The sequence below is a fragment of the Salvelinus namaycush genome, chromosome 12 (genome assembly GCF_016432855.1).
Source record: "Salvelinus namaycush isolate Seneca chromosome 12, SaNama_1.0, whole genome shotgun sequence".
In the NCBI taxonomy this organism is placed as follows: domain Eukaryota; kingdom Metazoa; phylum Chordata; class Actinopteri; order Salmoniformes; family Salmonidae; genus Salvelinus; species Salvelinus namaycush.
Window position 1 is genome coordinate 33,056,987 of NC_052318.1, and position 141,844 is coordinate 33,198,830.

A 141,844-nucleotide genomic window follows, 5' to 3' on the forward strand; every position below is an offset into this window, starting at 1 on the left:
ACTGTTGGCACATAGTTGGAAGCACAGAAATCCTCTAGAATCTCATTGTGTGCTGTAGCGTTAAGATTTCCCTTCACTGGAACTAATGAAAAACAGCCCCAGATCATTATTTCTCCTCCACCAAACTTTACAGTCAGCACTATGCACTCGGGCAGGTAGCGTTCTCCTGGCATCTGCCAAACCCAGATTTGTCCGGCGGACTTCCAGATGGTGAAGCGTGATTCATCACTACAGAGAACGCGTTTCCACTGCTCCAGAGTCCAATGGCGGCGAGCTTTACACCACTCCAGACGATGCTTGGTATTGCGCATGGTGATTTTAGGCTTGTGTGCGGCTGCTTGGCCATGGTAACCTATTTCATGATGCTCCCGATGAACAGTTCTCGTGCTGAAGTTGCTTCCAGAGGCAGTTTGGAACTTGGCGGTGAGTGTTGCAACAGAGAACAGACGATTTTTACGTGCTATGCGCATCAGCACTCGGCGGTCCCGTTCTGTGAGCTTGTGTAGCCTACCACTTGTTGGCTGAGCCGTTGTTGCTCTTAGAAGTTTCCTCTTCACAATAAGAGCACTTACAGTTGACTGGGGCAGCTCTAGCAGGGCAGAAATTTGACGAACTGACTTATTGGAAAAGTGGCATCCTATGACGATGCCACGTTGAAAGTCACTGAGCTCTTCAGTGAGGCCATTCTACTGCCAATGTTTGTCTATGGCGATTGCATGGCTGTGTGCTTGATTTTATACACCTGTCAGCAACAGTGTGGCTGAAATAGCCAAATCTACTAATTTAACAGGGTGTCCACATACTTTTGTATACATACTTTTGTAAATCCATTAATTCTTGAAGAATATAACTTGTAGATGCTCATGAGCTAAGTTCATCTGTTGTAACCCATCAGAGCCTGGGTCTTGCAAGGCACGCCCAGTTCGCTGAGAATTGAGAGCGCTGGTGGCTGGCACATCACATAGATTACACTCCCTATTTAACATATCCACCAACAGACTCAAGACTCAGTCGAGACTACAATGAATCTCTTTGACATAACAAAGACATCCCACTCACTCAGGTGGAAGCTATAGAAGACTGCCATGAATGCATCCCACTACCACAATATGAATAGGCTTACCAAAGGTTGAGATGCTGCCTCATGAAGTAGGCCTATAGAAACAACAAACTCAGATTACTTTGAAGTGGTTTTGCTTTACTGGTGGTTTGGTATAATGTGCATACTGTATGTGGCCTTGGCAAGATGTGATGTAATACACCTGTGCACTGAACAATTCTAAATCATATGAATTCGTTAATTAATAATCTAGTCTAAAGCAGGGACACAGCCACTTCAGAATCCTCAGTATTGGTAGTTAGGCTGTTGTGAGGAAGTTTCTACTCAGAGAGCTGAGCCTCACTCACAGCCTTAGCCAGCACACTAGCCCCAAATGCACAATACCTCTGTCAGAGAGCCTATAGAGCGTAGATAGAGAGAGAGACTATGGAGCATAGAGAGAGACGTGTCATCAGAACAAAGAGCAACTCTTTTCCCATAACCCCTGACCTGGGCACAATATCACAGGCTGTTCAGACTTTGCTCAGTCTTTTTTTCAGTCTATGCTCCGGTCTGGTTAAATCTGAGGTGAAGTTAGACACTATCATGTTATTCATGTAACAGGAATGTTTGTTCCGTCCAGAATCATGGCACAACAAAGAGTCTAGGTTTCTAAAATGCCTTGAAGACTAATTCTCAGTGATATCAATCAAGATGTATATAAAAAAAGTAGTGTTTGAAGTCTGAGGATATACAGCAAACAAGAGACAAGACATAAGATATTAAATAGGCCTCTCTTAGGACAAGCTGTTAACCAAGTCTTGCTATGTTAAATCAAAGCATCTTGGCTTGTTCTTTGTTTGGTTTATGTAAGTTTAGCGATGGTTCCTGTCCCTCTGCCACACCCCCATGGGTATGTGAACACATTTGCTCTGTGTGGGGGTATCGTTGTCAGCATCTCTGACAAATTTAATCCAAAGAATGTGTCATCTGCATTGCAAGGCGGGCATGTGAAATACCATAGCCTTACAGCTGTTCAGTCCATGTGGTCCTTGCAAGTTATGAATGGATGGGCTTTTATGTCGCTATTATTTTTCCCATTATCTGTGAATAATTTATATCCTTGGGGAAGGAAGCTCTCTCCTCTCTCCAGCTATTATTACTCTGCCCTCGTAGACTCGTACCTGTCCCTGTCCTCTGAGTGGGTGTGAGCCGAAATGGGTCGGAGTCTACATCCAAAAGTCTGTTAGGTTTCTTTGAATGATTTGTGAACTAAGTTGTAATTCATAATATTACTGGTATTTTGGGAAATACTGTATGTCCAAAAACAGTTGTATACAATTTCAGAGCAGACGAAGAGCCACTTTCAAAACACATTAGGCTAATTCAGCCAATTCTGATCTTTTTCCACTAATTGGTATTTTGACGGATCACATCAGATCTTTTTCGGAGCTGATCTGATTGGTCAAAAAATAAATTAGTGAAAAAAAGATCAGAATTGAGATACCTGTCTAAATGCAGCCTTTGAGTCATAGAGAAATTAGTGAGCACATATTTCACAGTAGGTTAAATGTTTGTTCCAGTTAATCAAACATGACAGTACATTTTCAGCTGAGAGACTTGTAGTTCTCTTATAGTCCTCCTAATGAAAACAGTTAATAGGATAGCATTGTATATCATTTTAATCAGCCCACATCCATGAATATTTACACGTATGTATCCATTTTAAATGTTTGAAGATTAAATATTGCAATTAAGGATCAAAACATAATCAGAAGTCAGTGATTCTGACAGCTATAGATATATTTATATATCTGGCACACCTGGCTCATTTGGTTGTGTATTCTACATCACTACGAACCTTTAAAGATTTTATTGGGCATACTACAGTTACATTTCATACATGTATGGTCATGCGAAACTGATCCAATAAGACCCCATTGAGTTGTTTGGAGGCCATATTGGAAAATGGCTTCTGTGGGGTTAATTTGTGAATCCTGTGATGGCCCTGTATCTACAAATCCATATTCTAGCTGTGAGTGTGCAATTTGGTGCCTCTATCTGCTAACAATCTGATGTCAATGGCACAATATGGGCGATTTTTAAACAATAGTTGTAGTTAGTGCTTTCAAAGTTGGTTATTTTAGCTATAATTTGAAAGGTAATTTCATGACAAGAGGATGCTGTTGATGTGAGCCATGACCAGCCTTTCAAAGCACTTCATGGCTACCAACGTGAGTGCTCCGGTGCGGTAATCATTTAGGCAGGTTACCTTCGCTTCCTTGGGCACTGGGACTATGGTGGTCTGCTTGAAACAGGTATTACAGACTCAGTCAGGGAGAGGTTGAAAATGTCAGTGAAGACACTTGCCAGTTGGTCCAGGCATGCTTTGAGTATACGTCCTGGTAATCCATCTGGCCCCGCGGCTTTGTGAATGTTGACCTGTTTAAAGGTCTTGCTCACATCGGCTACGGAAAGCGTTATCACACAGTCATCCAGAACAGCTGGTGCTCTCGTGCATGCTTTAGTGTTGCTTGTCTCGAAGCGAGCATTAATGGCATTTAGCTCGTCTGGAAGGCTCACGTCACTGGGCAGCTTGCATCTGGGTTTCCCTTTGTAGTCCGTAATAGTTTTCAAGCCCTTCCACATCCAACGAGCATCAGAGCCGGTGTAGTAGGATTCAATTTTAATCCTGTATTGATGCTTTGCTTGTTTGATGGTTCGTCTGAGGGCATAGCGGGATTTTTTTATACGCGTCCGGATTAGTGTCCCGCTCCTTGAAAGCGGCAGCTCTAGCCTTTATCTCAATGTGGATGTTGCCTGTAATCCATGGCTTCTGGTTGGGATATGTACGTACGAACACTGTGGGGACGACGTCGTCGATGCAGTTATTGATGAAGCCGATGACTGAGGTGGTATACTCCTCAATGCCGTTGGATGAATCCCGGAACATATTCCAGACTATGCTAGCAAAACTATCCTGTAGTGTAGCATCAGCGTCATCTGACCACTTCCGTATTGGTACTTCCTGCTTTAGTTTTTGCTTGTAAACAGGAATTAGGAGGATAGAATTATGGTCAGATTTGCCAAATGGAGGGCATGGGAGATCTTTGTATGCATCTCTGTGTATGGAGTAAAGGTGGCCTAGAGTTTTTTCCCTCTGGTTGCACATGTGACATGCTGATAGAAATTTGGTAAAACTGATTTAAGTTTGCCTGCATTAAAGTCCCTGGCCACTAGGAGCGCCGCTTCTGAGTGAGCATTTTTTTGTTTGCTTATGGCCTTATAGAGTTGGTTGAGTGCGGTCTTAGTGCCAGCATCGGTCTGTGGTGGTAAATAGACGGCTACGAATATTATAGATGAGAACTCTCTTGGTAGATAGTGTGGTCCACAGCTTATCATAAGGTACTCTACCCCAGGTGAGCAATACCTCAAGACTTCTTTAATATTAGACATTGCACACCAGCTGTTATTGACAAAAAGACACACACACCCACCCCTAGTCTTACCAGACGTAGCCGCTCTGTTCTGCCAGTGCATTGAAAATCCCTCCAGCTCTATATTATCCGTGTTGTCGTTCAGCCACGACTTGTGAAACATAAGATATTACAGTTTTTAATGTCCCGTTGGTAGGATAATCTTAATCGTAGATCCTCAATTATATTTTCCAATGATTGCATGTTAGCATGTAGGATGGCAGTGGGAGTTTACTCGCTCGCCTACAGATTCTCAAAAGGCAGCCTGATCTGCGTCCTCTTTTCCTTCGTCTTTTCTTCACGCAAATGACTGGGATCTGGGCCTGTTCCCAGGACAGCAGTATATCTTTCTCGTCGGACTCATTAAAGGAAAAAGCTTCTTCCAGTTCGTGGTGAATAATCCCAGTTCTGATGTCCAGAAGTTATTTTCGGTCATAAGAGATGGTAGCAGCAACATTGTATACAAAATAAGTAAAATAATAAGTTACAAACAACAACAAAAAACTAACTAAATAGCACAATTAGTCACGGGCATGTAAAACGTCAGCCATCCTCTTTGGCGCCATCTTGATCTTGAAGCACCTTTGACAGCGAGTACAGCTTCGAGTCTTCTTTATGTTTGACGCTATAAGCTTGGAACACCTGTATTTGGGGAGTTTCTCCCATTCTTCTCTGCAGATCCTCTCAAGCTCTGTCAGGTTGGATGGGGTGCGTTAGCACACAGCTATTTTCAGGTCTCTTCAGAGATGTTCGATCGGGTTCAAGTCTGGGCTCTGGCTGGACCACTCAAGGACATTCAGAGACTTGTCCCAAAGTTACTCCTGTGTTGTCTTGGCTGTGTGCTTAGGGTCGTTGTCCTGTTGGAAGGTGAACCTTCGCCTCAGTCTGAGATCCTGAGTGCTCTGGAGCAGGTTTTCATCAAGGATTTCTCTGTACTTTAATCCGTTCATCTTCGCCTCAATCCTGACTAGTCTCCCAGTCCCTGCCGCTGAAAAACATCCCCCCAGCATGATGCTGCCTCCACCATGCTTCACCGTAGGGATGGTGCCAGGTTTCCTCCAGATGTGACGCTTCGCATTCAGACCGAAGAGTTCAATCTTGGTTTCATCAGACCAGATAATCTTGTTTCTCACGGTCTGAGAGTTTTTAGGTGCCTTTTGGCAAACTCCAAGCGGGCTGTCATGTGCCTTTTACTGAGGAGTGGCTTCTGTCTGGCCACTCTACAATAAAGGCCTGATTGGTGGAGTGCTGCTTAGATGGTTGTCCTTCTGGAAGGTTCTCCCATCTCCACAGAGGAACTCTGTTGCTCTGTCAGAGTGATCATTGGGTTCTTGGTCACCTCCCTGACCAAGGCCCTTCTCCCCCGACTGCTCAGTTTGAAAGAGTCTATGAAGAGTCTTGGCAGTTCCAAACTTCTTCCATTTACGAATGCCACTGTGTTCTTTGGAGCCTCCATTGCTGCAGACATTTCTGGTACCCTTCCCCAGATCTGTGCCTCGACACAATCCTGTCTCAAAGCTCTACGAACAATTTCTTCGACCTCATGGCTTGGTTTTTGCTCTGACATGCACTGTCAACTGTGGAACCTTATGTAGACAGGTGTGTGCCTTTCCAAATCATATCCAATCAATTGAATTTACCACAGGTGGACTCCAAGTTGTAGAAATCTCAAGGATGATCAGTGGAAACACGATGCACCTGAACTCAATTTCGAGTCTCATAGCAAAGGGTCTGAATATTTAGGTAAATAAGGTAAATATAAGGTAAATTCTGTTTTGTATTTTTTATCAATTTGAAAACAATTCTAAAAACCTGTTTTTGCTTTTGTCATTATGCTATAGAATTTTTTACATTCATTTAATCAATTTTAGAATAAGGCTGTAACGTAACAAAATGTGGAAAAAGTCAAGGGGTCTGAATAAATTCATTAGGCCCTAATCTATGGATTTCACATGAATGGGAATACAGATATGCATCTGTTGGTCACAGATACCTTGGGAAGTGGATCAGAAAACCAGTCAGTATCTTGTATGACCACCATTTGCCTAATGCAGCGCGACACATCTCCTTCGCATAGAGTTTGATCAGGCTGTTGCAAAGTTGCTGGATATTGTCGGGAACTGGAACACGCTGTCGTACACGTCAATCCAGAGCATCCCAAACATGCTCAATTGGAGACAAATCTGGTGAGTATGCAGGCCATGGAAGAACTGGGACATTTTCACAATTCCAAGAATTGTGTACAGATCCTTTCGACATGGGGCCGTGCATTATCATACTGAAACATGAGGTGATTGCGGCGGATGAATTGCACGACAATGGGCCTCAGGATCTCATCACGGTATCTCTGTGCATTCAAATTGCCATCGATAAAATGCAATTGTGTTCATTCTCCGTAGCTTATGCCTGCCCACACCATAACCCCACCGCCACCATAGGGCACTCCGTTCACAACGTTGACATCAGCAAACCACTTGATCACACGACGCCATACACTTGGTCTGCGGTTGTGAAGCCGGTTGGACGTACTGCCAAATTCTCTAAAATGATGTTGGAGGTGGCTTATGGTCGAGAAATGAACATTAAATTATCTGGCAACAGATTTGGTGGACATGCATGCATTCAGCATGCAAATACCACGCTCCCTCAAAACTTGAGACATCTGTGGCATTGTGTTGTGTGACAAAATTGCAAATTTTAGAGTGTCCTTTTATTGTTCCCAACACAAGGTGCACCTGTGTAACGATCATGCTGTTTAATCAGCTTCTTGATGCGCCACACCTGTCAAGTGGATGGATCCTCTTGGCAAAGGAGAAATATTCACTAACAGGGATGTAAACAAATTTGTGAACAACATTTGAGAGAAATAAGCTTTTTGTGCGTATGGAACATTTCTTGGATATTTTATTTCAGCTCATGAAACATGGGACCAACACTTTACATGTTGGGTTTATATTTTTGTTCAGTGGTATGAATTTGAGATTTTGTATATCGATGGAGTTGCCTCTTCACTGATGACGTTGAGACTGGTACTATTTAATGAAGCTGCCAGTTGAGGACTTGTGAGGCGTCTGTTTCTCAGACTAGACACTAATGTACTTGTCCTCTTGCTCAGTTGTGCACCGGGGCCTCCCACTCCTTTTTCTATTCTGGTTAGTGGCAGTTTGCGCTGTTCTGTAAAGGGAGTAGTACACAGCGTTGTACGAGATCTTCAGTTTCTTGGCAATTTCTCGCATGGAATAGCCTTCATTTCTCAGAACAAGAATAGACTGACGAGTTTCAGAAGAAAGTTCTTTGTTTCTGGACATTTTGAGCCTGTAATCAAACCCATAAATGCTGATGATCCAGATACTCAACTAGTCTAAAGAAGGCCAGTTTTATTGCTTCTTTAATCAGAACAACAGTTTTCAGCTGTGCTAACTAATTGCAAAAGGGTTTTCTAATGATCAATTAAGCTTTTAAAATGAACCACTTGGATTAGCTAACACAACGTGCCATTGGAACACAGGAGTGATGGTTGCTGATAATGGGCCTATGTACGCCTATGTAGATATTCCATAAAAGAATCAGCCGTTTCCAGCTAAAATAGTCATTTACAACATTAACAATGTCTACGCTCTATTTCTGATCAATTTGATATTATTTTAAAGGACAAAAAATGTGTTTTTCTTTCAAAAACAAGGACCCCAAACTTTTGAAAGGTAGTATACCAACGAAATTAAAATCAGCCTTCAGTTTATTACCGTACTCCTGGCGGCACGATTGTGCTAAACTTTGGGAATATCTATTTTTTTAACACACACACTAGTGCAGTACAACAGTTTTTCACACAGCATTGCAACCGCCTTTGAAAAAATTTGTGGTATTTTATTGTTATTATTAGTATTATTATTATTTATACCAACATTTATTTTGAAAGTTTACACTAATACTGCCATGCTGAAAGCTATTGTGTAGGTTAGATTTCAAGAAATACACTTTTAACAAAATACAAATATATGTCGCTGGAATTACTCAATAGAGTCTGCAAAAACTTAAATTGAACTCTTGTGTTGAGTGATGGGTTTAATACAGAGTGCTCCCTACTCAACCCACTCCATTCACTGCAATGTACATGGGATACACATTTGGTTGTAGAGAGAAAAATACAGCTGTCTCAGCTAAAGTGGGGTGGAAAATATTCATTAGGGTCTCTACTAACCAAATATAGTTTGTTTTTGAGGGAGGCTGTGTCACACGACCTGCTGCTGGCTTTTTACTCCACCCCTTCCATAGCACCCAACGCAAGACACTATATATTAAATACATATTGGGTTGTAGAGAGAACTTTTCTACCTGTCTCAGCATTTTTTTTTTTACCAGGCAAGTCAGATAAGAACAAATTCTTTCCGCAACGTTCTTTCCGCAATATTAAGCTGATCCACCCCTTTAAATTTAAATAAATAAATAAATTTTAAAAAGAACAAATTCTTATTTACAATGACGGCCTACCCCGGCCAAACCCTAACCCGGACAATGCTGGGCCAATTGTGCGCTGCCCTATGGGACTTCCAATCACGGCCGGTTGGGATACAGCCTGGAATCGAACAAGGGTCTGTAGTGACGCCTCCAGCACTGAGATGCAGTGCCTTCGACCGCTGCGCCACTCGGGAGCAAAATCTCAGCTAAAGGGAGGGGGCGGAGAAGTGCAGCTGGATATGTATGACACAGTCCCCCTCCAAAACTAATCATACTGAGTATTTCCCACCTAACTTTAGCTGAGACAGGTAGAAAAGATCTCTCGACAATCCAATATGTATTGTATCGGGGGCTATGTAGGGGGTGGAGTAAAAAGCCAGCAGCAGGCCATGTGACATAGCCCCCTCGAAAACGAATCATATTTGGTTAGTAGACACTAATAATTATTTCCCACGCCTTTAGCTGAGACAGGTAGTAAAGTTTTCTCTCTACAGTTCAATGTACTTAACATACCAGTGTCAAAATTGTATTTTTTCATTATTGGTCTTTAAATAATAATAATTTAAAACCATATTTTTTATTTGTTTTCATAAATTACTTATCACTTTTTCTTGTTGGCACAATACAAGTGGCCATTGATATACCATTCAATACATTTTTTATCAGCTAATGATATTACAATGTGGGCTTTTATTTTGAAGGTTTCATCATTAAAAAGAAAGAAAGTGACGTCATCGTTATGCTACTGGCAGAATAGTACCAAAGATTTTTATGACTAAACAAAGATAGACCACAGCCTGTCATTTCAAATGGGAACAAATTAGCCATAGTGGGCAGAACAAGCAAGGACGTGGGCAGAGCCAAGCTTGAACTAGCAAGACCTTATTGGCCCGTTCTAGACAATATTTGCATATTTCCGTTGGGGAACGCCTATTCTGTGAAGTGCGCGTGTGCAATAACTCAATTCGCCTTTGCACTTCTTCTCAACAACGCAATTTTGTGGAACTTTGGCAAAGGGCACGCCTTTGCACTTCTTCTCAACAACGCAATTTTGTGGAACTTTGGCAAAGGGCAAAGTTCACAAAACTTAGTCCACTCTGTTTATAACAGATTGTAGTTCTGGGAACAGAAAAATTGAGATCAAACGTTTAATCGATGAGTATATCATTAGAATGTCGGCCAAATGTATCTGGTTCCATCTTCTCCCACTGCTGGCTATTGGGCTTCCTCTCTACCATATTTGGTAGTGAGTGGAAACGTCAACCGGATGCTTCACATTTAAACATCCGGTGAAATATCTGTCTCATTGTTATATCTGTGATAATACTTTACTGTTCCTGTTTGTCGGAGTCAAAAGTTAGTGCGGCCCTGTCTGTGGTCTATATTTAGCATTTTAACCGGGAACATTTGCCGTTTATTAGCTCTAGGGTTATGTTACGTGTATTTTGAACGCGTACACATTATGTTTTAGTAAAGTGAGTCGCCATAAATGAGGCAAACAGGTGAATTTAGTAGGCCAGAGGTTTCAAAACAAGCTCGCCTCGGAAAAGAAAGCTTCGATATTTTCAGCTTTTTTTCTTGGTAAGAGTGACCTATTCGCAAGTCGCAACAAGTCTGTAATTGTTATAGAATTACTTATGATAATGGTAAAAATGTGATCGACTGGTATGCGTGTTTTTTTTTATTTTCTTGCAGCACAGGTCTACTGTCTGGCAACATTCAAGTAGCCATTGACGTCAGACTTTGAACTGTGACCCGGAACCTGTACACCTGAGGTCCTCCAGGATGGCTGGGCGAGGCTCTGATACGATGGAGCATGATGGAGGGGAAACTATATCAGATGTCAGTTTTCCCTTGGGAGAGGGTGTGTCTGGCCGCGGAAGAAGTACAATCTCTATGTCTGATGAGGGAGAGGGGGCTTTCTATGTGCCTGAGAGGAGACCCTCCCTGGACCTGGGAGATGGCCTGAGACCCATGGACACTACTCACTGGTGAGACACTGACCATACCACAACACACAGCACATGTCATGTGCCCAGAATTAAGCTTGATCCTTTCCCCATCCTCAATCATACATAGTTTGTGTGTGTGTGTTTGGCAGGCATGATGTGGAAAGGGCTAAATCCCCGGTCCACAGCTACAATTCTGTAAACAGTGATACCCAATTCTGGCCATCTGATGAACTGGATGAAGAAACTGAGCTGTCTGCTACTAGGTACTCTGAAACATGTTGATTTATAGACAGTCATACACTTACATTAACATACAGTAAAATGAAAAGAATTCCGTCACACAAAAAATACATACACTTGCATTACATTTCTTTACAAAGTATTAACACGAACCAGGAACACAGACCGTTAAAGGACTACAGTACGTGAACATATTTGTTATATTATGTGGACAACGGCTCCTTGAAGCAGCACTAGTTCACTACTGCTGATGATTAATTCATTTTCCATGTGATGTTCTATTTAGAGTCCAGCTGGAAAGAACAGAGTCTTACTCCAGTGGCTACTCCGTGGACAGTGATGACTGTGAGACCAGAACCAGGAAGTAAGAAAAGTCATCCATGTTTGACCAGGCACAGACAGGATGCAATCTGTTGAAGTGTGTTATTAGGGTGTAATTATGCATATTTTTTCCTGAGTATAGTGTGGGTGTTGGTGCATGTATGTCAAATCTGTGGATAGGCTAGTATGTGTTTACACTAGTATGTGTTGCAATATTTCATCTTCCACCGCCTCTCCAGGTCTCAAGACACAGCACCTAAAGAAGAGGGTCCAGCAGTGGAACTTCCAAGACCAGAGCTGATCAAAAACCCAGACGAGAAGAGACACCCTGCTCTGACTGTAGACTTCACCTTCAAGGTGGGCTCACACTTCACTCTAGTCTAGGTGACGTACTGTATGTTCAGCAACAAATGTCAACATGTCCCTAAAGTTAAGTGTAGTGGATGAGAATTGCTTTTCTCTTGTTTTAATTGTATTCTGTGGACCACAGGCCATCAGGAAGACACTGGAGAAACTGGGGAAGGATGATTTGAGGACATTTAAGATCACGCTGTGGAAGCGCTACCCAGAGTCATTCAGCTCTCCTCCCCAGGGCATGGACATGGTGGACCTGGTGGATAGACTGCTGGAGTTTTATGACCTAGAGGTGGCCCTGCAGCTCACCAAGGCCCTGCTGAAGGACATGGGCCTCAAACGCCTGGATGCCTACCTCACGGACCTCTGCAAGAAAAGTATGCACGTTGGCTTTATTTCATTTGATTCATGTAATATAATGATAAAATAACAAAAACGTATACTTTGAGTTATGATAGGGTAATAGTTGAGCTATGCTTATGAGGCATTTATACGTTATACAGTACTTAAAGAACCAATGAGTTATACACAAATTGTTAATTTAAATGGCCATTGAACAGGAAATCTAGTAGACTGTGCCTTTTTTAATGTCTGTGTTTTCCCTGTTCTCTCTGTGCAGATGAGGTGCGTTATGAGCTGAGAGACACTCTGTTGAGGAAGTATAGCTGGATGTGTGAGGGCGTTGCCCAGCAGGGAGAGCATAAGGCCTTTGATAGTATCTTTAATGAGCTCTACATAACAGACCGAGGCAATGCTGGGCCCAACATCGAGCACGAGGTCAGAAAGATCGACAAGCTGTCCACCAATCGCAAGGAAGAGAAGCGGATAACCTGTAGCCAGATCTTTGACCCCGATGTGATCTATGAGAAGCATGTGAGCCATATAGTTACCAACGGCATCGCCGGGGTAGGGAAGTCTGTGGCCGTGCAGAAGTTCATCATGGACTGGGCAGAGGAGCGTGAGCACAATCATGTCTACTTCCTGTTCCCACTGCCCTTCAAAGAGCTCAACCTCATGCTGAACCAGAAGATCAGCCTCCTGGAGATCGTCCACACTCTCTACCCCGAGACCAAGGTGCTGCCCACCTTCGAGTGCGACGAAGGCAGGGTCATGTTCATCTGTGACGGGCTGGACGAGTATGCACATTCCCTGGACTTCCACCGCACCGAGACTTGGTGTGACAGCACTGAACCAGCCGCCATGCACGTGGTGGTAACCAACCTGATTAGGGGCAATCTGCTCCCCTCGTCTCTCCTCTGGATCATCTCTCGCCCCCTCACCTCCAGTCGGCTGCCCCCAGAGTCTGTGCACCAGGTGTTGGAGGTCCGTGGCTTCACCAACGAACAGAAGGAAGAGTACTTCAGGAGGAGGTTTCAGGACCCGGCGCAGGCCGATAAGGTGATTGCCCACCTGACCTCCTGCAAGACCCTCCACATCATGTGCCATCTGCCCATGTTCTGCTGTGTGGTGCGGGATGTTTTCCAGCACACGTTTAGGGAGAAGGGGCCGGATGCAGAGCTGCCCAAGGGGCTGACCCTGATGTACACTCGCCTGCTGCTGGTGCACCTGCATGTGCGTGGTGCCAGGGGCTCAGCCTCCCGCACCCCGGAAGAGGAGAGGGACTTCCTGATGAACCTGGGCAAGCTAGCCTTTACGATGCTGGAGAAAAACCAGATGGTCATTGGCAAGGCCACCTGGAAGGACTGCGGGGTGGATGTCGCTGAGGCTGTCACCAAGAGTGGCCTGTGCATTGAGTTCCTGATCGAGCAGTTTGTCATGTACCAGGAGAGGATCCAGACCTTCATCCACCCCACCATCCAAGAATACCTGGCTGCCCTCTACGTGTTCCTCACCTGGAGGTGTATGGGGCAGAACGTCCTGCAGCAGCCGCGGAATAGCAAGTTCTCACGCATGTTCAAGGACCCCGGGCTGCTGGACATGCACCGCAGTGCTATAGAGAGAAGCTTACAGAGCCCCGATGGAAACCTGGATGTCTTCTTGCGCTTCCTGTTGGGCATGGCCCAGACGGCCAATCAGGAGCTGCTACAACGCTTCCTACCCGATAAGAACAAATGCTCGTCGGCCTCTGAGGAGACAGCCGCCATTATCAGGAAGAAGATTAAAGAGAACCACTACCCTGACAGGAACGCCAACCTGCAGTGCTGCCTGGACGAGCTTGGTGTTGGTGCTGAAGCTCCCAGACGCAGCCGCTCAAACTCTGTGAAGAGCCACTGACAATACTGACTACAGTATTTATAAAGATGTATATATTAGGTTTGAAATATGGGTTGTATAGTTAGACAAACTTAAGGGAATTGGGGAAGAAAGATATGGATACTTCAGGGTTGCTTTGTAACAATACTTAACTGTGGTAGTAAGTGGAAATTTGTCATGAGAAGTAGCCACAAGGTGGCAGTAGCATTACACTACTATACTACTGAGACACAGGCAGTAAAGTCACTCAGCTACTGTGAGGGGTTATAAAAAGAGTAAAAGGGATGTGACAAATTACATATTTATAGGCAGTCAGTCACATGTATTGACTGTATACTTAATATAACATTGTGATAATGTTTTACACCAGGTATGTGCAACTGATGGGGGTGGGGGTCACAATCTTAACTCACGACAGGCCACAGTAGCGCGCAGGTCTGTGTACCCACAGCCATACCCACACATGCAGTCAGAGCCGGCCCCAAGCTTTTTGCGGGCAAAACATTTGTGTACCCCTCGACAAGGAAGAGAAACAATTTAATTTCCTGCAATTCTACACATTTTGCCATGGGGCTTAGAGCAAATGTTGCAGTTTTAAAGCAAGTTTTTGGCAATTCTACACATTTTGCCATAGGGTGGAGAGAAATGTTAGCAGTTTTTTTTAAATGATATCTGAGTGAGAGTTACTAACAAAATCAATGGGGGACCCTGGGTGGTAATTTGACCATGATTACTGCAACTTTAGATAGCTGGCTAGACTTACTTACCAACCAATCTAATTAAGTGACTGACAAGAGACATTTCAGATGCACAACCACATTTCAAAATTGCACCTTGCAGGGTTGGGTCAATTACATTTGCATTCAGAAAGTAAACCCAATTCCACATTGAAAAGCATTAGAAGATAATTGGAATTTCATTGTACTTCCTGAATTGAAATGGAATTGACCCCAACCCTGGCACCTTGTGTATTCTAACTCTTAACAGCAAGTTGAGATCCCGACTAAGTTCCTAAAAAAAAAAATACAAAAACATTTGGAAATTGATTCGCAGGCCTACAGAAGGGGGGCCTCCATGCTTTACACAATGGTGAGCTGATATAAAACAGATAACAATGCATTTACAAGGTGCACACAAATGACCTGATGCAACCTTATTTGCAATGGCTGTCTACTTCCAGAACAGTTGCGGTCTCACTGTCATAAAACACAATTGAATCAATTTCGAACAGATGTTAAAAAGGGCAGATGAAGAGAAGTTCCCTCTGAACTAAATTGTCTTTAATCTAGGTTGAGTCCGTGGCAAAAAAAGTCAACAATTGAATATTTATTTATCCCTATTATGTGAATCCTCAAGATCGCATTAGAATCCATATTTGACTATTATCACTAGATGGAGCAATAGAAATGCTCTGTGGTAGAAAAAGTACCCAATTATCATACTTGAGTAACTTTCTATTAAAAAGGTAAAAGTGAAAGTCAGCCAGTAAAATACTACTTGAGTAAAAGTCAAAGTGTTAGGTATATTTAAAACCAGAGTAAATGTAATTACTAAAATATACTTATTAAGCAAAGCAGACAGCACCATTTTCTTGTTTTTAAAACGTATGGATAGCCTGGTGCACACTCAGACATTATTTATGAAAGTTGCATGTGTTTATTGAGACCGCCAGGCCAGAGGCGTTAGGGATGACCACGTGTTCTCTTGATAAGTGCTTGAATTTGACCATTTTCCTGTCCTGCTAAGCATTCAAAATGTAACAAGTACTTTTGGTTCAGGGAAAATGTTGAGTAAAAAGTACAATATTTTCTTTAGGAATGTAGGGAAGTAAACATTGTCAAATATAAATAGTAAAGTACAGATACCCCAAAAAACTGAAGTCGTACTTTAAAGTATTTTTCTTAAACATGAACACCACACAAGGGTTTTGTTATTCACCCAATGTTTGCAGGTCTGATGGACCCACATTATTGGGTTAAAACACAGCCATAACAATTTGTAAAAATACTTAGATGTAGACAGCATACATGGTTAACATTTGCCATTTACCTCTGCTAAAGCACAATTCGTTTTTTATATTTTAAATAGTGATTTTTGTAAATAATCAAAAGACATGGGTGGAATAAATCATGTTGATCTTGAACAAATATAAATGAAACAAGGTTTATCACTATTGATGTTTATTGCTTTCAACAACCAATTGGAAGGATACATTTTACATACAGTATTTTATGGAAATTATAAATGTGCCCCATTGAACACATTAAGGCTGTCTACACACCACAGGGGACAGAGTTTTACTGTGTGTGTGTTGCAAATGTATTTCTTGCACTTGATGCATGTGTACTGTGTCTTCCTGTCCTTGGGTCAACACGCATTGCAGCGCTTTTTCTAGTTACTACCGGCTGCAATCAAGATTGATGAAAACATTTAGTTCAGGAATTTTACTAACATCTCACTCACATATACACTGCTCAAAAAAATAAAGGGAACACTTAAACACAATGTAACTCCAAGTCAATCACACTTCTGTGAAATCAAACTGTCCACTTAGGAAGCAACACTGATTGACAATAAATTTCACATGCTGTTGTGCAAATGGAATAGACAAAAGGTGGAAATTATAGGCAATTAGCAAGACACCCCCAATAAAGGAGTGGTTCTGCAGGTGGTGACCACAGATAACTTCTCAGTTCCTATGCTTCCTGGCTGATGTTTTGGTCACTTTTGAATGCTGGCGGTGCTTTCACTCTAGTGGTAGCATGAGACGGAGTCTACAACCCACACAAGTGGCTCAGGTAGTGCAGCTCATCCAGGATGGCACATCAATGCGAGCTGTGGCAAGAAGGTTTGCTGTGTCTGTCAGCGTAGTGTCCAGAGCATGGAGGCGCTACCAGGAGACAGGCCAGTACATCAGGAGACGTGGAGGAGGCCGTAGGAGGGCAACAACTCAGCAGCAGGACCGCTGCCTTTGTGCAAGGAGGAGCACTGCCAGAGCCCTGCAAAATTATCTCCAGCAGGCCACAAATGTGCATTTGACGTCATTTTATCTGTGGCCAATGACCTTGAGCCTTCATGGACGGGCACTTCTAACATAACTCTATGGCAGCACCCAAGGGGCTTGAATTTTCTAGCTCTACCCTTAGACTTGGCAGTGACGTAGTGTCCCTATGAGTGACAGAACACTGACCAATCACGGCGCAACCCTCTGTATTTTCTGCTGGCTTGCCCCACCACCACAGAAAGCACTGAGCTAGCCTGAAACTCCTGCATTTTGGAGCTGCCTTACTTAAAAATATATTTTAAAAAGAGACCTTGTTTGTATGCGGCTTTATTAACTAAATTCTATATATTTTGTACATTGTGTGCAAACTGATGTGACACGTATTAATGCCAAAATAACATGCAAAACAGGCAAGCCTGTTTTTTTTTGTTGCTTAAAATGTGTGGCTCAAAACAGGTGGGGCTCTGCCTAACCTGCCCTGAATGACGAGTCGCCACTGCACATGAGTAATCGCCATTCGCTTTGGCACTGGTTGCATCCTTATCACACTGGCAGCCATGCTGGGTGGCTCATTCCTTGGGCAAGACTATTCAACTTCACAATTTTTTTTACATCCACATTTCTCCTCCTGCAGGCTGCCGATGAGCTGGCTGCTGACGGGCTGGCTGAGGGTCAATCTCATCCTCTTCTTCCAACTCACTATCAGACTCCGAATTGACAGAGACATGATACTCATATTCTGAAAATTCTTCATCTTCCAAAGTTCCATCCATCCACGCTCCGTCCACACTAGCTTCTCTCTCTGCAAAATGTTTTAAAATGTTTAAGGCCCTTTGAGCAGAGATTATTTTTGCCATACTGTTTGATTGTGGTAAGGAGCCACACATACAAAGCTATTTATTTGTTGTGTCCCTCCCCCAATTTGCACCTGGCTGGGGTAGTGTGGGAAAATACTGCATTTTTTTACAATGTATTGAAATAACATTGTGGAGGTTCCCACAAGACATTGTGTAGTTTCACACACTACAAAGGGTAAAGAGTGGGAGACAGGCACTTTTATTACCCTCGGGTCCAGTGAATCGAACACCACATATGTAATATAAATGTGTAGGGGGGTGCAGTGTGCACTCAATGAAAGTGTTATTTTACATGTTGTTCATAGAAAATGAGCCAAGGACAATGAGTCTCAGGTTGAAAAAAATAATTAAATTGTATCATTAACCCACACAAGGGTTAAGTACTGGACTAAGACCATCCATCTAATCTAATTTCTTGCTAGCGTGGTTTTGTTTTTTTCCCCTGATCCTTTTTGCTAGGTTTCTTCTTAAATTCCTTTCTCGGTTTCCCCTGGTGTTTTGAGTTGAGAGTGAGTGAAGGACGAAGGGAGAGGACGTGAGGTAATGAGGGAAAACTAGCCTAGTGGGCATCAGTGTGACAGTCCTTCGGTCAAGTCCAGTTAGGCTACTTATTACACAGGTGAAAGTGGACTTAAAATCCTCTGCAGTCACGTTCTTTAACACCAGACTCCTCTGGATCACCCTGCCGTCCTCTGAGGCTGATCTGAAACCACCATGTTTACAACTCTTAGCCAACACTCCCGCCACAGTATATAGTACAACATCTCAACAGAACTCACACTGGACTTCGCCTAGTCTACATGTGTGGTTCAAATATAAAAACAGCAGTACAGTATTAACAGCATCGTTAAAAGAGAAGAAAGTAAGGAACATGGTTTAGTGTGGCTTTCAAAAGCTTCCAATAAAGTATGTGAAGACAAACCCCAGTACTTACTCCTCTGTTTCTGATACTCTGCCATCAGTGAAGGCTACCTCTGGGAAGGTGCTGTTGACCAGCCAGTAGACATGGGTAAAGTCATCAGGAAGGCCTGGGTCTGCTTTACATTCAATAATCAACTGCTCTCCTGTGTATGACAAACACATCCTGTTTGTTAAAAACAGTGGTTCCTAACCAACACCAGAATATAATTATCTGACCGCACACCCAGCAACACTGGAGGTGAAGACCAGGTAATCTTTGAGTTCAAACACTCGAGTATCCATGATTGATAAGCCACTTTCATGAAAAATAAAAAATAAATAACTGAGATGGCAGAATTCTTTACCTGGAACAGCTCGTATTTTGGACCTATGGGGCTGGAGGATTCTGGGAGACTGCACCTCTGTGGAATCTGGACAATATCAACTGAAGTTAGACACTTTGAAACATAAAAAAATGATGTATGCAGGAAGATAGACGGGGACACACACCTGCAGTGGCCTCGGAGCGCAGGACCCCAAAAAAACACATGAAGGCTGTAGAAGAGATGGAGCACACCCTCAGCCATTGCGTAACACAGGCACAGAAATGTAAATACATATGCAGCAGAAACATCCACATACATCAGTGAACGTGTGTGTGAGAATGTTAGAGGATCTCTTACCTGTGAGAAGAATCGTCAACTGCATACTTGCTTCTGTCCGACTACTGTGCGAGTTGGTCAACAAAGCTAGTTGTAACAACACCGTCTCTTACTTACTATATATGCACAGTTACTTCCCCTTAACCCACCCACGCTGACCAAGAACACACAAGGGAATTCCCTATCAAGTTATTTAGCGTATTTATGTTAGACACAATCAAGATTAAATTAGTCACTAGACATTTTGACCTCAAATGTTACTTTGACATATGCAGGTTACATTTCTCAAGTTTAATATACCCTCTACCATATGACTTAAGTGCGACTCATTTAACACATGGATATGAATCATATAAGAAATGTGAAATATTGTGGTGAAATACACATATTTTCACTGCTTACCTGTATTCTTCACAAGAGCAGTCTAAAAGAAGAACGTCATATTTCAATGGCCACACCCAATCCTAGTCCAGGGTGGCATGACTGGCATCAGTCTGGTATGTTTCTTCATATGACGAGAACTATATTGCATCTTAACGGAACAGGAAGCATAATATTCTGGAAATGATACACAAAATCCCCCAGGTCATGAAGGGTCTATACTACTGGATCTGGTCTGAATTAAGTAATGTCTACACCTGATCTTGACTGTGTCACGTTTAATAACAGACAATCAAGAGAACAAAAACATGACAAAAAAGTAAACAGACAACCAAAATGATCAAATTATATTCACCTTTTTGCATAGTCTTTTACGGTACCTATTCCTTGAGAGTCATCTGGGCTGAACACAGACACGAGCAGCCGTCTGAGGGGGACATATTGTAGTTCCCCTCTTAAAGAGATGAAGTCTGTAGTAGGATAGGACACACTGTCTTGAGCCCAGTGCTCCCGAGAGACTAGAAACCCTCACCCCAGCAGCCACATTAAACCAGGACCTCCACTAACAAAAGGTGCAGATTTAACACACAAAACGAAGACTGGCACTCTACAACGCTCCACTCACGTATCTGGGCCGTGTCAGCCACTCATTACCGTAGAAAGAAAAAGCATCTCCAAAAAAGTGAGGACCATTTTACTAAGCAATGAAATGTACACTGCATTTGTTTAAAAAGTTGCGATTGACTAAACAAAAATACTATAAAACAGACATCCAAACCCAGGTTACTAGTCAAATTCTAATACATCTTAAATACAGATACTATGTGCCTATAAATATATACAAATAGTACATGTATAGACACAGTTTATAATAGATGTTCTTATAGTCCATGGTGAGGCCTCCTAGTCAGGCCAGTGCATTATCTACCATCTCCATATGGCTTGTGTGTCCTTCTCCACTCTCCCAGGTCACTCCAGCCCCAGGATGTAGTTGATGCCTTGCACAAGTCCAATGATTACTGGTTGCCAAGCGACAAGGTAGCGGAGCCAGTCCAGGAGTTGTCCATACATGACATGTGGCCTCTCCCAGCTTCAGATGGGTCAAGGAGGCAGATAATTAAGTGACTACCCCACCCCTGATTCCAACCAATCTGACCCAACCAAACCTTAACTAAGCAATTAATTTAGAGTTGTAATAAAACACATCCAGCCTGTGACAATATGATTATTATAGATCCTTCAGGACACTACTAGAATCAGGCTGGATATTGGGGAATGGATAACATATTCCCAATACATACAGTGCATTCAGAAAGTATTCACACCTCGTCCCTTTTTCCACATTTTGTTAAATTACAGCCTTATTCTAAAATGGATTATATACATTTCTCTTCATCAATCTACACACAATACCCCATAATGACACAGTGAAAACAGGTTTTTAGAATTTTTTGCAAATGTATTCCAAATTAAAAAATGAAACACCTTATTTACATAAGTATTTAGACCCTTACTATGAGACTCGAAATGGAGTTCAGGTGCATCCTGTTTCCACTGATCATCCTTGAGATGTTTCTACAACTTGATTGGAGTCCATCTGTGGTAAATTCAATTGATTGTACATGATTTGGAAAGGCACACACCTGTCTATATAAGGTCCCACAGTTTACAGTACATGTCAGAGCAAAAACCAAGCCATGAGGTCGAAGGAATTGTCTGTAGAGCTTCGAGACAGGATTGTGTCAAGGCACAGATCTGGGGAAGGATACCAAAAAATGTCTACAGCGTCGAAGGTCCCCAAGAACACAGTGGCCACAATCATTCTTAAAATGGAAGAAGTTTGGAATCACCAAGACTCTTCCTAGAGCTGGGCGCCCGGCCACTCTGAGCAATCGGGGGAGAAGGGCCTTGGTCAGGGAGGTGACTAAACCTGATGGTCACTCTGACAGAGCTCTAGAGTTCCTCTGTGGAGATGGAAGAACCTTACAGAAGGACAACCATCTCTGCAGCACTCCACCAATCAGGCCTTAATGGTAGAGTGGCCAGATAGAAGCCACTCCTGAGTAAAATGAACGACGGCCCGCTTGGAGTTTGCCAAAAGGCACCTAAAGGACTCAGAACATGAAAAACAAGATTCTCTGGTCTGATGAAACCAAGATTGAACTCTTTGGCCTGAACGCCAAGTGTCACATCTGGAGGAAACCTAGCACCAACCCTATGGTGAAGCATGGTGGAGGCAGCATCATGCTGGGGGGGTGTTTTTCAGTGGCAGGGACTGGGAGACTAGTAAGGATCGAGGGAAAGATGAATGGAGCAAAGTACAGAGATCCTTGATGAAGTCCTGAGCACTCTGGAGCAGGTTCTCAGACTGGGGTGAAGGTTCACCTTCCAACAGGACAACGACCCTAAGCACACAGCCAAGACAATGCAGGAGTGGCTTCGGGACAAGTCCCTGAATGTCCTTGAATGGCCCAACCAGAGCCTGGACTTGAACCCGATCGAACAGCACTGGAGACCTGAAAATAGCTGTGCAATGACGCTCCCCATCCAACCTGACAGAGCTTGAGAGGATCTGCAGAGAAGAATGGGAGAAAGTTCTCTATTACAGGTGTGCCAAGCTTATAGCGTCATACCCAAGGAGACTCGAGGCTGTAATCGCTGCCAAAAGGTGCTTCAAGAAAGTACTGGGTAAAGGATAACGAAAAAATCAAAGGGTCTGAATACTTCCCGAATGCACTGGATATGATGAACCATTTCTTAACATCAATTAACAACTCTGCTCTAGGGCAGCCTTTCTTAAAGTATAGTCGCGGACATGTTAAATGGTGGGCCGCGACATGTCAAAGTAAAAAATTATTGATATATCAACCCAAAAAATGTTTTGGGGGGGGGAACTCAGTCAGGGTCTCAACTTACTGTTAAGAGTTAGAACAGCTGAATACACAAGGTGCAATTTCAAAATTTGGTTGTGCATTAGCAGTTTCTCTCTTGCTATGTCAGTCACTTACAATTTTTAGATTGGTAAGTTAGCTGGCTAGACTAACTAAACTTGTACTAATCATGGCCGAATACCAACCGGGCACGTGCCCAGGGGAGCACAAATCTCACTTCGGGCCCCCCAAAAGGAGCTTGTTTTCATGAGCTTGGGACGCAGGAAAACACAGAATTTCTCATTTGGGTCCCAGGCTGAAAAAGTTTTAGAACCCCTGCTCTAGGGTGTTATTTAGTAAAAATAGTGTAAAATTAAATACAGCATGTATGCTGTGTTGGTCAAGAAAGGATTGTGTATTGAGTGGTTGCAATGGAAACCCCGTCCCCTAAAGCAGAAATGAGACAGCTGCGTCTGTTGAGTTTTTACTGCAGCAAAATAGGAACTGGAACTACTTTATGAAAGGTATCCATGAAGACAAAGCCACAACTATCAGACAATGGTTAACCTTGTTTTCAGAGGACTTCACCCGAGGTCCCTTCCCATAATATCCTGTTCCAGTTTGTGTTTACATATCAATGTGGGTCAAAAGTCCCATGAACAACATCACTGTGTAAATGGTCCAATTCTGCAGCATTTACAGGAAACAACCTATTCACATCACAGCCAAGCAAAATAACCCAGCCTCAACATTTGCCATCTTATGTGCTTTGGATTGTGCGAATTCCAGTCATGCTGACAAACAGAGGGAGAGTGGGTGAAACAATGAGTGACAAAGGGTCACTTTGAGTGAGACCATCTGAATGTTAAAGACACACAACACAAAAAAGTAACACACTAAGACACACTACAAGAGATGAGAATATTAAATAGACAAGCACACAGATTTGAACTGATAACTGCATGCGTTTTCCCCCTGCCTCTTAAATGCTGCCTATTACTGAATGTTTTACTGGCCCTGCATTGTGTATTTTTGACTGTTTGTAGGATATTACTTAACCTGTGTGTTATATGTGCTGTGCTCGCTCCCTCATTGTAAATAAGAATTTGTTCTTAATTGACTTACCTATATAAATAAAAGTGAAAACTAAATAAAAAACACAAACATGTCCTATGAGAGCAGAAGAGTAAAGGATACGGGTTACTGAACATCCTTTTCAGGTCCACCTTCTCTTTGCAGTACGGGCATATCTGCTTCTTTCCCACGATGCACCATCCTCGTATGCAGAATTCATGGAATCTGAGGCAGAGAGAGTTAAGGGAAAATTCCACCCAAAAACGATGTTTCAGTAGCCCATTGTTGACATAAGCAAAACATTTTAGGACTGTCAGCAATCAAGTTAAGATATATAACTTTCAAAATACAGAAATGTGTATGTATTCAACCCTAAAAACATTAGATTAACTACAAAATGAGGCCAAATATGAAACATTAGGTGAAATTGGGTCAAACGCTGTAGACATAGTAAAAGGGCATACTGGAAAGTTTCTTCCTACTTCCCTGCGGCACACTGTAATAACTATATCAGCAACATCACCAGTAAGCTATTCAAATCTGATGTCCTCAAAATGTGAACATAGTTACCACAAATGCCATAAAACATGTGACATTACACCTCATGGAAGTCTAGTACAGGCAGTCAATACAGGAGATGACATAGGGCAACATTATTTACAGAAACAGGAAGTGAGACGGGCTCATGGTACAGTGTTATTGAGTCATGCGAACAACAGTCACATGTCAGAGATAAAGTTCATGCGCACGTTTGTTTGGTCAATTTCCCTTTGGTGTTTGTGTGCGTAAACCACCTGTTTTCCACGACTGACTGCCAGTTACAGCTTTTATGCAACAGACAAATCAGTTCTACCACATCATGCTCCTATGTGTTATTCAAATTAGGTCAAATATGTTCATATTTATCTAGAGCATTTTTCTTAGATGAAAAAGAATACACATGGTTGCAGGATAGTCTGTATGTGTTCTCGATGATTCCCTCTTCGCTGACGTCAACCAGTATGGGCTGGCCACACACAGCGCAGATACTGTCTGAGAGGTGCTTGGTGGGCATTCCAGACGCACTGTAGTACTAGAGAAGTCAGAGACACAATATAATGTGGCTGGACAGATACACAGCCTTTACTAAAAAAAAAACGAGTACTTGTATACTCACCCCCACTGTCGATGCCATGAAGTCTGCACACATTTCGGCAAAGTCCCTACCCAGGACGCCATAGTACAGACCATAGAACAGTAAGGACACGCCAAAATCCATTGCGTCCTCTGGCTTTATTCTGGAAACAAAGCCAACCAAAAGCATCATCAATATGTTACTACTTCTCAAAGAAAGCTCTGGCACCTCCTCTAAAAATCTAAACTTATTTGAAGGTTTTAGAGAGAAAGTTACTAACTACACAAGCACGATCCTTGTAAACCACTGGTATTGTCCATAAATACACAATTGTGCCCAGAAATAACCAGTACATACCTAAATATCAAGTTGATGCCAAACAGTGTAAACATGACGACAGTGTAGCCCACTATCCCTGTGGCATAGCTGATCTTGTAGAGGAGGAGGAACCATTTGTAGACCAGCCTGTCCACAGAAACACAAGGGAACATTCAGACATATTTCAGCTAACTGGCAGAGGTAATGTGAAGAAACATAGATCAGTATTTTGCCTAGAGCAGCACTGGCTGCATGGCAGGTTAGATTTGGGACTTTGGATTGGTGGCACTCTTACCATGACCATTCTATCATGCATCACCTAGGCATTCGGTATAAAATAATTAGGTGGGTGCTTACATTTCTCCTATTTCACACATGTACAAGTGCAAATATGTTTTCTTTGCATATCCCACTCCCCCTGACACACCCTCGAAGAGTGGGGTCAGAGCAAGGTATCAGCCATTATTGGACAGCAACCCTGGAGCAATTAGGGTTAAGTGCCTTGCTTAAGGGCACATGGACACATTTTTCACCTTGTCGGCTCAGGGTTTTGAATCAGCTACCTTTTGATTACTGGCCCAACACTCCTAACCGCTAGGCTCTGCCGCCTCATATATGAGGTGTTATATGGATGTGTGTAGACACTACCTGGGCTTGTGTACGGGGCCTTACCTGGGCGTGGTGCACTCCAGGGGCTTGCGTGTGGCACGGTAGGTAACGTATGCAGTGACCACAGAGAAGATGAACCACGTGACCAGAAACCTCCACCAGTGAAGCTTGGTGGTGAAGTACAGAGGAACCACCCACATCTGGAACAGAGTCACTAGCTACAAAAAATTAAAAAAGAACACACATTTTAAAGTACAGACACACTTGGGTAAATTTGAGACTGAATAACACTGAGAACCAGACTGTGTACAGTGGAAGAAACTGGTCTGTGGATAGTTTGTCTATACAGTATGTGAAGTGAGATTTGTGTGATTTGCCTGCAGGCATGCTATGTATTCCCTCTTTCTGCCCATAAGAGAGCATGTGTTTGTGTCTGCGTGAGCATGACTGTGCAGTGTGTATGTGTGTGGGTGTGAGAGAGAGAGAGAGAGATTATTTTACATTGTAGGACTTGGGGTGCCTCTGTTTCCATTGCACAAGGACCAGCTGGGCGATGACCAGGGTGACAATGAGGATAAGCACCATCTCAGCGTGCATGGCCTCATGGCCCTTGTGTTTCACATGCATCCTGGCATGCTCCAACCTACAGTATGGACACACACACACAACAATCAACCTACTGCTCAGGCCTGGGTATCTGGATAGATTCTTATAAATCGACATATTCGTAACACATTACCAGTTTTCATTGGAAGGAAACATTGTTGATATACTTTAGAGCCCTTAGTTGGTCAATTAGGCTTCATGATCATGTTTAACTTCACTTGACTTTTATGATTCAACGTGTGACACAAATCTAATTTGCAGCCAGAATGAATAATTGTGTTTAGAGACTGACCTCCACTTCTCCTCCGGTGACAGATGGGATAGGTCGACCTGAAGTGAGAACAAGCCAAACAGACAATCACGGCAGTTCCAAAGGCTTCTAACTCCATTAGTAATGTTCTACATACATTCATTTAGAACTTGTAAATAAATTGTCACAATTCATCTACTAAATACAATGATTCAATGCATAAAAAAATGGCCATGTTAACAAAACAGTCTGTAATCTGATCAGTGATTATGTGGATTGGGAGGCTGTTGATAGTGGACAGACGTGAACACTAAAAGAAATTAACACTGCTGTCCAACAAAGAGAACATGCACAGTTTCTGTCCATTAGTGCTAAATGGTGAAAGAAATTGGTCTTTGGTCCAAAGCATTGATTAGAGAGCTCGAGCTGCCAGGATATGACCTGTGACTCAGTCTGCCACATCAACGCTTGTATGGCATGCCATCTAATGAGTGCTAGCTAAAATAGGGTTGTCACGATACTAGTATGCAATACTCAGCGGTATCTTGGCCATGAAACAAACTACTACATTTCCTGAGAAAAGCAGTCCTAATGTTGGAAACAAGCAGCCTTGTGTGTCACCCAGAATCACATGTTTCTTTTCCAAACTATAGCACACAATATTTGACATACATACGTTTTTTTTTAAAGGACCAAAGAGTTGGTCTGCTTTGTGTTGTGTTTAAGTTATCGCGATACTGGTTTCGTGACAACGCTAACGTTGCTACATCATTGACTCAATTGCTGTTGTAATATGAGAAAAAATGGTTGTCAAGTAAAAGCAGTGAATTAGGGGCAGGTAAACCAGAATTATCCATTTAACTATCAGTGACTACCTAGCCAGCTAGCGTTAGCTACCACGTACAGTACAAGGCAAGGGCCTGAGGGTGGGTATAATGTGTTACGTTACAACGGGAATCGGTTCCAAAAACGTCGTAAAGTACAAGGTTGCCAACAAACAACGCATACAAAGTAGAATGATAAATAAACCTAGCTAACGAATAGGCAACTCACCACGTAGTTTATTCTTAATGTTTGTCCATAGGCTACCAGAGTGAGGACAGACATTTTTCCGAATAAACGTGGTGAGTGAAAAACTTAATGAAATAACCCACTCCCTCCCCGGTATCTTATTCTGCCGCTATACAACTTTGTATGTGTTGTTTGTTGGCAACCTTGTTATTTACTTAGTTTTTGGAACAGATTCCTGTTGGAACGTTCCACAAATTATACCCACCCAGGGCGTGATGATGGTCCTTGTACATTTGTCTTAGCTGACTGCACTATAATTGGATATATACTTGGTTTCCTAATGCACTCAATGATAGCCTACCTGTCTGGCTAAAATGGGAAGACAACTGGGATGTTAGATAAAACTAACACCGTATGACGCTTACTCGCCGGTGGAAGAGGCAGGTCTATTCCATATTGGCAGCAACGTGCGCACTTTACAATTCACGCAATTCTTTTTTTCTGATTCTACAACGGTAACACCTGTGGCACCCTAACCTGGTTTGGTTCATCGTGGTGTCCGAGTCCATGATCGTGTTCTACACCATCAACCTCCACCTCAAACACCCCCGCCATCTTCGGGAGTGCTGTTAATTCCTAGCGCATGCCATTTCCGGTTTGGGAAACCGAAGGGCCAATCTAAACACTGCACGCGAGTTCCTTTTCCGTTTGTCAACACTCACAGCAGTGGTTGTTTTCTGGTGGCGGGAAAAAAGTACGAGTAACAAACTGTTCAGCTGATGGTCTCTTGGATTTTACATAAACAAACGGCTAATTAATTTTACCTTAATATGGCCCCATTGAAAATTAAACACGTCGTTTCATTCACGTCACAGGTAAGTTCGTGTATTTAACTGTCAACTAACTTAGCTTACTGCAAGTAGACTAGGGCTAGCTAGCAATGAGTAGCTAGCTAACTATAGTTAGAAACTCAGTAACGTTAGGTAGTTAAATTATCTAGGCAGCTAGCATTAACGAAATGTATTTGGCATGATGAGAAATATTCAGCTACTGAACAGCGTTTGTAGCCATGTCACATGGGTTGCATCAGTAGCTATACATGTAGCTCCTAGCTAATTATATTGAAATGGTGCAGGACCCCAAGAACTGTGTGGAGAACCTGTGTGTTGTGGGTGGAGACAGCAGGTCGTGGCTGTGCAACCCCCAGGACCGAAGTGGAGTCCTCAGAGCAGAACTGCAGCTGGAGCGAGCGTCATACTTTGGATACATCGATGTGGGTAAGGCTCATCAATATTGACAACGAAGTTTATGTATTGTAGTAAACACACAATGGGACACTGTTATCGTTTTGATGTTCCATACAATTTAATGACCGTTTCCCAACTTGCTGTGTAATTTGTAGGGAACTTTGGATCTGCGTTCATTCAGATTGATGTTGGCCGGTCCTCTTGGCCCCTGGACCAGCCCTATATCACCCTGTTGCCAACAGCAACACTGATGAGTCCAGCAGAATCACGACAGGGCACTGGGCTGACAGGAGTGAGAATGTTCAAGAAAGGTGAGACCAGATAGACTGGATGGATCTCAGCCCTATGACAATAGTAGGACTGATATGTCATGCAATATAGATGAAGGGAATGCGAATCAGTGTCCGAAGATGCTTCTTTAGTAACCCTCCTTTAGTCAAAACAATTGACCCCCCCCACTCCAGGTGATTTCCTGTCAGAAGGTGCAGAGGACAGCTGGGACCGGGTGAGAGTAACCTGCACTCAGCCTTTTAACAAGCGCTCTCAGTTTGGCCTGTCCTTCCTGCGCATCCGCAGCCCCCTGGAGGAGAGCGAGGAGGGCTCCACACAGACTTGCAAAGAGAACCAGGGTCAGGTGTGTGTATAGACTGAGGGCTTGGCAGTGAACTCTTCAGAGAGAACAGTACAGTAAATTGCAGAGAACACCTCTGGGCCCGGTTTCCTGATAGCAGTAGACCTTGTTGCATCTTTCTTACAAAATCCAAAGATATAACATGCGTTTCCCAAAACACCATGCAGAGAGAACGATCGTTAAGTGCGTTGTTAGAGCGTGTGTCGATACTGATAGGATCAAAAGAAAGGGAGCGCTGCTCTCGGGTCAGCTTTCTCCACTCAAATCTTACCTTAACATTATAATTATTTCACAATACTTGATGACGGAACAGCTACTAGAAAGATATTACCACCTACGGCTGCAAATATCGAGGTGGCTTATTCTAATGCTTACCCTATAAAAATGCACTAAATCACCAATTTGTCACATCATTGCCCACATGTTAGACTACACATGAAATATATTGAGACTTACAGACAGTAGCCTACAAGTAGCAGAATATAAACAAAATGATTGAACATGAGTCTGTAGCTTACTGTTTATATTTTCATTTGAAGTCTCTTTTTATACATCACTTGTTTGTATCAATTGCAAAGACATTGGGAACTTTGTATTGTAGTCAACTTTTTTCTGGTCATTGGTGGTCACAGAGAGACGGATAAACCACGTGATTCTATGTTTAGCGGAGATCTTCTCTGTATAAAGTGACATAGGAGGGCAAAAAGCATCTTAACAATGCACTTGGTTGTTCTAATAGTGGTCTGAGGCAGGTGTTACATCACAAGCGTTTTCAAGTTCAACGTTAATAACGATGGTTTTGGGAAACAGCTGAGGGATTTAACATTGCTCCTACGGAGGTCCTAACGATGAACTTAGCCTTAAGATGCTTTTGGGAAACTGGGCCCAGGTCTCTTGGTCCACCCACCCCTACGGGAGGTCAGCTCCCGCTCAGCCCAGTCAAAGCTCTCCTCTGTCCTGGCACCCCAATGGTGGAACCAGCTTCCCCCTGATGCTAGGACAGCAGAGTCCCTGCCCATCTTGCGAAAAAGTTTGAACCCTACCTCTTCAAATAGTATGTTAATTAAGACATCTGTCTTACCCCCCCCAAAGTTTTGTTCTGGTTACAAGCATCTGCTAAATGACTGAATTATATTTAAAACAGATAAGAGTTGTAGATTTGTCTTATGGGGTTGTTCCATACGATTTCATTCACTTTTACCCTGTATTCAAGAGTATACTGTGTCTCAACCGATAACGGGCACAATACAAACACTTCAGATGTAAGGGTTTAAGCTACAACATTTGTGAAAATCTGATTTTAGGTGATTGAAATCATATGGAACGACCCTATGGTGATCGATTTGGACTGTTATGAGATACATACCAGTAGTATGTCAGCCAATCAGCATTCAGGGCTTGAACAACCCAGTTTATAATTTGGGAATATACAAGAGATATGTATTATTGCTAAACATCAGAGGCCAGAAGTGTGTGCTTGTATTCTCACTCTCTCTCCTTTGACCTTCTCTCTATTCAGACAACCCCAGACAAATCGGCATCAGGCGTGAGAGAATGGCTGTCCAGCCCTGCTGTGCAGAAAACCTTCTTTGGGGGAATGAAAGGGTAAGTGGAGGAATTTTGAGTTCTGTATGAGGCACTGTCAAACAGATTAGACAGCATTGAATGAATAAATACTTTTACAGAAAATCGCTTACACCTTGGTTTGTCTCCCTCTGCTGTCAGGGAGGGTGTGGTTCTGAGCCGGACAGCTCGTATGGTCCTCACAGCGTCCCAGGCTGCCAGGCGTTCCCTTCCCCTTCCTTCCACTTCCTTGTCTCCCAGTCACACATCATTCTCTGGCACTCAGAATACAGCAACCTCTTCCACTCCCACAGCCAAGCCAGATGCAACTACCCATATCCCCAACCAGGGAAAGCCAGGGGCTCATACAGCTACACCCAACAAAGGCAAGCCAGTTGGAAATATGGGAAATATACACCCTCACACAGGTAAACACCTCAGCTCTCAGAAATACCATGCATTTTGCTTGGTAATTTTTTTGGGCAACACTAAGCTTGACAAATGATTAGTTGTGATGTTTTTCAGCTTCAATGGCTTGTTTAAGCACAGTTTGCAGCTCCAAGGAAAATACTTCTCAAAGACACCTGAAGAGAAAACCAAACTCCAAAAGCAGGTATTCCTCTATACTCCACCCCATGGATCATTTTGGGACGGTAAGCTTATCCTGGATCTGCACATAGGAGCAACTTCTAGCTCACAAGTATCTCTCAGCATGAATCTCTGTTCTTTACCTCCCTCCCAGGCAGAACCAGCTGAATGGCACCACCTCTAGTAAGCACGGAAAACCTGCAGTCAGTAAGAGGCCAATAGCTACTCTACAACACACTGCCACAGCCCCTTATCCTCACCCATCTCCAGAGCCTCAGGACACTGGTGACCTTGAGACCACATGCCCAATATGCGGAGGTGTGTTTGTTGGCTTCTTATTCTGTCTCTTCGTGGACTGTATGACATACTGTTTATTGATTCACTGTTACAATCAACAGTAGTATTGACACCCGTTGTCTGTTCTTTCTCTATGCTGCAGTGTTCTTTACTGCAGAGTACCTGCCGCTCCACGCCGCCTCCTGCCAGCAGGTGGAGACCAGGAAGCTCCCTGGGGGGATTGTGACCCCTGTTCCCCGCCCCTTCCCTGTCTCTCCCGCCAGCCTAGAAGAGTCCATGGTGCCCTGCCCTCTCTGCTCCTTCAGGTTCCCTCTGTCCCACATCCAGATGCACGCCAGCACCTGTGGAGACCCCGTGGACCCCCATGTTATCTGGGTGGACTAGGAAAGAATGCATTGTATAGTAACACGTTTTTGCTTTTAATCAGTGGGCAGTGCAGCAAACGTGGATAATCTTTTGTTTTTAATATACTGTATGTATATTTGTATTTTACTGACTTGTTCTGTAGCTATATACCTGGAAAAATAACGAATCTCTCTCTGTCTACCTCTATTCCCCACTCTGCTCTGAGTGATTGGTTCTCTCCTGAGCTCATTGAAGGCTGTTTGTTCTTGCACTGTTTACACATGCTATGTGCTAATGATGACCTATAATATATTGTATACTATAAACAGCATCAATCATAGACTGTGTTCAGTACATATTTTTTTGGAAGTTATCACATAATTGAAATGATCAATTAAATTAAATGTGATTTTTTTTGTCTTGGCTGTTCCTTGTTTTTTTTCACCACAACTTGTTGCACAGGGAATGTTAATTACTCCTGCTACCTGTTAACAGTGTCTCATCTGCAGTGTTTCCACTGGGGAGCATTTCCAGTGATAATGTTAAGAGGCTTGGTATGGAAGGCAAGGGCCACTCCCTGGTTTGGGCCTTGCCATGTGTGTAACACTGAAATGGTTGCTTTTTAATTAGTCCTGTCCCAGGGGAGTAGAGATGTGTTACTTGGTTTGTGGCGAGACATTCTAACCAACCTAACCTGTGTAGTCAGCCGAGAGCACATTACCACAGTGAGCCGTTCTTGACACTGAGCCCAAACAGCAGTCAGTGGACCTCACTGCCGTTCTCTCCTACCAACCTCTTAGCCTCGATTAACCAGGGCGCTTGGATTTCCACCAATTTAATGTAACCTCACATTACGGACAATTACTGTCTGTCACTTTCACTAAAGAAACAATGGGAAACCAAGGTTTGTCACGTTCCTGACCTGTTTTCCGTTGTTTTTGTATTTTGTTTAGTATGGTCAGGGCGTGAGTTGGGGTGGGCATTCTATGTTATGTGTTTCTATGTTGGGTTGTTTAACTAGCCTGATATGGTTCTCAATCAGGGACAGGTGTTTTACGTTTCCTCTGATTGAGAACCATATTTAGGTAGGCTGTTCACACTGTTTGTTTGTGGGTGATTGTTGCTGTGTCTGTTACACCACACGGTACTGTCTCGTCCTTTCCTGTTCGTGCGTTTTATGTAGTTCTCATGTTCAGGTCTGTTTAACGTCGTTTGTTATTTTGTAATTATCAAGTGTATTTTCGTGTCAGTGTTCGTCTTGTCAATTAAATTCATCATGTATTCATCACCCGCTGCGCCTTGGTCCACTCTCTCACCAAAAGACGACCGTTACAAGGTTAGTGTATTTGAAAAAACTTGGCAAAGAAAATATGTGAAACAATAGATTGAAATATGATGTAAAATGTGTCAAGAAGTAAGGTATGAATTTTGTAGTAGAATGTAGGTCAATTTAGTTTAATACTGCAATAATAAACTTAAATTGTAAATCTTCTTTCATACATTATTTGCAGCTCAAAGTGCTTTACAATGATACTACAAATGATTTAAAAAGCAGTAAACAAAATGCATACAATGAAGAGAAATGACAGGAATGAATATGAACCGATTTACTAGAATAGAAAGCTATTATTACTGATGGTCTTGATAGTATCTTGCAATTTCATCTAGGGGTGGTCCTCATAGTAACATTACATTTTGTCTACTTATGTCTTCATGTTTATTCCTGTTAATTTCTCAGATTATAATGCTATTTTGTCCTGTGTCATACCTTGATACTGCATGGTACTCACAAATTTCCTTTATGAATATTTTAATGTTCATCTGTAGACTACCCAGTGCAAACAAATGATTTAATAGTGATTTGTGTTTTGAAGTTTTATTATACATTTTTGTATTAATTAATGGTTTGGATTCAGAAATATCAAAGCAATGAACTCTCTGTGTCTCCTTGTGGTTTTAGCTAGAGCAATGGCAGGAGATGGTGAAGATGAAGAGGCGTGGATCAGTGCCATCCAGGATAGGAACATAATAAAGGTGTGTGGCCTGCTGAAGCCTGGCGACGGCATCAGCTGGAGGCCCTCAACCTGTCCATCCACCTGGGCAACAATTTTGACTTCTCCCAGATCCATGAGGCTCTACTGGTCGCCATCGACATCCATCAACCCTGTGTGGTGAAGATGCTCCTCGACTGCCTGGACCAGGAGAAGAGCAACAAGATGGATGTGCAATCCTTCTCCCTGGCCATTTTCGACCACTCCATTGACGACTTGCAGTTTGCCCCGGCATGATCCCGCTGACCCTGGCCTGTCAGAAGGACCTGTATGAGATTGTCACCATGCTGACCTAGAAGGGCCACGTCATCCCACGTTCACACAAGATCACCTGTGCCTGTCTAGAGTGCTGGAATGGGCGGCAGCATGACCTGCTGAAGTTCTACCTGTCTCAACACCTACCGTGGCATTGACAGTATGGCCTATCTGTCCATCACCTCATACAATGCCATGCTCAGTGCCTTCAGCCTCGGAAGGGAGATCCGTAAGCTTCCAAGAAGGAACCTGAGTTCAAGGTTAGATCCTGTTTGTGCTTATGCCCATATAGTCACTATGCACAAAGTATGTGGTGCATTACCCTGGAACTAATCTCTCTTGGACAGACTACGTAAAAATAAAGTATGCAAGATTTAAATTCTGGGTAAACCGAGATTACCCTGGAACAGGAATACAACCATACTGGGCAATGAATGTTTTAATTGTAACTATAACTTGTTACCATACTATTACCATGTTATTACCATTTTATTCCCTGCTGCCCTATATACACAGACATGGAATCACTGGCCACTTTAATAATGGAACATTAGTCACTTTAATAATGTTTGCATACTGCTTTACTAATCTCATATGCCTTCGGAAAGTATTCAGACCCGTTGACCTTTTCCACATTTTGTTACGTTACAGCCTTATTCTGAAATATATATATTTTTAAATCCTCAGCAATCTACACACAATACCCCATAATGACAAAGTGAAAACAGGTTTTTAGAAATGTTTGCAAATGTATTAAAAAAATACCTTATTTACATAAATATTCAGACCCTTTGCTATGAGACTCAAAATTGAGCTCAGGTGCATCCTGTTTCCATTGATCATACTTGAGGTGTTTCTACAACTTGATTGGAGTCCAACTGCAGTAAATTCAATTGATTGGACATGATTTGGAAAGGCACACACCTGTCTATATATGGTTCCACGGTTGACAGTGCATGTTAGAGCAAAAACCAAGCAATGACGTTGAACAAATTGTTCGTAGAGCTCCGAGACAGGATTGTGTCGAGGCACAGATCTGGGGAAGGGTACCAAAAAATGTCTGCAGCATTCAACGTACCCAAGAACACAGTGGCCTCCTTCATTCTTAAATGGAAGAAGTTTGGAACCACCAAGACTCTTCCTAGAGCTGGCCGCCCGGCCAAACTGAGCAATCGGAGAAGGGCCTTGTCAGGGAGGTGACCAAGAACCCGATGGTCACTCTGACAGAGCTCTAGGGTTCCTCTGTAACCATCTCTGCAGCACTCCACCAATCAGGCCTTAATGGTAGAGTGGCCAAATGGAAGCCACTCCTCAGTAAAAGGCACATGACAACCCACTTGGAGTTTGCCAAAAGGCACCTAAAGACTCTCAGACCATGAGAAACAAGATTCTCTGGTCTGATGAAACCAAGATTGAACTCTTTGGCCTGGAAACCTACCACCATCCCTACGGTGAAGCATGGTGGTGGCAGCATCATGCTGTAGGGAAGTTTTTCAGTGGCAGGGACTGGGAGACTAGTCAGGATCGAGGCAAAGATGGATGGAGCAAAGTACAGAGATCCTTAATGAAAACCTGCTCCAGAGTGCTCAGGACCTCAGACTGGGGCGACGGTTCACCTTCCAACAGGACAACGACCCTAAGCACACAGCCAAGACAATGCAGGAGTGGCTTCGCGACAAGTCCCTGAATGTCCTTGAGGGTCCAGCCAGAGCCCGTACTTGCACCCGATCGAACATCTCTGGAGAGACCTGAAAATAGCTGCACAGCAACGCTCCCCATCCACCCTGACAGAGCTTGAGAGGATCCGCAGAGAAGAATGGGAGAAATTCCCCAAAGACAGGTGTGCCAAGCTTGTAGCGTCATACCCAAGAAGACTCAAGGCTGTAATCGCTGCCAAAGGTGCTTCAACAAAGTACTGAGTAAAGGGTCTGAATAGTTATGTAAATGTGATTTTTTTTATTTTCTTCTGTGGGTCATATGATTGAGTGTAGTCTGGCCCAGGAGTGTGAAGGTGAACGGAAAGGCTCTGGAGCAACAAACCGCCCTTGCTGTCTCTGCCTGGCCGGTTCTCCTCTCTCCACTAGTATTCTCTGCCTCTATTACAGGGGCTGAGTTACTGGCTTACTGGTGCTCAATCATGCCGTCCCTAGGAGGGGTGCATCAATTGAGTGGGTTGAGTCACTGATGTGATCTTCCTGTCTGGGTTGGCGCCCCCCCTTGGGTTGTACCGTGGCGGAGATCTTTGTGGGCTATACTCGGCCTTGTCTCAGGATGGTAAGTTGGTGGTTGAAGCTATCCCTCTAGTGGTGTGGGGGCTGTGCTTTGGCAAAGTGGGTGGGGTTATATCCTTCCTGTTTGGCCCTGTCCGGGGGTATCATCGGATGGGGCCACAGTGTCTCCTGACCCCTAATGTCTCAGCCTCCAGTATTTATGCTGCAGTAGTTTATGTGTCGGGGGGCTAGGGTCAGTTTGTTATATCTGGAGTACTTCTCCTGTCTTATCCGGTGTCCTGTGTGAATTTAAGTATGCTCTCTCTAATTCTCTCTTTCTTTCTCTCTCTCTCTCGGAGGACCTGAGCCCTAGGACCATGCCTCAGGACTACCTGGCATGATGACTCCTTGCTGTCCCCAGTCCACCTGGCCGTGCTGCTGCTCCAGTTTCAACTGTTCTGCCTGCGGCTATGGAACCCTGACCTGTTCACCGGACGTGCTACCTGTCCCAGACCTGCTGTTTTCAACTCTCTAGAGACAGCAGGAGCGGTAGAGATACTCTTAAAACCTCTTGGTGCACGGATCCCTTTAGCGGGATCATTTTCATCAACAACCGCTAAATTGCAGAGCGCCAAATAAAAAAAATAATTTCATGAAATCACAAGTGCAATATAGCAAAACACAGCTTAGCTTGTTGTTAATCCACCTGTCGTGTCAGATTTTGAAATTATGCTTTACAGCGAAAGCAATCCAAGCATTTGTGTGAGTTTATCGATCACTAGACAAAACATTACAAACACCTAGCAGCAATGTCGATTGGTTACGAAAGTCAGAAAAGCAATACAATTAATCACTTACCTTTGATGATCTTCGGATGTTTGCACTCACGAGACTCCCACTTACATAATAAATGTTCCTTTTGTTCGATAAAGATTATTTTTATATAAAAAAAACTCCATTTGTTTGGCGCGTTATGTACAGAAATCCACAGGCTCAGGTAGGTCATGAAGGGCAGACAAATTCCAAATAGTATCCGTAAAGTTCGTAGAAACATGTCAAACGTTTAATAATCAATCCTCAGGTTGTTTTTAACATAAATAATCAATAATATTTCAACTGGACGGTAAACTATTCAATACAATAGAGAAAGAAAATGTTGAGCTACCACTTTCGCACGCAAGAACTAATCAAAGGACATCTGGCTATCCACTGACGGGATTTGATAAATCTCGCTCATTTTTCAGAATAAAAGCTTGAAACTATGTCTAAAGCCTTTTCACAACCTGTGGAAGCCATTGAAAAAGGAATCTGGTTGTTATCCCTTTAAATGGAGGATAGGCAGGCAATGGAACAGGGATTTTTCAAAATAAGAGGCACTTCCGGGTTGGATTTCCTCAGGTTTTCGCCTGCAAAATCAGTTCTGTTATACTCACAGACAATATTTTGACAGTTTTGGAAACTTTAGACTGTTTTCTATCCTATATATCCTATAGTATCTGAGAAATAGGCCATTTACATTGGGAACGTTATTTTTCCAAACATAAAAATTCTGCCTCCTAGCATCAAGAAGTTTTAATGATCGGCTATGAAAAGCCAACTGACATTTACTCCTGAGGTGCTGAGGTGCTGACTTGCTGCACCCTCGACAACTACTGTGATTATTATTATTTGACCATGCTGGTCATTTATGAACATTTGAACATCTTGGCCATGTTCTGTTATAATCTCCACCCGGCACAGCCAGAAGAGGACTGGCCACCCCTCATAGTCTGGTTCCTCTCTAGGTTTCTTCCTAGGTTTTGGCCTTTCTAGGGAGTTTTTCCAAGCCACCGTGCTTCTACACCTGCATTGCTTGCTGTTTGTGGTTTTAGGTTGGGTTTCTGTACAGCACTTTTAGATATCAGCTGATGTAAGAAGGGCTATATAAATACATTTGATTTGATTTGATTACGGCTTATTTTTTTGTTGCAAATATTATTTTTTAACTGTTTTTGCTTTGTCATTATGGGTTATGGTGTGTAGATTGAGGAAAAAATACAATTTAATCAATTTTAGAGTAAGGCCGTAACCAAACAAAATGTGGAAAAAGTCCAGGGGTCGGAATACTTTCCAAAGGCACTGTATATACTGTATTTTATTCTACTGTATATTGCTCGTCGTAATATTTATATTTCTTAATTTCATTTTACTTTTAGATTTGTGTGTATTGTTAGATACTACTGTTGGAGCTAGGAACACAAGCATTTCGCTACACCTGCAATAACATCTGCATGTGACCAATACAATTTGATTTAATTTATTCTGTGCTGTTATGTGAAGTGTTATTAGGTTGTTTAGCTGAGTGGGTGTTTGTGTTATCTCTCCCACAGCCTCAGTACCTGTGTCTGGAGGAGCTGTGCCAGGAGTTTGCGGTGGAGCTGCTGGGGATTGTCCTTAACCAGAGTGAGGTCACCACCATCCTGAACAGCTGTGGAGACTGAAACCAGGACCAGCAAGTGTTCGAGGAGGGCATCCCAAACCTGTCCCGCCTGAGGCTCGCTGTAAACTACAATCAGAAACAGGTAGAGCCCAGTCATCTATAACCAGAAACAGGTAGGGCTCAGTCATCTATAACCAGAAACAGGTAGAGCCCAGTCATCTATAACCAGAAACAGGTAGAGCCCAGTCATCTATAACCAGAAACAGGTAGAGCCACAAGCAGCTACAGAGCTAGTAGATTCTGAGTGGTGTTATTTGGGGTGCTGCTGTCATTGATTTACAGTATAATGAACATGTTCAGTGAGACAGTGTATCCCTCTCTATATGTCCTGTTTGTGAATTGTGGCCACTCTTTCTCTCTAGTTTGTGGCACACCCTATCTGCCAGCAGGTGCTGTCCTCTATTTGGTGTGGGAACCTGTCTGGCTGGAAGGGAAGCAGGATGAAAGCTGCTGGTGTCTGTGGGGGATCTTCTTCCCCATGCCCCTCTGCCTCGTCTACTGGATCGCGTCCAAGCTCAGATGTCCTGAAGTTCTGTAAAGGTGGTGATGTTGTATGGGCCTTGTGTGTCTCTGCTTAGGTCTGTCTTGGGCCTGCAGATGTATGGCTCAGTTTTCTCATGTATTTGCTCTTGGCTATGTTTATACTCCAGTGGAGGTTGCTGAGGAGAGGACAGCTCATAATAATGTCTGGATTGGAGTAAATGGAATGGCATCAAACACATGGAAACAATGTATTTGATACCGTTCCACCTTTTCTGCTCCAGTCATTACCACGAGCCCGTGCTCCCCAATTAAGGAGCCACCAGCCTCCTGTGATATATTCTACTGTATGTCTCTCAGGTGGGAAAGATACTTTAGATTTCAGTGATTAAGTTTCTTCTTCACTCAACCTCCTATATGTGGTTCCTCATCACTTTGTTGGGAGAGTCCATCACCATGGAGTTGTATAGAGACCAGTTTGCTTCGCGTCAACAGAATATTCTGCACTGCTCATTCCACATGGTGTGTGTGGTCGGTGGGTTAGTTTGTTGGTTTATAGAAATGAGTCTCTTCTCTCTACCTAGGTTCATGTTCATATTCATGATAATTGGAACAGCTTTCCTCTGTGGTATCAATAACATCTATGTTCCTTATGTCGCCCAATCATATTTTGGAAGGTAAAGAAAATGTTGAAGTACACTACTGCCTAGCTTCATTCTTGTTAGATCACTCATGATAATCATAATCCTCCCAACCCTAACTCCATTCCATAGGTTTAATAAGACTTTTCGTTTCCTGTTCTGGACCATGTTTGGGGTGGCAAACCAGGACTATATGGACATGTCCGAGTTTGTGGTGGCATGATCCTTTACGGCATCTTCACCCTCGTCATCGTGCTGCACAATATGCTCATTGCCATGGTCACCAACTCCTGCCAGAAGATTGAGGTGAGATCAGATTAAACTCAAGAAACCTGGCTCTTAGTTTGTCCACCTCAAGGGCAGGATAATGCCTTTGAATGGAATAAACTGCATCCCAATGTAGCAAATAAAAGTGTTTCAAAGCTCAAATTCTAGACCTTTGTGATTACACAGTAAAGTTTAGGAGAGATTCTAGGATGGGCCCTGACTGCTGCTTACCTGTCCCCTCTCAGGATGTCGCTGACGTTGAGTGGAAATTTGCCCGATCTAAGCTCTCTGAGTTACTTGAGAGGTCTCACCATGCCTGTCCCCTTCAACATCATCCCCCAAGGCCTTTTTCTACCACATAAGGTAGGTTTGACTGTGTGTTATACAGACAACTTCCTCTACCAACAATAGAACAACCTCTATCTCAAAGGTCAGTTTCATCTCATATTACATGTTTATCCCAGGGGTATTTTTCGTTGGATCTGCTGCTGTTGTACTTCAAACTCGACATCAGACTGTCCCTCCCATAACCTCCATGGTAAGAACTACACCTCAGCTCATTTGACATTGTCTTGTCATACAGACCAATGAGAATGTCTCTGTTCCCTTTGTTGTCGTCCAATGGGAAGAAGATGGTGGCGGGTCAGGGGAGAACCAGATACCTTAACGTCAGCAGGTGATCCAGGCTCTGGTGCAGCGTTACATTGATTCTGCACGTCGCGAGTTTGAGGAGACCAAGAGAAAATATTAACCTATCAAGTTTCCTAACCCAGCCTTAGGGCCTTCAAGTATTCAGTTAAGACACGTTTCTGTGTTAAGGTCACAGTTAAACCGAGAGGAAGTACTGACTTGGCCTCACACATGCACACTCTGTTTAGTACTGTATGTATGTAAAAGCATTGTGGTGCATTCAGTGTCATTGGTTTGGTCTATTCTTAACACCTCAGACGTGGTTAATTGGATCACAGCTAACAAGGTAGTGGGCAGGCTGCATGCTGTGATGAAGGCCAACATGCAGGTTCTGATGGACTCTGGCCAGGCTGCAGGATACGACCCCAACACTGATGGCCTCCATCCTGGGGAAATACATCATGGAAGCCAAGAACAACTTCAGGGGCTTCAACAACAGGCTGGGTGACAAACACACACCTTTACTGGTGACTGTGGAGATGGAACATGACAGAAAGGTGGAGATAGAGAGGGTTGTAGCAGTGGTGATAGCAGAGGAGACAGAACAAGCCAGAAGAGTGGAGATGGGATAGTGGTCAAACAGGATTTTTTTTTTTTCCTTTTTTATTTAACCTTTATTTAACTAGGCAAGTCAGTGTTATGAGAATTTTGTTCTCAATGTTCATAAACTGAACTTCAATTAAAATACTCTGTCTATTACTAAGAATTTGTAAGGTTCTTTATTAAAATGAAACAGACAGAGGCCAGTCTACCATAGTCAGCATGTATATTTACGAGAGCTCTCATCATTTCCTGTACATTGGTCTATATACCTCACATTTCGTCATAAATGTCCCTCCTCTCAGAAACAATGACAATATAGTTCACAAGTCTTCTCCTTCTCATACATTGTCTGCCACCTGTTATACAATCTACTACAAGCCCAAGGTCTCTCCCCTCCTTGGGTGGGGACAGAATGTCCTGTAAGGAACACAGTAGTACAGCTTGTCTGTCGATAGCTCCTCTTATCATTTGTTTCACACTTGCACCCTGCTTACATACTAAAAAGGAACAAAAAGTCCTTGTTCTAATTCTGACTAAAACTACACACATCAGATTTAGATTTATGATTCTAATAACTTTCATACAGTGACAGGGTAGAATTCTGTTAGTTATAGTACTACGTTAAAGGTATACATCATTTAGTCATTATTCATAAAAATCATAACAGTCAGTTAAGAACAAATTCTTATTTACAATGACGGCCTACCCCGGCCAAATCCAGACGATGCTGGGGCAATTGTGCACCGCCCTATGGGACTCCCAATCACGGCCGGATGTGATGCAGTCTGGATTTGAACCAGGTACTGCAGTGACGCCTCTTGTACTGAGATGCAGTGTCTTAGACCACTTCGCCACTTGGGAGCCAAATCCACTGGATTGCCCTTTCCCTCCACCTTCTTCCCCACCATCTTATTGGCGCTTACCTTTTTATATCTGGGGTTAGATGGAGCAGAACAGGAGGTGGAGCCAGATGGAGCAGAGGGGATGAAGCAGGTAGGAGACATGGATGTTGTGAAGATGGAGGAGGGGAGAGTTAATGGAGGGACGGTAGAGAGAAGGGTGGATGGGGGTAGTGAAGGAGTCAGAGCAGAAAATGGAGAGGAGACAGTGAGGGGAAGGGAGAGATTCAGTGCTTCTGCAATCCAGTGGAGGCAGAAGTAAGGATGGAAGAAGGTAAAGGGAAAAAGGTAGATCGCAGTGTGGATAATACAATCTGGTGGAAAGGACTTGTAGGAGGTGAATGAGAAGGGAAGACGTGGGAATGAAGGGAAAGTAGACATGGAACTGGGAGATCTGAAAGAGGAAGGTCAGGGTGATGGAACTGAAGGAGAAAAGAGTTGTGGGGGAAATCAACATGGCCGAGAGGTGCATTAAGGGACCGGGGAGGGCGTTGGAGAATGTGACTAAGAAGAAGGCTGCCACGGCTAGCGTGGTGGTGGTAGTGGAGAATACTGCCAGGGCTGGGGTGAAGGTGGTTCCTTCCCGACCGATGGCAGCAGCAGCTCACAGGACACTGGCTTTGGCTCGCAGGAAGGGGAGGGGTCTATCATTGGAGGACCAATGAGAACTGCACATCTGAGTGCATCATCTTCAGATTAGAAGTGTCAGCCAGTTAGCATTGTTTCAGTCAACTCCATAGTCCCTTAATTGGTTGACTCCATGAGATGTTTTACATCAAAGCAGCAATATACACTTGCAGTAGGTAGCATAAAACTATTTTGCTGTGAAATGAGCTACAAATCATTCAAAGGCATGTATATACACACAGGGTTGGGTACTTTCTAAATGTAATCCGTTACAATTACTAGTTACCTGTCCAAACTGTGTAATTTTATAGTTGTTTATAGTTGGTTTGGTCTTAGAATAGACCAAACCAATGACACTGAATGCACCACAATGCTTTTACATACATACAGTACTAGTACAATGTAATTTTTGGAATATGATTACTTTCCCCTTAAAGAGGCGTTAGAAGAAGACAAAGTATCCATCAAATGCTTTAGGTGTGTCATCATAGTGGTTTCTGACTTGTGGTCAGACTCATTAAGGTGGATCAAACTTAAACTTGCACCTTTTTTCAATGCTCAATTGAATTTCATTGAGAAAACAGAAAGGTGTCAATGTATTTATTCACAAAGATCCTTTCTGAATTTAGTAATCTAGTTTTTTTTAAGTATCTGTAATCTGATTATAATATTGCTGCTGGTACTCTGATTAGTTTTTTGTAATCAGATACCCACAACCCTGTATACAATATTGTTAAGTGATGTAGCCAAATTAAACATGATCTGTGAACACCTAGTGATACCGATGTCTGCTCCCATTGGACCACCTGTTTGAGACCGGTACTAACTCTTATTCATTGTAATTATAGACATTCCAACCTAACAATTAGAAAGGATAGAGAATTACCTTGAAAGTGAATTACAATTTCACTTTGAATACATCTTTTCAAACCAATATTAAAATAACAAAAATATATACAATGTCCTTGTGTGTTCATTATATAAAGTAAATCATTTGAGTAAAACTGGCTACACTGCTCTGACAGTCTCTTCTCTGTTGGTCAACCTGGTCTCAGAGCATTTCGTATTATTCTGTATGTAAATCCGAAGTACTCCGTTTAGTATGGTGTGTTAAGTTTGGTACGGTTACATAAGACAGATGGTTACTTAAGGCAAAACAACCTGGACTCAGAGCATTTTGTATTATTATGTAAGTAAATCCAAGACACTCCATTTCGTATATGTTACTTTTCAAATGGTATGTATTAACTTGTGGATATCCATCACCCATTTCAAAAGTCAAAATATCAAGAGTGAAAGTAGCCACATCTTCCTGATACAATTCCCATCAAGTACAAAATAGCATCACCTTATGCCATGTATTGTTATTGCTAAACTACTGTATACCTTGACAAAAGTACGACAGGACATTGCATGAACACAAACTTAATTACACTGGGCCTCCCGAGTGACGCGGCGGTCTAAGGCACTGCAGTGCTTGAGGCGTCACTACAGATCCGGGTTCGATCCCGGGCTGTGTCGCAGCCGGCTGCGCCTGGGAGACCCATGAGGCAACGCACAATTGGCCCAGCGTCGTCCGGGTTAGGGGAGGGTTTGGCCGGCTGGGATGTCCTTGTCCCATTGCGCTGTAGCGACTCCTGTGGCAGGCCTGGCGCATGCACACTGACTCGGTCACCAGTTGTACGGTGTTTCCTCCAACACATTAGTGCGTCTGCAGACGCACCGTCTGGCTTCCGGTTTAAGTGTGTCAAGAAGCAGTGCAACTTGGCAGGGTCGTGTTTCGGAGGACGCATGGCTCTCAACCTTCGCCTCTAGTGAGTCCCAGTTATGGGACAAGACTAACTACCAATTGGGGAGAAAAAAAGGAATAATTATAATTACACTGAACAAAAAAATAACCAACACGCACAAAAAACTTCTCTCTCAAATGTTATCCTGTTAATGAGCATTTCTCCTTTGCCAAGATAATCCATCCACCTGACAGGTGTGACATATCAAACTGATTAAACAGCATCATTACACAGGTGCACCTTGTGCTGGGGACAATAAAAGGCCACTAAAACGTGCAGTTTTGTCACACAACACAATGCCAGATGTCTCAAGTTAAGGGAGCGTGCAATTGGCATTCCGTCCACCACAGCTGTTGCCAGAGAATTGAATGTTAATTTCTCTACCATAAGCCGCCTACAAACATTGTTTTAGAGAATTAGGCATTACGTTCAACCGCCCTCACAACCAGACCACGTGTAACCAACCACAGCAGCCCAGGACCTCCATATCTGCCTTCACATACTGCATCCCCCGAGACCAGCCACCCGGACAGCTGATGAAACTGTGGGTTTGCACAATCTAAGAATTTCTGCACAATCTATCAGAAACTGTCTCAAGGAAGCTCATCACAGTTCATCCAAGATGAGCATTGGAGAAGTGTGCTCTCCACGGATTAATCCCAGTTTATCTGTACTGGGCAGATGACAGACATGGCATAGTGTGGGCGAGCGGTTTGCTGAGGTTAACGTTGTGGAGTGTCCCATGGTGGGTTTATGGTATGGGCAGGTATAAACTACATACAAATGAACACAATTGCATTTTATTGATGGCAATTTGAATGCACAGCGATACCGTGACAAGATCCTGAGGCACTTTGTCATGCCATTGATCCCCCTCCACCCCATGTCACAAGGATCTGTACAAAATTCCTGGAAGCTGAAAATGTCCTAGCTCTTCCATGGCCTGCATACTCACCGGACATGTCATCTATTGAGCAAGTTTGGAATGCTCTGGATCAACAAGTACGACAGTGTGTTCCAGTTCTCGCCAATATCCAGCAACTTCATGCAGCCATTGAAGAGTGGGACAACATTCCACAGAACACAATAAACAGCCCGATCAACTCTATATGAAGATGTTACGCAGCATGAGGCAAATGGTGGTCACACCAGATATTGACAATTGTCTGATCCACACCTTTTTTTCTTGTACGGTACAGTATCTGTGATGAACAGATGCATATCTGTATTCCCAGTTGTGTGAAATCCATAGATTAGGGCCTAATGAATGTATTTAAATTGACTGATTTCCTTATCTGAACATTAACTCAGTAAACTTCAAATTGTTGCATGTTGCGTTTATATTTTTGTTCAGCATACAAAGCAATTTTATTTTCCCCACAGGTCAAATACAAAAAAAGACTTATAATATACACTAATGTTGTTTAAGTTCATTCAGCAAGTTATGAGATTCTTAGATTTACATATTAACAATGGAGTAGACAAACAGTTTGGAAACTCTGAATCCTATACAAAACAAATCAGACAAACAGATCCACACAGACAGTGTAACTGTGAAAGATAAATAGAAAACAGTTAATCTGGTATTAGCAGACAGAGCACACCTTGTACAGCACTATAGTTAGGCTACATTAGCATGCCCACAACAAACATAAAAGCCTGTTCTATTAAGAGTGATCTGACATCAGGGCAGATTACTGTATAATGTTACCTGACCTAATGACAGTGTGGTTCAAAGATCCTGAGGACTTCAGTGGTCCACTGCTATGGTTAATTAACTAAAGAGCGTGGGTAGGGGAAGGAGTGGGGTGCCGTCTAAGAGCCACACATCAGGCAGTCGTCGCGGTTCTCCAGGGAACACACCATAGCGGCTCTGTTGAGCTCCTTGACCGCCTCCAAGTTCTTAGCCGACTGAGACTCCTTCAGCTTCTCCTTGTTCAGGGTGAACTGGATGGGGTTGGCTGCAGGCTTGGTCCTCAGGTAGTACATGCCCGTCTTCAGACCCTGAGGAGCAGAAAAGAGGTTAGTGGTTTATCGTATTTAATATTTAACACTACTTTGATCCTCATAAGTTGCCTCCCTAGCCAATCACGCCAAGTTCCCATTGTTCTGGGTCCTCGGCATAGACCTGTCACTCTCCGCCCCTCATGACACACGCGCGACACTTTCAGTCGGACTACAATGCTTCAAGGGGCAGCATCAGCCAGCCATTTTAACACCAGAGTTAAGGATGGCCCTGAGCTAAGAAAATGCAATCTTATAGAAACTTCAATAGGCAAGCTGACTCACCTGCTTCCAGCCATAGAAGTGCATGCTGGTGAGCTTGCCGTAGTTAGGCTCAGCAATGTGGATGTTGAGGGACTGGCTCTGGTCTATGAAGGCCCCGCGGTCAGCAGCCATCTTCAGAATAGTCTTCTGGGAGATCTCCCACACAGTCTTATACAGCTCCTTCAGGTCATCTGGGATCTCAGCAATGCCCTAAAGACAAGTAACAATAGAACGATGACAACTACTAAAAAAGGATAGCGCTTTTAAAATCTAACAAAAGTTAGACATGACCTTCACAAAATACAGTCAAAAGGGCATAATTGCACTCTGATTGGTCTTCATTGATTGTGATGGTCTGGGTTCTCACCTGGATGGATCCGTTCTGACCAATCAGCTGGTTCTTCATCTCCTCATTCCACAGCCCTCTCTCTGTTAGGTCCTTCAACAGATGGGGGTTCACAATCTACAAGGAGCACAAAGAACATTAGTCCTCACATATACACAACTCTAGCTTTTTACACCCCCAAACTCAAAGCCTTCTAGTGTTTGAGTATGCTGTGTATGTGTTTCAGCAGAGGTCTAACTGTCTATGGAACCCACAGAGAGAGTGGTACTGACCTGGAACTCTCCAGAGAGGACTCTGCGGGTGTAGATGTTGCTGGTGTAGGGCTCGATAGACTCGTTGTTGCCCAGGATCTGGGCTGTAGAGGCCGTGGGCATGGGGGCCAGCAGCAGACTGTTCCTCACACCGTGCCTGGAGAGACGGGGCAGAAGGGTGAGTGAAGTGGTGATGAAAAAGAAAGGCGACAACATTTAAATCCACTTGGTTGGTCATGTATGTGTTGAGACTAACTGTAGTTGGGTTGGTAAAATGGAGGACAAGGTTGAGAACTTACTTGGCAATCTTTTCCTTGAGAACTGTCCAGTCCCACAGGTCAGTTGGGGTTTTGTCCCACATGTTGTACTGAAGGATCTGGGGAAAATAACCATTTAAGCCTGAGACCCACACCAGAACATTCTCCTTAATCCAAAATTAACTATTGACAAGTTAGTTACCCTAAACAGGATATCTAACATCTCAGTTAGGTGTAAGGGTGGTGGTACTCACTCCTTTACTGACAGGGGAGCCTGGGTAGGTCTGGTAGGCACCGAGCTCAGCAGCAAGTTCACAGCTGGACTCCAGGGCAGCGTAGTAGATGGTCTCAAAGATCTGAGTGTTGAGCTTCTGGGCCTCGGCGCTCTCAAAGGGGAAACGCATCAGGATGAAAGCATCAGCAAGACCCTGCACACCGATACCAATGGGCCTGTGGCGCTTGTTGGAGTTCTCAGCCTGGTTAGAGAGGAGGCGAGGCATGGGGCAATCAGTTACTGGCCCACATTAAGATATAACCTGTAGAATCACCAGTCTTGCTGATCATATTATTAGTATCACTAAGTTGAACACTAGACATTACCTCGACCACAGGGTAGTAGTTGATCTCAATGATCTTGTTGAGGTTCCTGACGATGACCTTGGTGACGTAGGCCAGCTTGTTGAAGTCAAATGTTCTCTCTGGGGTGACATACATGTTGAGGGCGATGGACGCCAGGTTACACACTGCCACCTGAGATTGGGAAATAGGAGCCAGATAGATTAGCGCCACACTTAGGCCATTTAAACATTCTTTGGTGTGATCCAACATTTATTTTCAACAATATACAAATCAAAGGATGCCATTCAAACAGCTTTGGGATTAAGTATGCATGTTATCAGAGCCATCATCCTTGGGTGATAGATACTGTAGTTGGGTCATCTCTGCGTTGAGCGCTAATGCATATCTATGAGGTCATCCTGTGGCCAGAGTCAATAACACAAACTGAGGCTGGTCTCCGTTTGCGTCCAAAATGTCAACCTAATCCCTGTATAGTCCACTACCTTCAACCAGTGCCCCGATACAGGGAACAGGTATGGACTTGGTCAAAAGTAGTTCAAACAGTTTAGGTAATCGATTGCCCTCACCTCATCATGGCTGGTGTACTCTACAATTTCGGTACAAAGGTTACTGGACTTAATGGTGCCCAGGTTCTGCTGATTACTCTTCCTGTTGCAGGCGTCCTTGTAAAGCATATAGGGGGTGCCCGTCTCAGTCTGGGACTCAATAATGGCATGCCACACCTGCTGGGCCTTCACCACCCGCTTGACCCGACCCTCCTGCTCATACCTGACGACAGAGACAGGTCCAGTGAGACATTGCACAGGGAGTAGACTGGTATGGAGCAGTTATACCGGGTCAGGAGCGCCGGTCTTACCTGGTATAGAGCTTCTCAAACTCCTCCCCCCAGCACTCATCCAGTCCAGGGCAGTCACTGGGGCACATCAGGGACCAGTCCTGTGGGTACGATACACCATTGAGTACTGATATCTTTCAAGAAGATATTCATCTAAACAGAACCACTCCTTATTCCCTTCTTTAATTCAACCTTGAGGAGCGATGTACAAAATATACTAGAGCTCGAATTTCACAAAATTCCATATCTGGTTTGAATAGTTCAGTTGATAAATGTTGCTGCATACCTGGTTGCTCTCCACTCTCTTCATAAAGAGGTCAGGGATCCACATGCCGTAGAACAGATCTCTGGCCCTCTGCTCTTCCTTCCCCGTGTTCTTCTTCAGGTCCAAGAAGTCAAACACATCAAAGTGCCACGGCTCCAGGTACATGGCAAACGCACCAGGTCTCTGAGGAGGGCAATGAGCGGGAGTTAAATGCCTGATGACGGTACAGTAAACACAGGCCACAGAGTCTGAAAGACCATATGCATGTTCTCAGAGCCATCAGACTTGGGTGATAGATAGTGGGTCATCTCTGCGCAGAGCACTAATGCATATCTATGAGGTCATCCTGTGGCCGGAGTCAATAACAAAACCTGTATTCAAATCTAATTTCATTCTCACCTTGTTGCCTCCCTGGTCCACATAGCGTGCTGTGTTGTTGTACACTCGGAGCATGGGGACCAGCCCATTGGAATTACCATTTGTCTTAAAAAATAAAAACAAAGAAGTCTCAGTAACTGAGTGACTCGCCAAGCGTCAATGAAACAGGAGTCATTTTTTTCTCATGTACAAACTTTCCCCAAGATCTGTCAGAGCCATCAATCACGCCAAGTACCCACTGTTCTGGGTCCTCGGCGTAGACATAGCCCCATCACTCTACACCCCTCCTGACACTTAGTCGGACAGCAACGCCTCAAGGGGCAGTCTTATTTATGAACGTGACCATGTGAACCTCACCCCAGCAATGTAGCTGCCCGTGGCTCTGATGCAGCTGACTGCCACGCCGATGCCCCCTGCTGATTTAGAGATTAGGGCACACTGCTTTAGGGTGTCGTAGATGCCCTCAATGCTGTCATCCTTCATGGCCAACAGGAAACAGCTGAAAAGTCAACAAGGACAACCAATTTAAAACTGATCAAGCGCTTTTCTGGTTTGCACTCAAAGATGTCGGTATTTTCTACAATTCAGTAATCATAGCCATTACACCGAGGAATGGGAATGGTTTCTAGTAGAATGGCAAAAGTAGATCCAAAATATGAAGTACTTACCTGGACAGTTGTGGGCGGTTGGTGCCAGCATTGAAGAGTGTGGGCGAAGCGTGGGTGAACCACTTCTCTGACAGCAGGTTGTAAGTCTCGATGACAGCGTCAATGTCAGTCTGATGAATCCCAACTGCCACCCTCATGAGCATGTGCTGGGGTCGCTCGGCAACTACACAGAAACAGAACAGGTCAGCATGAGGGATGGAGCTCATCTGAACCACATAAGAAAACAGCTCTGAAAATGTGCCTGTTTGGCCAGGTGCCACTGGTGAGGAGCCCTAATCCAGTGTAGCATAGGTTCATATCATGACAAGATGTCAATTCTTACAGGGACGTAGTTTATTTAACCCGACTCACCTTTCCCATTAATCTTCAGAAGGTATGACCGCTCAAGTGTCTGTAGAAAAACAAAAAAGTGTTTACTTTCCTACCATTGCAGAATGTACTTTTAAATGATTATGGTTCATAAACCATCTACTGTAAAAATGACCTTGAATCCAAAGAAGTTGTAGGAGAAGTCCCGGTCGAAGATGATTGCAGAGTTGAGGCGATCCTTATTTTCTAGGACAATGTCAAGTGTCTCCTTGGCAACCATGGGAGAGTGGCATCTGTTTAGTGGGTTGACATAGTTGTAGAGATCCTCCACCACATCTAAAACAGCATTGACAGAAAAAAAATAGAGATTTCCAGATACCTTAGTTTCACACCCAGGGTTTAGAAATTACTTTTAGGTACCAATTTCTTCAGTTACCAGAAGTGCGATTGTCAGCTCACTGGCAAATTCAACATCCGTGCCACTGAATGAGTGGACTGGCTGAATCTTGGCTACTTTGAGTGAGCCTGATAATGGAGCAATATGCATAACTTGCAAGAGAGACTTACCACTGAACACCTTCTTGGTCTCCTTGTGCAGGTTGGAGACGGCGATGCGGGCAGCCAGGATGGCATAGTCGGGGTGTTTCGTTGTGAGGGTGGCAGCAATCTCTGCAGCCAGTGTGTCCAGCTCCACTGTAGTGACCCCACTGTACAGACCCTGAATTACCTTCATGGTGATCTGGGTCTAAACGTGGGACAACAGGCAGGGTAAAGGGTGCGTTAGAGGAACACAGCACACAGAAACACTAGAATTAACAAACAACGGAAATACATTGAACATAAAATATCGACTCACTGGATCTACAAAGTCAGAGTTGAGTCCATAGCACAGCTTCTGAATGCGGGAAGTGATCTTGTCAAACATGACACGCTCTTCGCGCCCATCTGAAAATGATGTAATGACGGAAGTGTTAAGCAGAAAATCAACAATAAAATATATGTGCGCGCCATGGAAAAGGAATTTACAAGTTAATGTCAGTAATTGCCACAAAGCTTAAAAACAAAGTTAATTTAGTTATGTAATTGATGGGATAGTCACGGATAGTAGCCAACGCCCGGTTGTGTAACCCAGAAAGTTGTTTTGGGATTAAAAGTATAATTTAAATACTTGAAAATGTTAACTAGCTATATGATTAATTAATTGATGGGAGTCACGGATACTTCCAATCAAATGACCTAGATAGAAGCACCTAGCTGGCTAGCTAAACTACAAAACGTTGACAAATTTGGCGCCAAGTTTGACAAAGGAACATTGCTGCAAGACTGTCAATAACCTGTTTTGATCGTTCTTTTTAAACATGACAGCGGTCTTTATCTAGCTAGCTAACGCATTCAATAACATTAGCTACCTAACTATGCAGTCATTCAACGTGGTTAATGACAGTACAGTAGCCAACGATATAATACACGTTCAAAAGCTTGCTTGTAAGAAAAAAAAACAAGACAAGAGTCAGTCAAATAGCAAACTTATCTAGCATTTGCTATTATTCCTACTAGAAATGACCTACCTCGCTTTATCACATGCATGTTGACAAGGGTTGTTTTCTTTCCAGAGAAAGTGCGAAAAATAAGAATACTGATATATATAGCTTAGAATGTACAGAGAGAGTCTCACGCTAACAGCCGTCGAAGACTTCAGGTGCAGAGGATAAACCGCGAATAACTACTTCTTCTTCTATGAAGTTTAACAGCGGTTGGCATCCAATTTGTTGCATTACCGCCACCTACTAGATTGGAGTACAACTTCCTTATACTTTGCTTGAAAAATAAAAATAAATACCCTACCATCTAACACTACACTCACTAATTTCAAAATTATATAAAATAAAATTAACACCACCCTACTCCACTAATTAAATGTATGTATTCCTACCTCATGCAATCATCCTGAAAGGATGGGACATCACCACTTAACACACCCTGTAACTCTTCTGATGTCAAATCTCGCACACCCAAATACCTCTTTGCAGCTGCCACCACAACCTCAATTTTCTGTGACTTACGTTCCCTCCCTGCTGTACAATTGATAACATTGCTATAAATGCTAAAAATCCAATCTTACTGAAACTTATATCACTTTTTGGCCTATCCCTCTGTACTGGTATATCTCTACTACTCTCACCGCTCCTCCCCCTTAACCCATCTTCCTCAGCATATGACAACTTCTGCACTACTCTAAACCTGGAAACCTCAACCTGCCTCTCTCGCACGGGACATTTCTGATCCCCAGCCCAATGGGCACCCCTACAATTAACACATACCACTACTTTCCCCAATGCTACACATTCCTTTGTCTCCTGCCCTTCTGCACACTTCTCACACATATGAACCTCCCTCCTACACACTGCTGCCACATGCCCATAAGCTTGACACCTGTAACAACGTAATGTATTCTGCACAAAAGCTCGTACAGGATAACTTATATATCCCAACATGACTTTCTCAGGCAAAGACTCAACATCAAAACTCAAAAGAACAGGCAACGACTCTTCTTTTTCACCACTCACGCTACCCTGTCTGCTTCGCACCAAATGACGAGCATCACAAACACTGGGAATCTTCCCCTTCAGTTTTTACATTTTCCGCTACCCCCACAATTCACATCTCTTGCCCCCATTCTTTTAATGCAAAGAGCCTGCTCCCTCTGACCAGCAGAAACACAAACAATTATTACAAGACCACTTGTGGTTACACTCACCGATTCCACAGCACCCAACTCTGTTAACATCTACCCTGAAACCACAAATGGATCAGCCGAAAGGCAAGGGTCTACTTTTTCCAAAAACTTCACTCCTACTGTCACAGACTAATTTTTATCCTGATGTTTGTGGTAAGCCTTGGACTCTGAGAACTTCACCACAGCTACCACCTACGATACTCCAATATATAAACTCAGCAAAAAAAGAAACGTCCTCTCAATGTCAACTGCGTTTATTTTCAGCAAACTTAACATGTGTAAATATTTGTATGAACATAACAAGATTCAACAACTGAGACATATTTTTTATATTTTTTATTTTTTTTATTTCACCTTTTTTTAACCAGGTAGGCTAGTTGAGAACAAGTTCTCATTTACAACTGTGACCTGGCCAAGATAAAGCAAAGCAGTACGACACAAACAACAACACAGAGTTACACATGGAATAAACAAGCGTACAGTCAATAACACAATAGAGAAAAAGAAAGTCTGTATACAGTGTGTGCAAATGGCGTGAGGAGGTAAGGCAATAAATAAGCCATAGTAGCGGAGTAATTACAATTTATCAAATGAACACTGGAGTGATAGATGAGCAGATGATGATGTGCATGTAGAAATACTGGTGTGCAAAAGAGAAGAAAAGTAAATAAAAACAATATGGGGATGAGGTAGGTAGATTGGGTGGGCTATTTACAGATGGGCTATGTACAGCTGCAGCGATCGGTAAGCTGCTCAGATAGCTGATGTTTAAAGTTAGTGAGGGAAATATAAGTCTCCAGCTTCAGCGATTTTTGCAATTCGTTCCAGTCATTGGCAGCTGAGAACTGGAAGGAAAAGCGGCCAAAGGAGGTGTTGGCTTTGGGGATGACCAGTGAGATATACCTGCTGGAGCGCATGCTACGGGTGGGTGTTGTTATTGTGACCAGTGAGCTGAGATAAGTCGGAGCTTTACCTAGCATAGACTTATAGATGACCTGGAGCCAGTGGGTCTGGCGACGAATATGTAGCGAGGGCCAGCCGACTAGAGCATACAGGTCGCAGTGGTGGGTGGTATATGGTGATTTGGTAACAAAATGGATGGCACTGTGATAGACTGCATCCAGTTTGCTGAGTAGAGTATTGGAAGCTATTTTGTAAATGACATCGCCGAAGTCAAGGATCGGTAGGATAGTCAGTTTAACGAGGGTATGTTTGGCGGCTTTGAAGGAGTGAAGGAGGCTTTGTTGCGAAATAGGAAGCCGATTCTAGACTTCATTTTGGATTGGAAATGTTTAATATGAGTCTGGAAGGAGAGTTTACAGTCTAGCCAGACACCTAGGTATTTGTAGTTGTCCACATATTCTAAGTCAGAACCGTCCAAAGTAGTGATGCATTTGGTTTTACTAGAGTTTAAGAGCAGTTGGAGGCCACGGAAGGAGTGTTGTATGGCATTGAAGCTTGTTTGGAGGTTAGTTAACACAGTGTCCAAAGAAGGGCACTGTGTTAAACTGAACAAATTCCACAGACATGTGACTAAAAGAAATTGAATAATGTGTCCCTGAACAAAGGGGGGGTCAAAATCAAAAGTAACAGTCAGTATCTGGTGTGGCCACCAGCTGCTTTAAGTACTGCAGTGTATCTCCTCCTCATGGACTGCACCAGATTAACCAGTTCTTGCTGTGAGATGTTAACCCACTCTTCCACCAAGGCACCTGCAAGTTCCCGGACATTTCTGGGGGGAATGGCCCTAGCCCTCACCCTCCAATCCAACAGGTCCCAGATGTACTCAATGGAATTGAGATCTGGGCTCTTCGCTGGCCATGGCAGAACACTGACATTCCTGTCTTGCAGGAGATCACACACAGAACAAGCAGTATGGCTGGTGGCATTGTCATGCTGGAGGGTCATGTCAGAATGAGCCTGCAGGAAGGGTACCACATGAGGGAGGAGGATGTCTTCCCTCTCACGCACAGAGTTAAGATTGCCTGCAATGACAACAAGCTCAGTCCGATGATGCTGTGACACACCGGCCCAGAACATGACGGACCCTCCACCTCCAAATCGATCCGGCTCCAGAGTACAGGCCTCAGTGTAATGCTCATTCCTTCGACGATAAACGCGAATCCGACCATCACCCCTGGTGAGACAAAACTGAGACTCGTCGGTGAAGAGCACTTTTAGCCAGTCCTGTCTGGTCCAGCAACGGTGGGTTTGTGCCCATAGGTGACGTTGTTGCCGGTGATGTCTGGTGAGGACCTGCCTTACAACAGTCCTACAAGCCCTCAGTCCAGCCTCTCTCAGCCTACTGCGGACAGTCTGAGCGCTGATGGAGGGATTGTGAGTTCTTGGTGTAACTCGGGCAGTTGTTGTTGCCATCCTGTACCTGTCCCGCAGGTGTGATGTTCGGATGTACCGATCCTGTGCAGGTGTTGTTACAAATGGTCTGCCACTGCGAGGACAATCAGCTGTCCGTCCTGTCTCCCTGTAGCGCTGTCTTAGGCGTCTCACAGTACGGACATTGCAATTTATTGCCCCGGCCACATCTTCAGTCCTCATGTCTCTTTGCAGCATGCCTCAGGCATGTTCACGCAGATGATCAGGGACCCTGGCCATCTTTCTTTTGGTGTTTTTCAGAGTCAGTAGAAAGGCCTCTTTAGTGTCTTAAGTTTTCATAACTGTGACCTTAATTGCCTACTGTCTGTAAGCTGTTAGTGTCTTAACGACTGTTCCACAGGTGCATGTTCATTAATTGTTCATGGTTCACTGAACAAGCAAACCCTTTACAATGACGATCTGTGAAGTTATTTGGATTTTTACGAATGATCTATGAAAGACAGGGTCCTGAAAAATATAGATAGATAGACAGACAGACAGACAACAACAACAAAAAAATATATATGGGAAGCAGGCAAATGCCTTTCACTGAGTTGTGCAAAGACAGACTGACAAGGGTGAGACAATTCATTTTAATTTATCTTAATGTTCTTTTGTTGATGTTTGTAGGTGCATTATCCTTCTGACCCTATGAAGCCAGGTTCCATCTACTTTTTAATTCCTCACAAGTGTGGCTTGTTTGGTGTCTGCTGTGAAGGAATATCACAACAAGTCAACTACTTGATTGATAAAGGCATGTCATCCAGCAAAGGCAGCAGCACAGTCATCAACTACATGCACCATTTCTTCACCAACTACGGAGTTGGGGAAACACATGTGGACCTGAATTGGGATAACTGCAGTGGCCAAAACAATAACAAGTTTGTGCTCTTCCTGATCACAGGCCACACCAAGTTTGCCCCCGAAAGGTGCTTTGGGCCTCATCAAGCAGCGCTTCAGAAAGACCAGTGAACACTTTGTCCGAGATTGCTGGTGTTGTGAAGGACAGCACTGTGACAGGAGTGACCACAGATCAAGCAGTACCAACACTTCAGGTGAATATCATTTTCATTGCATTGTATGCAGTGGCAACCGGCCATTCATTTGGAGCCCCACATTTTTAGAGCAATTTTTTTTGGGGGGGGTGGGGCTTGCCTGTTTTGCATGTTATTTTGGAATTAATACATGTCACATATCAGTTTGCAAACAATGTAAAAAAAAATCTTTGAGTTAATAAAGCCACATACAAACATGGTGTCTTTTTTTATTTATTGAGTAACAGGCTGACTACACCGCTCGCATCGCGTGCGCGAGCGTTGCAAAATAAATTTAGAAATCTATATTATTCAATTATTGCACCCACACTGCTCGCGCGCACCAACAAGCATCTGCGTTGCCAAGGGCTAAAATAGAAGTCAGTTCTATTTGTGACGTAGATCACGCTGCAAGTCCTGCCTCTCACATCTCTGCATTGGTTTATAGAAGCAGGTACCCTCATTGGTTATACCCACGTGGGTGACTGAAAGACGAACGAGGTCAGTGGCGGTAATGCACCTAATTTATGAAAGTTGCCAATCGCAATATAAAGTCAAGAGAAGAAAAAGCCTAGGAGGAGAGATGACTATAAACTATTCGGTTGACCGTTTTATGTGTGGATTAATTGTAGGAGTAGAGGACCTTGTGCATTTCAGGTAAAATAACAACTCAATGTTTATATCCCAAGACAAATTAGCTAGCAACAGCAAGCTAGCTAAATAGGACAAATTAGCTATCAAGTGCAAGCTAGCTTGCTAAATTGCCATAAATGTTTCATGCTTTTCGACCTGTCCCCAAATTAATGTAATTGGTTCAGAGTTTGTTTTGATATTTTAACCTGCGTGTCGTGATCGCGTTTGGTGTGGGGTGACAAAATACATTTATGCACGATGGCGCACGCGAGCAGCCGGTTTGGGTTCCGTGTAAGGCAGCTCCAAAATGCAGGTGTTTCAGCCGAGCTCAGTGCTTTCTGTGGTGGTGGGGCAGCCAGTGGAAAATACAGAGCGTAGGTGTTGGTAATGTTCTCTAGTTGTGCCGTGATTGGCTCAGCGTTCTATCACTCGTGGGGACACTTCGTCACCGCCAAGTCTAAGGGTAGAGCTAGAAAATTCAAGCCCCTTGGTTGCTACCATAGAGTTACATTAGAAGTGCCCATCCAAGAAGGCTCTATGTCATTGGCCACAGATAAAATGACGTCAAATCGCGTTATATCTACAGTAGCTTTGATTGGACATGTCAACATCATACTTTCAGAATCTTAGCTAGCAGTCATCATCATGAATCAAGTCGATAATCTACTGGCAAATCCTTTTTAATCCTTGTCATATGAAGAGAAGTAATGAAGAGAAAGAATAGATAAAACGTATCCATTCTCATTGGCCATTGGATATAAACATTACACAGCAGGTTGGAAATCGCAAATTCAACAATAAGTAGTTTAGATGAAATCAGTGGCTAACTGCAAGCATTGCAAAGCCATCACTGGCCTGCTATTCAGTGGGGTGGCTGTATGTTCCTAAAACTTTGATTAAAGGTCTCTTTTCCAAGCATAAAATTGAAAACATTCAACATTGGCCATGCTGTCAATCCAGCATGATTTGTGCCATGCTCAAAACAACTGTTAACTCGGAAGAATGAGCTCCGACCGGGAAAATACGTTTTCAACGGTCATCCAACTCGGAAATGTAAATCCGGAACTCGGGTCTCTTTCTAGAGCTACGACATGAAGATCACTGACGTCATCATAATTCAACCTTGTTTATTTCAGAGTTCCCAGTTGTCTTGAAAGCACCATAAATCCAGAGAAAGCTAGGTTTTGATGACAAAGTTTGATGACAAAATTTGCCCACGAAGGACTGCCGCGCAACCTTCCTGTTCAAGTGAGCACAGCACAACAAGGTGAGTCCAAAAATGTCTTGTATGCTGCTGCATAAATTCTGTTATATGCCAGGGAGATATGTATACTGTAGCTAAGAAAGTAATACTAAGTGTATGTTGTGTAGTTAGTTGTTAGTAGCCCATGTGCCTCACCCTAATTTTCCCCTCTTAATTTTGCCTACTGTTCTGACTTGGTGGTGCACATGTAGCCTATAACCTGTTTTAGAGAAATGTAATCAACAAATATTATAAGAGATTTCATTGTCTGTTTATATGCCCCCTTTATTTATCTGGCGGTTCTGACTTGGTGTACAGGGAGAACACTGTAAGAACAGCCCATGTTCTGAATTCTGTCGCTGTACATTTCAAAAGTGCTGAACAAATAGTCATATTGACTACGTTCGTCGTAGCTCGCTCATTAATGTCTTAATTGAAATTACGAATTGCCTCTTATCCGCTTGTTGTCCCCTCATGCCAACATTTGTACATCTAAGTTGTCAGTAGAAAGCACATTTGTTTAAGCAAGTCAGCCACATCAGCTATCATGGTTTTTTAAAAGGCAGTAAATTAGGCTGATTGAACTGTTTTGCTGACAGACAAGGCTCTGCTGATAGCCAGGTGTAGCAGTGGTAAGGTGTTGGGACTGCTGTTGGGACTCTGCTGTTGGGACAGCTTTATGCAGGCCCTAACAGTTTGTGGGAACCATTTGTCATTGTTATAGTGCAATTGTTGTGTTGTGTAGTTGCTTTGCTGACATGCATCCCACATTTTCTTTTTTTTCCCCCACCAAGATTTACCTGCTAAAATCATCACTAATTGTATGAGGTTATTCTTCTTATTTAAACTTGGGAGGTGAATTGATGTTATGCAAGGTTGTAATGTTTTCTACATTTTTTTGTTGTTATTTCCTGTTTTACAGCTTCGATGCTCTGGAGCCTGGTGTTGTTGTCACCAAGGAGCGTTCGGACTCAGTCGGGACCAGGTTTCAGCTGCTGCGCAACGCTGACATCCTTCCTCCCATAGATGGTCTGCCTGTACAAGCACCACCTGGACTGGACACAGCTAAACAAACTTATATTTTTGAGAATATCAGGGAGTTTTGCGACGAAGAAGCTATGGACATCACATGCCCAGCAACAAAGTCAAGGCCAGGACAAAAACAGGCGCTCTGAATATAGATTCCCTTGTTCATGTGTGGTTTGCACGGACCAGTCATCAGCACTATCTGCAGTGCCTCTACTCAAATGACTCTCTCCTTACACACACGCCATATGTTGCTGCTACTATTTATTATTTTATCCTGCTGCTCAGCCACTTTACCCCTTATTGTATGCATATTACTACCTGATCTATCACCAGTATCACTGATATGGTTATTGATATTGTTCTTGTACATACTGCATATTATGTAATTCTTTCTCTACTGGCATTGACACTTGTTCTTTTTTTTATATTGACACTATCTATTTTTTATATTGCTACTATATCATCTAATATTTATAACATATTTTTATCTGTACACTTTCAGTTTACCTGGAATTTTTCCTTACTGTAGGCTACTACTTTGACCACTTATAGTCTTAATCTTTACTACACTACTCACTGTTTAGCACATGACCTCACATGTGAATCCTTGTTGGGTGGGGCTGGCTTAAGAGGGTGTGAACAATGCTGAATGGCTGTAAACAAAGAAGAGCTCTCCAGTAGGTGTACCAAAACATTCAAGGGCCATTTTCTCAAAAGTGGGGTTTCAAGTTTATCAACTTTCAAAGGATAATTACTTTCCCATTGTTCCTCAAATGCAGTGTATGTTACCATTTTGTAGCTCTGTGTCTCTGCTTTTATCCAATGTAAAAAATTAAATTTCAAATGTTGCTACGTAAGACCGAATCAAGGCGGTCAGTCACATATAATACATAAATAATAATATAACCATCATAAGCACATCCTCCACAGAGTAGGCGTGCTGATCTAGGATCTGTCCATATAATATTATTCATTATGATCTAAAAGTCCAAACTGATGCAAGATCAGCACTCATAATCTGAGACGCTTTGTGGATACGGGCCCTGGGCTATTTGGACTAGGTGAGCCCTATCTGGTCATGAACTCAGGCTCAAAAGTCATTCTTGGGCTTTTCTTCTTCGTCTCTGCTGGCTGTTCCCAACAGAGGTTACAGACTGGTAGCTGGCGGGTTTGGCCACAGGGTTCATAAAGGTTGCATCTCTGCCAATGTCGCTTACCTTGGTGTGAAGTGACTGGGATTTTTCTGTGAAGGTTTCTGTAACAAGGGTTTTCCAGGTGGCACAATCTTTTTGATGATAGTGATGATATCAGAAAGCAAAGCATTGATTTTCACTGTTATGCAGACGATACACAACTTTACATTTCTGTGTCACCAGAGGATTTTAGCTCCACGGATACATTTTTATACTGTATTAGTGATTTAAATACTTGGATGGCTCACAACTTCCTACAGCTAAATCAAGACAAGACCGAGGTACTTATTGTTGGAGCCAAAGCACAGAGAGAGAATCTAGCCACACATTTTAATTCACAGGAAACAAAGATAAAACACCAGATAAAAAACCTAGGTGCTATTTTAGATTCTGAACTCAATTTCGAATCACACATTAGGAATGTGACCAAAATGGCTTTTTACCACCTGAGGAACATTGCCAAGGCGAGGCCATTTCTCTCTCAGGCTGATACAGAGAGACTCATCCATGTTTTTATTACAAGCAGGCTTGACTACTGTAATGCTCTCCTGTCTGGTCTACCCAAGAAAGCCATTGGTCAACTGCAAAACCTACAGAATGCTGCAGCACCGGTCCCAAGACCAGACGGAGAGCACACATTACACCGATTTTAAGGTTTCTGCACTAGCTGCCTGTGAGTTTGAGAATTAATTGTAAGATTTCTCTATTGGTTTTTAAATCAATCCACGATTGGGCACCCCAATACATGTCAGACGTGCTTTTAAGTTATGTACCCAGTAGGTTCCACAGGTCTTCTGGCACTGGCCTTTTAACCATCCCAAAGCCTAGGACCAAGAGGCATGGAGAGGCAGCCTTTAGTTACTATGCCCCCAGCCTCTGGAATAGCCTGCCAGAGAACCTGAGGGGAGCCGAAACTGTGGACATAATAAAAAGTGATCTTAAAACACATGTTTTTGGCTTTGCTTTTCCTTAGGGTGCTTTTTAGTTGTTCAATTTGTCATTCTTTTGTTTTTATGTTATGTTTGCTGTGTAGTAAATATTTGAGCTTTTATTTTCATTGTTTTTTATTTATTTATTTTCCTGTAAAGCACATTGCGTTGCATTCAGTGTCTGAAATGTGTTGAATAAACAAAGCTTGATTTGATTTGAAGTTATGTCCATGGACCATCGCAAGCCAAGATGCCATACAAATGAAGGCATTACTTATTTTTTCCTCATTTAGCCACTTTGTTCATACTGTTCATACTTTGTTCATACATGCTGTTTGAATTTTTTTTTATAGATCACCATGTAGCCTATTATCATATTGCATGTTACATACACAATTCCATCTTCTTGGCCATGCAACACAACAGGGGAGCTTAATATGTGGTTTCTCATTTCATAGAAATAGCAACGGCTGCAATTTCCTGCTGTTGCAGCTGGTTTCCTCTACTGATGCTCTGAGCAACACTTTCTCAGAATAGAAAAAAGACAGTCTTTGAAGAAGCAGGGTTTGATTAGACCTGCTGTAGCTGCTCAATAACCTGATGAAAATAGATTGAGACAGACAGACAGACAGACAGACAGATACAGTAGGCAAAACATTTTGTGAAGGGGTGCAGTTGTAGAAAGGGTGTGGTTTACCAACAGTAAAGGTGTTTTAAAAAGAGGGCGTGTTTTCCCCCCCTTTGTTCAATGGGCGGATTCGATTATGCTGAACTGCGGGGCACCCGTCTATGGCCGATGACGTCCCCGGGCAAAAGCAGTGAGACAGGAGCTCTGCGCAGCTCCATCATGTTGTCAACAAGGCAGCATGGTGCATCATCCAGAAACATACATCTCTTTTCCATAAAATATATGTTTGAATTTTCAAACAAATTTTAACTGGGAAGCCGGATAAAGCGTTTTTATCAAAAGCAATCATTTTTACATCTGAAAATACAGAATCCTACTCGTTACTCCACGTGCTTAATTATGTCACTTTTGTTTTGGTCCAATTTCGCTGTGGGCTTTGAACGGGCTCACACCCGGGAGGCAGCTCGGTTCCAAAACGAATGCAATCAAGCTTCACCCGGAGTAAAACACGACCAACGGGCGCCCGGGCCAGATTAATCGAATCCCCTCAGCGACTGCACCTGCGCTGTACTGTAATTTCCCGGTCATTACCAAAAGTGCCGATTTCAATCATCACTGACGAACATTTCCGTCAAAGCACGAATATATTACCATTAACTTTAATCTGAACAATGTATCGAACATCCAAAGAAACCAAGTGAATCTCTCCCCGGGAAAATGCCGAGCGAGCAGACAAAAACGGCACCTGGGAACATTACAGAGAAGAAATCAACACATCAACAAGGGGTAAGCAAGGAAACAACCTGTTGTTAGTTAATAGGAACTTTTTAAACGTCGTTAAAAGGTCTAATTTGACCTCTTTGTGAATATTGGATTGTTTTGGAATTTATGGAAAACGAATGGAACCATCGTTCTTTGTATTTGTAAAAGTAACCTAACCCGTATGTCCTCATTCCTCTGACATCCAATGTAGTGGAAAGTGCAACACCCTACAAGCCTACAGGTCACCATTGTCACCTCAGTAAAATTAGTTTTGTACTGGATATTCGGTTTTCTCTACTTGATAGCTATTGAACCAAGCATACCATGACTATGAAGATGGTGTATTCTGAATCAGGAGTGGATGGACAGTTTTTTGTTGTTGTTGAAATGTTTATTTTATTTGGGGGGCGGGGCTTTTAATCTTTAATAGCTCTTACACAAGTTCCATGATAATGAAAATGATATATTCTGAATCGGAACAGGATGGACAAAGATTAACAGCTATTTTTGTTCAAATTACATTTTCTTTTTGGGGGAGGCTTTCAATCTTTAATAGCACTAACACAAAGCGTGCCATGACTATGAAAATGATATATTCTGCATCGGTGGAGGATCTACAAAAATCTACAGCTTTTGTTTTTAAACATTTTTATTTTGATCACCCGCCTCCTCCACCTCACCAACCTGCTATTTAACCTTTTACTGCAGTGGGCTGAATCAGGGCCACACAGAGTGATTCTTGGTAGTCTTAAACAAATCTACTTTGAAACAAAAGTATACACCTCACACATGGTTATGGGCCTAAAAAAAGAGTTTAAATGTGTTCAATTTTGAGTTGCATTGCAATATTACTTTTTATATACATCATTAAATATAACAAAACTATTTGACATAGAAACACCAGACTTGTCAGTAATAAAAAATAAAAAATAATATGAATTATGAAATATATTAATAACATTCCACCCATGAGGGCACTTTTGGAAAGGAAATGGCTATTGAAGATTGAAAGATGTAAACAAAAAAAAAAATATATATGAACCAAGCATGCCATGACTATGAAGATGGTATATTCTGAATCAGGGAAGGATGGACAAAACCCACAGCTTTAAAAAAAATCTTTAATAGCTCTTACACAACGTGCCATGAATATGGAAATTATATATTCTGAATCGGGGGAAGGATGGATTAAAAATCCATGGCTTTTGGTTTTTGGAAATCTGATTTTGTTTTTGGAGGGGGTTCAACCTTCAATAGCTCTTACACAAAGCGCGCCATGACAATGACAATTCTATATATAATTGTCATTGTCATGGCTCGTTTTGTGTGAGAGCTATTAAAGATTTTTTTTAAAGCTGTGGGTTTTGTCCATCCTTCCCTGATTCAGAATATACCATCTTCAGAGTCATGGCATGCTTGGTTCAAATATCCAATATAAAACTACCTTGGGTATAAACCTCTCAATGTTTATTTCAAAGACATAATCAAAGTTTTAAGACTATCAACATTTCAGTTGATACAGACTTAACATCAATCCATCGCATTGCTCTCATTTTATTGTTTGTTTTGCATAACCTATTGTAGCTCATTGTATAACAACTACCTGTAGGCTACTCTTTCTACCCCTTTTATGACTTACAATGTGTCATGATGATGATGATGAGGCAGGCGGATGGTAGTGGCCTAAATCAAATGAATGGCAGTTCTCAAAACTGAACTGCATTTTTCACCTGACCTCTGTCCTCTTAGTGTTCTTAGTTCTTCTCTTTTCTGTCTGTTTAGCCGACTGGTCCACTGACAACACACACACACACACATAGGGGCAATAGTTCCTATTTTGTTGTGAGTTAAATTGTTTGCCTTGCAGGGGAGGAAGCAGAATGAGTGCTTGCATCAATTGCACTGGATGGCACAACAGTAACACAGCTCTAGAGGTCACACGCAATGGTTTACAAAGACTGCATGACAATGTCATATTTCCTGATGTGTGAACCACACCCATATCTGTAAACCTGGACTCCATAGCTATGCCTACCATTGTCACTGACTGTGTTCACCTTAAACAATGTGCAGTCCCAGTGTCTCATACAAGTTAAAATAGAGGGGGAGTACTTTACTTGTGACATGGAATCCAACTTTTCAACATTAAGGCATGACATCGTTATAGGTTATTCTGATAGAGGATCTGTCTGACAGTTTTGAATGTGTTATATCTGTTCTAGAGCCCAGCACAGCTGAATGGATTTAATTTAGCTCATGATGTCACCAATCCCTCATCCCAGCCACAGTTTGAGTCCCGCCCCCCGTCCCCTGCACCCCCACCAGACCCACGTATTCTCCCAAGAGAGCAGTGGGGTGGGAAGTATGAGTTTCTGCTCTCCTGTATCGGCTACTGTGTGGGATTGGGGAATGTGTGGAGGTTTCCCTACCTCTGCTACCGCAATGGAGGAGGTGAGTAACCCACAGCCAAGCTGGCTTTTAGCCCTCATACACTTCACACTGCCCCTCAAACTCTAAGTATGAATTAAGCTGTATTATTGTATTGAAATGGATGTGTATTATGTTACCTTGGCCTTCAGGTCTGCACTGTCCTCTCCCCTCTGTGGGTTGTGCTGCAGAGTTCATCTGAGAGCTGAAACCAAAGCCACGCAATCACAGGCAGCCAGTGGTGCTAGAAAGCCAACACACACCTGTGCACAGAAAAACACACCTTAAGACAGTCTACTGAATGGTTCATTCAAAACTATAGTACACAAACTTCAGCTCCCCATGTGAAGCTAGCACATGCTGAGACTTCAATAGTTGAGCGATAGAAAAACCCTCTGCTGGCTGGCAGCTTTCCAGATGTAGTAAGTGATTATATAGCCATAGTGCTGTTTGTAGGACATACTCTTACATGCCATGTATCTGTGTGGCTAGCAGCTCAGTGTTATAACAATCAAATTAATGAGGGATGTCGCCTCTTGTATTATCCCGTTTCCTGTTTGACCTGTGGCCTCCTCTGTCCCCAGGTGTGTTCCTCATCCCCTACTTCATCATGCTCTTCTTCACCGGTGTCCCCCTCTTTCTCATGGAGCTAAGTCTAGGCCAGTATGGAGCTGCTGGACCAATCACGGTGTGGAAGTGCTGCCCCCTCCTCAAAGGTAAACCCCCATGACCCCATTGTCCTCCCAACACTCCATAATTGTCCACCAACACTCCATAATTGTCCACCAACACTGATTAGCCTCAATCTTATGTTCTCCAACATCAGAAGCTCACTCATCTGGAGTACACACATCAATCTGCCTGTGTGTCTCTTTATAGGCATTGGCATTGGGATGCTTTGTGTGTCTATGCTGGTGTGCCTCTACTACAACGTGATCATAGCCTGGACCTTCTACTACCTGGGCAGCTCTTTCCAGAGCCCCCTGCCCTGGTCCTGTGATGCCCCAGCCAATGCTTACCTCTGTGGGAACGCCACTGTGAACAGCTCCTCTGGCAGAGCCCTCAGCCCCTCAGAGGTCTTCTGGAAGTAAGGGCTCTTCCACCACTGTAGAGTGTTTTTTGCTAAAAATGATTGAATGTCCTTTGCATGATTGAATTCAGATTAGGATTGGTTTATCGTGGGGGAATTAGCGTCACGCTGGCCCTCAACTGTATTGAAATATTGACGACCATGAAATGCCTGAAATGTTCTCCTTCAAAAAGTCTGTGCTGTGTGTACACTGTGCTGTATGTGTTCATGTCGTTAAGGAGATGAGCTGACTTTACTATATGATGTAACATCTATCTCCTGTTAAAAATGTCTCTGTTTGCTGGGTCTATCCAACTAGTTTTGGCTAGAGGTCTGAATACTCTGTGTGAATGTGTGTGTGTTTGCTCGGTGTATTGTGTTCCAGTGAGCGTGTTCTGGGTGTGGTGAACAGTAAGGGCCTCCATGACCCTGGTCCTGTCAGGTGGCCCCTGGCTCTCTGCCTCCTGGCTGCCTGGGTCATCATCTTCTTCTGCATGCTCAAGGGCATCCGCAGCTCTGGCAAGGTGATATAACACACACACACCTTTAAACACAGACATACTCATGTTACGCAAACATGCCCTCAAAACAAACATCCTTGCGCTTGGTGTTGCTAACTTTGTAGGTGGTTTATGTGACTGCGACGTTCCCGTACTTCGTGCTGATCGTTTTGATCATCAGGGGTGCTACACTGGAGGGGTCACTTCAGGGTGTGGCCTTCTACCTCACCCCTGACTGGGGCCGGCTGGCCAGTGCACAGGTAAACTACATCCCCTAGTGGAGACAGGCTGGTAGAATCTCTAGAGTAAAGTCAAGTTAGTTTGTTTTTGTGTGTATGGGTCTATCTGTAATGATGAGTGTCAAGGCCCTTGGTGCTGGCCAACAAAGTAGACAGCATGTCTTAACTGTCACCGTTCACCTTGTAGGTGTGGAACGATGCTGCCTCACAGGTCTTCTATTCGTTGGGGATTGGTGTTGGGGGGCTGCTCTCCATGGCCTCCTACAATAAGTTTGACAACAATGTCATCAGGTCAGTTGTACTCTACTCTACTACTGTTCTCTCTGAGGCTACAGGCATGCTGGGAAATGGAGTCTATTGAACATTGTGTTGCTTTCAGGGACTGTCTGGTCATCACCATAGGGAACTGCAGCACCAGCTTCTTTGCGGGCTTCGCCATATTCTCAATCCTGGGTCACATGGCCTGGAGGAAGGGAGTGCCTGTTGGCGAGGTGGCAGATACAGGTAGTTCTCGATGAGCCAGTCACTCCTCTTGTATTAACAATCAATCAATCAAATGTATTTATAAAGTCGTTTTTACATCAGCCGATGTCATAAGGTGCTATACAGAAACCCAGCCTAATACAGCAAGCAATGCAGATGTAGAAGCACATTTCTGTTACGGTTATGACATGGTAATCACAATATATCCAGTTATTATCATGGCACTAAAAAGCTATTTTATGGCAAAAAAAAGCTCATTATTGTTCTTGCTCCAGGTCCTGGTTTGGCATTTGTGGCGTACCCAGAAGCCCTTGCTCTACTGCCAGGCTCGGTGTTCTGGTCCATCCTCTTCTTCCTCATGCTTTTCATGCTGGGGGTCGACACTCTGGTAAACCACAGTCTTGTTCTGTATTGAACCCCCAGCTCTTTGAACTAACAAAACATATACATCTAACATCCCGCTCCCTGTCTTTCTGGCCCTGTTTTCTCTCTGTAGTTTGGTAACATGGAGGGCATCACCACGGCCGTGCTGGATGAGTTCCCACAGCTCAGAGCTAACATGAAGCAGAAGTCTCTGTTCCTGGGACTGCTGTGTTTCGGCTTCTATCTAATGGGACTGCTGTTGATCACTGATGTGAGTTTGTATTGAAGTGTGTGTGTGTGTGTGTGTGTGTGTGTGTGTGTGTGTGTACTGATGTCTGTCTCTCCATAGGGAGGGATTTACTGGTTCACCCTCATCGACTCCTTCGCCACTAGCTTCGGCCTCATTATCATCACCCTCTTCATGTGCATTGGCATCTCCTTCTTCTATGGTACACATCACCATGCAACTCTAGCTCCATACCCTGCATGCTACATTCCACATACTAACTGAACATACTAACCACTATTCAGACATGCCACACACTTGCTGTATGTCAATAGTGTCTTCAGATTCTTTGACTAATAAGCATGCATGTGTGTCTGCATTCCGTAACATTCACAGGAGTGAACCAGTTTTGCCAGGACATCATTGACATGATCTGTCTCTGTCCTCCCTGGTGCAGCAAAGTGCTGCTCTACTTCAAAGCATGCTGGGTATTCTGCACCCCATTTCTCCTACTGGTGAGTCAGACCCTCTACCTTTACATTATGTCTCTGAAAAAGCATCCCTCTGTCTAAAATCCACCCTTTGTTGCACCCTGACAGTGGTGAATAATTTAAAGAGACTGACATTCTATCCCCTTTTCCCCCGGCTGTGTTCTCTATGGGTTTATTTTCAATCACCCCTCATGTATGCACAGTATGTCTGATGTGTGTATTTGAATAAAAAAGTATTTAGTAGCTGTTGAATAGAAACATAAATGAGTGAACTAACCAAGTATCCTGAGCCAGAAAGAGGGAATGGATCATACCATAGAGGCTCTGCCTGGATTATCATACAGACGTCTGTTTAAAAGTCTGTGCATGCTCAGCCGCACTTTGCTGCGTCTGTCTGGGTGTTGGTCTATTTCTCCAAAGCTACTGTGAGTTTTTGATCACTGCTTTGATTCCATGGTTGCTGTTAAACTTTCATAGTGTAGATGCTTTTATTTCTGTTGCCTTTGTTTCACATGCCCCTCTGTTTTTGTGTCCCTGTGCATCCAGTTCATTCTGACCTATATCTTCATTGAGATGTACAACACCCCGCTGCAGTATGGTGCCTATGTGTATCCTCGCTGGGGCAAGGCACTGGGTGTGTGCATGGGCGCCACCTGCTGTCTGCAGATCCCCATCTGGGCCATCGTGGCCATCAGCAAGGAGTCTGGGACACTGAAAAACGTCAGTACCGTCCGCCCCATTTTCCCCTTGTCTGTCACTACACAAGCCATGTTACATGGCTATAGGAATTGCCCCAAGGGGACAAATAAAGCTGTATTGAAATGACTTGAATACTGAAGCCACACTAAGAACACATTAAACTCTTGATAGGTTAAAGGCTGCCAGTGTGCAAATAATTTAAGGGTTACATCAGTTATGAAAATAAACAGTCACATGCCATTCAGTTTAAAAATCTCTATTATTAATCTTTCTCTCTCTCCATTCAGCGTTTTAAGAAATCCATTCGACCTCTAAATTCCTGGAGGGGGAACAACTTGAACAACAGTGGAGGAGGAGAGGAACGAGTAGAGCCGGAGAGGATGGAGGCACCGTTCACGGTAAACCTGACAGACAGAGACACTGTCAACCTTACCGAGGTGGATTTCACAGCTATAGCCTGGGAAAATGGGACAGAGGCATGACCCTTCCTCACTGGTGGAGGTGAAGAGTATATCATCACCTGCAGAACTTTGTATGAAGAGACAAAGGAAGTATGTCACTGTCCAGGCATCATACCCTGCCAGCCAGAAGGATACCATTTTGCCATTTGCTATACTGACACTTTAAAGATACATTTTCTAAGTAGTCTTTGTTTTAAAAATTATCAGATTGTCCTTCAGGACAATGTGAATTGGTAGTTTTATTTATGCTTTAAAAATACATTTTACATTGTCTATTTGCAATTTTGCTAGAGTGTGTATATAGCCTAAAGGCCATGGCTGCAGCATGCATACACAGAGACCATGGGTGTATTCACTAGGAACTTAACAGAATGAAACGGGGAGGGACCTACTGGAATTGCTCCAATAGAAACTAGTTTTTACTGCAAAATATTTTACTCTACGCTCTTATCCAGAGTGACTTACAGCCTTGCTCAAGGGCACATCAACAGATTTTTCACCTAGTCAGCTCAGGGATTCAAACCAGTGACCTTTCAGTTACTGGCCCAATGCTATTAACCGTTAGGCTACATTTTTCATTTGAAATAAATTGTTTCTGTTGCAAAACGTTTTGGTCTAATGATTACACCCCATGTTTTTCTTCCTGAGAGGACAAATGTAGTGGTGCAAGGCTGTTTCAGTGTCCACTAACAAAGAGACGTGCTATTGGATGAGAATCACTGTGTGTGGTCTTCATCTCTATTCTGATCTGTAGCTCACCAGAGGACTAGCAGTGCAAAGGAATAAAACATATATAGTTTTAATATTAGGCTACTGGACATCTGTTTTTGTCATGTTTTAGTGCTGGTGGTGGGTATACACAGAGGGCAGTTCTTTCTTGACTGTAAAGCTAGGTGAAACTTTGACTACAGAGATCTATTTTTTATTTGTAACCTTTATTTAACTAGGCAAGTCAGTTAAGAACAAATTCTTATTTACAATGATGGCCTACCAAAAGGCCTCCTGCGGGGAGGGGGACTGGGGTAAAACATTTAAAATATAGGACAAAACACACATCATGACAAGAGAGACAACACTACATAAAGAGCATGGCAGCAACACAACATGGCAGCAGCACAACATGTTTGGGGACTCTTAAACATTCTTTTTTTGTGTAGTTTTAACTAAGACATTTATTTTGCCACAATACAAGGCAGTTCGTCCATGGCACAATGTATAAATTGCTCTGCTGGTGGTACAGTAGGCCTACACACAGATGGCGCCAAAGACGAATGTCAGATTGGCGCGGAGATGACGTCTGGCGGATGTCACGTATGCGACATTTTCCCGCGGTTTCTTTCTTCTGAGAATCGAAGACCTGAATCCGTAGTAGGATTTCAGGGAGCTGACAAGTAAAAACCGGGGATTGTACGGGACCAAATTGGGATATAAACGAAGTAAACTCTTAAAGAGGCTATAAAATAGAAAACAGATACATTTAATAATTTAGCTTTAATAATCTGATAACCCACAAAGATGCCTCCCAAAAAACGCAACTCTGGAACAGCACAGAACAAGGAAATGAAGCCCAGCATAAAAAACGCCTCCCCGGACAAGGAGAATCCAGATTTATCAATTGAAAAGTAAGCAGCCCGTCCAGCCATCGTATTTAACAAGATAATTGTTAACATATAACGTACCCGATTATGTTACTGACTACAATATAATGTTATTTTCTTTCCGTAAAATGATCGTTTGCTAATTATTTGGTAGCTAGCTAACGTAACGTTACTAACAACATCCCCCCCACGAAAACAAGTCCAGACGAACAGCTGGGAAAACATGCTAACTAGTTATCAATCAGTAGCTAGCTAGCTATTATTTGGGAATATGTGACATGCCCGTTGTCTTATTTGTTACAAGTTTACATTTTAAGTTTAGTAACATCAAGCTGTTATTTTCCAGCTATTTAGCCATTTTAGGTGGCTAGATAGTTAGATTCGAAAACAAATTTGTTCAAGTAGCTAGCTAGTAGCTGCTAAGCACCTTGCCAAACGAGTTAACTTGCTACTATAGCCATCTCACTACAGTCATCACTTTAACTAATGGGGACAGAACTTTCATAGAGCCCCTACTAAATTGACTCCAGTCCATTTGATCACGGTTCATAGATATTATTTCCCACTTCAGAAATCGTGTTCAACGTTAGTAAGAATGGACACCGCAACATTTGGGTCTGAACTACAAGGCCTCCCATTGAGTGTTAGAATGATGGTGTTAAAGCTAGAGTCCGTAGTTGAAACAATAACAAAGGGGAACCCCTTGCCTCTGTTTTGGTAAAAAGATGAGGGATGGGCCAGAAAAATATATTTGCTCTCATATTCATAAACAGCTATGGATGCAAGGACTGAACATCCATGATATCAGTAGTATAGTTTTAAGCATGTTTTGAGGCCATATCGTTTGTTTACATTTACGTTATTTATAAACTTGAGTAAAACAAGCTTATATTTGGGGTTCTGATGGGGTGCAACAATTGAACTAAGCTCATGAGGCATTTATACCTTATATTCTTTAAGAATCAATGGGTATATATCATTAATTTATAAGTCAAAAAATGGATATAGCAAGACAATGACAAAACACACTAATTCTACATCAACAACTACATGTACTTATTACCCCCCTCACAAATCATGACTGTCAAAAGTGATTTTGTTACTATTCTGAGTGCACCATTTCCAAACTAAGTATGGTTGATCTAAATGTGACTTTTTTTCTTTTTTTGAATCGTCAGGCACCAAGAGAAGGATGCAGACTTTATGACTCTGTGTCAAAGTCTCCAGGTGACAGATGCGGTGTGTGATCGTGCTTGGACAATATGGAAGGCAGTTCAGGCCTCAGTGGACAAAGTTCTTGTACGTATCCACCCATTGTCTCCAAGTTACTAGTAGACTATACAATGTGTTTTATCTACCGATACCCTTTCTGTCTGCTCTGATGATGGAAAGATTATAGTGAATAAACAACTGAACCATAACTCATTGTTTCTGAAATCAACTATATTCATTGCTATTCACACAGACTGACGATACATTGTTTTTCTTCTCTCTGTCGACACAGGACACTCAAAAAAGGCTTTGGGCTGCTTGTCTGTTTGTGGCTGTGATAGACTTGGAAGTTGCAAGTTTTACCTTTACTCAAATCCTGAAGGCAGTGGATCTGAAGTAAGTACTAAATTCAGGCGGGGATCTGCACTATGCAGGTGGTACAAGAGTGCATTTTTTCACTGGCTGTCCTGGTCGCAAAAACAAGGATTGAAGGGCAGCTTAAACTTCTTCAATTCAACTATTATTGGGTTAAAATACACACACATTTGTGAACAGCCATCCATAACTACAATCCGTAAGGCGCAAATAGCTAAATGAGTGAACAGCAGTGTGATTCACGTCAATGCGCTTTGTAGCTATATCAATAATGTAAATCTGTATTGCCTGACGGCTTCACTGCTGTTGTCCTTACCTCAGAACTTCTATTCAGATTGGATAATCTTTCGATGCCGACAGCAGTTGCACCATTGAAAGACAGCTTGAACTTTAGCCTACAAAAGCCTATTCCTGCTCGTTTCCCACGAACCATGGAGTTTGGTCGGGGAGTCGTTGATGCAGCCGCTCTTCTGTATTTCTGCATCTTTATGCTGCGTGCATTAGACAAACTGGCCGGATATTGATGATGTAGGCTAAATCAAGTATATCAAGTGTTAATTAAATGTTATGCTGCTGTGGCAGTACTGTGGATATTTAAACTAGCTCGCTAGCTACAGGGACTTGCCTGGCGACCGCATCTCTCAAGCCATGCATGTTTGGATACCGGGAGACAGACTGGAAAACGGGCATAACCGGGCGTGCGAGCTCCGTACAGAACAGATCAACCAACGGACAAGGTGGGGGATGGTGAACTTGACGCCGTCACGATGACTTGCAGGCAGTGGGTTACGACACCAACAATGACAAACCATTTATATAAACACATTTTTTGGGGGGGGATTGTACTACCACCCAAAAGGGAACTTTGGAGACTGGAAGGGCAAAGGGGCATGTGCTCTGCTCCGGTAGAGCCCTGTCTGTGGACGTGCCTGCCTCTGTTATAATGAGGAATGCATATATCAGCCGAAGTTTCCCTATTGAAAGTTCAGACCTTAACGCAAACATAACAGGTGTTCGGCCAAGTGAACACATTCCAATTCTTGGTTACAATTAGATGCAGTTTCGTGTGTCCTCTTGTGTGCAGTGTGAAGCAGTTCCTGGGCCTGCTGAAGAAGATGGATGTGAACCTGGACACCATCAGCACTAAGGTGAACTCAGCAGTGACACGACTGGAGAAGAAGTATGACGTGTCACGGGCACTCTACCAGAGGTTTGAGAAGTGCGTGGGAGTATCGTAACGTCATGTTTCCTAATGCCTAGTTTTGATGTCTAACCGTGCTGTACCTCTAGATGGCAGTGTAGTTTCTTTGGACCCTTTTGTCAGCTTTTATTGTTATCCAACTTTAGATTTTCACAAAAATGCAAACTTCAGAGTACACAACCTGAACTTGAGCTGTTTAGTAATGTAATTATGTGCCCACATTGTATTTGAAATGCAATATTTATCACCACTTATCTTGCTTCAGGACATGCAGCAAAATCTATGCAGAGGACTCAGAAGCAAAGTAAGTGAATAAAAAGTACAGAAATACCACTAATTTGAATGATAATCCCTGCCACAATGCTGATCATTGCTAACTTTTAAACCGTGTCTTCACTCAGTCCCATTTATCCAATAGTAAATGAGGGTCAATGTTGATAATGGGGAGTTTGCTCCCAACATGTAGTGTAATGTCAATAATGTTCTCTGTTCCAGGGGGAAAGAAATCCTGCGGAGCTGCTGGACAATGTTCCTTTTGGCTAAGGGTGGGTCAGCACTTGTTGATCACTAACGTTGTAAATTGTTTTTTTCCAAGGCGAAGAACAACATACACATTTGTAGATGTAGGGCTCTGAGATGGTTTCCATCTTCCACTCGTTATGTTTTCCCTCTCCGTGTCTACTCAGAGTTCTGGCGAGATAAACAGCAGGTTTCTGTCCATCGGTCTGTTTCTCCCACGACGCTGTTAAGACTGGCCGGTATTATGATACTGCTCCTGATGTGCGTTGTGTCTACTGTCTGCAGGAAGGGCTCTGCAGATGGAGGATGACCTGGTCATATCCTTCCATCTGATGGTGTGTGTTCTGGAGTTCTTCATCAGGCGTTGCCCGTCCAGCCTTCTGCAACCACTTTACCGTAAGACAGACTCCTTTCCCTCTACTACTGCAAGCCTCAGGCCCTCGGATAGACATGCTCTTACATTTGTGTTGGTCAACTGCCCCTATGAATATATTATCACACTCATTACTCAACTAAAAAAGTGAATGTTACCTTTTTAACATAACACATACCTTCAGTGTGTTATATTACCACAGGTCTGATACGTTCTGTAGATGAATGGTTATAAAATCTAACCTTTTAACCCCTGCCCTCAGAATCAGTCATCAGCACAGCCCAAAGCCCCCCAACAAGAACCTCCCGTCGCAATCAGAGCAAAGCCAAGCCCCGTCAAGCCCCGCCAGAGGTGGATGTGCAGCTCCTGGAGACCCTCTGCAAAGAGAACGACTGCAGCGTGGAAGAGGTTCACACAACATTTTGACTCCTTTACACTCATGGCTTGTCAGCTTGTTGTAGCTTTAGATCCCAGTCGTCAAAATTCACTACCCCTTTAGTGTTCTAAATAAAAAATCATTGGTAGCACTGGTGCTCCCAACTTAAAATATTTTTTACATTGCTTGGGATACAACTTATATTGGGCCTATATGAATTCTAACTACTTTTAAAGCAGATGTTGTGCCCTAGACACTAATATGTAACATCAAATACATTCGTTTAAAAAATAAATAAAGGCTAAAATGTTGATATGAATACCTGTCATCGAAATTACAAAGTCATTTGTGGAATATTAGGTTTCTAAATTGTGTAAAAACACTACTTTCCTATTGAGGTGCATTATGTTGAAAATTGTGCACAGTCTCTTTAACATCAAATTTGTGATGACGACATGCAAGAGATCTGTCATTTATTTATTGCTATGATCATTGATCTCCTGAAGAAGCTATACCTTTCTTTCGGTGTCCCCAAATATTTGGATATACTGGTAACGTTGCCAGGTTGTTACCTAGCTAGCCAATGAGGTAACATTGAAAAAAGTGTAAACGAATGGTTAACGCGAGGGTTTTAGAACTGCCCACGACATGGTTTATGAAAGTAAAATCGTCCCGGCGATCTGCTATAGGAAGATACAACTGTTGGAATTATGGGTCAGATCATATGAACTTGTCGGGCTAGAAGCAAGCCGTTTTTGCTGTAGTAATGGCACAACTATGACGCTAACGAATCTGCACTTGCTTGTTTCTCTTGGGCACTTGGAAACAACGGTACAGCGACGCCTTTTATTACAACAGCTATTATCTGGAAGATTGTTATCACAGTGCTCCCAAAGTAAAACTCCTGGTCGTACAGCAAAATATATGGTATTGGTCCTACTTTAGAGCCCTGCCTTGTATTGTTTTTACATTGTTGCATTTTACGTGTGTGTGTGTGTGACTGTCCTTGTCTAAGTGTATCAATATTTTGTTACTTGTCATGTTTTTTTTGTGGACCCCAGGAACAATAGCTGCTGCATCTGTAAAAGTTAATGGGGATCCAAATAAACAAACATCCAATCCACTTAAGGACAAAATTCAAATAAACGTTTATTAGTCTCATACACAGTTTAGCAGATGTTATAGCTGGTACAGCGAAATGCTTGTTACTAACAGTGCAGTCAAACAAGTAATAAAATAATAATCAAAAATAGAAACACGAAATCACGAATATCAGGGTGAATTTAGTTAACCCAAACAAAATTATCAGTAATCCAAATGTAATCTATGCTTATATACACCAGAAAGATATACTAAGAATGATATGTACAGTAGTAGATGTATTAGAATGAGCTATGTGAAGAATACAGTGCATTCGGAATCTATTCAGACCCCTTCACTTTTTATACATTTTGTTACGTTACAGCCTTATTCTAAAATGAGGAAAAATTATTTAATCCAATCTACAGACAATGCCCCATAATGACAAAGCAAAAACAGCTTTTTAGAAATCTTTGCAAATTTATAACAAAACAGAAATACCATATTTACATGAGTAATCCATGTTTCCAGTGATCATCCTTGAGATGTTTCTATAACTTGATTGGAGTCCAACTGTGGTAAATACAATTGATTGGACATGGTTTGGAAAGGCACACACCTGTCTACATAAGGTCCCACAGTTGACAGTGGATGTCAGATCAAAAACCAAACCATGAGGTCGACGGACTTGTCCATAGAGCTCCGAGACAGGGTTGTGTCGAGGCACAGATCTTGGGAATGATACCAAAATATTTCTGCAGCATTGAAGTTCCCCAAGAACACAGTGGCCTCCTCCATTCTTAAATTGAAGAAGTTTGGAACCCCCAAGACTCTTCATGGAGCTGGCCACCTGGCCAAACTGAGCAATCGGGAGAGAAGGGCCTTGGTTAGGGAGGTGACCAAGAACCCCGATGGTCACTGACAGAGTTCCAGAGTTCCTCTGTGGAGATAGTTGTCTTTCTGGAAGGTTCTCCCATCTCTGCAGCACTCCACCAATCAGGCCTTTATGGTAGTGGCCAGGCGGAAGCCACTCCTCAGTAAAAGGCATATGACAGCCCGCTTGGAGTTTGCCTAAAGGACTCTCAGACCATGAGGAACACGATTCTCTGGTCCAATGAAACCAAGATTGAACTCTTTGGCCTGAATGCCATGCGTCACGACTAGATGAAATTTACCACCATCCCTACGGTGAAGCATGGTGGTGGCAGCATCATGCTGTGGGGACGTTTTTCAGCAGCAGCGACTAGAAGACTAGTCAGGATCGAGGGAAAGATTAATGGAGCAAAGTACAGAGATCCTTGACGAAAACCTGCTCCAGAGTGCTCAGGACCTCAGACTGTGGTGAAGGTTCATCTCCCAACAGGACAACGACCCTAAGCACACAGCCAAGACATCGCAGGAATGGCTTCGGGACAAGTCTCTGAATGTCCTTGAGTGGCCCAACCAGAGCCCGGACTTGAACCCTATTGAACATCCCTGGAGTGACCTGAAAATGGCTATGCAGCGACGCTCCCCATCCACCCTGACAACGCTTGAGAGGATCTGCAGAGAAGAATGGGAGAACTCCCCAAATACAACTGTGCCAAGCTTGTAGCGTCATACCCAAGACTCGAGGCTGTAATCGCTGCCACAGGTGCTTCAACAAAGTACTGAGTAAAGGGTCTGAATACTTATGTAAATGTGATATTTCTGTTTTTTTATAAATTTGGGAACATTGTCTTTATGGGGTATTGTGTGTTGAGAGGGGAAAAAACAATTTAATCCATTTTAGAATAAGGCTGTAACTTAACAAAATGTAGAGAAAGTGAAAGGGTCTGAATACTTTCCGTACACAGTGTATAAAATGGCTTAATGTCTCTATACTTGGGACTGCCGCGTTGGCTGTTAGTGTGTGTATGTGAGTATGATGTTATTTTTGTTACACAGAATGGATGTGGATCAGTCTGTTCATTTATATGGTTGTGAAGTCTGTGTTTGTTTGGGTGTCATCTCATTGGTTTCATTGGTTGTCTGTTGTACTTGTGTTCAAGGTGAAGAGCGTGTACCAGACCAGTTTCTCTGCTTTCCTGGATTCCATGAGCCTCTCTGGGACTCGGGACCTTCCTCAGGTAGGAACCACACACTACATTAAATGCTGGAGCTTATTGCTATGACCCAGGTTATATAGAAAATAAGTCTACTAACAATAGTGTCTGTTCAATAATCAGTGGCAAGTTGCTAGTAGTAATATCTCTAGCAGCCCCACCATATTTCATAACTATATGACAGCCATCGGAAAACAGATCAGTGTTTCAGGCAGTGTGCGTGTCTGAAAGCTGTTCTGTCAGGATGTGTTTGTACTGCAATGTTTGCCAGCTGGATTTTCATTAGATGTGGTATCTCAGGACAGTATATTACAGGGACAGGTATGGAGAAGAAATAGGTGTTAATATTGACTTTGAATTGACAACGATTTGTTTTAATTCAGGACTATTTCCCCAGTAGCCAGGAAACAGTCACAAGGATTGACAAAGACGGCGGTTTAATAGGCTATTTATCCGATCTCTGCCAGGACAGTAGCTACATTGACGTGTGATGTTGGTTTGCTGTAACGACTCGATAACAAATGGTCTCCAGTCATGGGTATTATGATTCATGGTGGCAGTCTGCCTAAATCGTCATGGTAGAGGTCTTTTCCACCCCCTCAACACAAAACCATACCTTTATACTAAAGTGCTGCAGTTTCTATGTAATTGTGAAATTGACCTGGAATACCCATGATGTTATTGAATTCCTGTCTTGACCTCCTGTTGACGTTTCAGGCGATTGACCTCAACAAGCAGTATGAGGAACTCTACTTCAAGAGTAGAGACTTTGACAGTAGGCTGTTCTTGGATAATGACGAGACCCTTCTCACTCCCAAAGTAGAACCGTAAGTAGAACCACAAGTAATGATGTTTACATAATTTTTGAAGTATTTTCTCTGACAAAGAAAGTCTCGCTATACCTAGTACTTTATAGTGTATAATGTCCCCTCACTTCTCCTCTCAGAATGCCGGTGGAAAGGACACCAAGGAAGAACCTGCCAGAAGATGTTGTTCTCATCCCCCCACAGACGCCTGTCAGGTGAGCCCCCTCTGACCTCCACTGGCTTGAACAGCGTGTTCACCTGGACCAACAGATACTTACTCCTATGATGTTTGAGAGTCCTGTCCAGGGGGGTGTACTTGCACATCAACTGCTTCACACTACACAACAAGGAGCTCCTGCCCTATGGGCTGTTCTGGCTCAAACAAGGCTTACTTACCTATGATGTTTGATAGGTAGTTTTGCCTTCCCAAAGTCATGTGTATTAAGCAGAAACTATTGATAGAAAAACCCTGGCGATATGAAATGGGTTCTTAATTACTTCAACCTCTTCTCTTTATAAATGGGATTACCTGTATGGGTGTGCGTTGAGTCTGTAAATCTATATGTATCAGTTCATGTTACCCCGAATACCACAAGGAGAGATCTGCTTTGATATTTTGACGTGGCTCTCGCGTGTTTTCATTTGTGCGGCAGGTAGCCTAGTGGTTAGAGCGTTGTAACTGAAAGGATGCTGGTTCGAATCCCTGAGCCGACAAGGTGAAAAAACCAACACCGCCGTCAATCACTCTGCAGGGTCAGGGGTTGAAAATCACACACAAATGACTCAGTTCATGGCTTTGGATTTTAGTCCTGTGTAGATGTTTCACACTCCTGCTAACTTCAGCTTTTCTAAAATTAGTGTTAAATCTTGTGTCCCTAGAAAGGTATACAAGTCACGTTGGCCACGTTGCAAAATAAATGTACAAGTTAATAATTTCATCCAAACTTCTCGCACATGTCAACGAGCGTCTGCGTAGCCAGACTCTAAAATAGAACTTGTGGGTGAGTGGAAAATGAACTGAGGTCCACACTCCAGTCCAGTTGGTGGAGATAATGCACCTTCAAGTTGGTTGCCAACCGCCGTATAAAGTCCACAGAAGAAGACTGAAGGAGGCGAGATTACTAGAAACTAACTAGGTTTCCCCTTTTATCTGTGGATTAATTGTCGGAGTAGAGAACACACAATTGTGTGACTCAAAATAGGTCAAAATTCTAAAACGATCTTAATAACAACACAATATTTACATTCCAGGACAACTTGACAACAATGTAGTTGGTTCAGAGTTTGTTTTTATATTTCAACCAGTGTCCTGATCGCGTCTGTGGATCGACAAAATTAACATACGCACGTGGATACACGCGTGTGCCCATTCTAATCGGCATGTCAGTTGATTAAACAACTACGAGACAAGTTTCTGTCTCGTAGAGTCCTACCATTATATTCATCATGTGTGTTTCACCCCATGTCTTTGCAGAGCTGCCATGAACTCCATCGCACAGTTGAGGGTCGATCTCACCACCTCTGGCGACCAGCCCTCTTCCAACCTGGCAGTGTATTTCAAGGTACGTTTCACCACGCCTGTGTTTAAGGGTTAACCTCACCTGCCTTCCCATTGAATCATATAGCTCAAGTCATTTTGGGGGCATGTTCCTGCCCTTTTAACGTTCTCCTCCTTCCCATCTTGTTGTTGTGACAGAACTGCACAGTGGACCCAACAGAGGAGGTGTTGCAGCGTGTGGAGAGTCTGGGCCTGCTGTTCAGCCAGAGGTTTGGTCAGGCTGTGGGACCACGCTGTGTGGGGCTGGGCAAACAGGTACCACCTGGCTTAAATACAGCACACTATACAGATGAATTGCACTACTTGAGACAAGGGGGGTGGTATAAACTGTTCATACAGAGGGTTTTCCCACTTTGAGACCTGACAGAAATAATACCTTGTGAAACTGGTGTATAATGTTTGGTTGATACACCACACCCCATGATACATTGCAGGCAGATCACACTATAGGACACTGTAGTCATAAACTCACCCCATGATACAGTGCAGGCAGATCACACTATAGGACACTAGTCATAAACTCACCCCATGATACAGTGCAGGCAGATCACACTATAGGACACTGTAGTCATAAACTCACCACATGATACAGTGCAGGCAGATCACACTATAGGACACTAGTCATAAACTCACCCCATGATACAGTGCAGGCAGATCACACTATAGGACACTAGTCATAAACTCACCCCATGATACAGTGCAGGCAGATCACACTATAGGACACTGTGTAGTCATAAACTCATTCATGTCTTTTCCTTATTTTCATCAGAGGTTCACCCTTGGCATCCGGTTGTATTACAGAGTCATGGAGTCCATGCTGAAATCGGTAAATGACCTGGTCTTATTCCTATTTCGGTTCTACCTCCATATTTTCTGAAATGTCTGACAAATTCTGAAAAATCAATTTTTCCCAAATAGGAAGAGAAAAGGCTGTCGGTGCAGAATTTCAGGTATGCAAGAGAACAAAATGTGCTCATCTCACCAGAATTAAAAGGATTTGCTCTTTAATTACTCTCAACAAGCAAACATTTGAATAATATAGCTGCAGAATTTATACCGCAGTGTACTGCCAATTTCCCTGACCTAAATCATGTGATTTCCATTCCAGTAAACTACTCAATGACTCCACATTCCACACCTCGCTCCTGGCCTGCGCTTTGGAGGTCGTCATGGCAACCTATGGTGGTGAGTTTCTTCAAAAGCCACATTCACTCACTGCTAATGGATGCAGTCGTCTGGATGAACGTATAGATTATTCTACCAGCCTTTAATTTACATATATTCACTTCTCATAGGACACTAATAGTATTTAATAGAATTAGCAACATGCATATATGTTACACTGCATTCTGTCATTAGTTGTAACTACTTCCCTTTTAATAACATTTCTAAACAGGATCATAATCAATATAACACAGATGAGCTATGAGTCATGATTTCACTGCCTCTGTTGTCCTCCAATCAGGGAGCACCTTCAAGAACAGTGGTTACAGCAACGGTGGCGTTCCTGTGGAGACGGACCTGTGCTTCCCATGGATCCTGGATGTGTTCCAGCTGACAGCGTTTGACTTCTACAAGGTCATCGAAAGCTTCATCAAGGCTGAGCCCAGCCTGAGCAAAGACATCGTCAAGCACCTGGAGCGCTGCGAACACCTCATCATGGAGACCATCGCCTGGAGGGAGGTAGGTCACACACAGCAAGTCTTATCACCACGTTACATTATGACATAACTGCAGCACTCAAGGCCAGGTTGCATTCACTTTCTATCAGCAGTTTAACACCTCCAAGCCAGTGCTACCAGAGCAGTGCTTGGTTTTATTGATGTCAGGGGGACTTGTTTCTGCATTTATAGATTGTACTGTAATAGAATCGACAATCTCTCTGGGGGCAGCCCCAGCATTGGTCATCATTGGCAGCTGCCTGTGCTGCTGTTGGGCTCCCTATGCACTAGGCTGCAGGAGAAGTAGTAGATGAGTGGGTTGAGGCAGCGGTTGGAGCTGGCCAGGGACAACACCACTGGGTGCAGAGCATTGGTGGCCCGAGCCAGGCCACAGCTGGGCAGCAGGCCCACGTGGGTCAGGGTGTGGCCCAGCAGGTTGAGGTGGTAGGGGACGAAGCAGAGCAGGAAGACCCCCAGCACCCAGTAGGTGAGGGTGCGCTGGCGGCTGCGGTGCTGCGAGCGGGAGCAGTGTCGAGGCTGGCGCACCACGCTGCAGTAGCTGAAGAGTAGCAGCAGGAAGACACCCTGCACCAGATACAGAGCCACGAGGATAAAGGAGCGCTGGCTTTGGGACGACGGGTCTAGAAGACAGGGCTGGTGGTGGTGGTGGGCCGCACCAGATCCCTCCACTCAGCAGCCGCTGCACACAGCCTGCAAGGTGGTGTCATCAGAGGATGCACTACAGCAACATAACGGTCCACGGCCATGCAGACCAGGAAGAAGGTCCACCACGTCTGTCTGGTTCGTCAAATCCATGGATAGCTTTGGTCTTTCCAGTGGCGGCTCATTGCTTTGTCTCCCTCATGTCTGGGGAGAAAATGAAGGGAATACGAAGGAAAATAGGGCAGAATACTGTACCAGCAGTTAACATGTGACAGGTATACCAAATATTAAATTAGATAGACTTTCATCTTTTATGCCTGGTACTTTATGGTATTTCAATATTTGCACATCGGTGATCTAGAGGGCGGGTGATCTAGAGGGCGGGTGATCTAGAGGGCGGGTGATCTAGAGGGCGGGTGATCTAGAGGGCGGGTGATCTAGAGGGCGGGTGATCTAGAGGGCGGGTGATCTAGAGGGCGGGTGATCTAGAGGGCGGGTGATCTAGAGGGCGGGTGATCTTGAGAGCGGTCTGCTGGCACAGCTGTGGTGTGTTGAATGTGCCGGATGGGACCTGAAAAGTCTACAGCTCACAAGCGCACACACATGGGCTATTTCAGGGTAATTTCCATCCCAGTAACTGTTCTCCCTACTAAAACACACTATGCCTGTAAGGTGTGTAATTAACTTCAATGTCCTGTAGAAAAGAATCATTCCTTTTGTTAGTGGTTGATTTGCATTTTAATTTCCATGATAATCATCTGTATTGTAAAGGGATCACGTGTCTACCTGTAGGACTATCTGGAGTTTGTCTCAGTGATTTACTGGGAAAGAAGATGGCAGTGAAATTCCTCCTGTACTATTGTGTGTCTGTCAGAGATCCTGAAGCACATGCTCCAGGCAGAGAAAATATTTAGAAATGCTGATGTGGTTACTCCATGTTAACCTAGAGAACAACCCGTATCCTAAGTGTGTCTCTCCTTCCTAGTTCCTTGGAAAAGGAACTCTTACACAATCCTTTCAACCTCTATAGACTACAACCTCTACAGCCTAATATTCTTAGCTGTGCAACATCTCAATCGTTTCCTCAGAGATGTTGTTTATATTTGTATGTTGTAGTTATTATAAATCCCATGCAGGAAAACAATCTTGAATGACACTTCCAATTTTTTTGGAGGCTACAGGAATTGTGTGTGTAAAGAGTAATCTTTGAGCAGATATTGAGGAAAGGAGCACATTACCTTATGTTTCAGAAAAATTGTGATCCAAATTCTCTTACGCCATTAGACTGATGGTCAGTGGCGTATTGGTGTCCAGCCTCTGTCCTATAGTGAAATGATGCTTGGTTTGATTTTTCTGTGGTCTTGGTCCATTTTGAAATGGAGAGGCTACGGTAACCGTTTCATATCAGTTTACGCTCATGTATGGACACCTTAATTCCCAAATACATACTGTACATTCATTCTCTCTCCAACACACACACTAATTCAATGTTCTCTGGTCACACTGAATCAATAGTGATGTTTAACCTCCTCACTGTCACTGGCCCAACTCCCAGACAACCTCTGTGGTGTCATTGACCTGTTAAGTGGTATGGTATTACAAGTCAATATCCTGGAGCTGCTAGGAAAGTCTCCACATAACAGGCACCAGAGGGAAATTGTCTTATCTTCTATCTCAATCTACACATTCTATGCAGTTGAAGTGTCAGTGTTTTTAATAAGGCTGTTATCTGAGTACTGTACCTGACAGAAACAACCTCCTATCACTCTTCCAGTGTTATTTGTGGATGTTTAGGCTTATTTGACTTGTATCAGATTTACCTCACCTTGTATGTTTGAGGATTGGTGCCAAAGCCAAACTAGAGTCTGCATACTGTACTTTTCCCACACCGACGTGTTCTCACTAGTCTGCTTTTGTTTCACAATCCTTCCCATCAGATGAGTAGAGAATCAAATTGTATTAGTCACCTGTGCCGAATACAACAGGTGTAGACCTTACAGTGAAATGCTTACTTACGAGCCGCTAACCAACAATGCAGCAAAAAAAAAATATGAATAAAAATAAGAAATAAAAGTAACAAGTAATTAAAGAGCAGCAGTAAAAAACAATGGCGAGACTATATACAGGGGCTACTGGTATAGAGTCAATGTGTGGGGGCACCTGTTAGTTGAGGTAATATGTACATGTAGGTAGAGTTATTAAAGTGACTATGCATAGATGATAACGGAGAGTAGTGGGGGGGGGGGGGCATTTGATTAGATGTTCAGGAGTCTTATGGCTTGGGGATAGAAGCTGTTTAGAAGCCTCTTGGACCTAGACTTGGCGCTCTGGTACAGCTTGCCGTGCGGTAGCAGAGAGAACAGTCTATGACCAGGGTGGCTGGAGTCTTTGACAATTTTTAGGGCCTTCCTCTGACACCGCCTGGTATAGAGGTCCTGGATGGCAGGAAGCTTGGCCCCAGTGATGTACTGGGCCGTACGCTCTACCGTCTGTAGTGCCTTGCGGTCGGAGGCCGTGCAGTTGCCATACCAGGCAGTGATGCAACCAGTCAGGATGCTCTCGATGGTGCAGCTGTAGAACCTTTTGAGGATCTGAGGACCCATGCCAAATCTTTTCAGTCTCCTGAGGGGAATAGATTTTGTTGTGCCCTCTTCACGACTGTCTTGGTGTGCTTGGACCAGAAGGAGAGCACTGTGTGTCTGTCAGATAGGGCACTGGGGGTTAACAACCAATCAGGAAAGCAGGGACTGTTTGTTGCTCACACTGACTGCATGGTGCTCTTACAGCTGAGAGCAGTGTTGTAACCCTCAACTGGTCTCGAGACCACATCGAGTGTCTCGGGGTCAGATACGTTTGTACATAGTCTTGACTCCGTCTCAGACAATGAGAAGACGTAATTTCTTCCTGAGACCAGCGGAGTAGAACTCATACAGTAATTATTAGCTACCATTCAGTCAGCGCATAAAACCATTTTGCCAGGCCAAATATATATCTTATCGCTTTTTGAAACCTGGACCTCCTACTTAACTCATAACATTTACTGTTCTTTACTTTTTGTCAAAAAAATATCCTCAAACTTTGTCATGCTCGTCAGAATTTCCTTGGTTAGCTGGTAGGGAAGAGTAGGGAAATGATTTGAAAGTTGCCCGCTCACTATTCATAAGGGGAGACCGAGGGAAATGGGAAGTCTATCTATTATAGACATGTTTGCGCAGTGGTTAACTGTGGCTATTAGACCTTCAGTGGGGGGAACATGTACCAAAATCACAAAAAAGTACAGAAACATAGCATCACTTAATGTGCCCAACTGAATCAACCCGACCTGAGGCTGAGCTTCGGGCTGCCACTCTCAGAGATGGCACCCACATGCATAATGCTACTCACAACCACACTGCTTACACAACCTATGGTAGCCTAAAGCCATCACTATCACCAAAAGCAACAACAGTGACATGTCAAAGGATGTGTGTGAAAGCGACTGTAATACCAGCGCACTCCATGTAGGAGAGGGCACTTTTTGTAGAAAGACCTCAGTCACACACAGCATGATGTTAAAGGATAAGCAGCTCATTCACTCAGACATAAAAAAACAGTAGATCCTAATCATAAGAAACCAAAAACACAACCATCAGGCTATTACAACCATTGCAGTGAATACTTCCCTTAGCAAAACTAAAATCACATTCAGCACACAAAGTAACCAGGGAACTAAAGTTTTAAATACAGCAAGTGAGCAGCAATAAAAAAAACGGTTCCACTCACCAGATGATTATTAAGTTATTCTTGTAAAGTGCGACGCTAACAAATTAGGAACAACATCCTCTTCGATAACACCTGCTGCAGCCGCTGCAAACTAGTCTACAACAAAAGCTAGCTAGCTAGACTGTGGGAGAACTACTGCTCGCTTTTGTCAGAGACCTGTTGGCCTTCAAGAAGGCAGAAGTTTCCTTATGTTTCTGTAAAAACTGTCCCACCCATTACAAGTCAATGTGATTGGTTGATTCCACTGTCACTCCAAAATTCTGCCCTAATACTGTTGAATGGCAGATGCCTTCTATCTAGCTTCTGATGACCGAGCCAATGGTTGATTTAACTCCCCAGAGACCACTGAAGAAAAATCATTTTTTCTCTTCAGTGTTAATCCTTAATCCAACAACAAGATATTAAATCACAACATCATTGAAAGTAATATTATTAGTATTTTATAAATCCTTAGCCATTCTCTGAATGTTGTTTGGGTTAGTAATAATTTCTAGAGTGGTTCTATTTTTCCTCAGCAGCATTTTGTACACTATTCTGAATGTCTAAAGAATCCATATGTTGTTCTGAAATATGAACACAGAAATACTGGACATTTTGAACTCTTGTGGTGGTGATTTGACAACATCACAATCATGGTCTTGTATTGGACTCACATTTTTCTGGTCTTGACTTTGCCTTGGACCCCTTGTCACCCCCCCCTCCACCCCTGGTCTTAGTCTTGATTCGGACTCTAACACAACACTGGCTTTACTATAAGAAGATATGTTGGTAAACGTACCATGCCAGAGTTGTGCCAGAGTTGAGTCAGAGACCGATTCAAAACCGGGAGGGGGACGAGGGGTCAGTAAAAACCGAGACCAGAAAAATGTGAGTCCAATGCAAGACCATGATTGTAATTAGTTGTACATTTAGATTAGGAAATGCTTAGCCTAAGGGTTGTGTGTTTCTGTTCTTGTGATTGGGACCTAGTGGCAGAGTGAATGGACTGCTTATCCTTTAACATCATGCTGTGTGCGCCTGCTGTCTTTCCATCGGCCCTGTGTAGTGGCACCTGGAGAAATGGGTATACAAACATTTTGCCCAAAATTTCCCAAACAGCCTCCCGAGTGAAGGAAAGCACCCTGTGTGAAGTATCCTATATTTTTCACATTTTTTTTTTCTAAGTCCACAACAATGCTTAAACTACACCAGGAGAACATTTGAGGTCTGGGAAGAATTTATATTATTTTTGCCCAATCTGGTTGGGTGGGCCTGGCTCCCCAGTGGGTTGGCCTGTGCCCACCCATGCCTACGCTTCTGATGCAAACCAGGCATGATGACTGAATTGGACATCACAAATAGCCTACTAACCAAGATTTAGGACTAAACTTTTTCAATACCTGGTTTGCATACCCATTGTTGCCTAAGTTAGCAATTACTGGTAGATATCGTACGTTGAAACGTCTTTCATAACTACCCCACCAGCTACCAATGTCATTCTTCTGTGAGCTGCTCCATGCCAAAACCAGTTGAGTGCTCTTGCAGCCTGCATAGGATATTCCGCAGAAATGAGGCCGTGTGCGGCACACGTGAATATATTTAATGCACTTGACGATTGTGTAGGTTACTTTGTGCATGATTTCTCTAACGTACTACATAATTGGTAAGTCATATACCTCCACTACACTACTTTGATGTGTATTAGTGGGGATTAAGTGAGTATATGCAATGCCCATAAAAAAAAGTTTTATACCTGCGTATAGCCTCCAATACACCACTGGCCCTTTGTGTTTTACAAAAAGTGCACTCCTACATGAGTGCGCTGGTATTACCGTTGCTGTCCTTTAAGCATCACAAACCTGTCACACACTGGAGGTCCAATAGGTTCACCACTGCACAAACATGTCTATAATAGGTATAAGGACTGCAGGTATTGTTTCAAGAAAGGAGTGTGTCTATTTGGCGAAGCGGGTTTATGCTCTTACTGCATGAAAGCTGATCGTTTTTCTTTTTTTACTCCGCTGGTCTCTGGAAGATGTTACGTTTCCTCACTGTCCAGGACAGAGTCAAGACCGAGTTCAAATCTATCCGACACCGAGACACTCAATCCTCTTAACTCTACACACAATACCCCATAATGACAAAGCGAAAACAGTAAAAAAAAAAAAAAAAAAACTGAAATAACTTGATTGCATAAGTATTCAGACCCTTTGCTATGAGACTTGAAATTGAGCTCAGGTGTTTTCATTGATCATTCTTGATGTTTCTACAACTTGATTGGAGTCCACCTGTGGTAAATTCAATTGATTGTACATGATTTGGAAAGGCACACACCTGTCTATATAAGGTCCCACAGTTGCATGTCAGAGCAAAAACCAAGCCATGAGGTCGAAGGAATTGTCCTTAGAGCTCCGAGACAGGATTGTGTCGAGGCACAGATTTGGGGAAGGGTACCAACACACTTCTCCAGCATTGAAGGTCCCCAAGAACACAGTGGCCTCCATCATTCTAAAATGGAAGAAGTTTGGAATCACCAAGACTCTTCGTAGAGCAGGCCGCCCGGCCAAACTGAGCAATCGGGTGAGAAGGGTCTTGGTTAGGGAGGTGACCAAGAACCCGATGGTCACTCTGACAGAGTTCCAGAGTTCCTCTGTGGAGATGGGAGAACCTTACAGAAGGACAACCATCTGTGCAGCACTCCACTGATTAGGCCTTTATGGTAAAGTGGCCAGATGGAAGCCACTCATTAAAAGGCACATGACAGCCTGCTTGGAGTTTGCAAAAAGGCACCTAAAGGACTCTCAGACCATGAGAAACAAGATTCTCTGGTCTGATGAAACCAAGATTCAGCTCTTTGGCCTGAATGCCAAGCGTCACATCTGGAAGAAACCTGGCACTATCCCTACGGTGAAGCATGGTGGTGGCAGCATCATGCTGTGGGGATGTTTTTCAGAGGTAGGGACTGGGAAACTAGTGAGGATTGAGGGAAAGATGAACGACGCAAAGTACAGAGATCCTTGATGAAAACCTGCTCCTGAGTGCTCGGACATCCGACTGGGGCGAAGGTTCACCTTCCAACAGGACAACGACCCTAAGCACACAGCCAAAACAATGCAGGAGTGGCTTCGGGACAAGTCTCTGAATGTCCTTGATTGGCCCAGCCAGAGCACGGACTTGAATCCGATCGAACATCTCTGGAGAGACCTGAAAATAGCTGTTCAGTGACGCTCCCCTTCCAACCTGACAGAGCTTGAGAGGATCTGCAGAGAAGAATGGGAGAAACTCCCCAAATACAGGTGTGCCAAGCTTGTAGCGTCATACCCAAGAAGATTCGAAGCTGTAATCGCTGTCAAAGATGCTTCAAGAAAGTACTGAGTAAAGGGTCTGAATACTTATGTAAATGTGATATTTCAGTTTTTTGCTAAAAGTTCTAAACCTGTTTTTGCTTTGTCATTGTTGGCTATTTATTATGTGTAGATTTGAGGGTAAAAAAACGAATTTAATTCATTTTAGAATAAGGCTGTAATGTAACAAAATGTGGAGAAAAGTGAAGGGGTCTGAATACTTTCCGAATGCACTGTATGGAGTTTGCGTTTCACTAAGACTCCCCCCTTACAAAGTGTTCATAAGAAACCCTGATATGGGTTTGGTAAAAAATTATTGAACAGAACTACCCAGTTAAAACCCAGTCTATACTGAGCAAAAATATAATCGCAACATGTAAAGTGTTATTCCCATGTTTCATGAGCTGAAATAAAATATCCCAGAAATGTTCCATACGCACAAAAAGCTTATTTCTCTCAAATTTTGTGCACAAATTTATGTACATCCCTGTTAGTGAGCATTTCTCCGTTGCCAAGATAATCCGTCCACCTGACCGTTGTGGCATATCAAGAAGCTGATTAAACAGCATGATCATTACACAGGTGCACCTTGTGCTGGGGAGAATAAAATGGCACTCTAAAATGTGCAGTTTTGTCACACAACACAATGCCACAGATGTTTCAAGTTGAGGAAGAATGCAATTGGCTTGCTGATTGCAGGAATGTCCATCAGAGCTGTTGCCAGAGAATTTAATCTTAATTTCTCTACCATAAGCTGCCTCCAACGTCGTTTTAGGGAATATGGAAGTACGTCCAACCGCCCGCACAATCGCAGACTACATGAAACCATGCCAGGCCGGGACCTCCACATCCGGCTTCTTCACCTGTGGGATCGTCTAGAGACCAGCCACCCGGACAGCTGATGAAACGGAGGAGTATTTCTGTCTGTGATAAAGCCCTTTTGTGGCGCAAAACTAATTCTGATTGGCTGGTCCTGTGGGTGTCCCTGGCACAGTTGGTGTTCCTGGCTCCCAAGTGGGTGGGCCTATGCCCTCCCAGGCCCACCCATGGCTGTGCGCCTGCCCAGTCATGTGAAATCCACAGATTAGGGTCTTATTGATCGATTTCCTTATATGAACTGTAATTCAGTAAAATTGTTGCATGTTGCGTTTTTATATTTTTGTTCAGTATATGAATAAGATGTTGATGCCCTAAAATACAGAATTGAGCTGTTTTTCTTTTCCATAATCATTGAGGTTTGAATAATTGTTGTATTCACTTTGGTTGACTTTGGTACATTTTGGCCACCCACCACTGGCATAGTTAGTCAGTTTCACATACCTCTGTCCTCTGGCTGTATAACAGAGGCCAGATGTTTCTCACATTTCCCTCATGGCTGATGCTGTCGGAGTACAGTTTTCTTCAGGTGCAGCCCTTGGCTGTGGTCGTCTAGCTATTCTATGTTGCTCAACAGGGCCAGAATGTGTTCATAGCCTTATTCTCTTTGGTTTTCTCAAATATACATTATTTCAATTTTTTGTTGTAAAATAGCCACCCAGCAACCCATTAGATCAGACTTAAATCTACTTTCTTACTCAGTTTGTTTTTGTTTCACCCCCTGAACTCAATGTTATGGTCTCGAAGGCGAGATTTAGTTATGGTGTGACACTTAATTAAACAATGATTCAACACATGCATGATGAACCTTATCAACAGCAAACAAATCCTTCTAAACTCAGTTGTCCTTCAAATCTTTCTAAATTCAGGCGTTCTTTGTCATGCTTGGCAATGGTTTGAGGTGGTTTCTGTTTGCACTAGCTATTTAGTCGTTCAGTGGTATGATTAATATGAGCAAGGGAGAACGTTATCGCCACGCTAGTGAGGTGGTATCATAAACCTGAAGGACTGATAACCACATGTCTTTGTAAAATGCCCTAAATATCTCACTCTGTTTATTACCCACAAATCAATATGTGGCGTGCAAAGGTAAACCTGGGTAATATCATACATATTTACCACCGTCTGTTCACTTCTGGTGACTCAACAAAATAGATGAGAACTTGTTTGCTTTCATTTTTTTTTTATTGGTGTCACAATCACTGTTGGTGCGGGGGGTGCAAGAAAAATGTGTTGCTCTATAAAGTGCTATTTCATTATTTTAGTTTATTATACAATATTTTGTACTTAAAGTTGCAGGGAAAATACTGACCACTGCCTGGTATAAAGTATTTCAATAGAGCCACATTTAGACACCTCAGTCACTGTTTGACAAGTCACAAAGTGTGTTGTGGGTAAATGTTCACACTTTTTTTGTTTTGTAAATCCGTAGCACCACACTCCAGGGTTTCCCGCCCAGACCTGTATCATGTAGGAAAATCCTGACAGCCAACACCGCTATTGATGCAATCCTTAAGGGCAATTCCATGGTAACAGAGGGACATTGAGACTCATATTTTTCACTTTAAATGTTTGTCAAACAAAAACCAATGATTGCCAAGTTTAAACAAACCATACAACTATGCACAAGGACTACTTTTAACAATTTCCACTGAACATTTTACAAAAACACATTTACTTGAAGAACCGTGCAGATACGAAGTTTGGTAACAGAATGACACACTGTGTGTGTTGTCATTCTGCCGATTTTAATTTGTTCATTCTACGTGATCTTTTTCTGTCTGTAAAACAAATTATACGAGAAATGGCAGTGGAAATGCCTTCATGCGCAAATGTTGATATAATAACCATCATATCGAAGTAAACTTGGAGTCGCGATAATATGGTGTGTGTGGTCCTCCCACAACGACTCGGGAAACCATGCAGTTTTATTAGGCTACAGATTAAATCAATTATTAACTTCAGTGTGGTGAAAGTGCACCCTGATCTTCACGCTTCTTTCCAGTAAATATCACGGCTCTTATTCTGGTGGCATGATGACCGTTGCTTGACTGCCGTTTTTACAAAAATATTCTCGCTCTTATCCAGAATAATCTCATATAGATTAGCCTACCCGCACAGCCTAACCGCACTGTTTCTGTCAGCTGTTGGCTGGAGCACAAGTGCCAAGACCAGAGTAGACGCATTTGCTATTTAACGCAACAGTTTTTGTGACCACTATCGGTAGAGTTGAAAATGCGATGGAAACACTTTGAACTTTTTAGGTTTTTATTCGGTACATGAAAATGAAGAGAAATTACATTTTGTGTGCAGTATGGCATTACACAGAGAGAGAGATCTATCTATCCACCAGTTTGTTTGGTGGAAACGCACCACTGGTGGGAAAATGCGCATATTTTATTTGTGCAGATGTTTAGAATATTTGCATAAATCTTTCGCCAATTGAATGGAAACCTAGTTAGTGTCACTGTTACCGTGGAATTGCCCTTAACACGAAAACACTCAGTCAGTGGACTTAGTGGGTACCCTTAATGCAACTGCACTTGCTTCCTGTGATGCCATGGTTCTTATAGAATCCACTCCAGACCACCGATCTCCCATCTTTTGCTTTAGATCATCTGGGTGTGTTGCACCAACAATTGAGTCATCTGAAATATTGATGCCTCATCAAGGTGGCACCTTCGGGTGGTGACGTCACACAGTGGATTCGTTGTGAAATACTTTTTCTCTCAGAGTCGTCAGGTTGTTCTGCATGGTGCTCTGGCTCTTCAGCGTGTCCGTCTGAAGCCCCACGGACATCTTATTGTTGCGAACTGCCATCGACTTCCGTTTGATGGAGTTCTGGATGGTCTCAGATGTAAAGTAGTAGATGACTGGGTCGAAACAGCAGTTGGTGACCGCAATGCAGAGGGTGATAGGGTAGATGGTCCTCACCACTGACTCCACAATGCAGCCTTTCAGCAGCTTGGTGCGGACCAGGGCATAGAACACCAGATTGACATTATAAGGGATGAAGCAGAAGCAGAAAATGAGAAGATGAACCACGATCATTCTCAGGATCTTCGTCTTGTTGAGCTGGCCGCCCCGGCTGATGGCCTGGGGCTGGCGCAGTGTTTGGAGGACCGAGACCGAGCAGAAGACGTTGAGTAACAACGGAATCAGGAATCCCACTGTCTCAATAAACACCACCACCTTGGACAGACTGGACTGCCACTGCTTGTTGGAGAAGTTCTCGAAGCAGTAGTTGACGGAGGAATTTGAGTTTTTGTTTCTGAGCGAGGTGGTGTCCAGGAGGAAGCCTGTCGGCAGGCTGCCAGACAGCACCAACACCCACACGGCACAGCAGGCCAGCTTGGCGTTCCGTTTTGTCCGCAGCGCCTGTGATCGGAATGGGTAGACGATGGCCAGGAAGCGGTCCACGCTGATGCAGGTGAGGAAGAGGATGCTGCCGTACATGTTGGTGTAGAAGAGGGAGACTGAGAGCTGGCAGAGCACCCTGCCGAATGGCCAGTCTCTGTTGATGAAGTAGAAGATCCTGAATGGCAGGGTGAGGACGAAGAGCAGGTCGGACACCACCAGGTTCATCATGTAGGTGGTGGTCTCGTTGCGCAGCTTCAGCGTGCAGGCAAAGATGTAGACTGCGACTATGTTGAAGAGCAACCCGACTATGAAGACCAGGCTGAAGACTGAGGTGTACATGGTGTACTTGAAGCCGTCACTCTTAATGCAGCTCATGTTGTTTTGGCTCAAGCCTAGAGAACTGATGCCATCAGTCTCTAGAGTGCTGTTATACATCTTTCGGGAGGACTGGTGTAGGGTTTGGAGGATGGGAGTGTTGATGAATGTCAATACAAAAATGGGAAAGTTTATGTGGACAGCAGCGATCACTTGTACAAGATAATTCCAAAGAATAGAGTACAAAATAAGTTTCCTTATTTTCAGAGGTACACATCCGTTGATGTTATCTATGTAATTTCCAGTTAAGCTTTAGCCTCATCCCCCAGCATAAAAGTACACCATCACTTTCATTCTATCCACTGGTTTTTAAGCATAATAATGTGCTCTCATGCAAATACCACCGTCAACTTGCTTTTCCAGAAAGCCCAGCGTTTTAAAAAGAACAGCAAGTAACTCCGTCAATACCTGTGCGAGTATCCAAAAAGATAACAGTCCTCTGTTAGTCCATTGGCAGGAGTAAGATGTATCTAGTTAAAGTAATTGTAAGATCCCAGGTCTGTTTTTATGTCCTGTGGTCTTCTTGTGAACAGCCTTGAGGTTGTCTTTTCTGAGTCTGGAGAGTTTTTCTTCTCTCACTCCAGAGTCAGTGGTGTTCCTTGCTCCAGTGAAAGAGGGGGGAGTCATGTGCCTCTCCTCGGGTCTGTGAGCTGAGAGGCTTTCTGCTGCCCCTCTGGGTCCCTCCCTCTCTCCCGGCCTCCTGCTTTGCCTCTGGCAGCCCTCTTCCTGTCTCTTCCTGCTGCAGCCCTTGGGGGCATGGTGTTCCTACTGACCCTACACTTGGAAACTGACAGAGGCTCTGCTGCAGCCTGCCTGTCCACCGGTGATGCAGCCTTAAGTTCAGTGGAGTCAGTCTTCTGTTCTGAAGCTCTACCTTTTAGACTGAAGCTTAACCGACTGCTTGCTTACACACTGGGAGGAGTAGGCCACCACGCCTCCAAGGCCGGCCCACATCTGACAGCTTTAGCAATGTAGGCCCCTTCACCTACAGTCTTTCTCGCTCACTTTCTCTCCCTCTTGATGTTTGTTTTGAAAATGTAATCTTTAACCCTTTATATCCCAAGGCTGAAGTAACTCTAGATATGTGTTAGCTTGTTTTTGTGCCCTTAGCATTCAGTCAGGATATCATGAAAATATCAAATTTATATCAAGCAATGAAATGTAGTAGGGTATTATTTTGTCTTTATTTTGTTTGATATCTAAGAGCTATCCTACCCCCAAACAGAGCACGTCTTCATTTGGCTCTGCTTGGTGAAAGGAATCAGTTAAGTCATACTCTCCTGTCAGCCCCAGAGCCCAGTGTACTTTCTTGAGCTGTTTTCGAGTCAGTGGCGTCACCGAAGCAGCTGCCTCAGAACGACAGGAAGGGGAAGGTCCCAGTGATGGCAAGCCTGAGCCTGCAGACTAACGAGATGAGGCAGGGGACTAGGTGCGGCTTTCACTGACTCCGATACAGAACCGTGCTGTATGCGTCTATTTGTGTGGGCGTGCATGTGAGTGTTCAATAAATGTCATACCTTTGATCTTGACCCAAAATGCAGCTTGACAAACAGCCGCAGGAAGTTTGTCTGCCTTTATGTTGCATATAGCACGGGGAACAACTGAAAGTGTTGAATGTGGAGTTCCTGGTGAAGTCTTAGCGTAAATAACCATGTAGGCCTGCTTTCATAAACACACCCACCCTTTTGTATGAATATAGTTGAATTGAATATTACGTGTGTCTGATAAGATCTAATACATAGAGGCTTAGGGAGTGTCCATGTTCCAAAGGTCAAACCCAATATCACCAGTGGCATGAGGACGGGATGTTAACCCTGTAGCAACTGATGTTATAAAATGCCAATAATGTAATAGCTGCTGATAATGTAATAACTTTTGCATTTATAATGTAATAAATTCTGATAATGTAATACATTGCCAATAATGAAGGTATAATGTAATAACGTTTAGGCACATAGTGTAATGTACATTGTGTTGATTATGACATTATGAGCTTTAGCAACAAGTTCCATGAAATTGGTATTACTTGGTGTTGTGTTTGTAGTCCTTCGGTGCATGTGTGAAATGCTGTAGTGCCTGTCTAATGAATGCTGTTCCGTGTGTTTCTCCCCAGAACTCGCCACTGTTTGAGCTGCTGAAACGGACCCGTGAGGAGGGTCCAGTGGAGCAGGCAGAGCCCCCTGCCACCCTCAACCAGCCCCTACAGCACAACCACACTGCAGCTGACCTGTAAGTCCCCACCCTCATCTGACACTAACGCACCTTATTCACAGTCCCCATTGTGAAATATGATGTCTGGGGAGACTGACTGTTAATGTGTAGTTTACAGAGCCTATAAAAAGTCTACACCCCAGACATCGTTGTCATGCTGGAAGGTGAACTTCTGTCCCCATTTCAGCTTTCTTGCAGAGGGTAGCAGGTTTTCCTCAAGGACCTTTCTGTACAATGCTCCATTCATTTTCCCTTCTATCCTGATAAGACGATGAGAAACATCCCCATAACATGATACTGCCACCATCATGCTTCACAGTAGGGATTGGGTTCTTTGGGTGATGTGTTGGGATTGCGCCAAATGTAACGCTTTGCATTCAGGCCAAAAAGTTCAATTTTAGTTTCATCAGACCACACAACTTTTTGACACATGGCTATAGAAGCTCCAGTGTTGTTTTGCATAATTCAAACTGCATTCAAGGTGGGCTTTCTTGTGTAATGGCTTCCTTCTTTCCACCCTACCATACATGCAGATTTGGTGGAGTGCTTGAGATATTATCACATGCACATTTTGACCAGTCTTGGCATTAACCTCTAACGAGCCTCAACCCCGGATCCGGGATCACCCCCCACCCCCCCCACACTGATTAGCATCGCTAGCATAGCGTCACAATTAAATAGTAGCATCTAAATATCATTAAATCACAAGTCCAAGCCACCTAATGAAAGATACAGATCTTGTGAATAAAGCCACCATTTCAGATTTTTAAAATGTTTTACAGGGAAGACACAATATGTAAATCTATTAGCTAACCACGTTAGCAAAGGACACGATTTTTTTACTCCCAACAGCTTTTTCCTGCGTCAGTAGCTATCACTAATTCGACTAGATAAAAATATATATAGCCACTAACCAAGAAACAACTTCATAATATGACAGTCTGATAACATATTTATGGTATAGCATAGTTTTTTTTGGGAAAAATGTGCATTTTTCAGGTATAAATCACAGTTCTACATTGCAGCTGCAATCTGAAATAGTGCTGACCCAGCCAGAACAATTACAGAGACCAACGTCATATAACGAATTACTCATCTTAAAACATTTCAGAAAAATACACAGCGTACAGATATTGAAAGCCCAACATCTGGTGAATCCAAACAATATTTCAGATTTATTAAATGTTTTATAACGAAAACAAAATGTAGCGCTAAATTAGCATAGCTATACAAGGCAGATTCGGCTAGGCGCCCACGGCCAGTTCACATGCACAACAGATATGATATAACATCGTAAATTGGGTCTTACTATGGCTGATCTTTCATCAGAATGTTGATCAAAGTGTCCTTTGTCAAGATGAGTCGTTGGTTCCGTTCAGAAATCTTCCTTTCCCACTCCATTTAGCACAGGTACCGGTCGAGTGGCACAGATCTCTCAAATGTAAATAAATTGTGACAACGGAACACCGCAAAACTCCCAAAAAAATTCAAATAATCTGATTAAACTATATTGAAAAAACATACATTACGATGATATGGTCACATGTATCAAACAAAATTCGACACGGAGATAGTTTTCATCCATAACGCCAGCAAAACAGTACACAATCGCAGCTCCAACTCGTGCGAATCAGCAAACCGGAAGTTGTCGGTCACGCCAAAGAAATAGGTCTTATTTCACGTCAGTACCAGATAAACAAAGAATTTCTCCTCTGACGTCCTCTTGACACCCAGAGGAAGGCGAATGAGGTGTGTTTCGGGTCATAGGGGGCACGACCATATATAGGCAGAGCTTTGAAGCCAGCATAACACATCTTGATTTTATGTTCTTGGTCATGGAAAGTGCTGTGAAATGACTTCTGTATCACTCAGAGACAAAATTGAAACGGTTTTAGAAACTAGAGATTGTTTTCTTTCCAATGGTATTATTTATATGCATGTAGTAAGAGCAATAATTGAATAAGAGGCAGTTTAATCTGTTGAGCAAATTATGCTAATGGGAAAATAGCACCCCCTGTATTCTCAAGAAGTTAAAAGCCTATCTCTCTTTCAAAGTTGCCATTGGACTCTTGGTAGCCTCTCTGATCAGTCTCCTACTTGCTCGGTCATCCAGTTTTGACAGACGACAGGGTCTTGGTGGTGCCATACACCTTCCACTTCTTAATTTAAGGCCTTTTGAAATCTTTTTATACCCAACCCCTGATCTGCCTTTCCACAACTTTGTCCCGGAGTTCTTTTGAAGGCTCCGTGGTGCTCATGGTTGAGTGTTTGCTTTGATATTCACTACCCAGCATAGGGAACTGCTGGATTTATCCTGAAATCATGTGAATCACTACAATTTTATAATATATATAATTATATATAATAAAAAAAATCTGAGTGGAAAAGTTGTTTTACTGTAAATTAAAACATATTACACCCTATGTGTATAAAATCAACTATATATGCAATAAAATCAACTATATATACTTTATATGCATTGAGCTTGTCTGATGGTTTAAGCCCACTGTTTGATGAAATAAGACATATGACACAAATGACTCAAGAGGGAGCCAGAGATCAAGATAAACATAAGAGGGAGAACTGAAGCTGTCCCGACCATTCTCCTCCCGCTCCTACTGGCTTTTGTAGATTCTGCCATTACTCTCCTGAAGTTGCCGGTAATAGGCTACACAAGGAGTCGGTAAACTTTCTCATGTGGAATGCCAATTTATCTTACCATTTCTACCGTTATGTGTGCCAGTTATGGTTTTCATATGCACATTTTCATGGAACAGTTTCATTTAATTTATAATAACGTCTTTGTATCTCAATCAATTTCATTTGGTTAATCTATCTATTTCCAACTATGTAAAAATAGCCTATAAAGCCAACAAATAAAAACACTGCAGCCTGCAGGTAAAAAAAGTATCCTGATTTAAAATATAAAATAAAAAAATCCTATAAATCACATTGGCTACGCATGGCCTGTCTGCAAGAAACTTTGTATCAACTATTAACTGAGCCCTCAGTTTCCTGTGCCAGTGAGCTCGGGACCGACTGCGCTGTAGGCTATTTGCTCAAGGGATAAGAATTAATCAAGTAGGCCTATGTTATGTTTCCACTAGCTCTGAGCATTACATTGGTTATCGAAAGGAAAGATTTTCCAAAAACATTGAGGAGTTATTGTCATTCTTTGTTTCTCAAATGACTGCCTCGCCTGGTTCACCAACTACTTCTCAGAGTTCAGTGTGTCAAATTGGAGGGCCTGTTGTCCGGACCTCTGGCAGTCTCTATGGGGGTGCCACAGGGTTCAATTCTCGGGCCGACTCTTTTCTCTGTATACATCAATGATGTCGCTCTTGCTGCTGGTGGTTCTCTGATCCACCTCTACGCAGACGACACCATTCTGTATACTTCTGGCTCTTCTTTGGACACTGTGTTAACTAACCTCCAAACGAGCTTCAACGCCATACAACACTCCTTCCGTGGCCTCCAACTGCTCTTAAATGCAAGTAAAACTAAATGCATGCTCTTCAATCAATCGCTGCCCGCACCTGCCCGCCCGTCCAGCATCACTACTCTGGACGGTTCTGACTTAGAATATGTGGACAATTACAAATACCTAGGTGTCTGGTTAGACTGTAAACTCTCCTTCCAGACTCACATTAAGAATCTAGAATCCAAAATTAAATCTAGAATCGGCTTCCTATTTCGCAACAAAGCATCCTTCACTCATGCTGCCAAACATACCCTCGTAAAACTGACTATCCTACCGATCCTCGACTTCGGCGATGTCATTTACAAAATAACCTCCAACACTCTACTCAGCAAATTGGATGCGGTCTATCACGGTGCCATCCGTTTTGTCACCAAAGCCCCATATACTACCCACCACTGAGACCTGTATGCTCTCGTTGGCTGGCCCTCGCTTCATATTCGTCGCCAAACCCACTGGCTCCAGGTCATCTATAAGTCTTTTCTAGGTAAAGCCCAGCCTTATCTCAGCTCGCTGGTCACCATAGCAGCACCCACCCGTAGCACGCGCTCCAGCAGGTATATTTCACTGGTCACCCCCAAAGCTAATTCTTCCTTTGGCCGCCTTTCCTTCCAGTTCTCTGCTGCCAATGACTGGAACGAATTGCAGAAATCACTGAAGCTGGAGACTCATATCTCCGTCACTAACTTTAAGCATCAGCTGTCAGAGCAGCTCATAGATCATTGCACCTGTACATAGCCCATCTGTACATAGCCCATCTGTAAATAGCCCATCCAACTACCGCATCCCCATATTGCTATTTTTTATTTTGCTCTTTTGCACCCCAGTATCTCTACTTGCACATTCATCTTCTGCACATCTCACTCCAGTGTTTTAATTGCTAAATTGTAATTACTTCGCCACTACGGCCTATTTATTGCCTTACCTCCCTAATCTTACCTAATTTGCTTACACTGTATATAGACTTTTTCTATTGTGTTATTGACTGTACGTTTGTTTATTCCATGTGTAACTCTGTTGTTTGTGTTGCACTGCTTTGCTTTATCTTGGCCAGGTCGCAGTTGTAAATGAGAACGTGTTCTCAACTGGCCTACCTGGTTAAATAAAGGTGAAATAAATAAAAATATCTCAATGGCTGTAAAAACAGACTTTGCTTGCTGTTTGAGGTGAAGAAAACATTACTTTGAGAAGCTCCACAGCTCATTAGTGGTGGTGCATTAAGCCAATCAGAAATACTATCAGATCCCCAAATGGACACATTTATTTGCCTACATTTGTGTGCAAACCAGGTAGCCTATAGGCCTACTTCTATGCATAATCAGGTGCACGTCCTTACTCATCATTGACAGGAGCGCTCCAAACAAAATAGAATGACTAAATTGACCAAACTCATAAAAATAATTAAATAAACCAAAACTTGTTTCTCGCAGGTGTAGCATAGGTTGTGCGCTCTGCAAATGTGTCCACTCCCTCTGACAATGAGAACGGTAAAAGGAATAATATGATGTATTGAATGCATTAACAGACATTACCGTAACCAAACAAACATTGTAGATTAGGAATTAACATTAAATCAAACGCAAACAAATCACACAATGAAGTTATGAAACTGAATGTGCACAAATTGGTGGGAGAGAGTGCATTCTGGAGGGAGACATGCATTGTGCAGCCACACTCCCTTTCTTGGACGGCGCCATCCCCGCAGCCTCTGCAATAGATTAGTCTCTGCCTCAATGGATTAGTTCACTGAGATGGGCGTGAATGAAATGGGTGTCTCTTGTCCCATAAAATATATTTTCGGTACTGCTCGACTAAAAAAAATCTTGGTCGACCAACAGCCTATTAACCAAACAATCGACCAGTCGAATAATTGGTCAGCCCTAGTCCCCTGGCTACATTACGTTTTTAGGCTATTCAAACTAGAGGTCGACCGATTAATCGGCATGTCTGATTTCAAGTTTTCATAACAATCGGTAATCAGCATTTTTGGATGCCGATTATGGCCGATTACATTGCATTCCACGAGGAGACTGCGTGGCAGGCTGACCACCTGTTCCGCGAGTGCAGCTAGAGGAGCCAAGGTAAGTAGCTAGCTAGCATTAAACTTATAAAAAAACAATCAATCTTCACATAATCACTAGTTAACTACACATGGTTGATGATATTACTAGGTTAACTAGCTTGTCCTGCGTTGCATATAATCAATGCGGTGCCTGTTTAATTAATCATCAAATCACAGCCTACTTCGCCAAACGGGTGATGATTTAACAAAAGCACAATCGTTGCACAAATGTTCCTAACCATAAACATCCAATGCCTTTCTTAAAATCAATACACTGAAGTGTATTTTTTTAAACCTGAATATTTAGTTAAAAGAAATTCATGTTAGCAGTCAATATTAACTAGGGAAATTGTGTCACTTCTCTTGCGTTCATTGCACGCCGAGTCGGGGTATATGCAACAGTTTGGGCCGCCTGGCTCATTGCAAACTAATTTGCCAGAATTTTACATAATTATGACATAACATTGAAGGTTGTGAAATGTAACCGCAATATTTAGACTTAGGGATGCCACCCGTTAGATAAAATACGGAACGGTTCCTTATTTCACTGAAAGAATAAACGTTTTGTTTTTGAAATGATTGTTTCCGGATTTGACCATATTAATGACCTAAGTTTCTTATTTCTGTGTTTATTATAATTAAGTCTATGATTTGATATTTGATAGAGCAGTCTGACTGAGTGGTGGTAGGCAGCAGCAGGCTCGTAAGCATTCATTCAAACTTTACTGCGTTTGCCAGCAGCTCTTAGCAATGCTTGAGGCACAGCGCTGTTTATGACTTCAAGCCTATCAAATCAAAGTTTATTTGTCACGTGCGCCGAATACAACAGGTGTAGACCTTACAGTGAAATGCTTACTTACAGCCTGTAACCAATGGTGCGGGGAAAAAAGTGTGTGGGTGGGTGGGTGGGTAAGTAAAGAAATAAAACAACAGTAAAAAGACATTTGAAAATAAGTAGCAAGGCTATATACAGACACCGGTTAGTCAGGCTTATTGAGGTAGTATGTACATGTAGGTATGGTTAAAGTGACTGCATATTTGATGAACAGAGAGTAGCAGTAGCGTAAAAAGAGGGGTTGGCGGGTGGTGGGACACAATGCGGTTAGCCAATGTGCGGGAGCACTGGTTGGTCGGGCCAATTGAGGTAGTATGTACATGTATAGTTAAAGTGACTGTGCATATATGATAAACAGAGGGTAACAGCAGCGTAAAAGAGGGGTGGGGGGGGGGGCACACAATGCAAATAGTCCGGGTAACCATTTGGTTACCTGTTCAGGAGTCTTATGGCTTGGGGGTAAAAACTGTTGAAGCCTGTTTGTCCTAGACTTGGCGCTCCGGTACCACTTGCCGCGCGGTAGCGGAGAGAACAGTCTGACTAGCGTGCCTGGAGTCTTTGACAATTTTTAGGGCCTTCCTCTGACACCGCCTGGTGTAGAGGTCCTGGATGGCAGGCAGCTTTGCACCAGTGATGTACTGGGCCGTGCGCACTACCCTCTGAAGTGCCTTGCGGTCGGAGGCCGAGCAGTTGCCGTACCAGGCAGTGATGCAACCGGTCAGGATGCTCTCGATGCTGCAGCTGTAGAACCTTTTGAGGATCTTAGGACCAATGCTCCACTACAGCCCCGTCGATGAGAATGGGGGCGTGCTCGGTGCTCCTTTTCCTGTAGTCCACAATCATCTCCTTAGTTTTGGTTACGTTGAGGGATAGGTTGTTATTCTGGCACCACCCTGCCAGGTCTCTGACCTCCTCCCTATAGGCTGTCTCGTCGTTGTCGGTGATCAGGCCTACCACTGTTGTGTCGTCTGCAAACTTAATGATGCTGTTGGAGTCGTGCCTGGCCATGCAGTCGTGGGTGAACAGGGAGTACAGGAGGGGACTGAGCACGCAACCCTGGGGAGCTCCAGTGTTGAGGATCAGTGCGGCAGATGTGTTGCTACCTACCCTCACCACCTGGGGGCGGCCCGTCAGGAAGTCCAGGATCCAGTTGCAGAGGGAGGTGTTTAGTCCCAGGTTCCTTAGCTTAGTGATGAGCTTTAAGGGTACTATGGTGTTGAACGCTGAGCTGTAGTCAATGAATAGCATTATCACATAGGTGTTCCTTTTGTCCAGGTGGGAAAGGGCAGTGTGGAGTGCAATAGAGATTGCATCATCTGTTGATCTGTTTGGGCGGTATGCAAATTGGAGTGGGTCTAGGGTTTCTGGGATAATGGTGTTGAAGTGAGCCATTACCAGCCTTTCAAAGCACTTCATGGCTACGGACGTGAGTGCTACGAGTCTGTAGTCATTTAGGCAAGTTGCCTTTGTGTTCTTGAGCACAGGGACTATGGTGGTCTGCTTAAAACATGTTGGTATTACAGACTCAATCAGGGACATGTTGGAAATGTCAGTGAAGACACCTGCCAGTTGGTCAGCACATGCCCGGAGCACACGTCCTGGTAATCCGTCTGGCCCCGCAGCCTTGTGTATGTTGACCTGTTTAAAGGTCTTACTCACGTCGGCTACGGAGAGCGTGATCACACAGTCATCCGGAACAGCTGATAGTCTCATGCATGCCTCAGTGTTGCTTGCCTCGAAGCGAGCATAGAAGTGATTTTAGCTCGTCTGGTAGGCTCGTGTCACTGGGCAGCTCGCGGCTGTGCTTCCCTTTGTAGTCTGTAATAGTTTGCAAGCTCTACCACATCCGACGAGCGTCGGAGCCGGTGTAGTATGAATCAATCTTAGCCATGTATTGACGCTATGCCTGTTTGATGGTTCGTCGCAGGGCATAGTGGGATTTCTTGTAAGCTTCCGGGTTAGAGTCCTGCACCTTGAAAGCGGCAGCTCTACCCTTTAGCTCAGTGCGAATGTTGCCTGTAATCCATGGCTTCTGGTTGGGGTATGTACGTACAGTCACTGTGGGGACAACGTCCTCGATGCACTTGTTGATAAAGCCAGTGACTGATGTGGTGTATTCCTCAATGTCATCGGAAGAATCCCGGAACATGTTCCAGCCTGTGATAGCAAAACAGTCCTGTAGTTTAGCATCTGCTTCATCTGACCACTTTTTTTTATAGACCGAGTCACTGGTGCTTCCTGCTTTAATTTTTGCTTGTAAGCAGGAATCAGCAGGATAAAGTTGTGGTCGGATTTACCAAATGGAGGGCGAGGGAGAGCTTTGTACGCGTCTCTGTATGTGGAGTAAAGGTGATCTATAATTTTTCCCTCTGGTTGCACATTTAACATGTTGATAGAGATTTGGTAGAACTGATTTAAGTTTCCCTGCATTAAAGTCTCCGAGCACTAGGAGCGCCGCCTCTGGGTGAGTGGTTTCCTGTTTGCTTATTTCCTTATACAGCTGACTGAGTGCGGTCTTAGTGCCAGCATCTGTTTGTGGTGGTAAATAAACAGCCACGAAAAGTATAGATGAGAACTCTCTAGGCAAGTAGTGTGGCCTGCAATTTATCACAATATACTCAACAGGCGAGCAAAATCTAGAGACTTCCTTAGATTTCGTGCAGCAGCTGTTGTTTACAAATATGCACAGACCCCCCCCCCCTTGTCTTACCGGAGTGTGCTGTTCTATCCTGCCGGTGCAGCGTATATCCCGCTAGCTGAATATCCATGTCGTCATTCAGCCACGATTCCGTGAAACATAGGATATTACAGTTTTTGATGTCCCGTTGGTAGGATATTCGTGATCGTACCTCGTCTAGTTTATTGTCCAATGATTGCACGTTGGCGAGTAATAGTGACGGTAACGGCAGCTTTCCTACTCGCCTTCTGCGGGTCCTGACGAGGCATCCGGCTCTTCGTCCTCTGTACCTGCGTCGCTTCCTCTTGCGAACAACTGGGATGTCGGCCCTGCCGGGTGTTTGGAGAATATCATGTGAGTCTGCTTGTTGTTGAAAAAATCTTTGTCTAATCCGAGGTGAGTGATTGCGGTCCTGATATCTAGAAGCTATTTTCTGCTGTAAGATACAGTTGCAGAAACATTTTTTCAAATGTTTCATGTTAAAAATAACGCGAAAGAAAACACATAATAGCAAAATTGGTTGGGCGCCCGTAAAACTGCTGCCATTTCTTCCGGCGCCATTTTTCAACTCCTGAGATTAGGCTGGCAATACTAAAGTGCCTATTAGAACATCCAATAGTCAAAGGTATATGAAATATAATTGGTATAAAGAGAAATAGTCGACGTGTCATAATTCCTATAATAACTACAACCTAAAACTTCTTAACTGGGAATATTGAAGAACTGGGAATATTGAACCACCAGCTTTCATATGTTCTGAGCAAGGAATTTAAACGTTAGCTTTTTTACATGGCACATATTGCACTTTTACTTTCTTCTCCAACACTGTTTTTGCATTATTTAAACCAAATTGAGCATGTTTCATTGTTTATTTGAGACTAATAGATTTTATTTATGTATTATATTAAGTTAAAATAAGTGTTCATTCAGTATTGTTGTAATTGTCATTATTACAAAAACAAAATATATATATATATATATATATATATATATTTAAAAAATCGGGCAATTAATCGGTTTCGGCTTTTTTTGGTCCTCCAATAATCGGTATCAGCGTTGAAAAATCCTAATCGGTCGACCTCTAATTCAAACAACTTTTTGAGATGGAACTTAGATTCATTGTGAGAAAGCTGCTGTGGAAATTCTTACACAGGGACATTCTAAGTCAATCTTAAATTATTAATTGTTTGTCAGCGTGCTGGAGAGGTTCCAACAAACTTAATGCACCATAGTGAACGTCTGTCAGATGCTCGAACGGGGCAGTCCCATTCCCTTATTTGCAGTATATGTCAAATTTGCATGATTTAGCTAATTCATCATTCATAATTGGTTAACGTTTGCTTCATTCATGTGACCGACCAATGCCTCACGAGGCTTCTTCTCTCTATGTTGAGACCTTGAAACTGATAGCTTTTGTTCTCAAAACAAGGTCTGGGCTTACTGCCAAATTGCAGATACTGATAAGTGAGGATTTGTTCAATCAGTCACTTGCATGAACACAGAAATTGGTACAATTTGTCACTTCTCAATGTCATCATTGACGATCTATGTCAATCATCATCAATAGACGATGCTATCGTAATATTGCCCAACCCTAATTGGGTTATACACTCACAACCTTTCATTGACCGTTGTTTTGTTACAATGTTTTTGTTACAAAGCTGGAGTAAGATCCGGTCAAGCTGTCGAGCATGGATGGGTGCCAGAGATCTGAGTAGTAAATGTTGTTTGTTTTTCAAATGGCATCCCTTTCAGGCTTGGGAAGGCACGCAAGTGTTGTAATTCTGCCCAACGGATTGATAACCACCAATTTGAGGTTAAAAAGCTGGATTGGTATGCTCTTGCACTTGAATGCTCACAAAAAAGCACTGTACACTTTCAGCCTTGTCTTGTTGTAACTGCATTTAGGAACAACATGCATCTTATCAACGTTGTTTTGCGGAACCCTGACAAAGCATAAACTAAATAGTTGTGGAATGTTAAGTCTGTGAATGGGTGAAGTGAACAAGGTGGGGGATAATGGGCTTGTCAGCCCACATGAACACTGACCAACTGTAACTGATATCAAAGCCCTGGGCTTTGGGAAAGACTGGTCAGAGGTTAGGTTGAAAACCTGTGAAGTTCTCTCCAGGATATTGACCATTTAACCTTTTTTTAGAACATTGTTTAAGAAATAAATGTGCATCACTGATCCATCTCATTGTTATGCTTGAAGCTTGTACTATTGTTTTTCTAATATTGTTATTCCTCTCTGGCAGGTATCTTTCCCCTGTGCGGCCCAGTAGCCGTACCCTGCCGGCCCCTGAATCTACAGCCCCACCCTCCTCTCAGCCCTCTGCCCCGGTGCCCCATCAGACCCCTAGGCACCCAAAGTCCAACTCTCTCAGCCTCTTCTACAAAAAATGTAAGATTTCACTAGATGATAGTTGGTCTACAGTCGTCGCCTGTGGGGTGGTGTTTGTGTATGACTGGTTGTCTGTCTTTGTAACCCGGTTTCTAACTCGTTCTTCCTGTAGTGTACCGGCTGGCCTACATGAGGCTGAAGATGCTGTACACACAACTTTTGACCTCTCACCCTGAGCTGGAGCCAATCATGTGGACTCTGTTCCAGCACACACTGCAGAATGAGTATGAACTGATGAGAGACCGCCACCTGGACCAGGTACTGTGCTGTGTTCACACACACATACTCTGATGCAATTTGGACATGCGATCAAAACACTCTATACATGATCATGTACAACTTTGACACCTGTGGCTTTTTATCCCCTAACAGTTGATGATGTCGGCCATGTACGCCATATGCAAGGTGAAGAACGTGGACTTGCGTTTCAAGACCATCGTCACTGCTTACAAGAACATGCCCAACACCAACCAAGAGGTGAGTACACAGGGGTACAAACTATCTACTCCTGCTGTGGAGCTGTAGTGTAGACATGAGGGACTGAAAAGGACTTGCTCCATATGGCTAGTGTGGCATGCTTTATTAAGTTAGATGAGAGGAAGGATTACCACAGATGCAGAAAATCTCATCTCCCCGTCTTTCTTGCAGACATTTAAGCACGTGTTAATCCGGGAGGGCCAGTATGACTCCATCATTGTCTTCTACAACCTGGTGTTCATGCAGAAACTGAAGACCAACATCCTGCAGTACGCCTCTCCCAGGGTGAGACAGACAGTTAGCGTTCCCATGTGGCACCGCAACATACTTCACATGGTCCTGATCTCTCACACGCAGGTTCAAAATGCTTGCCTCCTTAATGTTCTAGTATTCTCTACTGACACACTCCCTACGGTCTCTCTCCCCCAGCCCCCCACACTGTCTCCCATCCCACACATCCCCCGCAGCCCCTACAAGTTCCCCAACTCCCCCCTGAGAGTGCCTGGCAGCAACAACGTCTATATCTCTCCCATGAAGAGCCCAACACGCATGTCTCCAGTCATGACCCCACGTACCAGGTCAGTACCCTACCACCCATGAACCAGGCTGATTCAATGGGAGGACACCTTGTTTTGTATGCGCTTAGTGATGAACCGATTTATAGCTGAGGCACATCTCATTATCTGGATGTTTCAGTTCCAAACTGGCAAAGATATTAGCACATTTTATGTGAATTTTTCTCCTATTTTGTTATGGTAATGTCTGTAAAAAAAAGAATGCGTTATCAATTAGTAAATGTTAAAAAAAAATCAAAAATCTCTAATGATATGAATCATTATTTTTTTATTTCCCCCCTGTGTTTTGTTCTCCACAGAATCCTGGTATCGATCGGTGAATCGTTTGGAGTAAGTGATCATTTTCATCAACATAGTGGAAAATATTATTTCCTGAAATGGGCATTGTGTCCAGTGCACTAAAATGATGTTCTGTCTTGTTTCCTCTGCAGACCTCTGATAAGTTCCAGAAGATCAATGCGATGGTGAACAGCAGTGATAGGTCCTTGAAGAGGAGTTTGGATATGAGCTCTGCCCCCAAGCCCCTGAAGAGGTTGCGCTTTGATGTAGAAGGACAGGATGAAGCTGATGAGAGGTAGGAGATAGCTATCTTTAATTTTGGTTATACAAGGCTGCAGAATGTTGTGTTCATGCAGAGGTGAGGCATGGTTGAAATAAGTTGCTGATCTCATCTTGCTCTCCTCACAGCAAACATGGGGAAGATTCGAGACTGATACAGAAACTTACAGAGATAGGTACGTTTGTTTCTGGCTTTACCTGAATTCTGCTTTCATCATCCTTCCTTTCATATATCATCAGTTCTACTTTTCTTTTACCTCAAACATTATAATCCAATAGACTTTGCTTTTATCTACCTCAAGTGCTGTAGTCTGTCTTTCTGTTAACTGTCTGTTATTCTGTATGTATGCCATGAAACTCAAGGTTGTCTCTGTTTTTCAGGCTCCACTCGGACCCGTATGCAGGAACAGAAGATGAAGGATGATGCAGAGTCCGAAAAGGACAAGCCTTGAATTTCACTGAAGGACTTACTGTCCAGCACTGTTTGAGTGTACAGGTGCCAGAGACTACTCCCTACCCCTGACATCCTAGACCCCCAACCATCCCTTGAAAAAAGGAATACATTTTTTTCTGTGCATTTGTTTTTTATATTTTAGTTTTGCCTGTTTTTATATTTAAGCGATACTCTTTTGAGAGTCATTTGTGAATACAGAGGAGTCTTGTTTCTCTTTGTTGTTTAGTGTGGATTCTTTAACGGAGTGTTTAAAAAAATAAATTTAAAAAAGATCAAGTGAGTATTACCATGTTTTATAGAGGGACACTAGTTTTAAGGGTATGCTATAAGAAATCGTTGTTTTGACTTGGTCTTCTGGAGTTTCTTAAAGTCAGGGTGGTTGATGCAATATGTATTACATATCTCTTCCTGGTCTATTTTGAAGTAGGAACCTGACTTGAAATAACCTCAAGGATTCTGAACAGGCAGACCTGCGTAATGTTTTTTGACAGAAACAATCAACACACCTAACCTTCATTGACATCTGACATGTTTTAAATCTTGTGATGTGACTGTATAACCTGGAACTTAATTTGCTTTCGGAAGCATTAAAGATGTGACAGTCTTGTTATAGTATCATTAGTAACAATACCTTTTCATTAGATCAAATCCATAAACTTGTATTCATATCTCCTCTTCACATTGACTGTTGAATGGCTACATAGGAATGCTTGGTTTTTGTATTAAGGACATTCTTTACAGTTCAAAGGGACTCTGTAGCACTTTATTTTACAGTACAGAAAAGACCAGGTATTTACTCAAATGTTATATTGGAAGTTATCCTGAAGACACCAATAAATAACATTTTGGGTAAATATGAATTGTCAGTTGAGTACTTTATAGTAGCAAACCCAGTAACATTTATCAATATCAAATGTATTTATATAGCCCTTCGTACATCAGCTAATATCTCGAAGTGCTGTACAGAAACCCAGCCTAAAACCCCAAACAGCAAGCAATGCAGGTGTAGAAGCACGGTGGCTAGGAAAAACTCCCTAGAATGGCCAAAACCTAGGAAGAAACCTAGAGAGGAACCAGGCTATGAGGGGTGGCCAGTCCTCTTCTGGCTGTGCCGGGTGGAGATTATAACAGAACATGGCCAAGATGTTCAAATGTTCATAAATGACCAGCATGGTCAAATAATAATAATCACAGTTATCGAGGGTGTAGCAAGTCAGCACCTCAGGAGTAAATGTCATTTGGCTTTTCATAGCCGATCATTAAGATTATCTATACCGCTCCTGCGGTCTCTAGAGTGTTGAAAACAGCAGGTCTGGGACAGGTAGCACGTCCGGTGGACAGGTCAGGGTTCCATAGCCGCAGGCAGAACAGTTGAAACTGGAACAGCAGCATGGCCAAGTGGACTGGGGACAGCAAGGAGTCATCATGCCGGGTAGTCCTGAGGCATGGTCCTAGGGCTCAGGTCCTCTGAGAAAGAGAAAGAGAGAATTAGAGAGAGCATACTTAAATTCACACAGGACACCGGATAAGACAGGAGAAGTACTCCAGATATAACAAACTGACCCTAGCCCCCCGACACATAAACTACTGCAGCATAAATACTGGAGGCTGAGACAGGAGGGGTCAGGAGACACAGTGGCCCCATCTGATGATACCCCCGGACAGGGCCAAACAGGAAGGATATAACCCCACCCACTTTGCCAAAGCACAGCCCCCGCACCACTAGAGGGATAGCTTCAACCACCAACTTACAATCCTGAGACAAGGCCGAGTATAGCCCACAAAGATCTCCGCCACAGCACAAACCAAGGGGGGGTGCGCCAACCCAGACAGGAAGATCACGTCAGTGACTCAACCCACTCAAGTGACGCACCCCTCCTAGGGACGGCATGAAAGAGCACCAGTAAGCCAGTGACTCAGCCCCTATAATAGGGTTAGAGGCAGAGAATCCCAGTGGAGAGAGGGGAACCGGCCAGGCAGAGACAGCAAGGGCGGTTCGTTGCTCCAGAGCCTTTCCGTTTACCTTCACACTCCTGGGCCAGACTACACTCAATCATATGACCTACTGAAGAGATAAGTCTTCAGTAAAGACTTAAAGGTTGAGACCGAGTCTGCGTCTCTCACATGGGTGGCAGACCATTCCATAAAAATTGAGATCTATAGGAGAAAGCCCTGCCTCCAGCTGTTTGCTTAGAAATTCTAGGGACAATTAGGAGGCCTGCGTCTTGTGACCGTAGCGTACGTGTAGGTATGTACGGCAGGACCAACTCGGAAAGATAGGTAGGAGCAAGCCCATGTAACGCTTTGTAGGTTAACAGTAAAACCTTGAAATCAGCCCTTGCCTTAACAGGAAGCCAGTGTAGGGAAGCTAGCACTGGAGTAATATGATCACATTTTTTGGTTCTAGTCAGGATTCTAGCAGCCGTATTTAGCACTAACTGAAGTTTATTTAGTGCTTTATCCGGGTAGCCGGAAAGTAGAGCATTGCAGTAGTCTAACCTAGAAGTAACAAAAGCATGGATTAATTTTTCTGCATCATTTTTGGACAGAAAGTTTCTGATTTTTGCAATGTTACGTAGATGGAAAAAAGCTGTCCTTGAAACAGTCTTGATATGTTCGTCAAAAAAGAGATCAGGGTCCAGAGTAACGCCGAGGTCCTTCACAGTTTTATTTGAGACGACTTTACAACCATCAAGATTAATTGTCAGATTCAACAGAAGATCTCTTTGTTTCTTGGGACCTAGAACAAGCATCTCTGTTTTGTCCGAGTTTAAAAGTAGAACGTTTTCAGCCATCCACTTCCTTATGTCTGAAACACAGGCTTCTAGCGAGGGCAATTTTGGGGCTTCACCATGTTTCATTGAAATGTACAGCTGTGTGTCATCCACATAGCAGTGAAAGTTAACATGATGTTTTCGAATGACATCCCCAAGAGGTAAAATATATAGTGAAAACAATAGTGGTCCTAAAACGGAACCTTGAGGAACACCGAAATGTACAGTTGATTTGTCAGAGGACAAACCATTCACAGAGACAAACTGATATCTTTCCGACTGATAAGATCTTAACCAGGCCAGAACTTGTCCGTGTAGACCAATTTGGGTTTCCAATCTCTCCAAAAGAATGTGGTGATCGATGGTATCAAAGGCAGCACTAAGGTCTAGTAGCACGAGGACAGATACAGAGCCTCGGTCTGACGCCATTAAAAGGTAATTTACCACCTTCACAAGTGCAGTCTCAGTGCTATGATGGGGTCTAAAACCAGACTGAAGCATTTCGTATACATTGTTTGTCTTCAGGAAGGCAGTGAGTTGCTGCGCAACAGCTTTTTCTAAAATTTTTGAGAGGAATGGAAGATTCGATATAGACCGATAGTTTTTTATATTTTCCAGGTCAAGGTTTGGCTTTTTCAAGAGAGGCTTTATTACTGCCACTTTTAGTGAGTTTGGTACACATCCGGTGGATAGAGAGCCGTTTATTATGTTCAACATAGGAGGGCCAAGCACAGGAAGCAGCTCTTTCAGTAGTTTAGTTGGAATAGGATCCAGTATGCAGCTTGAAGGTTTAGAGGCCATGATTATTTTCATCATTGTGTCAAGAGATATAGTACTAAAACACTTAAGTGTCTCTCTTGATCCTAGGTCCTGGCAGAGTTGTGCAGACTCAGGACAGCTGAGCTTTGGAGGAATACGCAGATTTAAAGAGGAGTCCGTAATTTGCTTTCTAATGATCATGATCTTTTCCTCAAAGAAGTTCATGAATTTATTACTGCTGAAGTGAAAGCCATCCTCACTTGGGGGGGAATGTTGCTTTTTAGTTAGCTTTGCAACAGTATCAAAAATACATTTTGGATTGTTCTTATTTTCCTCAATTAAGTTGGAAAAGTAGCATGATCGAGCAGCAGTGAGGGCTCTTCGATACCGCACGGTACTGTCTTTCCAAGCTAGTCGGAAGACTTCCAGTTTGGTGTGGCACCATTTCCATTCCAATTTTCTGGAAGCTTGCTTCAGAGCTTGGGTATTTTCTGTATACCAGGGAGCTAGTTTCTTATGACAAATGTTTTTAGTTTTTATGGGTGCAACTGCATCTAGGGTATTGCACAAGGTTAAATTGAGTTCCTCAGTTAGGTGGTTAACTGATTTTTGTCCTTGGGTAGGCAGAAGGAGTCTGGAAGGGCATCAAGGAATCTTTGTGTTGTCTGAGAATTTATAGCACGACTTTTGATGCTCCTTGGTTGGGGTCTGAGCAGATTATTTGTTGCGATTGAAAACGTAATAAAATGGTGGTCCGATAGTCCAGGATTATGAGGAAAAACATTAAGATCTACAACATTTATTCCATGGGACAAAACTAGGTCCAGAGTATGACTGTGGCAGTGAGTAGGTCCAGAGACATGTTGGACAAAACCCACTGAGTCGATGATGGCTCCGAAAGCCTTTTGGAGTGGGTCTGTGGACTTTTCCATGTGAATATTAAAATCACCAAAAATTTGAATATTATCTGCTATGACTACAAGGTCCGATAGGAATTCAGGGAACTCAGTGAGGAACGCTGTATATGGCCCAGGAGGCCTGTAAACAGTAGCTATAAAAAGTGATTGAGTAGGCTGCATAGATTTCATGACTAGAAGCTCAAAAGACGAAAATGTCATTTTTTTTTTGTAAATTGAAATTTGCTATCGTAAATGTTAGCAACACCTCCGCCTTTGCGGGATGCACGGGGGATATGGTCACTAGTCTAACCAGGAGGTGAGGCCTCATTTAACACAGTAAATTCATCAGGCTTAAGCCATGTTTCAGTCAGGCCAATCACATCAAGATTATGATCAGTGATTAGTTCATTGACTATAACTGCCTTTGAAGTGAGGGATCTAACATTAAGTAGCCCTATTTTGAGATGTGAGGTATCACGATCTCTTTCAATAATGGCAGGAATGGAGGAGGTCTTCATCCTAGTGAGATTGCTAAGGCGAACACCGCCATGTTTAGTTTTGCCCAACCTAGGTCGAGGCACAGACACAGTCTCAATGGGGATAGCTGAGCTGACTACACTGACTATGCTAGTGGCAGACTCCACTAAGCTGGCAGGCTGGCTAACAGCCTGCTGCCTGGCCTGCACCCTATTTCATTGTGGAGCTAGAGGAGTTAGAGCCCTGTCTATGTTGGTAGATAAGATGAGAGCACATAGGTATTTATACTGAACAAAAATATAAACGCAACATGCAACAATTTCAACGATTTTACAGAGTTATAGTTCATATAAGGAAATCATACAATTGAAATAAATTAGTTAGGCCCTCATCTATGGATTTCACATGACTGTGCAGGGGTGCAGCCATGGGTGGGCCTGGGAGGGCATAGGCCCACCCATTTGGGAGCCAGGCCCAGCCAATCAGAATGAGTTTTTCACCACAAAAGGGCTTTATTACAAACAGAAATACTCCTCAGTTTCATCAGCTGTCTGGGTGGCTGGCCTCTCGACGATCCTGCAAGTGCAGAAGCCGGATGTGGAGGTACTGGGCTGGCATTTTTACACATGGTCTGCGGTTGTGAGGCCGGTTGGACATACTGACAAATTCTCTAAAACAGCTTATGGTAGAGAAATTAAAATTAAATTCTCTGGCAACAGCTCTGGTGGACATTCCTGCAGTCAGCATGCCAATTGCAGGCTCCCTCAAAACTTGAAATATCTGTGGCATTGTGTTGTGTGACACCTGCACATCTTAGTGGCCTTTTATTGTCCCCAGGACAAGGTGCATCTGTGTAATTAAGGATCTTGCTATTTAATCTGCTTCTTGATATATCACACCTGGATAAGGTGGATGGCTTGTCTGGATAGGTCAGGTGGATGGCTTTCCTTCGCAAAGGAGAAATGCTCAATAACAGGGATGTAAACAAATGTGAGCACATCATTTGAGAGATATAAGCTTTTTGTGCATATGGAACATTTCTGGGATCTTTTATTTCAGCACAGGAAACATGGGAATAACACTTTACATATTGCATTTTATATTTTTGTTCAGTGTATATATGAAATGTTTATACTTTGTACTGGCTCCAGTATGTCATAATACCAATTCTGTTCACCGCCAGCGGGCGCTACACACCGTGCATTCGGGAAAGTATTCAGACCCTTGACTTTTTCCACATTTTATGTTAGTCTTATTCTAAAATTGATTAAATACATTTTTTCCCTCATCAATCTACACATAATACCCCATAATGACAAAGCAAAACCAGATTTTTAGCAAATGTATAAAAAAAACTTAAACAGAAATAGCTTATTTACATAAGTATTCAGACCCTTTGCTATGAGACTTGAAATTGAGCTCGGGTGCATCATGTTTCCATTGATCATCCTTGAAATGTTTCGACAACTTGATTGGAGTCCACCTGTGGTACATTCAATTAATTGGACATGATTTGGAAAGGCACACACCTATGAGCAATCGGGGGAGAAGAGTCTTGGTCAGGGATGTGACCAAGAACTTGATGGTCACTCTGACTGCGCTCCAGAGTTCCTCTGTGGAAATGAGAGAACCTTCCAGAAGGACAACCATCTCTGCAGCACTCCACCAATCAGGCCTTTATGGTAGTGACCAGACGGCAGCCACTCCTCAGTAAAAGGTACATGACCGCCCACTTGGAGTTTGCCAAAAGGCACCTAAAGGACTCCCAGACCATGAGAAACAAGATTCTCTGGTCTGATGAACGCGAGATTGAATTCTTTGGCCTGATTTAGATTTAAAAAAATAAACTTAAAAATACACCTTATGGAACAGTGGGACTGAATCAGGCCAAATAATTCAATCTTGCTTTCATCAGACCAGAGAATCTTGTTTCTCATGGTCTGAGAGTCACGTCTGGAGGAAACCTACCACCATCCGTACGGTGAAGCATGGTGGGGGCAGCATCATGCTGTGGGGATGTTTTTCAGCGGCAGGGAAACTAGTCAGGGTCGAGGGGAAAATGAATGGAGCAAAGTACAGAGAAAACCTTGATGAAAAGCTGCTCCAGAGCGCTCATAACCTCGGACTGGGGCGAAGGTTCACCTTCCAACAGGAAGCACACAGCTAAGACAATGCAGGAAGGCTTCTGGACAAGTCTCTGAATGTCCTTGAGTGACGCAGCCAGAGCCCGGACTTGAACCCGATCGAACATCTCTGGAGAGATGGGGGTATTGTGGTAGATTGATTTAGAATATGGCTGTAAAGTAACAAAATGTGGAAAAAGTCAAGGAGTCTGAATACTTTCCGAATGCACTGTATCTACAACACAAAATCCATGTGCATATGTTATCATGTGTTTGTATGCATGTCTGCATGTTTGTATTGCTTCACAGTCCCCGCTCTTCCATAAGGTAGATTTTTAGGTTTTATCTAATTTTACTGCTTGCATCAGTTACTTGATGTGGAATAGAGTTCCATGTAGTCATGGCTCTATGTAGTACTGTGCGCCTCCCATAGTCTGTTCTGGACTTGGGGACTGTGAAGAAACCTCTGGTGGCAAGTCTTGTGGGGTTCAAGTCTTATGGGTGTCCGAGCTGTGTGCCAGTAGTTCAAACAGACAGCTCGGTGCATTCAACATGTCAATACCTGATGAAGTCAATCTCTCCTCCACTTTGAACCTGGAGAGATTAACATGCATATTATTAATATTAGCTCTCTGTGTTCGTCTAAGGGCCAGTTGCAATTTTCCTAAGTCCCTCTTTGTGGCACCTGACCACATGACTGAACAGTAGTTCAGGTGCGACAAAACTAGGGCCTGTAGAACCTGCCTTGTTGATAGTGTTGTTCAGATGGCAGAGCAGCGCTTTATTATGGACATACTTCTCCCCATCTTAGCTACTGTTGTATCAATATGTTTTGTCCATGACAGTTTACAATGCTTCTACACCTGCATTACTTGCTGTTTGGGGTTTTAGGATGGGTTTCTGTACAGCACTTTGATATATCAGCTGATATAAGAAGGGCTATATAAATACATTTGATTTGACAATCTAGTGTTACTCCAAGCAGTTTAGTCACCTCAACTTGCTCAATTTCCACATTATTCATTCCAAGATTTAGTTCAGGTTTAGTGAATGATTTTGTCCCAAATACAATGCTTTTAGTTTTTTTAAATAGTCCCATTCTGAAACTAACTGCAGTCCTAGTTTGCAGTCATTTCAGTCGCTGTACTAGCTGACTTGTATTGTGATGAGTCATCCGTATACATAGACACACTGGCTTTACTCATCTAGAATGTCATTGTATGCTGTAGCGTTAAGATTTCCCTTTACTGAAACGAAAGGGCCTAGCCCGAACTATGAAAAACAGTCCCAGACCAGTATTCTACCTCCACCAAATTTTACAGTTGGCACTATGCATTCGGGCAGGTAGCATTCTCCTGGTATCCGCCATACTCAGATTCGTCCATCAGACTGATGGTGAAGCGTGAGTCATCACTCCAGAGAACGTGTTTTCACTGCTCCAGAGTTCAATGGCGGAGAGCTTTACACCATTCCATCCGAAGCTTGGCATTGCATATGATGATCTTAGGCTTGTGCAGCTGCTCGGCCATGGAAACCCATTTCATGACACTCCCGACGAACAGTTCTTGTGCTGATGTTGCTTCTAGTGGCAGTTTGGAACTTGGTAGAGTGTTGCAACCGAGTACAGACAATTTTTACGCGCTGCGCGCTTCAGCACTTGAAGATCCCGTTCTGTGAGCTTGTGTGGACTACCACTTTGTGGCTGAACCATTGTTGCTCCTAGACGTTTCCACTTCACAATAACTGCACTTATAGTTGACCGTGGCAGCTCTAGCAGGGCAGAAATTTGACGAACTGACTTATTAGAAAGGTGGCATCCTATGAAGGTGCATTGTTGAAAGTCACTGAGCTCTCCATTCTACTGCCAATGTTTGTCTATGGAGATTGCATGGCTGTGTGCTCGATTTTATACACCTGTCAGCAACAGTTGTGGCTGAAATAGCAGGGTCCACTATTTTGAAGGGGTGTCCACATACTTTTGTATATATAGTGTAATTCCAGAATGCTATTAGAAACTCAAACTGCAGAGGAAGTGTTCCTCACCTGCAACAGTGTTACTCTATTTTATTTTTAAGTACTAGGTGGCGAGTGATTGGAGGATGTTTGTCTGAAGGCAGAGCAACCGTTTCATTAATATCCATCTACGGCTCTGTGTTGTCGTGTTAATGGCTTTCTTTTTTCTCTTCTCTTTCTCCCTCTGTGTTTCTCTCTCTGAGGGGGCTCCCTAATAGGCCTGCTAAGTTACATGTTCTCTTCCTCATGCTGGTAGCTCTGATGTTCTTGGTGACTCTGTTCCTGTTTGGGTACTACTGCTGCCTGGTGGCCAGGAACAAATCCACATTGGTTAAGTATAAATACCCCGAGTGTTCTGCCTTTACAGCTACACTCAACTGCAGCTTGATATGTGAGATACACATTTAGCTGAATTAAAGATGTTTTAAGCATGCTATAGATTTTTTACATGTTCTTATTGGTTCACAACATGCAGAGGTTTGGGTGTGGTTTTATGGAACGGTGTGTTTGTCTTTATCGTCCTCTTTCCGCTCTCTTCCCCTCGCTCAGAGCCACTCTGCTCCTTTCTTTCCTGGCAGGAATGGCTTCAACATTGAGCTCTTGGAGAACTTCCTCCAGGTGTTTGGAGAAGATAAGACGCCCTGGTTCATTCTTACCTTCTCAAGGTGGGCTTGGCTATTAGGGCCAAAAGTCATGATATGCAGTTAGTTTTCTTGCATCGTACTGATTTTTATTTACAGCTATATCGCTCCATTACACCTTACAGTATGACATAATAATTGAATCAAGAAATGAAATAAAGCTTGCAAACTGTCACAGATTACAATAGGAAACCCAGACACAAACTGCCAAGTGACGCAAGCCTAACAGACAAGCTAAATGCCTTCTATGCTCGCTTCGAGGCAAGCAACACTGAACCATGCATGAGAGCACCAGCTGTTCCCGGATGACTGTGGGATCTCGCTCTCCGTAGCGATGTCAGACCTTTAACTTCTTATGGCTGAAATCACGTTAACGGGATCGATTTGACAACAGCCAGTGAAAGTGCAGGGCGCCAAATTCAAACAATAGAAATCTCATAATTAAAATTCCTCAAACATACAAGTATTATACACCATTTTAAAGATAAACTTGTTGTTAATCCCACCACAGTGTCCGATTTCAAAAAGGCTTTACGACGAAAGCATACCATGCGATTATGTTAGGTCAGCGCCAAGTCACAGAAAAACACAGCCATTTTTCCAGCCAAAGAGAGGAGTCACAAAAAGCAGAAATAGAGATAAAATTAATCACTAACCTTTGATGATCTTCATCAGATTACACTCATAGGACTTCATGTTGCACAATACATGTATGTTTTGTTCGATAAAGTTCATATTTATATCCAAAAATCTCAGTTTACATTGGCGCGTTATGTTCAGTAATGTTTTGCTTCCAAAACATCCGGTGATTTTGCAGAGAGCCACATCAATTTACAGAAATACTCATCATAAATGTTGATGAAAATACAAGTGTTATACATGGAATTAAAGATATACTTCTCCTTAATGCAACCGCTGTGTCAGATTTCAAAAAAGCTTTACGGAAAAAGCACACCATGCAATAATCTGAGTACAGCGCTCAGGCACCAAAACAAGCCATACAGATACCCGCCATGTTGTGGAGTCAACAGAAGTCAGAAATAGCATTATAAATATTCACTTACTTTTGATGATCTTCATCGGAATGCACTCCCAGGAATCCCAGTTCCACAATAAATGTTTGTTTTGTTCGATAAAGTCCATAATTTATGTCCAAAGACCTCCTTTTTGTTCGCGCGTTTAGTTCACAAATCCAAATTCACAAGGCGCAGGCACTTAGTTCAGACGACAGTTCCATTACAGTTTGATACAGTAGAAACATGTCAAACGATGTATAGAATCAATCTTTAGGATGTTTTTATCATAAATCTTCAATAATATTCCAACCGGACAATTTCTTTGTCTTTTAGAAATGAAAAGGAACAGAGCTCGTGCGAGACTTAGCTCATGGCATGCTGCCAGACACCTGACTCAAACAGCTCTTATTCTCTCCCCCTTCACAGTAGAAGCCTGAAACAGGTTCTAAAGACTATTGACATCTAGTGGAAGCCTTAGGAAGTGCAATCGGACCAAATTTTACACTGTTTATTGGATAGGCAAAGACTTGAAAACCTACAAACCTCAGATTTCCCACTTCCTGGTTGGATTTTCTTCTCAGGTTTTTGCCTGCCATATGAGTTCTGTTATACTCACAGACATCATTCAAATAGTTTTAGAAACTTCAGAGTGTTTTCTATCCAAATCTATATATATCTATATACATCTATATATATCATATCTTAGCTTCTGGGCCTGAGTAGCAGGCAGTTTACTCTGGGCACCTTATTCATCCAAGCTACTCAATACTGCCCCCCAGCCATAAGAAGTTAAACAGGTTAGCATTCTCAAGGCCACAGGCCAGACGAAATACTAGGACGCGTACTCCGAGCATGCGCTGACCAGCTGGCAAGTGTCTTCACTGAAATGTTCAACCTATCCCTGACACGGTCTGCAATTCTTGTTTCAAGCAGACCACCATAGTCCCCATGCCAAGGTAACCTGCCTAAATGACTATTGCCCCTGTAGCACTCACACATATAGCCATGAAATGCTTTGAAACCATGGTCATGGCTCACATCAACAACGTCATCCCAGACACCCTGGACCCAATCCAATTCGCATACCGCCCCAACAGATCCACAGATGATGGAATCTTTATTGCACTCCACACTGGCCTCACCCACCTGGACAAAAGGTTTACCTATGTAAGAATGCTGTTCATTGACTACAGCTCAGCATTCAACACCACAGTCCCCTCCACGCTCGGGACCCTGGGACTGAACACCACCTTCTGCAACTAGATCCTAGACTTCCTGATGGGCCGCCCCCAGGCGGTGAGGATAAACAACGCGTCCGCCAACCTGACTATCAACTCGGGACCCCTCAAGGGTGTGTGCTTAGTCTCCTCCTGAACTCCTAGTTCACTCACAGCTGTGAGGTCGCGCACAACTCCTACACCATTATCAAGTTTGCTGATGACACAACGGTGGAGGGCTTGATCACGACGACGAGGGAGGGGGAAGGTCCCGAGACCTGGCATTGTAGTGCTGTTATGATTTTTATGAATAATGACTAAATGATGTATACATTTAACGTAGAACTATAACTAACAGAATTCTACCCTGTCACTGTATGATTGTATGAAATTTATTAGAATCATAAATCTATAAATCTGATGTGTGTAGTTTTAGTCAGAATTAGAACAAGGACTTTTTGTTCCTTTTTAGTATGTAAGCAGGGTGCAAGTGTGAAACAAATGATAAGAAGAGCTATCGACAGACAAGATGTACTACTGTGTTCCTTTCAGGACATTCTGTCCCCACCCAGGGAGGGGAGAGACCTTGGGCTTGTAGTAGATTGTATAACAGGTGGCAGACAATGTATGAGAAGGAGAAGACTTGTGAACTATATTGTCATTGTCTTAGAGGAGGAGGGACAGTTATGACGAAATGAGAGGTATATAAACCAATGTACATGTAAGGATGGGCAGAGCTCTCGTAAATAAACCTGCTGACTAAGTAGACTGGCCTCTGTCTGTTTCATTTTAATAAGAACCTTACAAATTCTTAGTAACAGACAGAGTATTTTAATTGAAGTTCAGTTAATGAACATGAGAACATAATTCTCGTAACAATTTGGTCCTTCGAGAGCCGGAACCCAATACCTGTCCCTGCCGTCCGAAGGTACCACGCCGAAATACCGTGCACGGGCGGGTCATTGACCCGTAAATTAAGGACCTGTCCCCTGACATTGGGGTTCCATAACAGGCCGGTATATACCTAAGGTCGGCAGAGATGGTGACGGGATCCAACCTACATTGCTTTTCCCAGTCTACAAGACAGGTCAGTAAATCTTTATTTATGAATTCGGGGGGAATGATTTAAGATATCTTTGATTTGATGTTCTAAAAATGCTTAGAATTAATCAATAATAGGTGCTTGATTATTCTAAACAGATTCACTAGGTTTACCAAAATCGATAGGGGGCAGGTCCGCGATGACCTGAGGTAAGGTGCACTACCATAAATAAAACTAACTTAATAATTGAGGTCTGTAAGGAATGGCCGAGAGGTTATTAAGTAGATATAGATAGATCTGGCCACCTTTGTGACGGCCTGCAAGGTTATTAAGTAGGGATACTAAATAGGTGTTGTTAGATAGGACGGTCGTTTTGTACAAATAGGATAACTGTCACGTTCCTGACCTGTTTTCCCTTGTTTTGTATTTATTTAGTATGGTCAGGGCGTGAGTTGGGTGGGTTGTCTATGTGTGATTTTCTATGTTGGGATTTTGTGTTCGGCCTGGTATGATTCTCAATCAGAGGCAGCTGTCAATCGTTGTCCCTGATTGAGAATCATACTTAGGCAGTCTGGGTTTCACGTGTGTTTTGTGGGTGTTTGTCTACCGTGTTAGTGTTTTCACCACACTGTACTGTTTCGGTTTTCTGCACTTCGTTTATTGTTTTGTATTTCAGTGTTCAGTTTCGGTTTTAATAAATCATCATGAGCACGAACCATTCTGCATATTGGTCCGATCCTTCTCGCCTCTCCTCGTCCGATGAGGAGGACGAAATAGACAACCGTTACAATAACTTATGGTTAATTGACATGCGGTAAATTAGCCATAGACCCAATTCAATAAGACATAACTAAATAAAGTCCTAAGAGGATATAAACTAGGCTTGGTGAGATAGGGAGGTAATTCTGTGCGAACAAGATAACTTAACCTGTTCAATACTGAAATAAAGTCCAAAAATGGAGAAAGAAGGGAAACCTAATATAGCGGCGGAGTGAGATACGAGATATTATCGTCAAAAGAACAAGGAACAACAGAAAAATAGGCTGACTAAGGATTTATGACCTCTGGAAAATAGCTTATAGGTGGTAAACGGTGAGACCTAATGTCCGATCGAAAGACAGCTCTATAGATAAAGTTTCAAGAAAGGAAAAGCACACATAGGTTAAGAGATAGCAAAATACCCATAGATTGCGAGCATAAGAGATTAAAGGGACACACACATAGTCAGGCAGGAGAACAACTATAGTAATTAGGTAACGGTAAACAGCACATACATAGATCTTAGATATCCATACACCTAGATTGTAAGAATATACTGTAGAACATAACTATAGTAATTGGATAGCGGTAGATGGAACACACACATAGAAGAAGATGAGACAGAAAAAGGAGACGGGACCCCAGGACAGGGGGCAGCGGTTGTTTTACAGTGGGCTGTAAATACAGAGACAACGAGAGAGAGAGAGAGTAAGGAGAATCCTCGCTGGGGAAAAGTTTGGACCTTTAAATTAAGACTATTTTCTGGGAATTGTCTCGGCAGTACGGGCCGGAGTTACGACTACAGACAATTATAATCATAGAGTTGTTTGCGTGGAGGCTCTGTCATTCCAATAGTGATGGTGGTTCAGTGGTAAAATTCTTGCCCACCACGCGGAAGTCACGGGTTCGTATCCCAGCCTATGCACCGATAGACTCAAGTTTGGGTTTCGGATTGTAATACAACTATTGATATGTTTTGCCTGGAAGATTACGGTTGTTATTGTTAGTTTAAGATATAAACTGAACGTTTTAATAGCCTTTTTAGGTTAGAGTTGAAAGACTAATTCATTCTAAATAATAGCGAGTCGATTTCGATGGAATACGTTGTCTTGCCTAAATGGTCCGCTGGAATAACGTATTGTGAATGGAGTCGTATTTAAAATGCTGAATCATAGAAGAGACAGTTACCTAAATCTAATGAATTCTATATAATAACAGAGAGATAATTACGATAGAGTTGTGCCCACCGAAATGTTTTCATTCTTATGGATTGACTGACATACGTTATAAATTTAGCGAAGTACATGGTACTTTTAAATTTTGGAGTAGAGAAAGTTGGAAAGTTTGGTTTTACTCTTACGATAGAATTAAAGCAGAACTCAGTTTGAGTAGGGGATATATTTTTGCCTAGAGGCAGGAATAAGAGAGTTTGTTGCAGTGTTGCCTACTAATTTTCAGGGTAAGCTGCTGGAGGCAGGTTGATTTATTGCTAAATGACGTTGTGATATCATTGCGTGATAACGTAAAAACTGCGTCATTACGTAGAATACACAATAACGATACTCAAATTGATTTGACAGTTGTTCAGGTACAGACTCCCACTCTTTTCTGTACTTCTGGCAGTACAATTTAGATGGAGAGATGTTGATTGATGTTGTAAGTTCTGTTCAAGATCAAACATTCGTGACCAACTATATTCCTTGGGTTTGGCTTGTCGAACCCGTACTACTGCTGCTGCAGTCAGCCAACAATGATTTGCAATTTGCTGAAATTGCTGCTGCCTGGGTACAGGCTGAGCGCCTGCTGCTGACATCACTCATAATGCACTTTTGCAGCCAGGCAATGATGTTGTGACTGAGAGTGGGACAGAGAAAATTGTTTGTGTCATTTAGAGGGAAAAACGCGTGCATTATGGCTTTGAGTCACTTTTCAAAAGTTGCTAAAAGTTCCAAATACATTTTTAAAAAGTAGCTAAATTTGTCAGGGTAGTCGGAAAAGATGCTAAATCTAGCAACAAAATGGCTAGGTGGGCATCACTGGTTGGTTGTGGCTCACTGGGCTATATTTGGCTGTAAGCAATTCAGGTCTGAATAGTTGAAACGTAAACGTTTTGTGATAGTTTCTGGTTATTGATTTTTGGTTTGATTGTTTGTTTAGGTAACACCAGGGAATTGGAACCGAAAGTTCAAGTGTTCTAACATTATAATCTGTTTCCATTACGTGGAACCATGTTATTTCGGTAAAGGGGATTGCAGTTTGGGGTAATTTTATTTTGCAAAACAAGCTTGGAGCGCAAGTTCAATTAAGTATAATGAACCATTGAGGAATTTAAAACTAATGATTGGAGGGAGTACAATGGAATTCTCATTATTATTAGGTTTTGTTTGTAGTCAACGTTTGGATTTCTGAATCCGGGTAGTCTGACAAAGTGGTTTTTCTGGGAAAAGGAGTGCTTCATTGTCTTGTCTTTCTTTGGAAATGTTTTCCGGGGCTTGAGGAGATTCCCATTTTCCTAGAGACACGATATCTTAAAGGGGTACACACATGTGGAATATCAGAAGTTTTATTTTCTGAGTTTTAATTAAACACATTCATTCTTTTGATAAGGGAATGTTCTGGGCATCTGGGATACAACATGTAGAAAATGTTTGAGGGGTTTTCTTTAATTTGTATAATATAAATTGAGTAACACGACTGTAAAAGGGTGGTATGACTCTTGACCTCTATCATGGCTTTTTCCTTTGTGGTCTGATCAGCCTCATGGGAGGGCCATTTGGATAACGAATTTAAGGTAATTTGTGATACTGATTTTAAGGTAAATTGAGTAATTGATAATTATGAACGAGTTTATAGATAGTTCTTTGACATAGTGGTAATTTGAACCAATGAGAAGAAAGAAATGGCAGTAGACTTATGTTAAGTATTTAGAATCTAATCCAGACCAACAGGACAGGGATATATGACATCTGTGGTGATTCAGAATTATAGAGAACATCGAGATAACCTTAATCAACCTATGTAATTACTTTAGAGATGGCCACCATAGACAGGTCATTTTTCCAAAATCTATGAGTTCAGACAGTGAGACACTGACTATTATGAGAAAGAGCGACAGACAGATAGGAGAAAGGGCAGACGGAGGAGCCCTCCCCGCACGGCTGAGACCTTGAAGGTTTGGGAGCAGAGAGGAGAAGGTGGGGAAGGGGGCCAGGAAATCAGCAAGATAGTGACACAGAATGGATAGATAACGGTTACTGAGTGGAGACAAAAGGGGAATGAAAGCTTAATTGGTTTCTGGAAATAAGGTGTTAAACACGGAAACATTGCCCAGAAATTATTCGGCACAACAGGCCGAAATAGAGGCATTGACTAGGGCCTGTGAAATAAAAAAGGAGAGAAAGGTTACTGTTTACATAGACAAGCACATATACATCTAAGACCATACAACGCAGCACAGATAACTCTTAAAGTAGATAAGACACTTGACAGAGAATTGTGCGGCAATATTGATACAAGGGCGGAGCCATGTATCAAAGGGGGGATGGAATAGGACACTTTGTGGCCTATTGGATAATAATAATTAACTTTTTTTTTATATATTTTTTTATATATATAGCGTTCCCAACTTACTTGGCGGACACGATTATGGTAACTGAAATATTAGGTCAAGATATTATCCCTAGAGGTGGTTTACTAGGATCTAGTTCTTTAAATAATGGATGACATTCTAGCTAATTAGACAGAACACATGAGAAGACTGTTTGTTAACCAAACCTGTATGTCCAAGATTTTATGCTATACAGGAGAAGGTGATTCACTCAATCCAGTTCCTGAGGAGAATAGACGGGAAGCAGCCCCGTTGGGAGGGGCCATACCAAGTACTCCTGGTGACAGCCTTTGCGGTGAGAATAGCTGGGGCATATCACACATTGCAGTAGTGTAAGACACACTGACACTGTCGAACAATCACAGAGTTAGGAGAAGAACCGAAACCAATAGGGTTCGGGGGTTACCTCTCTAAAGAAGATTCCCTGACCCCGTCCCTGTGTGCGTTCATAGAAGTGAAAGTATGGGCTGGCCTCTAGATGATGATATGTTCTCCGGGAAAGGGTGGGGCTTTACAGGAGTGCTGATTGGTCTGAGCTGTCTTATTGTGGGAGCAATATTCCTAAATAAACCATGACCCATCCGAGAATGCAGAAGGTGGTAACGTGACCCATAGTTAGACAATGAGGATTTTGTATTAACCAAGCATAAGAGATCACTTGATCTGGATAAACAGGAAGTGAGAGTGGAGATTGGGAAGGATGTCTCAGTGGAGTTCTATGTAGACCAAATGGGGTCTCTGACTCCTTGGCAGTCTAGAACTATGAGTCATTATGGAAGATATCTGTGCAGGTCTCTGTGTAGTTCATAGAAACAGGTCATAGCTCACACCGAGAGAGAGGGCTACATAAATCCACATACCCAGTATGGAAGAAAATGGAGTGTAGTGAAGGTAAGGGTTTCAGTTGATACCCTAGTGCCATTCCGGGAAGAAGAGGTTAGGGCAGGTGATAGCTCTATAGTCAGCCAGAATACAAGCAGAGCCCCTGACAAAACAGATACTGACAGTGGAGTCGTCAAGAGCCAAAGGCCGGTGTGGGTAGTTCAGACGAAAGATCTTAAGGAAGTGATTGAGGTGGAAACTGGTTATGGGGATTCTAACCTATAGTTAGAATGGATTTAGTATACAGCCAGATCAGTAGCGAAAGAAGAATGTTATGTCTGCGCCACAGCAAAACCTCAGTTGACAACTATCCCCTTTCCATTTGATGGAATTGATTCACCCAGGTGAATGGCCTGTGTGGTAAAGCTGTTCATGAAGGCAGGGAAGCCAGACAATGACAGTTGCATTGATCTGCATTATCTGTATCCCCATGTGCCCAGGACATCCAGACTTCCCCCTTTCATAGTTACAGGAGAACATTATTATTGTATGGCTCGGTACATCACACACGGATGGGACGTAGGGGAAGTAAGAACATGCAATAGGATAGCATTAGATATGTTACTAGCTGAGAAGGGAGGGGCCTGCGTGATATTTGGAACAATGTGCTGTACCTTCATCCCAAATAACACGGCTCCAGACGGATCAGTGACCAAGGCCCTGGCTGGTTTAACTAGCAGAAATCTCTGGGGTAGATACTTCTCGGACGAGTTGGTTTGACAGTATGTTTGGAAAATGGAAAAATGTCATGATCACTGTGTTGTGGGCAACCTTCACCTGTGTGACTGTGTTAGCTTTGTGCGGATTTTGCGTGAGAGGTCTCATTTCCAGGAGTCTGGAGAAATCGATGACGCAACAGATGGTGAGATGCGGACCGATTCTGAGCTCTGACCAGTGGAATGATGAATACATGCCCACAGACCTAGTAGATGGACCTGGCTCCTTCATTTATGAGGAGCCTATGTTACATGAGACCATTTTAATGTTGAGGTTTCTTCTTGTGTTGATGTTTAGACTGTTTTTTGATGAAGATTATAATGAAAATCCTGATAAGAAGAGTTATGATTCTGATGTAGGCCTAGAACAGTCATTGTAAATACATATATTGGTCTTTGTGTGGTTGATTTTGGATACAATAGATATTTCTAATAAAAATAGATGTGTGATTGTGTGTATAATATTTAGTCAAAGGGTGGATTGTTATGATTTTTATGAATAATGACTAAATGATGTATACATTTAACGTAGAACTATAACTAACAGAATTCTACCCTGTCACTGTATGATTGTATGAAATTTATTAGAATCATAAATCTATAAATCTGATGTGTGTAGTTTTAGTCAGAATTAGAACAAGGACTTTTTGTTCCTTTTTAGTATGTAAGCAGGGTGCAAGTGTGAAACAAATGATAAGAAGAGCTATCGACAGACAAGATGTACTACTGTGTTCCTTTCAGGACATTCTGTCCCCACCCAGGGAGGGGAGAGACCTTGGGCTTGTAGTAGATTGTATAACAGGTGGCAGACAATGTATGAGAAGGAGAAGACTTGTGAACTATATTGTCATTGTCTTAGAGGAGGAGGGACAGTTATGACGAAATGAGAGGTATATAAACCAATGTACATGTAAGGATGGGCAACGCTCTCGTAAATAAACATGCTGACTATGGTAGACTGGCCTCTGTCTGTTTCATTTTAATAAGAACCTTACAAATTCTTAGTAACAGACAGAGTATTTTAATTGAAGTTCAGTTTATGAACATTGAGAACAAAATTATCATGACAAGTGCCAGGACAACAACCTCTCCCTCAATGTCAGCAAGACCACCCCCATCCACATTGATGGGGCTGTAGTGGAGCGGGTCGAGTGCTTCAAGTTCCTCGATGTCCACATCACTAAGGAATTAACACCTCTTCCCCCCCAGGAGGCTGAAAAAATTTGGCATGGGGCCTCAGATCCTAAAAAAGTTCTATAGCTGCATCAATGAGAGCATCTTGACTTGCTGCACCACTGCTTGGTACGACAACTGCAAGGCACCCGACCGCAAGGCACTGCAGAGGGTGGCGAGCTCCCTACCATCCAGGACCTCCAATACCAGGCGGTGTCAGAGGAAGGCCCCAAAAATTGTCAAGGACTCCAGCCACTCAAGCCATAGACTGTTCTCTCTGCTACCGCACGGCAAGCGGTACCAGTGCACCAAGTTTGGAACCAACAGAATCGTGAACAGCTTCTACTTCTAAGCCTTAAAACTGCTTAACAAGACTGCTAAATAGCTAATCAAATGGACACACCCACTGGAGTCTACCCACACTCACACACATAACACACACACACAAATGCATAATGACGCCACACACACTCACCTCATACGCTGCTGCTACTGTATTATCTATCCTGTTACCTAATCACTTTACCTCTACCTATATATTTTTTTATTTAACTAGGCAAGTCAGTTAAGAACAAATTCTTATTTCCAATGACGGCCTACCCCGGCCAAACCCTAAACCGGACGACGCTGGGCCAATTGTGCGCCGCCCTATGGCTCACAATCACGGCCGGTTGTGATATAGCCTGGAATCGAACCAGGGTCTATAGTGACGCCTCTAGCACTGAGATGCAGTGCTTTAGACCGCTGCACCACTCGGGAGCCCCGTATATGTACAGTACGTACTGTAGCTAACTCAATTACCTCGTACCCCTGCAATCAACTCGGCACTGATACTCCCTGTATATAGCCATGTTATTGCTATTCGTTATTCACTGTGTATTTATTCCTCATTTCACTATTTATTTTTTATTATTACCTTTAACTCTGCATTTTTTGGAACTACCCGTAAGTAAACATTTCACTGTTAGTCTACACCTGTTGTTTACGAAGCATGTAACAAATACAATTTGATTTGAATATTCTTTGTGGCAGGAAATAGGACCTCTGATACCTACAGTTTAGTAAGTATCATTCCAGGCTGTGTTCCTTCCTCCATCTTGAATCTGGCCTCTGTGTTTGTTTCCTAGCCAGGGTGACGGTCACAATTTTCCCACCAGGAGCAACAATGAATCCCACAATCCATTATTAGCTAATGGGGGGTGGAGGGAGAAGGAGGCAGGATCTGAAGAGGAGAGCTTGGGTAAGTCCAGCCCAGCAGGCCAGGGGAATCCAAGGTGCTACTCTGGGCCCGGTTTCCCAAAAGCATCTTAAGGCTAAGTTCATCATTAGAACCATGTAGCTCTAACAATGAACTTAACCTTAAGATGCTTTTGGGAAACCGTCCCGGTCATTAGAATAGAATAAAACACTTCAGTTACCGCAACCAATCCAAGGCAATTAATGTAGATGGACATCTTGGAGAGGTGCCGAACACTTTCCAGCAGAGAAGAGCTCTGTGGTGCCTCACCCCTGAGGATTACATAACCAGCTACTGTTCATCTGCCTGTGATTGGGTGAATGGCTTATACGTTTAGTGAGCCCTTGGAGCAATAGGAAGGATAATATGGTAAACAGTTTCTAGGTGTCTATGGCAACTGGAAGTTATGCTTTTCTCCCTGATAATGGCTAATACAGTACTTGGTAGAAACCTAAGAGACTAGTTGCGCTGACAATGACGCCATACCTTGGTGGTGGTCACGGAACCAAAAAATGACTGGATATAAAAGCAGTTTCCCATTGGTGAATATTTAAAGCTATTCTAATGGGCCTTTGTCTTGATTGAATCTGATCCCTGGTTTTGGGAAATCACCATGTCCGTTAATGTCTAATTCATCAACGTAAGTGTATGACTACCAGCAGTCCAGTAACAACCACACTCACGCATTGACTTGTGAGGTACGTATTGATATAACCTAATTACGGGTACTCACTCAATCATTGTAAAGACACACCACATGTTCGTTCACTGGTGTACCTATTGGTAATCTACATGTAATAGCAGTCCTGAAATAGGATAGGTTGGTTAGTATGATGACAGGCAGCCTTGTTAAATGGTCTGTGGATGAGACGGCTTTCTCGCTCTGAGCTTTTGGAAAGTACACTCTTAGATTTGATTAATTGTTCAAATTAAGTGGTTATTTTCCTCTCACTTTATCCCAGACAGATAGACTCCTTAGAAGTCAAATTATCACAGTGCACGAAGAACTGGCGACTGATTAAAAACAATCATGCGCTCTATCCTTTCCACTTAAAGACTTAAGAATGACATTCAACACAATGTAATGTGCATGAAAATCATGCCAGGCCACCAGAAAGTGTGCAGTTGTAGTGCTACCTAGTGGCCATAGGGTTTATCATGGTGAGCGCTTGACAAAGTGCATAATCATTTCTCAGAAAACAAGGAACTGGGGGACTGAAATGTGTTTGCAGAGGTATTGTGTTGTTTCTGTCCGTGTTTGGGGGTATTGACATTTGATCTATTGCATAATTTCAGCTCCTCTGAGACCTCCCTGATGTCAATAAGAACAGAGCCAGTGAGTCATGGGGAGAAAGACTTATGAAGTGGGATTGGTAGAATCTGGTGAGGGACTTTTGTCAGTGACAATGTTTTATTCTAAGTGTTTGCATGATATGAGGAATATGTTCAAAATCTTTACTTCTTTGTGGTTATTAGCTAGTAGTAACTCGTTTTTCTCAATAGCATTTGGGCCAGGCAGGCATATGTGAAGATGACTCTTCTTCCCATACAAAGATGATACATTCCAACCTCAAACTCACTCTGAAAGAAAAGGGGTATGCTTTGTCAAATTATTCAGTCTATTGGATGTATTATCAGAATGTAGTTAATCATTTACTGTTGTATATGGGTTTTATCTGTGTATTCTTTATTTTTTTCTTCAATAATACAAAACATACAAACAGCATACAGACACAGAAACCTCAACGACATCACACCCCCATCGCCCACATCACGGCCTCAAACTGCACCATTTTGTTTCTCTGTCGCCCACGCACTTTCAACATTTAGATAATAAAGCATTTGACCTTTTCATTGTGTTAACGATGGAGGATTGACGATTCCTTGACTACACATAGATGTCATAAGGGCAATGTAATTCTGAGCTTCTTTTTCTAGCCTTTTCCACTCTGAAATGTCCAAATTGCGCATTCCATCAAATTGCACTTCAGATCTGGTCAGAGTTTCTCTTGATTGGTTTGTGTCTTTTCAGTGTTATGATACATTAAAACTGTTTGTGGCAATAATAATAATGACAACACAAAAAAAAAGACAAAAGAATCAGAGTATGTGAGCAGAGCTGGAGCGGAGCGAGATTCCCAAAGGCTGGAACGTCGGCCTTCTCGCCCGCTCCAATTTCACTCAAGTAGCGCTCACTTCAAGGACATGGCTGGCGTAACATGCATTTGTAGTCTACTTGTGTGCTGCTATAGCTCTAAATATTTTCATAAAGAAACTGATAAAACACACAGGCGCAAAATCAAGGTGACTTAAAGATGAGGACCAAGAGCAAGAGAGGGATTGTGGTGATGTAGTGTCCACAACTAAAGAATCATTGTGGAAACAAAACGTATCCTGAAAGCACGATGGTGTACTTAAGTGCACATGCTAAAAGAAAGGAACTAAGTGTGTCATTGTAGCAAAGTATTTATAAACAAAAAATAAGATCTTAAGTTAATTTTTGTTCTGTTACATATATCTATCTCTATACACACACACCCACAATAGGCCATAATTGATTTTGGCCCAATAAGCCTGGCATATTCCAACATTCAGGGAGCTTTCTGTTTTGATTGGGTTACTTTGCCTAAAAACCTTTAGGCCTACCAATAGAAAAAAAATATACAACTCTGCATCACTACCCAGCTTGGCAAGAGTGGCCAAAAGGGTGTTTAGCATCCCCAGTGGCTCTGCAAGCGCAGAGAGGATATTCTCTGCTGCTGGCCTGCTCTCCACGCATCACCACATGAGCGTGAAGCCACAAACTGGCCAAACAGATGTTTCTAAAAAATAAATTCAAAAGGCACTGTAGACTTAGCCTAATAATGTTTTCATTTAATTTGTATTTAATTCTAAATCACAGCCTATATGCACAATTTATAGACTAATGATTGAATGCAACTAAACGTTGTTTAAATGCTGAGCGCTTTGTCCCTACCAGCCTATTGTGTCGCACTCGCAAATGCTCCACAATGTATTTCTTTGTAGGCTATAGCTTTGAAATAATATAGCCTAAATAATATTGTTCCTTCTTAGGCTCCCGACCATTTGAGTGTTTATATGCTGTTTAATATGACATGTAGCCTATTTGAAATGATGAGTGCTTCTTACATTCACCTTTTCACGTTTATTATAATACTTTTCATTCAAATCATATGGTTTGGTTTCAATACTTAAAAACCAAATGCTAGGTCCAGGTAGTCAAAAAAAAAGATGCGTGTTGGTTAAATGGTGATTTTAATGAATGGAGAGAATTGAGCGGCATTTTTTCTCCCCTGTGAGTGCGGAGAGGTTTTTAGCGGAGTGGTTGGAAAGGACGTGACGAGCAGGATTTCCGACTGCTCAACTCCGCTCACATACTTTGAATAGAATATATTGAAAATATATTTAAATTATTTAGACTTTCTAATGAGGAAAAACAACCTAGAATGAACTACCATTACTGAATAAATAAAATGGCAGCAGTACATGCAAGCTCGCTAGACTAGTTCCTAAAGGCCTACATGGAATGTGCTTTTTTTGTTTCCAGGAAAATCTTTGCATTGTTTTGTCAGACTGAGGAGCACACGTTAAGGCGGCGTACACAGCAAAGCAAGAATCTTCAGCAGGGTAACAACTCCTTTTGAAATAAGTGGACAAACTGACAGAGGGACCATTCAATGGTTGGTTCTCATAGTATGGTGTCCCATTGAATGGCCCTGGAGGGCTGACTAGTCTGTCCCAAAGTACCTCTGACCAAAGTGTGTGGGAGCCACAGGGTGCACCTCGGTGGTCAATATGGTGATTTCTGGGAACTCTTGAATTATGGATTTGGCACCTGGTGAGATGACAACCATTAGACTTGCAGTGCTTTCAATAAAACTGAAAGAATGGAAAACAGGCTAAAACTGAAAGAATGGAAAACCCCAGAATTTTTAACATTACAGAATCTACTTCGATATTAAGCAAGGGACTGTAGGTGAGGCGTACCGTGAGGGGTGGAGAAGAGACTCAGGAGGATAATATGTTTGGGCTGAAGACCATGTTCAGTCAGAACTCTCACAGCCTCAATCACTGTGTTACCTGTACCTGAAGGCAGAACATGTATAGATAGCATAAACACAGGACAGATATCACCGTGACTTGACAGAAGAACAGGCAACATTATAGAAGTATTGAAGAAAAGTCTGCCCTTACTAGCCTTGTGATCATTACTATGACTCATCTGCTGCTACTTTCTATAAAAGAACAAAATGTCATTTTGATTTCTCAAGGCAGTTTTTCATCCTTTCAGAGAGGGATGTTAGTTAGAGGACAAAAAGATGAACATTACTTCTCTCTGTGGCTTCATTTGTCCTATTTATCATTTTCATGGCCTTGCTCTTTATGGTTTACCCCAAGCAGATAAACTTGTAATTATTTTCTTGGGGTAAATTATGCTGAAAAATATGCAGCATGCTAACTACTAAGGTCATTATCAGAGCCGAATAAAAGATGCCTATGATTACGCTATTGTCTTGCTAACGGGAGCAATTAAGTCTTCATTTCTGGTTCATTAAAAAAGAGACAGTTCTTCAGGCCCAGGGCAGGGCAACACTTCACCTGGACTCTTTGTCCTCAAGAGGAGTTAGTACTGTATTGAGACTGTCTATTAGTGCTTTTCCACGGCAGGGTTTTACAACGTGCTTGGCCTAAAGACATTTGTTGTTTACATGCGTGTAATCCCCCTGGACTATGATTAAGGATGGGGAATGTGAGTACTACTCTCTCCATACTTACTGAGAATGGGGTACACAAGTACTGTATATCCATACTCACTGAGAATGGGGTACATGAGGAGGACTTTCCTCCTGCTGATGTCTGGGGGGAACTTTGCATAGTAGACTTTGGCCTTCTGGGTGTCCTCGTCACTCTGGATTAGGATCTTACCGATACGGATGGACCGGCAGCAGTCTCTGAGGCCCTGCTCCATGGCCTCGCCTACACACACAGCAATTAATAGATGTTGAATTCAACTCAATTCATTCAAGGGAAACCTCATACAAGATGTAGTAATGGTGAGCAAGTCAAACAGTCAAACTGATAGGTCAAACAGTTGAGTGGATAGCACTAGGTATGTCAGGTATAGGCAAGTCCACCAGCCAGGGATTCTATTCAGAGACCAATTCAGATTAATCTTCCTTTAATATCCCATATGATCAGTGCCTTACCACTTCTCATAATGCTGACACCGCAGTTGCCTTTTTCAAACTTGACACCATCATATTTATGCCCTGAAGAAGAGGGGGAAGGGGGGAGCGATTGAAAAATACAGTTCTGTTCTTGGTGAGAAATTTAACAGTAATCCTGTAATACATAGTATTCGCCCAATTTCTATAATTTCTGACGAATTTCATCTAATAGGTCTAACCTGTAGGAGTGGTCACTGTACACTCGCTGTATGGCAGCTGATTGAGTCCCTCTTCAACCACTAGTCTGATCTGTGGACAAACAGAGTGGGTCAAAACAATACAGTGTGCATTATACAAATGAGTCATTCAATTAAAAACATCATATATTAGTATTTAACCTAGAGTAAAAACAAGTGTCAATTGAACCAAGACAGTTTCTTACCAATCTATCAGCACAAAATACAAAATCTCCCCTGCTAGTAGACCTGTAAAAGAACAAGAATAACATGTATGCTTACAGTAAGGGTTACATAAGAGGAAATCAATGCATGATCCACTTTCACCCCCCCAAAAAATTGCCTATTCGTGGTATCACCTTACAACAGAAACTCAAATTGTGATTAGTGTACTCATTCAATGTTCTGTTATCAGTATCGTCTATTGTTGTCAGTAGATCTAACATTATTTGTATTAAACCTCATGCTAGACAAGGAAGTTGTGGCCACGTTTAGGCTACTACCAAGTAATGGGGCAGACTATAATGACATTTTGCTTACATCTTCATATAAATAACCAGGTGTATTTACAGTTCTGGGTAACAAATCCCAGATAACGCTACCGTAACCATATACGTGCAGTGTAATATGACAGTTATAAATAGTAACATGGCGTCGATTGGCCATTCACTTGGTTTACGATGCATCATTCAATTCCACATTATTAGACAGTTATCTGGTGCATGATAATACAGGTCCATTATCTGTCAGATTATGTTGTTGCTATCTTTTTGACAAAATATGATGACTCACTTGTCTCTAATGATGGTCTGTAATTCTCGTATTTGGTCATTCAAAGGAAGCAGTTTTAATTGCGATCCGATCTGCCTCTGTAGTTCACTGTTGAATACATTTTCACACGTTTCGGCGACTTCTGCATCTCTATTCGACTCTGTCAGAACGCTGTTTCCGCAGCTAGCAAACCGAACCTGCTTGGTGCTGCTCATTGCCGCGTGTTCTTGTCTGTCATTGTTGTTCAGCTGCTGATTTTGACAAGGCATTTTGATTTCCGTACCAATTCCGCTCTCAAAATACGTTTCCATAGAATTAAGAAAACGCTAAATAGTTGAGCAGTTTAGGCTCTCTGTGGTTTTGCTATTCATATAGCTAAATGTCTTGTTGGGCATTTTTGTCTCCTCTGATTCTGGGTGGCGGCCATTGGGTGGCCGCAGCAAAAATCCGAGAGGAAGAAGCGAAACGAGAGGGTTCACTCTCGCCTAAATCTGTTCAATAGAAGCCCTTAGCTTTTCTATATGCTTATTTTGGAACTTGTCGCCTGCCTTCCCGCTTTTGAAACAACGACTCATCGTTAGGGCGGAGACAAGAGTATCTCGTCATTATAAATATATCTATGTTAGTATAAACCTACAGGAACATAAACTTTGTAACAGGAAGTAACGTCACACCTGATTCTCGCCTCATAATGGCCAGAAATGATGTAGGTCTAGTACCGCTTGAGAGCGCATTGATCGACACTAGTTAACACAGCCACAGAGTCATATATTGTATGAATGAGTTCTTATGTGAAAGTTTGACTGTTATCTAGTGGAAACCCGGGAGCATTCTGTCAGCGTTTGAGACTATTTTCAATGCCTAGACTACTACATGATGGACAGTCAAGTGCCATTCTTTAAAGAATTATCACCATTCACAAACCCCTAACAGAGCTCCCCAACTTGTAGTCCTAAAAAACGAAAATTAGTTACCTATGGTTCGTTCAGTCATTCCTATAGGTTTTGTCTAGAAGGGTACAGCTTTTGTCAAATTTGGCTTTTCGTAGCAGGTTAGGGGAATTAACGTAGCAGGTTAGGATTATTAGGTTAAGGGTTGGGCTTAGCTAAAATGCACAACAAAAAAAAGAAAAAAAACGTCAATTTGAAAAGCTGTATCCCATCTAGACATGACCGTTCCTATGGGGGGGGGGGGGGGGGGGGGGGGGGGGGGGAGAAGAATGGGGTTTGGGATAAACACTGAAAATAAGGTTTTAGGTTTACACAGTTTAGGAGATTTTTACAAGTTTTGTTCTATGAGATGATATCAGTCCGTTAACCTGACCTTTATGAATTATGAAGCCTTTGTGCTTGTTTTGATTACATAAATGCTTCAACATTCACAAAAAAGTGATGTTAGCTGATGAAGATTATATCATATAACAAAACATAGATCTTCTAAGCCTGTGTTTACTGACCACATACCTTATTTTCGGCATTTATCCAATAACACTACAAAAACGGTTAACCATGGTTATGTGAGCTATATGGATCACTCCAATATATTGGTATCACTCCGCAGCCGAGGGATACATCCGAGGTGAGGATTTGCAGATTTACTCCCGTGTTCACCTGTGTCACAGCTGGGGTCCGCCCCTATATATAGACCTCATGGCCGCAACACACATTCTCTACATCAAACCAACCGCAGAGGGAGGGAGGTGCCACATTTACCCGATAGTACCTAGCAAAGGTGCAAGAGGAAGCCCAGCTGGCCGCAGCACAGATATCAGCGAGGGGCACTCCTCTCAGTAAAGCACAGGATGCATCCACACCTTGTTATGAATGTGCCACCACAGATCCCAGCACTGGCCTGTCAGCTAGGGGGTATGCTGTCATAATTGTGTCCACGATCCAGTGATAGGCCCCCAGGACTCTCTCACCATAGCAGACAAAGAGCTGGTCTGTTGTTCTCACTGACCGTGTCCTCTCCACATAGGCAGCTAGTGCCCGCACAGGGCACAGCATGCCAGAGAGAGGCCCAGACTCCCCCGCCACTGCCGGGATGTTGTAAGCAGACAGGATAAAAGGGATGGAAACATGCCTGTCTGAGAGCCTCAGGAGGAATGAAGGGTTGGGGCGGAGAGATACTCCTCCCACCGGGGTCCATCCGGTAGCACTCAGAACTTACCGAAAGAGCATGGAGCTCACCCACCCTCTTCATGGAAGCAATCACTACCAAGAAAGCCACCTTAGAGAGGTGTTTCAGGGAGGCAGACTCAAACGGTTCAAAAGGCGGCTTTGCCAAAGCTGCCAAGACCACATCCAGATCCCAGCTCTCCATTGAGTGGATCCTAGCTGGACGCAGGCGACGAACCCCCTTCATAAACCTGGAGACCAAGGGGTGGTGCCCC

The 141,844-nt window shown here is 42.9% G+C and overlaps 8 protein-coding genes, 1 non-coding gene and 3 pseudogenes across 19 annotated transcripts; 5 read left to right on the plus strand and 7 right to left on the minus strand.

Moving 5' to 3' along the window:
* Positions 1 to 10,305: 10,305 nt before the first annotated feature.
* Positions 10,306 to 14,690, plus strand: nlrc3l1 (NLR family, CARD domain containing 3-like 1). Its single transcript, XM_039005549.1, has 7 exons — positions 10,306 to 10,554; positions 10,669 to 10,964; positions 11,075 to 11,188; positions 11,452 to 11,529; positions 11,726 to 11,843; positions 11,977 to 12,217; positions 12,460 to 14,690. The coding sequence occupies exons 2-7, from the start codon at positions 10,759 to 10,761 to the stop codon at positions 14,073 to 14,075; spliced, it is 2,373 nt and encodes a 790-aa protein (XP_038861477.1). The 5' UTR covers positions 10,306 to 10,554; positions 10,669 to 10,758; the 3' UTR covers positions 14,076 to 14,690.
* Positions 14,691 to 18,095: 3,405 nt separating this feature from the next.
* Positions 18,096 to 28,369, minus strand: LOC120057124 (RING finger protein 121). 11 transcript variants are annotated; one of them, XM_039005558.1, is made up of 14 exons: positions 28,248 to 28,369; positions 26,742 to 26,779; positions 26,345 to 26,486; positions 25,907 to 26,061; positions 25,274 to 25,381; positions 24,959 to 25,079; positions 24,741 to 24,874; positions 23,926 to 24,027; positions 19,880 to 20,948; positions 19,499 to 19,542; positions 19,326 to 19,370; positions 19,181 to 19,246; positions 18,850 to 18,979; positions 18,096 to 18,618 (listed from the first exon to the last, which is right to left on the minus strand). In XM_039005558.1, exons 1-9 carry the CDS (start codon positions 28,323 to 28,325, stop codon positions 20,828 to 20,830), a joined length of 999 nt encoding a protein of 332 aa, XP_038861486.1. In that variant the 5' UTR covers positions 28,326 to 28,369; the 3' UTR covers positions 18,096 to 18,618; positions 18,850 to 18,979; positions 19,181 to 19,246; positions 19,326 to 19,370; positions 19,499 to 19,542; positions 19,880 to 20,827. The 11 variants fall into 11 exon arrangements, with proteins under 11 accessions (XP_038861486.1, XP_038861484.1, XP_038861487.1 ...); XM_039005556.1 differs by having other exon boundaries at positions 19,499 to 19,564; XM_039005559.1 differs by having other exon boundaries at positions 19,326 to 20,328; positions 20,787 to 20,948.
* zgc:110224 (uncharacterized protein LOC550335 homolog) lies at positions 27,476 to 32,806 on the plus strand. Its single transcript, XM_039005551.1, has 9 exons — positions 27,476 to 28,585; positions 28,846 to 28,987; positions 29,113 to 29,268; positions 29,422 to 29,591; positions 31,108 to 31,193; positions 31,314 to 31,579; positions 31,677 to 31,764; positions 31,894 to 32,057; positions 32,179 to 32,806. Exons 1-9 carry the CDS (start codon positions 28,541 to 28,543, stop codon positions 32,418 to 32,420), a joined length of 1,359 nt encoding a protein of 452 aa, XP_038861479.1. The 5' UTR covers positions 27,476 to 28,540; the 3' UTR covers positions 32,421 to 32,806.
* A 466-nt stretch (positions 32,807 to 33,272) lies between these two features.
* On the plus strand, positions 33,273 to 41,515 carry LOC120057486 (annotated as a pseudogene).
* A 5,118-nt stretch (positions 41,516 to 46,633) lies between these two features.
* Positions 46,634 to 53,173, minus strand: LOC120057127 (ribonucleoside-diphosphate reductase large subunit-like). Its single transcript, XM_039005563.1, has 18 exons — positions 53,038 to 53,173; positions 52,326 to 52,414; positions 52,037 to 52,214; positions 51,645 to 51,805; positions 51,512 to 51,551; positions 51,161 to 51,323; positions 50,850 to 50,991; positions 50,514 to 50,597; positions 50,136 to 50,297; positions 49,871 to 49,950; positions 49,581 to 49,782; positions 49,036 to 49,185; positions 48,690 to 48,911; positions 48,478 to 48,554; positions 48,200 to 48,335; positions 47,949 to 48,044; positions 47,603 to 47,791; positions 46,634 to 47,317 (listed from the first exon to the last, which is right to left on the minus strand). The coding sequence occupies exons 1-18, from the start codon at positions 53,054 to 53,056 to the stop codon at positions 47,129 to 47,131; spliced, it is 2,379 nt and encodes a 792-aa protein (XP_038861491.1). The 5' UTR covers positions 53,057 to 53,173; the 3' UTR covers positions 46,634 to 47,128.
* LOC120057671 lies at positions 47,394 to 47,511 on the minus strand (annotated as a pseudogene).
* Positions 50,389 to 50,467, minus strand: LOC120057662. Its single transcript, XR_005477949.1, has one exon. It is a non-coding gene; the product is annotated as a small nucleolar RNA SNORD83 (small nucleolar RNA).
* LOC120057670 lies at positions 50,700 to 50,817 on the minus strand (annotated as a pseudogene).
* A 10,690-nt stretch (positions 53,174 to 63,863) lies between the features above and the next one.
* Positions 63,864 to 71,594, plus strand: slc6a7 (solute carrier family 6 member 7). The gene is made up of 14 exons (XM_039004720.1): positions 63,864 to 64,054; positions 66,253 to 66,481; positions 67,042 to 67,173; positions 67,337 to 67,544; positions 67,912 to 68,050; positions 68,152 to 68,286; positions 68,453 to 68,556; positions 68,645 to 68,769; positions 69,024 to 69,136; positions 69,245 to 69,382; positions 69,461 to 69,560; positions 69,734 to 69,852; positions 70,375 to 70,548; positions 70,815 to 71,594. Exons 1-14 carry the CDS (start codon positions 63,986 to 63,988, stop codon positions 71,007 to 71,009), a joined length of 1,980 nt encoding a protein of 659 aa, XP_038860648.1. The 5' UTR covers positions 63,864 to 63,985; the 3' UTR covers positions 71,010 to 71,594.
* Positions 71,595 to 72,326: 732 nt separating this feature from the next.
* rb1 (retinoblastoma 1) lies at positions 72,327 to 112,772 on the plus strand. The gene is made up of 27 exons (XM_039005564.1): positions 72,327 to 72,610; positions 73,765 to 73,885; positions 74,091 to 74,194; positions 75,258 to 75,392; positions 75,640 to 75,678; positions 75,870 to 75,919; positions 76,179 to 76,289; positions 76,529 to 76,674; positions 79,753 to 79,830; positions 80,524 to 80,633; positions 80,753 to 80,827; positions 82,087 to 82,174; positions 82,309 to 82,425; positions 82,940 to 82,996; positions 83,089 to 83,120; positions 83,279 to 83,355; positions 83,636 to 83,853; positions 98,304 to 98,419; positions 109,712 to 109,857; positions 109,970 to 110,115; positions 110,230 to 110,334; positions 110,506 to 110,619; positions 110,764 to 110,912; positions 111,209 to 111,239; positions 111,341 to 111,483; positions 111,597 to 111,643; positions 111,849 to 112,772. Exons 1-27 carry the CDS (start codon positions 72,504 to 72,506, stop codon positions 111,917 to 111,919), a joined length of 2,733 nt encoding a protein of 910 aa, XP_038861492.1. The 5' UTR covers positions 72,327 to 72,503; the 3' UTR covers positions 111,920 to 112,772.
* Positions 94,735 to 97,106, minus strand: LOC120057129 (lysophosphatidic acid receptor 6-like). Its single transcript, XM_039005566.1, has one exon. The coding sequence runs from the start codon at positions 96,248 to 96,250 to the stop codon at positions 95,150 to 95,152; it is 1,101 nt and encodes a 366-aa protein (XP_038861494.1). The 5' UTR covers positions 96,251 to 97,106; the 3' UTR covers positions 94,735 to 95,149.
* A 23,635-nt stretch (positions 112,773 to 136,407) lies between the features above and the next one.
* uprt (uracil phosphoribosyltransferase (FUR1) homolog (S. cerevisiae)) lies at positions 136,408 to 140,062 on the minus strand. Its single transcript, XM_039005567.1, has 7 exons — positions 139,474 to 140,062; positions 138,888 to 138,930; positions 138,685 to 138,754; positions 138,485 to 138,547; positions 138,093 to 138,254; positions 137,265 to 137,363; positions 136,408 to 137,112 (listed from the first exon to the last, which is right to left on the minus strand). Exons 1-7 carry the CDS (start codon positions 139,761 to 139,763, stop codon positions 137,006 to 137,008), a joined length of 834 nt encoding a protein of 277 aa, XP_038861495.1. The 5' UTR covers positions 139,764 to 140,062; the 3' UTR covers positions 136,408 to 137,005.
* Between the last annotated feature and the right edge of the window lie 1,782 nt (positions 140,063 to 141,844).

What these genes read in the sequence shown, in the direction of transcription:
- nlrc3l1 (XM_039005549.1), top strand. Translation starts at nt 10,759, where the DNA reads ATGGCTGGGCGAGGCTCTGATACGATGGAGCATGATGGAGGGGAAACT. An exon ending in CCCATGGACACTACTCACTG is followed by an intron (nt 10,965 to 11,074) that starts GTGAGACACTGA and finishes TGTGTTTGGCAG; the next exon opens with GCATGATGTGGAAAGGGCTA. An exon ending in ACTGAGCTGTCTGCTACTAG is followed by an intron (nt 11,189 to 11,451) that starts GTACTCTGAAAC and finishes TGTTCTATTTAG; the next exon opens with AGTCCAGCTGGAAAGAACAG.
- LOC120057124 (XM_039005559.1), bottom strand. Translation starts at nt 28,325, where the DNA reads ATGGCGGGGGTGTTTGAGGTGGAGGTTGATGGTGTAGAACACGATCAT. An exon ending in TCACCGGAGGAGAAGTGGAG is followed by an intron (nt 26,487 to 26,741) that starts GTCAGTCTCTAA and finishes TCCATACTGTAG; the next exon opens with GTTGGAGCATGCCAGGATGC. An exon ending in CTGGAGTGCACCACGCCCAG is followed by an intron (nt 25,382 to 25,906) that starts GTAAGGCCCCGT and finishes TTCTGTGGACAG; the next exon opens with GCTGGTCTACAAATGGTTCC.
- zgc:110224 (XM_039005551.1), top strand. Translation starts at nt 28,541, where the DNA reads ATGGCCCCATTGAAAATTAAACACGTCGTTTCATTCACGTCACAG. An exon ending in AGTGAGAATGTTCAAGAAAG is followed by an intron (nt 29,269 to 29,421) that starts GTGAGACCAGAT and finishes CCCCCACTCCAG; the next exon opens with GTGATTTCCTGTCAGAAGGT. An exon ending in GCAAAGAGAACCAGGGTCAG is followed by an intron (nt 29,592 to 31,107) that starts GTGTGTGTATAG and finishes CTCTCTATTCAG; the next exon opens with ACAACCCCAGACAAATCGGC.
- LOC120057127 (XM_039005563.1), bottom strand. An exon ending in AACCGCCCACAACTGTCCAG is followed by an intron (nt 50,992 to 51,160) that starts GTAAGTACTTCA and finishes TTGACTTTTCAG; the next exon opens with CTGTTTCCTGTTGGCCATGA. An exon ending in ACTTCTATGGCTGGAAGCAG is followed by an intron (nt 47,318 to 47,602) that starts GTGAGTCAGCTT and finishes TCTGCTCCTCAG; the next exon opens with GGTCTGAAGACGGGCATGTA.
- slc6a7 (XM_039004720.1), top strand. Translation starts at nt 63,986, where the DNA reads ATGCCGAGCGAGCAGACAAAAACGGCACCTGGGAACATTACAGAGAAG. An exon ending in GCCGGCTGGCCAGTGCACAG is followed by an intron (nt 68,287 to 68,452) that starts GTAAACTACATC and finishes TTCACCTTGTAG; the next exon opens with GTGTGGAACGATGCTGCCTC. An exon ending in TGGCATCTCCTTCTTCTATG is followed by an intron (nt 69,561 to 69,733) that starts GTACACATCACC and finishes TAACATTCACAG; the next exon opens with GAGTGAACCAGTTTTGCCAG.
- rb1 (XM_039005564.1), top strand. Translation starts at nt 72,504, where the DNA reads ATGCCTCCCAAAAAACGCAACTCTGGAACAGCACAGAACAAGGAAATG. An exon ending in CTGTCGGTGCAGAATTTCAG is followed by an intron (nt 83,121 to 83,278) that starts GTATGCAAGAGA and finishes TTTCCATTCCAG; the next exon opens with TAAACTACTCAATGACTCCA. An exon ending in AACCACACTGCAGCTGACCT is followed by an intron (nt 98,420 to 109,711) that starts GTAAGTCCCCAC and finishes CCTCTCTGGCAG; the next exon opens with GTATCTTTCCCCTGTGCGGC.
- LOC120057129 (XM_039005566.1), bottom strand. Translation starts at nt 96,250, where the DNA reads ATGTATAACAGCACTCTAGAGACTGATGGCATCAGTTCTCTAGGCTTG.
- uprt (XM_039005567.1), bottom strand. Translation starts at nt 139,763, where the DNA reads ATGGAAACGTATTTTGAGAGCGGAATTGGTACGGAAATCAAAATGCCT. An exon ending in TATTTTGTGCTGATAGATTG is followed by an intron (nt 138,755 to 138,887) that starts GTAAGAAACTGT and finishes GTTTGTCCACAG; the next exon opens with ATCAGACTAGTGGTTGAAGA. An exon ending in TGTCAGCATTATGAGAAGTG is followed by an intron (nt 138,255 to 138,484) that starts GTAAGGCACTGA and finishes CTGTGTGTGTAG; the next exon opens with GCGAGGCCATGGAGCAGGGC.